The sequence below is a fragment of the Eschscholzia californica genome, unplaced genomic scaffold (genome assembly GCF_041429995.1).
Source record: "Eschscholzia californica isolate CP2 unplaced genomic scaffold, dmEscCali1.0.p SCAF_2, whole genome shotgun sequence".
Lineage (NCBI taxonomy): Eukaryota > Viridiplantae > Streptophyta > Magnoliopsida > Ranunculales > Papaveraceae > Eschscholzia > Eschscholzia californica.
The window spans coordinates 60,560,999-60,704,864 of NW_028238309.1; the positions used below are offsets into that span (position 1 = coordinate 60,560,999).

Sequence of the window (143,866 nt, forward strand, 5' to 3'; positions counted from 1 at the left end):
GTTAGATTTCTCTTTTTCTTAATTTTATCATAATCTCTTTTTTTTTACTTTATTTAGTTTATTATATTTGATGTTTTTCTGTCTTTAATAAGAACTAACTTCCATCTTAACAATGAAGAATAACTTTTGGTTTAAAATTAAGTCTTAACAAAAACAAGTGCATTCGCTCATCCTGCGATTTCCTAATGTTGAAGAACAATAATTATTTTAGAACTTGAATTTTTAAAAAGCTAGAAGATTGTCTTGAAACATATTTCGCTCATCTCAGTATGTAAATTGGATCTTCTTATGCGTATATAGTTTAGGTTTATGAGTTTTTAGTTATGATTTTCACGCTAATTTATTTGTTACAACAAAAAATTTGCTCTTTTATAGTTAGTGTTAAAAGGGTCCCGAATTTTTCTTCGCTTTAGGTCTCCCAACTATTTGGGCCGGCCCTAAGTACCCTTCTCTAAAATCGTAAACAAAGTTAAAGAGATCAAGAGGAAAAAAAACATTCTAAATCCTGGATATCATCAAACAAAATCTCTTGAAGCTCTTAATACATCTTCTATGAGACGTCCAAAGCAAGTTTCATCATTCATTAATCCTCCCCAAGAGAGACAAACACATTCTAAATCCTAAATTTCAATTAATTTTGAGTCGTAAACATTTTTCATCACTTCTAAGCATACTAAAGTTTGTTTTCGTCGTCTTTAAGATTTAGTGATTAGAAGAAAACACAACTTTAGAGGAGAAGATGAATAAAATAAAATACACTTAAAAAGAATTTAGAATTTATATCATGAAACGGCCCCCTATTAATTTTGTATGATATCTTGGTTTCCTCATTAATTACATTTTGTTGTCTTTTATGCTAAATTTGAGAGATAAGTTTGGACGCGTCTCTCTCATCAAAAAAAAGTTTGGACGCGTCTGTGTGCATTGTTCTTGAAGAAAGTAAAGTCAGCCTTTTCGGTTCGTAGTTTTCACACAACCTGTTTGACTTTTTCTTGGAGAATCTTGACTGGAGACTGCTAGCAGCTTCCAAAGGATGACCATATCTTAATCGAATTTGACTCATTAGTAGCTAGGTGTCAGAGAGAGAGTATGAATATTTGATATACTCTGAGAGTCAAGTTTATAGGTAAGAAATGCAAGAACGATATCATATTGGGGATTTGGGCCATATATATGATATATGTACCCAGACGTTAAAATTCAAATCAGATTTGCCCTCTTCAAAAATCAAAAAATTGAGTTTGGGTAGCAGCTTCAAGATGTTGAATTCTTTATTGGTTGTTGTTGCTACTAAGACCATCTCTTTCTCTCTTGTCCTTTTGTTTCTATCTCTCCTCTGTCTAACTATCTAATTAGGGATTAATCCTGTTTTAGCCTCCAATTTGGAATTAATTCATCGTTTTGGTTGTGTGACGAATTTGTCGTTTTGGTCCTCATAAGTGTCCGGTAGCGGTGGTTCATTTTAGCCTCACAAACCAAAAAAAATCGTTTTCTTTTTCAAAATACCCTTGGGAACCAAAATAGAGTTAATTTTCAAAAAAAAAAAATTATGAACTTTAAAGACCACATAATCTCCTCTTCTCTTCTACTTCATCCCATCCTACTCCATCTCATTTCTCCTCCTTCGGACCCCAACTTCTCTCTTTCCTTCATCTTCTTTTTCTGCCTCTTTTCATCCATCTTCTTCTTCTCGTCTCTCTTCTCAATCTCTTCAAACTCTTTGTCGAAGAGGTTCCCTTTTATCGAAGGTCTAATTTTTCAGATTTCGAAGATCTTCGTCTGGATGTGGAACTCCAAAACAAACTTTAATGTTTTTAAATTGTTTCAGGAATTAACTTTATTTTGGCCCCGAAGATATTTATGAAAATTGGTGAAATTCTTTTGGTCCTTAGAGACCAAAACGAATTGTCAGACACGTATGGGGACTTAATAATGAGTAACTTAAATATTGGGGTCAAACTAGAATTAACCCATCAGATGTTGGTGTACCTTCCTCTCTTCCCAATACCTCGAAAGGTCAATTCTAGCATTCAACTTTGTTCTTATCCATACGGAATGCACTATGTGATATCGACATACCAATCATCTTAAGTTACCCTCACTCCCCGATCATCTTAGCCAGGGCAAACTCAAGATTTAGACTCAAGACCCAATTTTAATCTTTTTTTAGTTACAAAGACAAGCTATAAATTTGTTTTGTTAAAAACCCAAATATTTATATTTTATTTGGTTAAAAATTTAATATTTTTTGCAAAGCTTCCGCACCACGTTGAAAAGCTGTTGCAAGACGTTGCAAAACTGTCGCAAGGCGTTACAAACTAAAATATATTCAGGCAGCTGGAGACTAAAATAAATTGATTGATCCTTTTTAACAAAATCAAAAAATCTATAGGGAATTTTGACCAAGTTTCCCATTTGTTTTTCGAATAGGATTAAGAAAAGATTTTTCAGTTGACTGTTAAAATTGACTCCCAAATATATAGTTCTAAGGGCGAAACTGACATGCTAGATAAATATGAGTACCAAAATTTTAAGTTGGTCACCAATTGGGGGTCTTAGTTGGATATTTAATGGGAGAGTGATGCTACTTCGTCCTCCACTTACACACCTCATTTGACTATATCACCATTCATTAACCATATTTTCCTTGAGAAAAAGAAAATTATTCTCTCAATTGGAAATGAATGAATGAACCTACTCACAAATGAGAGTCTACTGACCATTCATGGTGTGTAAACTGTTGGCAATTGCTATCTACCCAACCAAGTGGAACTTCAAATGGATCAAGAACCCTGAAAAGCTACTTTTTCTGCATAAGTGCACCTGATTTATAACTATATGCAGTTGAAAAACTGACAGATCCATTCATTCTCTTCACTTAAATGTTTCCTAATAATGCATACACAGTTCATGAATTTCATGATCTCTTTTCATTTTTTATAGTCATGATAATGTGGCCCGTCTCTATAAATCGAGACTTTATCGGTATATTTAGACGTGTATACTGCTACAAGCAAATGTTCAACTGCTATGTGGTGGGATAAAAAAAGGTCGTTTCTAAATATACATCTTATTGTTAGCAACATCAACTACTTTATTTGCAGGCTAGTAGCGCACTAACATAACTGCAAATTCACGAAAATAATGAAGGTCTAAAAGAGAACATTCTTAAAATTAAAAGTAAACTTTTGCCTCTTTTTTTTTTCTAATAAGTGCAAAATTTATATTGATATGAATAATGTGACAAAATGATACTAGACACAAGTGTACATACAAATAAAAGAAAATCAGCAAAGGGGCATTCCACACTTTTTACCAACTAGAAAAGGCCTTCAATTCAAAATGTGCCTCAATTTATGTTGATATGAATAATGTACCTAAATTTATATTTAGCAAAACTACTTCGATTGTAAACCTCATATGAATAATTAGGTTGTACCTAACATTGATGTTTGTTAGGTTTTTCTTAAATTTTTTTTTTTTTTTTTGACAAAGAAACTTTAATTTCATTAATGATGGAGTACATCCAAACATCTTACATGGCTTTGATAACATCATGTGTTTACAAATGCAAATTACAACATGATGATTAGAGAGAGCACTATTACTGCTATAATTACACATACAAAGACCTCTAAAAGGCCATTACTAAACCCTAAAAGGCTATTCTAAGACCCTTAAAGGCCATTACAAAGGTTTTTCTTAAATTGTATACAACACTTTGAGTGGGTTATGTCATTTTTCTAAAAAAAGAAAGCTAGAATAATGTCCACCTACTTTCTATAATGATCTTACATAGTGAGAGAATATGTCTCATAATAAAGTTAAAAATATTTGTGGATTTGATTAGTGATTCTCATCTTAATACAACATAATAGATGGGAGCAAAGTACTTCTCTTTCCTAAAAATAAATAAAATAGAATTGTTTTATTCCATCCAAGAAATTGGTAGGAAGATCAAATTTTAAACTTATTTTAGTTAAAAAGACACGTTATATTTCTCTTGTTAAAAACTCAAATTTTGTATTTTTTGTTAAAAATCTAAACATTTGTATTTAGTTTGGTTAGAATTCGAATATTTTTTTGTAAAGGTGTTGCAAGATGTTGCAAGGCGCTCTAAAATTGTTGTAAAGCGGTTGCAAAATTGTTGGAAGACGCTTCAAAACTGTCTCAAAGCGTTACAAAACTGTTGTAAAACGTTAAAAAGTTGTCGCAAAGTGTTACAAATTAAAAAAATACTTTGAGAAGTGAAGACATAACTAAATTTTCACAATACCATTAGTTCTATCACTCTTAAGAAATTTTAAGTCACTAATTAAATTTTTCCCAATATCATTAGTGTTAAAATAAATTGCAAACATTGAAAGCTAAATTTTGTAATTATGCTCCAAAAAGTTAGCTTTAAGTAAAAGCAAATAAGCAATGAATGGTCACGTGTTGTAGGGATGACCACAAAAAACGATTTTATACTTATCATGTGTGAAAGGTGGATATTTGCATCACAGCCAAAAAAAAAAAGTACAGTCAAAGTCAAACATGGATGAGCATGTTATCCGCCAACATTTTATAAGAGAAAGTATGAAGTCAACTTTCATGGAATATCTTTAATCTTGTTTACCAACTTTTTGATCTTCTTTTAATTTTAAATGAGAAAGTTATGGCTAGCAAATATCATCATTTCTCTTCCTATAAAATAATAAAAATGGTAGTCACTCGGAGTGAGTCCTACGAAACGTGACCTGAATAGCGTGAACGAAGGAAATTATTGGCGTAATATCAAAAAATTGCCTGTTGGGATGTTTCTAATAATACGTAGATTAATACAAGAACACTTTCTCACAGTATGGATCACCGCAAAGAAGTCTCAATAACAAGGGCTTTCATGGGCTTTCATTTGTTAATTAATTTTGAGTTAGAAATTTACAAATTAATACTAGATCAGGGTACGTCTGCACAATATAAGCCCACCTGTTAAATATCACACAACAAAATGATCATGTGCTATATACATAAGGAACATCACATATGAGGGGTTTTCAGTTGTCTTAATTGTGGCATCTCTACTCTACCTAATCTAGCTAGGTTTTCTTTGGATGTATCATGTTTGAAGAGAAAACATTTATGGCTCAAACTCCCTAGGTCAAATTCAGTAGGATTCTAGTCAATCTCCTTGACCAATATTAGTATCTCAATGCCTCAGTGAAACATCCCCATGTGACCCAACTTGCCCTAAAGAAATCAAAGACAAAACGGAAACTATGTGTCCTTCCTTGGTATAAATATAGTACAAAGTTTATGCATTTCATGCCAACCTTCTCTTCCTTTCCTTCTTCATATTCTTCTTCTTCCTCTTCTTAGTTATTCGGGGCCGGAGGAGGACTTAAGATAATTGAGGGTAGTATGGGGAAAATATTACCGAGTTCGAAACCGGATTCGGAGCTTAATCATGTTGAAGCTAAGAAGGTAGAAACTGTTGTAGTTGTAAATGGTGGTGATGAACATGAACAGCATGGAAAGGCAAATAGTTCTTTTCTTCATTCTGCCCTCAACATGTCTGGAGTACTTATAGGTAAATATTACTTTCTAGTTGTTGGAGTGCTCACTCACTCTTAATGTGGGACTATTCTCAAAGTAAAGATGTGCCGTCTTCGTACTGTTTGATCAATATATTATCAACTAAAAAGGATATCCCTAATTTGAAATTGTAGTAGTTATGCCCCTGATCTAAACAACATTTTCACTAATAATTTACAGGACTTGGACAATTATCAACACCATATGCAGTACAAAGAGGTGGGTGGGTATCAAGTTTCCTCCTGATAGGATTTGGGATGATATGTGCATATACTTCACATCTCCTTGCTGAATGCCTAAGAAAAAATCCCAAGTTGAGAAATTATGCAGATATTGCATTTCATGCCTTTGGGAAGAAAGGAAGAACTATAACTATAATCTTCATCTATATGGAAGTGTTTATGGCTCTTGTTTCTTACACCATCTCACTCAATGATAACTTAGGAGAAGTATTTGCAAGAGTTCATTTTCGTGTTTCCGGGGTTCATCTTTCTACTACTCATCTCTTAACCATTATAGCAATCTTACTAGCATTGCCTACAGTTTGGTTAAGAGATCTATCCAAGATATCCTTTCTTTCTACCGCCGGGATCCTCATGTCACTTCTCATTTTTATCACAGTAGGTTCTACTGCAGCATTTGGAGGCGTAAAACCTAATCAACCAATACCCGTTCTTCAAATACGAAACATACCGGCCGTATCTGGTCTATATATCTTTAGTTTTGCTTCACATGTTCTGTTTCCTGATATTTACAAGTCCATGAAGGATCCTTCAAAGTTCACCACAGTATCGATTGTGAGCTTCGGTTTAGTTACGACGTTCTACACAGCTTTGGGCTTCATGGGTGCAAAGTTGTTTGGGCCTCAAGTGAACTCACAAATTACTCTAAGCATGCCTAGACATCTCGTTATAACAAAGATCGCTTTATGGGCGACGGTACTAACACCATTGACAAAGTATGCGTTTGAACTCGTTCCAATAGCGGTGTTACTCGAAGATAAATTTCCTTCTTCAATGAGTTCAAAGATGAGGATGTTGATTAGAGGAAGTGTGGGATCATCATTACTAATCTTTGTGTTAGTATTAGCACTGACAGTTCCATACTTTGAACATGTTCTTGGACTCACTGGCTCACTTGTTAGTATATGTGTCTCAATTGTTTATCCGTGTGCTTTCTATACCAAAATCTTTTGGTCTAAATCATCCAAGGCTTTTCTAGGTTTAAATGTAACACTTATAATACTTGGATCTCTTTTGGGTGTACTTGGTACTATTTCATCTTCTAAATCGCTTGTAGAAAACTTACGAAGAAAATGATACTTAATTTTGATTTTATGACCTGTTGTATGTATCTTTTGCTCAATTATTTATCATTTTGTATATCAAAATCTATTGGCCTCAAATTAAAGACCGAAAAAGAAAAAAATAAAACCGTTGACATCATCTCTAGGGGAATTATATACGATCTCCAAGAGAAAGAAAGGGCTACAAGCAATCTCGAATTTAAAAACACCACAAATTTACAAGCACCCCTAAGAGTACCTCCCATGAAAAACGCAAAAGACTCCATTAGTCTTATGAGTCAAATCTTATTGAGATTTTCTTTCTTATGTGGGTAAATTGAGTATATTTAAACTTTACATGTTTCCAATTGAAATATAAAAAAGAACTCTACTAAATACACATTTCATTCCTTCAACAACAAAAAAAAAATACACATTTCATTCATTGATTCAATAAAAATAAATTTACAAGTCTATAATGTTTTTGTCATCGAAAAGAAATTTGTTGGCCCCTCGCAATGTCACCTTTTTCGATGAAAAATTTCTCCTTTTAACCTTTCTCTCTAGACGACATTCCTGATTCACAACCAATGTCTCCTACTCCTCTCATCTCTGGGAGACTGGAACTGACTCTTTTTCGGTCGTTCTTGACTTTCACGCTTCCACTCCCTCTCCTGTCACAATTTTTCTGGATCCGACCCTCTCTATGTCTCTCTCCTTCTTCGAGCATACACATTTCTCGACCTTCTCACGATCGTCGTCCTCCCTTTTATTTAAGGGACTATGTATGTTGGAGTGCTTCCGCCTCAGGTTCGACCTCTTCCTGCCCGCTAACAAACTATCTTCGTATTATGTATTTATGATCTATGTGTGCCATGTAGTGAATGTAGCGCTACTTGGACTCATGTCAAAATAGTTTTTTGGGTTGCATCTCAAAGTGTTTTTAGGGTAGGGATGGATATTGATGCTTGTAATAAATTCAAGCACTCACACTATATATAGTAAATTAAATACGTTGACATAAACTCCATAATCCTGAGGCCTTAGAGCATCTCCAATGCAAAACTCAAAAAAGTCTCCATTCGTCCTATTTGTCAAGTTCCAATTGAGATTCTCACTCCTAGGTGTCGAAAATAGAGATCTTCAATTCTTGTTTGTCTCCAATGCAACACTCTAAACTCTTTTATTTTACTTATGTATCATGGTTATTTTTGTAAAAAAATAACTAGTTATTTTGGAAATATACGAAAACTGGATTTCTATTGGTTGAAATTTAAATATTGGTGAGTTGGACAATTAGAGATATCTCAAGAGGACACTCTGAAAATAGAGTGTCCTCTTGAGATATCTCTATTCCACTCTCGACACATCATCTTTGAGATCTTAGTTGAGTTTTGCATTGGAGATGATTTTTTAAGAAAAACTCAGGAAATCCTATGTGGCACTCCGAGTTTCTAAGATTGAGTTTTGCATTGGAGATGCTCTTAAGTTCCATCCCCGGAAGAGGTGGATTCCATGATTTATTGAACTTTGGTTACTAAGGTATATATAATGGGCTTTAGGCCATAATTCAGTTGGGTTGTAGGCCCGTTCTTGTAAGAGTTTGAATTAGACAGTTATCGTGCTTATCACATCACATTTTTTATGTATCAATGTCATTGTAATGACTATTGTAGGTTGTAGTCAATTTCCAAAACAACAAAATCGCGAATTTTTTTCTTTCTTTAGAGACATTTCTAGTAGGTGGGTGATTTGGGGAAATAGAGGAATTTTCCGGGGTTCAAAGTTTTGGGTGGAAACAATTTTTTTTGTTTCTTCCAAACACTTTATGCTTTCAGCTTCTTCCTCTCCCACTTCCACATGAACTCCGGCAACCTCCATAAAATTTCGGCGAACTTTCAGGCAATACTTCTCTCTCTCTTTCCCTTTCCCTCTCTCTCTCTCTCTCTCTCTCTCTCTCTCTCTCTCTCTTTCTCTTTCTTCTCACTCTCTTCTCCCTCTGTTCTCTCTCCCTAGATATCTCCGGCGAAGGGGAGAAACCCCTTCGCCGGGACCCTAGTTTGCAGATGAAACCGATCTGGGTTCGTCTGGAAACCAGACCAGATGAGATCTTGTCTCATCTAGTTCTAGACGAGACCAGATCTCGTCTGGTCGTCTGGAAACACGAAATCCGGCAGAAGGGTTCCTCCCCCTTCACCGGAGTAAGAGAGAGAGAGAGAGAGAGAGAGAAGAGAACGAGAAGAAAGAGGGACAAATTAGAGAGAAATAGAGTGAGTGAAGAGAATGAGGGAGAGAGAGAGAGAGAAATCAGAGAGAAATAGAGTGAGTGAAGAGAGAGAGAGAGAGAGAGAGAGAAAGATGGAGAAAATAGAGACATAATGTCGCCGGTAACTCCAGCAGGCGATATTATGTCGGCGATCCCCCTTCGCCGGAGTAAGAGAAAGAGAGAAGAGAACGAGAAGAAAGAGAGAGAGAGAGAGAGAGAGAGAGAGAGAGAGAAGTATACGAGAAGAAAGAGAGCGAGTGAAGATAGAGAGAGAGACAGGAGAGACAGACAGACAGGAGAGACAGGAGAGAGAGAGAGAGAGAGAATAGAGACATAATGTCGCCGGTAACTCCGGCAGGCGATACTATGTCGGTGATCTTAAGGGTGTGTTTGGTTCTTGTTTTTTTGAGTTTCCACTTTTGTAATAGTCCCACATTGCTCACAAGAGTGTCCAGAGACTGGGCTATATGTGTAAACTCAAGCTCAGTAAATACCGAGGCCTTTTGGGTAAGCTTGTGGTGCCTTCGCCAAGGACAAAACCCCGTACCTGTGTGAGGTGGTTAAAGCGGGGACAATATCGGCAACTGCTAAGGCTTAGGACGTTTCAAAGTGGTATCAGAGCCAAGGACGACTCTTCGCTGAGGGTGGGGGATTGTAATAGTCCCACATTGCTCACAAGAGTGTCCAGAGACTGGGCTATATGTGTAAGCTCAAGCTTAGTATCTACCGAGGCCTTTTGGGTAGGCTTGTGGTGCCTTCGCCAAGGACAAAACCCCGTACCTGTGTGAGGTGGTTAAAGCGGAGACAATATCGGCAATTGCTAAGGCTTGGGGCGTTACAACTTTTTTCTCCGAAAGTTATTCTGGTTTTTCCAAAACACCGACCTTCTAGTAATAAATTGTATCTAAATTTTATATTAATAACTATACGTGTATGTGTGTGTATATATATGTCCGAGGATCAAGATGGAATCAAGGTCCACCTACCGAGATCAGTTCAGCCAATCAAATCAACAAAAAAATATAGTATATAATATCTTGATTTGGCTGGTGTGTTGAACTTCGAATCCCTGTGATCCGATAGTGATCCCATTTAGATCTTCAAATATATTCTCATGGTAACATCCCGCATAAAATACATTATAGTAGAGATTTTGAGAATCACATCATTATACTTTTCCAAACGCACGTTTGTGTTTTGGTAGTAATCTTTTAAAACATATTACAGAACTACAATATTCCTTTGCAACAGAATCTCCCCTTCCCATGATGATTTGTACTAGAAAACGTGGGGATTTAGGAGTCATCTGGCATTCTCTGTCTCCTCTCTCTCATTTTTTTTGTACTCATTTTTACTCTCTGGAGAAAATCCTACCATAAAATTCAAAAAGGATTAAGAGATAAAGAAACAACAAACGGCAAATGCATAAATCAATCAATTTTATGAGTTATTCGATTAACTAAAAAGATTTAGGGACAAAATTGTGAGTCGATGTAAAGTTAAGGAGTGTATAAATGTTAACACTCTTTTATATTTAAGAAAAGGGTCAATTCCAATTTGACCTTCTACTTGTGAACGACTGCAATCTGCTGGGCGTCATTTAAGTCGGCGTTCTAATATCGCCTCCAGGACCGTATCTCAGTTTCTTCGTTAATAAACCATAATAGTGTTGACGTATACTGCAAAAACCTGGAGGTCCCAGATTCGATTTACACAGGAGGTGGAATCTATGGTTATTGAATTTGAGTTATTACAAGTATAAATAATACTAATCACTAACCTAGATCGTAGTCGATTTCTCGAAAACAAAAAAAGAGTTTCTGTTTTTTTTTGCTCCCTACTTTGTAATCAGCTTCTCTTTTGGTTTCTTATTTTTCGTAAATTCAAATTTGACCCCCCTTTTGTTACCACAACCAATTAACTTTAATGGTTAATTTTCTTGTTTCTACAAATGCCCTTCTTTTAAAAGTGATTTTGTAAATTCAAAATTGACACCCTTATAAATTTAGGTTAATTTACAAAAAGTTCAAACTTTTTTAGAATAAAATATGGGTCAAAACGGAATTAATTTTAAAAATATTAAAACACATCAAAGACACATCATCTCTCGTCCATTTCATCACCTCTCTCCTCCACATCATCTCACCACCTCATCATCTTCTCTGGCGAAGGTCGCGGCCGACTAAATTTTCCGGCGACTTCAAACTTTTTTTTATCTCATAATAGTACACTTCTTTCTTCTTAATTTGATGTGTATTTAAAGATTCAAGGGTTTTAAACGAAACCATTTATGAGATTTTCACTTGAAACCTTTTCCACTCGTTTGATTCAAAGAGGGTTTCATTTGCCGGTTTATGTAAAAATATTTTATGTTTGTAAATAAATTACCATCTTTATGAAAAATATTTGCAAAGCTATTGTTAGGGGATCTAAATTTAAGAAATTAGTATGTTGAGGTATAAATCAAAGTTCAAAAAATTTAGTGTTTAGACATCTAAAGATTTTTTTTAGAGTTAACTAACGTTACAGTTTGTTAAACGTCGCTTTTATGGTAAAATTAGTCAAAGTTAGTTCATGCCCCAAACTAAAAAAAAAATATCTTTATGTCTCAAACTCATCACACAGTACTTACGTTTGTCCCTTTCACAGAATAACTCCAAAATAAACAAAAATTTGTAGTTTATGACGGTCTGAAATCAGGTCTATGGTTTCTCGAGGAAGAAAGGTGACTCTATTGACATGACATTTTATGTAGATGTTGGCCTAAGTACAATTCTTTCAATTAGAAATGGACATAACCAGTGCAAAGCTATCCTCTTTTTCACGGAAGCTGACAGGTTCACCGTAAAGATGTACCATCTCGGTGATCGTATTAAATAAGACAAGGGGTAAAATGACAATTTCGTATATGTAAAATAATCATTTTTTCTCTTGTCTCACGAGATGGTACATCTTTACGGTACTTCTATAATTTTTCGTTTTTCGTACGCCCTCATGTGCCCCAACGTGCCTAGAGGAAATAAAAACAAAACGGCAACTATGTGTCCTTCCTTAGTATAAATATAACACTTAAGGATAGTATGGGGAAGATATTACCGAGTTCGATATCAGATGCGGAGCCTCATCTTCATCATCATAATCAAGAAATGAAATGCGATATTTGCCAAACTTTGAGTTGCAAGTGTAAGGAGAAAAATGGAGATTTTCTTGATAATCATGTTGAAGCTAAGAAGGTAGAAACTGTTGTCGTTGTAAATGGTGGCTATGAACATGAACAGCATGGAAAGGCTAATAGTTCTTTTCTTCATTCTGTCCTAAACACGTCTGGAGTACTTATAGGTAAATATTACTTTCTAGTTGTTCCTCTTTTATTAAATTACATTTCTCCTTCTGATTATCTTCTTTCTCTAAATGTTAAGTTTCAAATCATCCAATTCAAAACCAATCGGAAATGGAGAGGACCTATACATTATATTCTTGGTTGTGGGGGGGTGCTCATTCTTAATGTGGGATTATTCTCACAGTAAGGATGTGTCGTCTTCGTACTGTTTGATCAATATATTATCAGTTAAAAAAAACATCCCCAACTTGAAATTCTATTGATTATGCCCCTGATCATCTAAACACCACTTTCTTTCATAATTTACAGGACTTGGACAATTATCAACATCATATGCTGTACAAACAGGGGCGGATCTATTAAGAGACCAGGCCGGGCAGCTGCCCGGCCTGGATTTTGTAATTTTCCAACAATAGTAGGGGTAGTTCTGTATTTTCGTCATGTTTTAATTCTTACCTCTAGGGTCTGTACGAGTTTTAGGTTTTGGAAACTTAGGCTTTTGGAAGGTTGGTTGAGATTCTTAGAAATCACTAAGAAGAAGATTGAATCCTAAGGATTCGGATTTCAGACTTGAGAAACATATAAAAGTAGGAATTTCCTGATAATTTGATTCAAAGGAGCAGCCGAGCAAGTAACAGTTCCTTCAATCCTTCTTGAAGCTTTGGGTTGCAGCTTTATTCCTCTTAAACACAAATTCGCCAGCCTCCATTAATAGCCGATTCGCCGACAATCAGTCTAGACGTCGGAGAAATCAATTAGGTATCCAGGTTAGTATAATCTTAATACATTCAAAATTATCACAATTTTTTCTTTCGACTAATTAATCAAGAATTCTAGATGCGGTTTAGTTAATTATTTTACTCAATCTTCTTATTTTGATCCGATAATGATAAGTTAGGGTTTTTTCAATTGATGCAATTTACTACTTCCTTTATGAATTAGATTAAGTTAGGGTTTTGTCAATTGATGCAATTTACTCAATCTTCTTAATTCTTATGATAAGTTAGGGTTTACTCAATCTTCTTTTGATAAGATTACTGTTCTTATGTTAGGGTCTGCCCTCCTGGACCCGAAATCCTGGTTCCGCCCCTGTGTACAAAGAGGTGGATGGGTATCAAGTTTCCTCCTGATAGGATTTGGGATTATATGTGCATATACTGCACACCTCCTTGCTGAATGCCTAAGAAAACATCCCAAGTTGAGAAATTATACAGATATTGCATATCATGCTTTTGGGAAGAAAGGAAGAACTATAACTATAACCTTCATATATATGGAAGTGTTTATGGCTCTTGTTTCTTACACCATCTCCCTCAATGATAACTTAGGAGAAGTATTTTCAAGAGTTAATTTTCGTGTTTTTGGGGTTCATCTTTCTACTACTCATCTCTTAACAATAATAGCAATCTTACTAGCGTTGCCTACCGTTTGGTTAAGAGATCTATCTAAGATATCGTTTCTTTCGACGGCCGGAATCCTCATGTCACTTCTCATTTTTATCACAGTAGGTTGCACTGCAGCATTTGGAGGCGTAAAACCTAATCAACCGATACCCGTCCTTCAAATACAAAACGTACCTGCCGTATCTGGTCTGTATATCTTTAGTTTTTCTTCACATGTTGTGTTTCCTGATATTTACAAATCCATGAAGGATCCTTCAAAGTTCACAACAGTCTCAATTGTGAGCTTCGGTCTAGTCACGACGTTTTACACAGCTTTGGGCTTCATGGGTGCAAAGTTGTTTGGGCCTCAAGTGAACTCACAAATCACTCTAAGCATGCCTAGACACCTTGTTGTAACAAAGATCGCTTTATGGGCAACTGTACTAACACCATTGACAAAGTATGCTTTCGAACTCGTTCCGATAGCGGTGTTACTCGAGGATAAATTTCCTTCTTCAATGAGTTCAAAGATGAGGATGTTGATTAGAGGAAGTGTGGGATCATCCTTACTAATCCTTGTGTTAGTTTTAGCACTAACAGTTCCCTACTTCGAACAAGTTCTTGGACTCACTGGCTCACTTGTTAGTATGTGTGCCTCAATTGTTTATCCTTGTGCTTTCTACACCAAAATCTTTTGGTCTAAATCATCAAAGGCTTTTTTAGGTTTTAATGTGACACTCATAATACTCGGTTCTCTTTTGGGTGTACTTGGTACTATTTCATCTTCTAAATCACTTGTAGAAAACTTAAGAAGAAAATGAGAAATAGATCGATTTTGATTTTATGACTTGTTTTATGTATCTTTTGTTCACTTGTTCATCTTAGCTCTCCAAATCTGAAAAAATCCAGAGGTTGTTTATATTCCACGGAAACCCCAGCTCTTTTTTTTCTCCAAGGATAGCGGTTGTTGGGGCAAAGCCCGCTTTCCTTCTCGGGGGATTTCATCCACAAACGCAAAGTTTATGGCTGACCGATATGGCTCGCTCCCACCCAACAAACAGTTAGCCTTCCTCTACAAGGAATGGAAGTGTGGATGAATCGACATCAAATAGAGGAATTCGGTTTTTCTTTTCAGCACTAACATGATGTTGATAAGAGCATCCCTTTCACAAAAACCTACTAAATCTTTAGCAATTTCTTTTCTTCTTGAGAACCCATTTATTTCTAACAATCTTCTGACATTTAGGCTTCTCAACTGGTTCCCAAATGCGGTTTGTAGGCTTTCTCATGACAAAAAAAAAACATTGCCCTTATTCACTATTTATCGTACCTCTTAAAGGTGCACGTTTCACCCTATCAATATTTTTTCTCACACTAAGTGCAAATGCAACCATACTAATATGAACATACTTTTGATGTGACCTTATGCGTTTGTGGAGGTATGGTGGTTATGGAAGTTTTGTTGTAGTGGAGCGAAGTTAGAAAAAAAAAAATTGGTAAAATAAAATTTATGTATATGTCTGAACTTCATTAACTTATTTTTAACTTTTAAAGTCAAAAGCAACAAAATTTAAACTTTGAAAGAAATGTAATTTTACTCAAGTGAAGTAGGAAGTTTGTGCCGTGACCAAACTAATTTTGTTCACTTTTCTACTTCAATAAGTAAATAGTTACTTATTTTTTATACGGGAATGCTAGGTTCACGGACGTTTTTGACCAAGGGAGGTTCCGGAATGACATGGCATTCACTTTTTGAAAATTTGACCAAGCCAGGGCCGAATTTTCCATGCCACGTCATCCATCATCTTCCCCATATTTAGAGAGAGAGAGAGAGAACCGGAAACCTCTGTTTTCTTTTAGCACGATGAAGTTCTTCAAGAGCTTCAACTCTAGCTTGACCATTAACCTTCTTAAGGATTTGTATAAGCTCAGAAACCCCTCATTCTATATCCTCTGATTTCTTATTCTTGAGCAAAAATTTCTGAGAAACAACCGTCAACTCACACATTGACTAGAATTTCAATACATCATTAGGCCTAGGCTTTATTTTTTAGCCAATAAAATGGTTTATCTTTTCGAAATAACCGTCAACTCTTTCGACGAACAATAGGTGATTTTCAATAATAGTTAATAGTGCACAGCACTCAGCAATAAAGAATTTTTTTTCGTTCAAAGCAACAAAAAAGAAGTTAGAGAGAGAAAAACAATAGAAATGGTCCTCTTTTTTGTTTAATTTTTCAGAAATGATCTTATGCCCGATCAATATCCCGACCGAATCCCAACCGGAGTACTTGACCTGTTCAGATCTAGTGAGAGAAAATGTTAGGCTTTAATTTTAATTTTTTACTGTACCAGCACCTCTTGTCAAAGATTCTTTGTACATTTAGCATTTCCCTTATATATATATATATATATATATATATATATATATATATATATATAGTGTTTATACTAAAAATAATTCAACTAGAGAATATATAGGTGAACTTATATTAGTTCAAATGATGAAATTCCCTCATATGTCCCTAAAAGTTGGATTATAATCCCTTTGACCATTCAAACAAATTATTCCTTTTCGCTCCAAAAAGTGTCAAAAAAATAAGGAAGAACTTTTAGAGCATGGAGTACTTATTTTGTGTTTACATTGACATGCATGATTTATCATTTATGCTTGGAAAACTAAAACTCTTTAGATTGTCTCTCCGTTAATTAAAAATAATAGTTGTGATTAAATTAAGTTTGGAGAATAACAATCATGGAGATTTTATTGAGTTCTTTTGAAGAAAGAAGATGAAGGAGAGAAAGAATCGTGTGAAAGTTTTAAGATAGGAGAGAAAAAAATAATTTGAGAATATATAAGAAGTGGGTAGTCATTTTAACTTTTAAATATTATAAAAGACTTTTGTTAAAAAAAGTCAGGATTTACCTAAAGTGATTCAATGATCTAGATTTATAATTCCAAATTATGACATGACAAGAAAACCCTAGCTGAATTGTTATATAGATAGAGAGAGAGATTTTTCAATAAATTAAATTTTATTCTCATGGTGAAGCCCCATTCAGTTGGCATGTAACATGAATGTTTTACCGGAGAGATAAAACAGAGATTTGAATGTCACAGTAAATCAAAAAATAGTTCTAAAAGTTTAGGTACATCATCCAAAAATAAAGATGACCATTATCTTAGTTATTTTTTTTATGAGGAACCATTATCTTAGTTAGGAAGATGATTTTTGTACCTCCCACATGACAAGGGACAAAATAGTCATTATATACATTTGAAATTCGTCTTTTTTGTATAAGGCGGGTAAGTGTAGACCCTTACTTGTATGGGTGTACTCGAGTCAAGCTTTTAACGAGTTGTTCGAATTTGGCTTGACAATTGTTCGTGTTCGACTCGAAAATTAACGAGTACAAGCTTAACACGAGCCCAAAATCATATCATACTCGTTTATGTAAACGAGCGGAGTATGATCACTCTTTAGTGCGTATTCCAAGTTACTCGTGAACAACTCGTTTAACATACTATTATAATAATGTAGTACATAATTACGTATTAGTTTTGAAACTTGTATATAGAATATCTACTATTAAAAGATAATTGGAATATGAATCATTAATCATTATTATTGTATGTGACATATGATCATTGAAGTATTTTAATAATTTTTGAAGTTACTTTAATTTGAAGTATTTTGATAAACGAGCTTAAAACAATGCGAGCTCAAACTCTTTCAAACATGTACGAGTCGAGCTCGAAAAAGTGGACAATTACTCGAACGAGCTCGAATTTGAGCAAACAGTCAAATACGCTAACCGAACTTGACCATCTTATTACTCGACTCGGCTCCAATCGAGTACACCCCTACTTTACTTGTATCGGCCTTGTAGTTAGGATGACTTTAATGTTCCTTTCAAATTATAAATGCTTTTGTGGACTTATTGCCATTTATAGAAAATCTCATGAAAAGAACGACTTCCCCATACAGGAGTATAAAGTACAAGTGATATCATGGATTACTCACTCATAGATGCGACGAGTTATAATTGAAGAAGATTTTAAACATTTAATAACCATATTACATGTAGGACCCTCACACAAAATTGACTAAAAGCATTTTGACTTCCTTTTGTTTAATGAGGATTGGATAAATTGTCCAAGAATGTCTTCCTAATGTATGAACGTCTAAATTGTCTATAATCAAACTTCCATTTACACTTACTAGAAGACATTGACATCCATATATATATATATATATATATATATATGTATAAGAGAGAGAGAGAGAGATTTGTTGAACGATGTGGACAATGTAGTTGTAATGGCCGTCCCACGTTGTAGGTGAGAAATATAAATATTTTGTATATCTATGTCTCTTTCATTTGTTTTCAATTTCTTAAGTTTGACTCACACAGTATAGTAAATGACTAGCCGTACTTATATATGTTTATTGTTGATAATAATTTGAATCATTCATAACTATTTTCGCTTTTCATGTGAGTGAGACTGCCCAACCAAAATCCAACAACAATTTCTATTCTTATCACATTTACATTTTAGTCCTATACTTCTAAGAATTGAATTCATTCATATTCATTTTTGCTATTCTACAGCATTTGCATTTCATATCCAAGATCTTAACACAAAGTTCTTTTATTTTACTAGACAAAAACGTCAAAAACTATTTTATTCTAGAAAAATTCTTGATACTATAGCTCTATAACGTCATTAGATATATTCCTGCAATATTTATGTACGTAGATCTCAAGACATAATAACATATATACATGGCACTTCATTATCGTAGTTTTGAAATTAAAAAGCAATAAAATTGTGATATATTTAACAATAAACATTTATAAACTTATACAAAAAAAAATATATCGAAATAATAAGTTTTACATCAAAATAGTGAACAAGAAGCTGGAATAGCTCAGTTGGTTAGAGCGTGTGGCTGTTAACCACAAGGTCGGAGGTTCGACCCCTCCTTCTAGCGGTTTTTTACTTCAATTGTTTATTAAAATTTGGGTTTACTCACTCTTTTTAGTAACATTTGGCTTTACTCCCTTAGTCTTCATAAATAAAGTTACTCCTAACTTTAACTTTTTGAGAAGTTTTATAGGGGCCTCCCAATCTTATTAAAAGACCCCTCATTGTAAATTCGGTACGATCCCACCGATCCACAAAAGACAATTTGGTACGAATCTACCGAATTCACAAGAAACCCTTTGTTACGAGCCTACCGAATCCACTCCAGTAGCTTATTTTTGTGAGTTCGGAGGACTCTTACCGAATTATAACACCGAATTCACAAGAGGGGTCTTTTAAACAAGAATTGGGGGGCCTTATAAAACTTCCCTAACTTTTTTTCTTTACTTGACCGTTCAAAATTAATGGATCTTTTTTTTCGGTCTCGTACTCGGTACTTACTTCGTGACTATTCCTAGTTGACCCTAACTTAGCCTTACTATTGAATAGTCCATCTATTGACATTAGACAAATTTTCTTTTTTAAACTTCTCTTAATTGTTTGTTTTCCAAATTTTATTCCATGAGAAACTCCTCGATCGCACCAAATGATCCCTAGCTACTAAGCTTGAGCATGTATGTACATAGTAGTAGACTATAGAATATTAGATGCTTTCATACTAGTTCTAATTTCTCTCATTAAAAAAGGAAGAAGAAGTGAAGTCAGCCATCTAGATTGGTTAGAATCAGCTCTTAATTCAAAAAGAAACTTTGAGAGCTTAATTATCTCCCAGTCCCATATCCAGTGAATCTATGAGTCTATTCTTCTTCTAGTTCTTCCCATAATCAAAAGTCAGTGAGCAGCCATTGAACTCCAAAAAGAAACACTTAACAAAAAGAAGATATAAGGAAGGAAGGAAGGAAGGAAGGAAGGCTTTCAAAAACACTATTCATGACTCATGTGTGGTCCAAGTAAACAATTTTACCATCTAAAATCAACTAATGGAACTCAACAAGCTAGCAGCCTCTACCCATTTCATCATATATCCCTACCACAATCCAGTGGACTTAGTAGTAGTATTAGTATAAAAAATAAGATAAGATTTCCTTCACAATCCAGTGGACTAGAACCTTTTAGGCCTCTAGCCATAAGATAACACAATCATGTAATGGCTCAAAAAGGGTATTCAAAGATCCAAGTAATATATTCAGAGCATTGACCATAATCAACTCATGACATGTTTGATATTGAATAAATAACTTGATCATTCTATTTCCTTTTGTATTTTTATTTTCCTTGAGGTGTAGGATTTGAAAGATGGAATGTTCTTAGGTTTTTTGCATTTTTTTTGGGAGCAGTTTTTTGGAGTTCTTTTATGCAATAATCTATTTGTGAAACCATATAATTCTATTTTGATCTTTACTAATTGATGTACAAAAAGAACAATAATAACAAACTAAAACTAGTGAACTAGAACTCAAACGGATATAGATTGTTGGAAATTAGCCCTTAGTGGGGGTTTGTTTTCCTCTGTTTTAAGAGGCCTCAAAATTGGAAGCTTGTTGATCGGTTGAATTTGTCTTGCTGATTCCTTGAATTTAGAGGTGAGGTTAGCCTACTTCCGGTTCTACGTGAATGAGATATTAAGGCTTCAAATCAGGTATAAATGAGGGTATAATCTGTGCCCGCCAGACACAGACAGTTCTATCAAATGCGTCACGTGAGGTGATCTATACGCGCCCCACATTGCAGCCATAGGGGCTCCTCAAAGACTAAAATTTTAAAGGACCCATATGTAAATGGGGCGCCTACAACAATAATACGGTTGCCTTTAAGTCTTCACAAAGAAGAACGGGATATTTGAAAAGATGTTTTTTTTTTATAATCTCAACTCTTCGTTGATTTTTAATCAAATCTAAGAGCATCTCCAATGCAACACTCAAACTCTAAATCTTAGTCACATAGGATTTTTTTTGAGTTTTTCTCTAAAATCCATCTCCAATGCAAAACTCAACATGAATCTCTAAAGTGATATGTCAAGATTCATTTTAGATATCCTTAAGAGGACACTCTAAGTTTAGAGTGTCCTCTTGAGTTTCTCTAAGTGTCACATAAACAAATCAATTAGTTTTAAACTAAAATATAGGTTTTTAGAGTTTCTCTTGAGTGTTGCATTGGAGATGGTTTTGAAATAGAGTGTCTCTAAATGGCCAAATAGGAAAGAAACCATTTAGAGATCAATTTTTCAAACTTGACACATAGAATTTTTAGAGTTTTTCTTGAAGATGCTCTAAACCCTCAAATTTTGATAGAGTAAATTCTAACCATTAGAGACAAATATGAGAGGTTATATCTTAGCCACTGAAAGGAGGGAGAAAGATACTCTCCTCCCTTGTTATATACAATTTCATTAGTAATAGCTCAAACTAAAGTAGTGAGCTTTAGTTTAATCCTAAATCTACTTTTTTTTTTTGGTTGAAAGTGGTACTAAATCTACTACTGAAAAGAATAAAAAAACTTCCCTAAAATTAAACTACTCACCTTTTGTTAAGGTAGTGACCAAAAGAATGATAAAGTACTAAGGGGCACAAGCCTGTGGCTTGGGTGTTTTAGTGGGGCACGCTACAGGTGCGCAATTGGGCATCCTCTCCCAAGGAGCGATTGAAGCTTTATTCTTTTGTAGGTCTAAATCAATCCAACCACAAATCAGATGGAGTTAGGTGTCGATGATCCATCGACAAACTTTGTATTGAATTGAAATAAACAAGTAAAAATTATTAGATTCATTTGCATAGAGGATAAACCACTTAGACGGGAGAGGTATATTAGGTTCATTTTGTGTGTAAGTTATTTGTGCAACATAAACCAAAAAATAAGGAAAAAAGGGGCCAGGGGAAATGGGCACCAATTATTGGCCACCACTGTTTGGGCCTCAAAAATGAATTGAATTTAGAAGCTAGTTAACTAAGAGAAATGTCTTTTGCAAATAGATCACCGAGAATGTTCTGCGTAATTGGTTTGGTAACTGACGAAAAATAATGAAAAATTAACATCACTTAACAGTCAAATGGGTCAAATTAATGTTAGTCCACCGATCAAGCAAAAAAAACCCTGAAAAATTGATGACCCAGCCCTTAATCTTGAAATTTTGTGTGATTCTTTTCATAGAAAAACCAGTCGTTTGGCAAACAAGTAACTCGTTCATGAAAGAAAAAGTTGCGTGTTTGCTAGACAACCTATTCTGTCAAAGGACTTACTAAATAAAATAGAATGCAAGTGAAAGCGATTGCGTCCGAGTTTGAGTTAGGGTGAACAAATTTGATTTGTTAATTGGCAAAGAAAACATGCACATAGTGAAAAAAATGGAGTGATAAGGACTAGTAAACCGCGTACTAATGTTTTTTTCTACAAGAAAGATAGGAATATGTAAAAATTTTCCTGTTATATATGATAATAACAACGGTCCATGCATTCTTAATTAGGGCAATCTTTGTTTTTAAATAAGGCCCACAGGTCACTCCAATGTCCCCTCTTAGAGTTAAATGAACAAAGTTTTCCACAAATTGGATAGAGTAAACAAAAGAATAGAAATGGGCTAAAATTTGTACAATCTTGGGTCAAATTATGAAAAAAACAAAATAAATTAAAATCACAGTATAAGTTTACATTTCCAAGTCATTCATTCTTACCCAAACAGTAAGATCCAATGGCAGTCCTCAGCACATGTGAGGAAGGTTCGTCAGCAAATGGCAAATTTCAAAGCCATGTTTTCCTCCTACATTTCAAGAAAGGTAACACCAAAGCGGACAAACTAGCGAAATGGGCGAGAAGCCACAAGAAAGCTAACTCATGGCAATCCTACCCCTCTTTTCTTCATTGATTAGATGTCTTTGTTCGAGTCCTTTTTCCTTTTATTTGCCAACAAAAAAAAATAGTCATTCATTCTTATTCCGATTACCTTTCATATTACAAATATTGCTAAGATTTTGGGCTATATTGTCTAACTTTGTTATCTAAGAGGCATAAAAACAACAGAAATGAATAGTACAGTCGGATTATTTGTTTCCAAATACAGAGAATTATGCTTTTATCATTCATTCCCATTAGTAAAAATATTTTTGTTGGAAGATAATATTTGTATCTCGAATGCGGCCGAAACCTGGAGGGTGGAAATCAATTTATATCCTCTCTAACAAAAAATTATTTACATTAGTACAAAAATATTCAAAATCTTACGGAGACCTAGATAGAAAATTATTTGTTAAAAAAAAGGGAGTTAGTCGAAGAAACACAACCGGAATATATTATTAACTTTTTGGTCCGTGGGCAAGAAGTCCAAAATAAAAAATAAATTGGGTTTAAGACCCAAACTTAATATAAAATAGGTAAAAAATCTATTTTTTTAATATTTATTTTTGTCTCGTACAAATACACAAATGTATCACTAATTTGTTGATTGTTTAGTGGATGTGTAGATATGTGTAGGAAGAATAGGTTTGTTTTGTACGCAACAAAAATTAAATTCTGTAAAGTTCAACGGTAAAATGTATATGGTTATTTACGTTTCGTGTAATTCAATAAGGTACCAATGTCATGCAAAAATGTTTTTTTTATGTGAATCCCAAACAATGATATATGCAAAAATGGTTTATCTGGTCCATTTCAAAAAATTTAATTTCTTTAGACTTCTAGCCTATTTTATGTTAATAGTGAAATATATAAGTTTCACTTGTCAGTATATTTTATCCTTGGTTGGAAAACATATGTAATGTCAGAATGTTGTTAATAATATTATATAGTACCATGACTAAATGTTTTGGTTTTAGCTCGAGTTCACGGTTAGAGTCGTTAACCTTATCTTAGGGTTGATGAGTAAGAGTCCTATACCCTTAGCGTTATTTAGTATACCAAGGGCCGGTCCTGGGCTTAGGCGATCCAAGCAGCCGCTTAGGAGCCTCAAATCCAGGAGACCCCTGATTTATATAGCCTTTGTATATGAATATTATTATATCTATTTGTTTATGCAAATATATCAGTATCAAGTTTGCTTAGGCAGGTTAGTTGATAGAGTAGTTGATTAAAGAACCCACGGTCTAAAGTTCTACTCCTGTGAGTTATATAATTTATTAATAATATTTTCTTTTAAAAAGGGCACTAAGAGAACAAATGTTGACATCAAATAACAAAGTCCAGTTAAAATTAACACTCACTAATTAATAAGAAATTTAAAAGGAACAAACAAAATCATAACATTTTAAACTTAATTGACTACTCATAAACTAAAATCATATTCTTATAATCTTTTTTTGTCTCTTTTCTAAATTTTTTTCCACTCATTTCTATTTCATTCTCTACAAGTGTTTATTACAAGTGTTTATTACACAATTAAATAGAGGTAAGCTTCTTCTTCCTTTAATTTTTATTTGTGTTTTATATTTGTTTATGTTTAGATTCTTATTGTTACTTCGAGTAAGTTGAAATATTTATGTTGATTAGTATATACTTGTGTTATTATCAAATTAGATTGTTATGACTCAAATTTACGCGTCTCCAAGAAAAGAAAGAAAAAGAAGTTAGATCGAGATTTGATTAAGTCACAATTGAGAACTATAAATAAACCCGTTAAGAAAAGCAAGAGACTAATGACCCAAATGAAATGTTGGTTGATGAATCATTTCTTCAATTTAAAGTGTAGGGGGACCGTCGATACGTTCGCCTAGAACCCCCAAAAAATCAAGGTCGGTACTGAATATACCGGTAATCGACCCATGAATTGGGGTTCCATATGTTAAAAAAGATAAACAAAAACTCGTAATGTGCTTACAAGAGGATTTTTACTCTTGACCTCTTGCACCCAAACTCCAGACCATTGACATACAACTTAAACATTGTTATAAGTTTGTTCAGAAAGTAAGTATTGTTTTAAAACTAACATACAAAATCCAAACACATGAGGCTCTTCATTAGGTTGGTCCCAAAGCAACCGCTTTGCTTGCTTGCTTTGAGTCTCGGACGCCCTTGAATTGTTACGCGGCTTGCCCAAGGATTTGGGAGGCTCCAAGTGAAGTTAAAATTGGAGACCTATGTAAAGTAGGGTAGAAAAAAATATATTAAATTCATAATAATGTTTATGACAAGATTTAAACCCTTAACCTTTTGAATGTGATATAATCTCTTAACCATAAGTTGTACCTTAAATCATGTTAAAAGTTTGGGTAGAATATAACTATTATTTTGAAGCCGACATATAAAATTCAAATCAAGAGGTTCTTCATCACGTTGGGACCCAAAGCGGACGCTTGGGTTGCTCTGGGCCAGAGCTGCCCATGAGTTGTTATATTACATTTTTTTTTTTGCAGACTCCATATGTTTCCTACCACCACCACCATCACCATCTTCTTCATCTATCCTCTATAACTCTTTCTACCTCTCTTTTTCTTTATCTCTCTCCAATGTTATGACGAAGGTCAGGTTGGTAGGTTCCCCAAAACTCCAGACAAATCTTTGTCATTTGGGTTTAGGGTCCCCAACCCCTACATAAAGAAGACGTATGTACGTCGTGAAACGGAAGGTAATGTCCATCTTCTTGGTTTAAGAGATTTCCCTGGCCCTAAATAAAATCTGGTTTGGAATATCACTGAACCAGACCATTAGGGGATGAGCACGAGATAGGAGAGAGAGAGAGAGAGAGAGGGAGAGAGGGAGATAAAAAGAAGAAAAAAATGAAGAAGAAGATTGTGGTGGTGGTAAGAGAAGGGAGAAGTGATGGGTCATGAAAATGTCCCATCGGAGTCGTTTAAATTAGTCGAGTTAGTCTGTTTCGAGTCTTTATTGTAATAAAATAGTTGGTTTTCTTGATTAAGTGTCTTTTGCAGAGTTAGGGGTGAAAAAACGGTTAAAAATGAGAAAAAGATGCATAAAGGGTATTTTGGTCATTTGGAATCAAGGACATTCTGGAAATTTGGCCAAAGTCAGTGCGTGGTTGAAAAGTAGAGGTCGAGACGAGTCCGTAGGAGAAAACGGAAGTCAAATCGGAGTCCGGATGGAGGAATAAATCAAGGTCAAAGTTGGGTCAAGTACTGTTGACCAGGTGGGATATATTCGGTAGAAATTCTGGCCCGCGGTATGCTTAGGGACACGTGTCGATGTATGGAGGTTGGTATACGCGGTTCCCGTGTTAGCGCTCAGCAGCGAAGTGGCCCTTATAAGATTGATCCAGTGGAGCGCGTCGTAACTTAACTCCGTGCATCAGATCCTACGTTTTAATCTTATCCGTCCACGCGCGCGTTTTTGAAATCGTGCGGCCTCCGTAAATCCCGTCCTTTATTCCCATTTCCGTGCACCCGAAGCAGTTTAAGGTCCGTGCTTTTGGACGCGTGGCAGCTTCCCGTCTCTCCAGATCCGTGCTCGGCTTAATCCGACGATTCCTGCTTGCTGCCGCACCTCAGTGTATTATCCGCGTCTCATGGTAGCATCCGGAACTTGCACCAAACCCTAGCCGCCTGGTGTTTCTTTATTTTAGGGTTTCTTTTGTGCTTTTTAACCCTAAAACCCCAAAATGACCCCCTACTCACCCAATTTTTACCATTTAACCCCAACTAAACCCTAACTCTATATAAACTCTTATTGAGAATCAACCAAACTTCTCCCCCCTTAGCCTCTCTCTCTTCTTTAGCCTCCTTTTCTCTCTACCTCTTCTCAACCAAAAACCCTAGCCACCATTCTTTTCTCTACCACCTTCATCTTTTCTCTAGATCTACTTTCTCCTTCTAATTTCTTCTTCTAACCTTCTAATTTCTCCATACCCTCTTCTCTAAAATCTCTTCTTCTTCTATCTCTCTTCTAAATTTCTCTTCTTTTATCTTCCAATAAGCTATTATTTGGAGTTTTGAGCAATATTCTTGAGATACTTGGAGCTTAAATTGGACATCAAAATGGAGATACATGGGAATATGGATTGGGAACATTCTTGGTGATTTCTTTCCATTAATCTTTTGTAATTCCATTTATTTTATGAATTCAATGAATATTATTTTAGATTCCATGAGTAGCTAAATTTTGTATCTAGGGTGTAGAGGAAACCCATATTTGGGCTTATTTTGAGATATGTTATAAATCAATGAATCCTTATTTTTGAGCTTCAATGCCTATTGATTGTCATTTCATGTTGATTCTATAACCTTGTTATCATTCATGTATTATAATTAGATATTTCATGCTTTTATTGATTTATTAGATGAGATATGCCTTTTAGATCTTGAATGATAGTGTAGGAAATTAGTTTTATATGATAGCCAATCATACATTCTTGATTTTGAATTGTGTTATTAAAGAATATATTCCGAAATCTAAATAGTTTATTATGTTAGATTTTGAGTTATACATGAGAAAAAAGGATTTGTTAATTAATGCATGTTTTAAGTAGTCCATTTATGTGGTGAAATCGAAAACCCTAGATTCTTCTTCTTCCTTGATTTCATCCTTATTAGTATTAGTATTGTTTTCTCTCTTTAAGTAGTTTCAAAATCAAATCAAAAGTTTGAAAGGGGGGGTTTAATTCGAGATTAGATAAAATAGCTTGTCTCTTGGGACGATACCCGACTTATTAGAAATACTATAACTTGACCCCGTATACTTGCGGGAATAGACCTAATTTTGGGTCTATCAAGAAGTTTGAAAAAACTTGTGAAGGTTGCCAGTAGAAGCTCGGCTGACGACTTTACGCTGGTCACATCGGATTGAAGAAGACGATGTGGAGGAGAAGAAGAAACGAAGGGGAGGAGAGGAAGAAATGAAGTGGGCGAGCGACAGAGTGCAGTGGAGGAGTGATGTGGTGGATAATTAAAGAAAAACCAAAAATTACAAAAATGTCATAAGGGTAGTTTTGGAAACAAGTTGATTTTGTTTTACCCCCTAATTCGTAACCAACGTTAACTCACCGTTTTGGCATCTATAAGTGTCTGGTAGTTCAATATGCCCTCCAAGGGCAAAAAAAAAAATATCAAACTTTTTCTGGAAATACTTTTAGGGTCTGTTTGATACGTGTGAAAATGAAGTTGGAAAATCGATTTTCGTAAGAAGTTGTTTGCATTGTTATGGGAGAAGTTGTTTTCCAGTTCTTTTATGCAATAATCTATTTGTGAAGCCATGTACTTTGATTTTGATCTTTACTAATTGATATACGAAAAAAAACAATAATAACAAACTAAGTCTAGTGGACTAGTGAACTAGAACTCAAACAGATAAATTGTTGGAAATGAAACCTTAGTTGGGGTTCGGTTTCCTCTATTTTAAGGGGCCTCAAAATTGGAAGCGCTCTGATCCGTTGGATTTGTCTCGTTGGTTCCTTGAAGGCTTGAACTTAGATGTGAGTTTCACCTACTTCTCATTCAATGCCAATGAGATATTGAGACTTCAAATCACATATAAATATATTACAAATTAATTAGTAGTAGCTCAAACTAAGAGCATCTCCAATGCAAAACTCAATCTTAAAAACTCGGAGTACCACATAGGATTTTATGAGTTTTTCTTAAAAAATTATCTCCAATGCAAAACTCAACTAAGATCTCAAAGATGATGTGTCGAGGGTGGAATAGAGATATCTCAAGAGGACACTCTAGAGTGTCCTCTTGAGATATCTCTAATTGTCCAACTCATCAATATTTAAATTTCAACCAATAGAAATCAAGTCTTAGTATATTTCCAAAATAACTAATTATTTTTTTACAAAAACAACCATGCCACGTAAGTAAAAAAAATAAGTTTAGAGTTTTGCATTGGAGACATACAAGAACCGAGGATCTCTATTTTCGCCACCTATGCGTGAGAATCTCAATTGAAACTCGACAAATAGGACGAATAAAGATTTTTTTGAGTTTTGCATTGGAGATGCTCTAAAGTAGTGAGCTTTAGTTTACTACTAAATCTACTAAAAAGAGAAAAAACTTCCCTAATATTAAAATACCACGTTTTGTGAAATGAGAATCTTATTCATCCTTCTATTTGGTCTCTCCCCCAAACCTCCACCTGATGTGACAACCCTCCACCTGATGTGACGACATATCACTTAAGAATTGCAAAAACCAGTTTTTCGAGAAAAAAATAATAACTCACTTGTTCATGAAAGAGAAAGTTGCTTGTTTGACAAACAACCTATTATGTCGAAGGACTTAATAAACAAAATGGAATGTAACTAAGTAAGTGAGAGTGATTATGTCGGATTTTGAGTTTCTTTTTTTTTTGTTGAAAAAATCGGACTTTGAGTTAGGATGCACAAATTTGATTTGTTAATTGGCCAAAAGTTACAAAAATGTTCCAAAGATAGTTTCAGAAAGGGGTTGATTTTATTTTAGCCCCCAATTCGTAATCAACTCACTAGTTTTCCGCAATAAGTGTCTGGCAGTTCTATGTAGGTAAAAAGAAAATATCAAATTTGTCCTTTGAAATAACTTCATATATTTTGGCTCTGTGGGTCAAAATAAATTGTCGGACACTTATAGAATGTAATAGTCCATTAGTCACAAATTAGGGGTGGAAATGAAATTAACACAATTTAGTTTTGAGACTTTTCACACTAACATTATAAAATCTACAAGTGTTGGAGTGGCACGGGCTTAACAAAAGAAGTGACAAAAAAAAAGTGACATGGCAAATGAGCAGACGCGGTTACCTTGACCCACTCATCTACATTTCGACACGTTAAATTCCTACAAAAGTTGGACCTCGTAGCCCGTGGCCCCCCGTACAAAAGGAACTTTACTTTTATCCTTAGGAAGGACCAAAACCTAAACAAATAAAAATGACTAGCCTCAGCCCTCACTCAGAGTGTGGTGGCCAACCTTAGGCTGGGTCCTTGTACGACATATTTTAAAAGCGAGGAGGGGCAAACACACCAAGACCACAAACACACACAAAAATTGAAGCATGTTATATAGTAATGTATTTGAGCTCCAACAACAGCATCATCGTACTACATATTTCAAAGGTGGGTGTGGCAAAACACACTAGGACCACAAGAACACAAAAATTCAAGCATGTTATAAAATGTGTTTGAGCTCCAGTAATTAGGTCAGGGTACGCCATACGTCGAAGGCGGCGAGTTATAAACACACTACGACCACAAAAACACAAAAGTTCAAGCGTGTTATATAATGTACCTGAGCTCCAATATTGAGAAATAGAAACAACAAACCGGAACCGCACTACATGGTCTATGACGTGCCCGTGGCGTAAGCGAGTAGGCCCGCCATAAGCATAGGTGAAGACACTAATTTTTTGGCCTTGGTCACAACAAGATGTGAAGAAGATTAAAACTTTTTTCTAAGTTAAGAGAGTTCTCAAGGTGACTTTTCTCAACAAAAGGAAAGGTATAAGATATAGAGGAAAACATTTCAAAACGAAAGGTAAAAATGGAAAGAGAATATTGATTTTTATGTTTGACTAACGAAATCATTTTGAATTTGAGTAATCACAAAGTTGATTTCCACGCTCTAAACATCGAGACATGGGTTTTTACTCCTTAAAATATGTCTTTTCTTTTGTTGAAATTTAAAATATATTGTGTGCCCAAAAAAAAGAAATTAACAAGGAAAAACAAGATCGTCTAGTTTGAAAATCACCAACTTAGAACATTTTGTCTAACCTTTGGGCATCTCTAACAGACAACTCAAGCAATTAGTTATTTTGAACATATAAACGTGATTTCATATTAATTTAACTTAAAAAATGATGAGATGAATAAGTAGGAATGTCTATCTCAATAGGACATTTTGTACTCTATTTATCATATTATCTCAACTATTTAAATTGAGTTTTACATTGGACCGAATTTTATAAGAAGAGGCTACATAAATTTTAGGTGCATGGTCTGATTGAGTGTTGCATTGTCACGGTGTTACGGGCAAAAAATTATACGATCCCCTTTTCTTTAGGAAATCCCCAAACTACTTCATCGGTATTCGTGCAGAGGTGGAACCAGCATTTGTTGCACAGGTGGACTAAACATAAATAATCACAAAGGTTTGAAGATTATTTTGTAGTAAGTGTAAGGGCTCAATTTCTTATGAAATTATCTAATTATTCAAACCAAATAAACACATTTGGTCAGGGTAAGAACTCTAACTATTGTGATCCAAATATATCCGTGGTATGGAAGATTTTTTGGATATACAAAAAGAACGAAACAATAAGTACTCAGAAAGTAAAACTTCATGTCTAGTTGTTCGATGTGAAAGAGAAAAAGTTATTTAAGAAAATGAATTATGAGTTTCTCAACTCCTTTGTTAGGAAAAGAAAACAAAGCTTAGATGGCTCAAATATTGTGTCTGAGGATGGCATGAATGATGATGTGGCTGACTGAGAGTGTTAATGAGCATGCCACATCATCACTCACCCTATACAAATTTTTTTGAAGCTATGTAGTATTGTTTTAACCTTAAGCTTAACCATACCACACAATTGAGAACATTGACATTCTTCTTGATAGACTGATACGAACTCTAACCCGAACACTGATGCAACTCTACCATCGCACATTTTAGTAATCCAGGGGTTGTTAGATTTTTATCGTTACAATATGGGTGTTTTTATAACACTTTTTGAGTTGGAGGACCAAATATTAGTGGGTTAATAAGGTTCTCCTCCACCATAGATGAAATATGAGGTGCAGGTCCAAATTTCAGCTTTTGTTGTATCCAAAGTAAAAAGGTGTTTTGGAAGTTGTGTTTTTTTTTCTCTCTTTTTACCCTTTTCAAATCTCTCTCTCTAATTAACACATTTTCTTTCTCTTTCACATTTCTCATTCTCAGTTTCTCTCTCAACTTAATGGGAGATTTACTTTCTCTCTCTAAAATATCTCCACTTAGAACCTATTGCTCATCATCTTCTAACCTGATTCAACTTAGAGTTACAAATTGTTGGCAAAAGTATATAATTGTAAAACACTAAATAAATTTCTAATCCAAATCATGAAGTAAAACAAAACCTCATCTTTTTTTCTCTTAATGTTTTTTCCATCGATTTACTCCGTTTTAAAAGAGTTCAGACCTTAGTTTCTTCTTTCTTGATTGAAGACTGATTAATCAATTTCAAGATCAATTGATAACACCAGAAACTTGTACGAAACTAAACTCAACTTCAAAGTTGAACCACATCTTCTTCTTCTTCTCTTCAAAACCTTAGATTTACTTTCTCTCTCTAAAATAACTTAATATGAAAAAGGAATAAAACTTTAAAGATAGCGAAAATAGGAAAAATCTGGAGAGAAATTCCAAACTGGAAAAGAATTCTCGGTACAGAAAAAGAATAAAAATAGGAAATATGGAGAGAGAAAATTCCCAGGCTAGTACATAAAATAATTCCCGGTACACAAGAAAATTCCCAGTACATAACTAAATGACCAGTACATAAAACAATTCCCGGTACACAAGAAAATTCTCAGTACAAAAAGTATCTAATACATAACCAAATGACTGGTATATAAAACAATTCTCGGTACACAAGAAAATTCTCAGTACAAAAGTGTCTCGTACATAACCAAATGCCTAGTACATAGAACAGTTCCCGGTACACAAGAAAATTTCCAGTACAGAAGTGTCTACTACATAACCAAATGGTCAGTACATAAAACAATTCTCAGTATACAAAAAAATACCTAGTACAAAAGTGTCTAGTACATAACCAAATGGCTAGTACATAAAATAATTCCCGGTACACAAGATAATTTCTAGTACAAAAGTGTCCAGTAAATAAAAAACAGTACAAAGAAAAATGTCTTATGGATTTTTTCTCGAGGGATTATTGAAATTTAATGTGTACAAAAATATTTAGTATACATTGATAAGTTCCCTGTATCATTTTTCACTACTCATCTTTTGTGTTGGAATATTGAAATGTAGGATGCATAGAATGTCACACCTAACATCTTAAATTTCCTTCGAAAATTTTACTAGTGTCTAGTACATAACCAAATAGTCGGTGCATAAAACAATTCCCGGTACACAAGAAAATTCGCAATGCAAAAATTGTCTAGTACATAACCAAATGACTGGTACATAAAACAATTCCCAGCACACAAAAAAATTTCTAGTACAAAAGTGTCTAGTACATAACCAAATGACCAGTACATAAAATAATTCCTGGTACACAAGAAATTCCCAGTAAGAAAGTGTCTAGTACATAACCAAATGGCTAGTACATAAAATAATTCCCGGTACAGAAGATAATTCCCAGTACAAAAGTGACCACTAAATAAAAAAAATGTACAGTACAAAGAAAAATGTCCTATAAATTTTCCTTGAAAATAATTTACTTTTTGAAAGGAATGTCCTATAATTGTCTATCATATAAGGAGAGAATGTTTGAGAGAAGGAAAAAAGTTCAAATTAGAAAGAAAAAATATGTTTAAAAAGAAGAAAAAATATAGAGATAATCAAATCAATGGGAAACCACCAAAAAATACATGGAAACAAATCAATGAAAAACTACCAAAAATGAGGAAAATTTCTCTTTGTACAGTTTGTTATCAAAACTTAATTGTTACCAAAACCAGAAAAAAAATTAGAAGGAATATCTATTCCATTTTTCAGTAAAATACACTACAAAAAATATGCTCATTAGGGACAGCATAAAACCGTCCCCAAAGGCTTCAAAACCGTCCCAGATTACTATTCGGGACAGATATATGTCCGTCCCAGAAACTGGCGTCCCAATTAGTATTTGGGACGAATATAGGGACGGTTCGCATCTGTCCCTAATAAGCATATGGGGACAGAGAACTTCCGACCCTAATAAGTATATGGTGACATAGCAATTCTGTCCCTGATAAGTATATGGTGACAGAGCCGTTCTGTCCCTAATAAGTATATTGCCACAGATTCAAGCAAGAGTAAATAAATTTATAGACTATTAATTCATTGATATATAATAAATAACTTAACATTGCAGTCTCCAAGCAAGAGTTATCCAAATAAAATACCATTTTATATTATGGAAATAGAATTCAAATAACAAATACAATACAAACAGATTCATCATTTCTATAAGTCAACCCAAATATCAACTAACTACAATAGACACATACAACAACAATTACATCCATAATTGTCCCGTTGGCTTGAATCTCCACAAAATGTCGTTCATTCCATCCGCATGATGCACTTCCTGAAACTTATCAATGTATAATGAATAGAGTCAAATCAATTGCAAATCACAAGAAAAATAAATAATATTAAAAAAACGATACATGATGCTATCGTTGTAATTATGTATGAATTAAAATGTTATCTTAATAAGGTTGAAATTTCATACCGTTAACTTGATACCTTTCATGTTAGAGGCTCAACTATCCTAGTAAGAAAACTAGAGTAATCAGACTCCATAATGAGCACATTATATTTATACTTCCATATTCATTCATAGATGTGATTTTAACTTCAAAAGTTAACGAATTTGGGAGTTCGAATCATGGTAACTACGTTACATTGAATCGTTACATTGAATTTAAACCTGAGTCATGGTAACAAACCTTAGTCCTTAATTGCTAGCGAAACTGATAACCACCCCTTTAAAGCTTAAGAAAAACAGATCTAATGGTAAGAACATAGTGCGTGAAATTAAGGAATTGAATAATGCTATATAAGAATACTGAAACTAATAAGAATATGAGGTATAAACTAGTAATATTGTGGCCTCATACATAGAGAATGTAAAAAGAATGTAGAAACTTCAAAGTTTTTTCATCTTCACTGAGCATGCTTAAATTAGTTGTACTTTTCTATTTATCTGTGAATAAAAAAAATCTAAGTTACGATATTCAATAAAATTTTACCATCTTTGTTACTTAAACTAAATAACATTAAAAAGAGAAAAATGTCATTACCATTGAAACCACCCACCATACTTGGTGAAGAAGAAATAGAATAACAATGGTAAAACTGCATACTGATATACCATCTTTGTCTTCCGACAGTTCTTTAGCTCTCTGCCTATGAACTCAAACCACAAAGCAGTTTTGTTTTAACTTGACAGCGGGATATCATAGAGAAAACATAGGATTAACATATGATTGTACCTAGAACATAAAAATAGAAGGAAAACTTTCTTTGAATCATGGAAGTAAAGTAGAGAACTGAAAAGATTTCTAATCGGTATGATAGAAAACAAAGTAAAAGCAAGGAAGACTGAAGATTCAGATATCCCTACTTTACATCTATATCTACTCTATAAATATTCAAACACTAAAGATTCTTCTAGCTTTTGCATTTACTTTGACTTCGATTTTTTTGTTTTCTATAGCAAATGCTCTTTTTTTGTTGAAACTTTTCTATAGCAAATGCTCTTTCTTGTCTCGTGGGTGAATCAACTTCTAGGAAACCACCAAAAACCAACTAGTAAGTCTATATGTAGGTGCTAAGTTAATTCAGATAGCTATATTTCTTTGACTCACATTCTAAATTACTATGTAACAGGATCATTAGTTCGTGATGGTCACCTTTCGAACAATAAACTAGTTTGAGGTCGAAAATCCCATAGTATTTCATTTTGACATTTTATCAAACATTTATTGGGTGATAATTTTCCAGGCATTGCTCAGTCAAACAATAACTAAAATCATAGTATCAAACAAACTATGGAAGACATAAATCCAAACACCTCTTTCTCTGTGAAAAACATCCATTTCTACTAAACGGAAGAATAAAATTGCCACTCTAGCTTTGATTGAATCAAAATACAATATATCTTTTGTTGTGATAACAACCTAGAAGCCAAATCTTTCTGGAAGTATGATCCATAAATACTTCATCTTCTAGCAAGGGAACCCCTGAATAAAGTTTTCTTTCTTATCTTAGAAATTAAGTTATGATTTTGAAAACCCTAACTAGTTTTAGTGGATTGTTTCTCCTTAGTATGGTTAGAAAGAGAAAAAAGAAGATAAGGAAGAAACTTAATCAAAGTAATACCTATAATAGCAACCCATTTTTCTGATTTCTCCTAGCCAATTTCTTCAAGCCGATGTCACTGGAATCACTGAATCAATGCTCTGGAAAATAGTTGTAGTACTAGAAGAAGAGAAAGAAAAATATGAAGAAGAAGCTTCAAGGTTAATCTAACCTGTGGTTGATGAAGATTTGAAGATGCAAACAAAACCCTCGAAGAAGAAGTCGACCAAAACTCGCACGACTGGTTTGATTTGGTAGACACGCGAAATTCGCTAGGTTTCTTTGGAGATTTGGGAAGTAGAATGTTTGCTCTGAGAGATTGGGAAGCAAGATTTCCTAGGGAAGATGAAATGAAGAGGTAATTTTGCGTGAGAGAAATGGAATGGGGAGGATTCTAAAAACCGTCGTCGTCAGAGGACATAACTAGGGTTAACGAATGGACATTTGCCCCAAAATAAGGACGTCAAAATTGCGGGAAATATTTTGCCCGAAATATTTGTGCAAAAATTGGGCGCCATTTTCTAAGACATCGTCCCTAAGATGTACTTGTTTGTCCCTATTATAAATTTTGTCAGGGACAAATGTAAAAAAACTGTCCCTGTTTTCATTGCATTAGGGACAGACATAAAAATGTGTGTCCCTATTGGCCACTTTTTTTGTAGTGATAGTTTACGTTTCGAGCCGTCTGTTTTGGGATTTGTTTTGTTTGCCTCTGTAATTTTTGATATTGTTGATCTTAGTTCTTTAATGGTAGCATTTGGAGAGAAGAAAAAGCATAAAACTAACTTGAGAGAAGAAAAATAATAATAGAGAGATAAATAGTTAAATTTAGATATATAAAGTAGTTATAGAGAGAGAGAGAATTTTCTTGAGATAATTAATGGGAGAGAGAAACTCAATTAAAATCTGGGAAGAGATAAAGATGAAAAAGACACGTGTCACGCTAGAAATGGAAGAACGTGAGTTTGCACGGGTTTTGTGGGATGGCATCTTTTGTAATTTTTCAAAGAACGAAGCCCAAAACAGTAATTCCGCCCCTCCTTTTAACCTGTTGGACCTGCCCCTAATTGAGTTTTCTGACATGGACTGTCCTCACATTTTCCTCTTCTTTTTGGGCGTTTGGCCCAATCCCTCTAGAAATAAGTACCTCTCTTTTTAGCAGATGGCATTCCTTCAAAGCTAAAATTTGTGGGTGTTTCATGTGTAAGAGGGGCGCCAACACCAGTAATTACGTGTGCCTTTAGAAGTAATATTAGTTTGAAGGTCAACAACAAGAAAATATTTCCCGCGCTTTTCAACCATAGCCGCAATTTTCAATCTTACCATACTCTTTAGGACTTACCTCCTCCTCACCGACCACCCTTCAAATTTTTCATTCAAATAAAAAAGTTGTAAGTCAAATACTCGCCAAACATGCTTCTTTTCATTTTCTATATTCTCTCTCTCTCTCTCTCTCTCTCTCTCTCTCTCTCTCTCTCTCTACTTTCTCTCTCTAAAACTCATATAAATTCAACAACCTCCCCTTTGCATTCTTTCATTGCTAATGTCTATAAATACAAAATACCCATATCACCAAATTAAGAGATTGATCATATATATAATAAGTTTTGAAGTTTTATCATCTACCCATTATCAATGGCTGCTTCAACTACTAATTTTTTGTTGAATCAGCCAAATCAAAATATGTTTAAAGTCTTATCCAATTATGAACAATCCAAACTACTCTCTTCTTTAGGTAATATAAAAGTTTTGTTACCTAATAATCACTACCATAGAAGGATGATTAGTAGTATTTTTTCGAATCGAAGATCTTTAAGGGCTTCATTTGTTTCACCAACTGTTTCTTCTTCAATTGCTCAAACTAGTACTATTTCTAGTTTAGTTGAAATGTGGAAAGAGATTCAAGGTTCAGATAATTGGGAAGATTTAATGGTACCCTTGAATCCTCTTCTACGAGACGAGATTATTCGTTACGGAGAGTTTGTTACAGCTTGTTATAAGGCGTTCGATCTTGATCCCACATCGAAACGTTACTTGAATTGTAAGTATGGGAAGAATCATATGTTGAGAGAAGTTGGATTGGGAAGTTGGGGTTATAATGTTACTAAGTACATCTATGCAACTCCTGATATCAACATTCCAACTCAAGCTGGAACGGGTTGTAGTCGTTGGATCGGGTATGTCGCTGTATCAACCGACGAGGAAGTGAAGAGACTCGGTCGAAGAGACGTATTGGTAACGTTCCGAGGTACCGTTACAAATACCGAGTGGATAGCTAATTTCATGAGCTCTCTTACCCCAGCCAGATTAGACCCGAACAATTCGCTCCCGGATGTGAAGGTAGAATCAGGTTTTCTGAATTTGTACACTTCAGATGATAGTAGTTCTAAGTTCGGTGTCGGTAGTTGTCGTGAGCAGCTCCTATCCGAAATTTCGAGGATTATTTCCAAGTATAAAGGTGAAGAAATGAGTATTACTTTGGCTGGACATAGTATGGGTAGTTCATTAGCTGTTCTTCTTGCATATGATATTGCAGAACTAGGTTTGAACAAAAGTGGTTCAAACACAAATGACAATATACCCATCACAGTATACTCGTTCGGAGGACCAAGAGTTGGGAACTCCGTTTTTAAGAATCGATGTGAGGAATTAGGCGTAAAAGTACTAAGAATTGTAAACATAAATGATCCTGTTACAAAGTTACCTGGGGTTTTCCTCAATGAAAATTTTAGGGTTTTGGGTGGAAGATATGAACTTCCTTGGAGTTGTTCATGTTATGCTCATTTAGGAGTTGAACTTGCTCTTGACTTTTTTAAGATGCAAGATCCTTCATGTGTTCATGATTTAGAGACTTATATCAAGTTACTCAAATGTCCTAAAATTTTGGAAGTTAAAGGAAAGGGAATTGATTTCTTGGACAAGGCAAGAGAATTGTTGTCTACGAGTGCTCAAAAACTCGAAACATTGCCATGGGAAAATGCAGCGAGAAACGTAGGAAACTTGATCCAAATGCTTAGAATTACATGATGTAAAAATAGAATTATATTCCATAGATTTAGATGAACTCCTTGGCTCTTGTAAAAAATTTTGGTTAAAGGGGCTAATAGTTAGATATATAGAAGTTAGTTGTATGATATATAGCCTTAAAAACAATTTTCTTATCTTATCAAGAACATATACTTGTTAAGATTATGTACAAGTTATATATGTTAATGGGCATAAATTAATTGGTTTCTTTAATTACACTAAATCTTCGGTTCCTAATATCCATTTTTCTCCTTGATCAAGTGTTCTTTTGAGTTGTGATCGACTCGGGTAGCTATCTGTAATAGAATTTTTTTTGAAACAAGGGGTTCTTTTACACATCCACTATAGTAAAAGCAAAGATAGAGATGATCTACTACATATGATCATCAATATTACCTAACTGCATTGTTAATGAAGTTCTTTTACACACCCATTATTGTAAAAGCAAAGTACTTGTTTTCATACATGTCATTTACATATTATATAGTTAGTTAACTACGAAGCAATATCATCTTATTTTCTTTAATTCCGTCGTATCTCTTCACTACCGATGCATGTAAAACATTTTCGGTTCTGCATTTAACCTATTCGCCCGGTAAGTGTGAGTTGAAGTTGGAATTGAAGTAAACAATTGTATAGTAGTTTCAAGGAAGAACTTTCAAGGCATTGATAAAAGTCTTATTAGTATGTGAACAACTAAAGGACCTCTGGTACCAAAGTGTTGAAAATTATAACAAGGTAACCCGGCATTTGACGAAATCAAATGATAATCAAAAGTTATCTTGACGATAATGAACTCGAAAGATAGACAAATAATTGTATGGTTTGATAAGTCTTTCTAAAACTCAATCCGTGAAGGAGAAAATTGTAATTCTGTGAGATCAGAAACATCACAAATTTAATACCAGTACTCCTTTGTTGGGTATACATAGCTTTCAATTTCTCCATGTACAAGAGAAAGTGTATATTATTCAATTATGTGTTTCATTTAAAACCCTAACTTTTCTATCCAAAAATGTCCAAGTAATCAAAATTCTTTCTCTGTGGAGATCTCCCTAAACAAGTACAGATTATGCTAGCTTTTGGCTCATACTCCATTAAAAAGAAAAGACTTTCAACTTAAAGATCAGCTAGTGAGCAATATAATTGGCTAATAGTCTAATACTAGGGTTATATGTATATTTAAATCATTTATTGGCCGGTGCTGTTTGCTCATTAGGGTTTTGATCATTCATTCATATTTATATATAAATTCAATATTATATATAAGCGACATACGAGAGAATCATATATTAAATATTTTATGCCATTAGTTTCTATTCTCTTTTTCTTTTAGCAAATAATTAATCCAATGAGAAATCGACCGTCTTTGAGGAACTCTGAGACTGAAGTTGACACTCGACAAAGTCGATCCTTTATATGAACGCCAAAAAGCTAATTAACTCATGAAAGCAATCCGTTAATTCTCATAAAATCATGTTATCAATATACACATATATATATGTTGTTACATATTTTGATTTCTTGGTCCGTAGTATTATTTGAGTCAAACTTAAAACTAATAAACCCCGTGTAGTCAAATTTTGAAAAAACCTTGTCTTTTAGTGAATTTCACGTCATCTGGGCTGATTTATGGTCACCAAAGCTGGCTCTCTAGCATTTCCGTAAATTTAATATCTTTTTACTCGCTCAAATTAGGGAAATGATACAGTGACTTAGAATTTGGTACTTAAAGGATGACATGTTTCCTCATTGTAGCATGTTTCCTCAAATTACTAAAATTAATAAATTCTAATTTATCTGATATTCTCATAAAACTCCCGAAAATCTTCCTACATCAGAAAGTCTTGTAATGGTTTTTCAGTATCTATTTTCTCATAATAGTCAAGTACTATTGTTGGCGTATAATATGATTTCACAACCATGACGGTTATCGAAGTCATGAACAGAAAATTTGATTAAATAACTAGTTATTTTATCTAACCACATTATTATAATATAAAAAGACAAACACATACATATAATGATACAAATATATTTATATACATATATAATACACCCGATCTAATATTTAATTAGGAAGATATACACATACCGGCCATTGACCTATCGAGTCTTTTGTGAGTCAATTAGAGCTGCACTATCAGAGAAGCAGGCATTTTATGATGCTAGTTCTAGAAAATAATAAATTATGCATTATTCTAAAATCTAGAAAGAATATTACCGATACTTGGTGGTGTCGTTTTTTCATTATTGTTTCGTAAAACTATAACTATAGATATAGTAAGTATTTTTTTGTTTTTCATTTGAGGATTAGTCTTTATGGCTTTTAGAGTGTGTTCTCATGAAAACCTATATGTTTATTGTTTGATGTAGTTACGTCATATGACATAAAATCTTGAAAAATAATGTAATGTTCTTTTAGGGAAAAGAGAAAAGAGCCATTGAGATTGAATTGGTTGGATGATCAGTGAGACGCCAAAGAACTCACCACCTTATCTCGCCATTGAGAAATTGTTCCTCTCAATTTGAAACAAAAAAGAATGATATTATTACAAAAAGATTTTAGTACAACTCCTATACAACTTAGGAAATGGATTGTCTAACCACATCTCAAGGACCGCGATTAGGAGGGGCTGGGAACACATCAGGTTGACTCAAATTCTCATACCTCACTGTTACTCTGTTAGGTCACAGACGTAACCGAAATTTCAAATATCTAATGTCTAGCATTAACTTCTTAGTATCGCATGCTCAATTTAATATATATGAATTAACTTAAGATTTAAAAAAATCCTTTGTTTAGCTTTCTGTCTTATCAAGGCTAATGTTCCTTCCTGTGGGAAAATAAATAGTAAATAAAAATTCAATTGGCATCGTTTATTTGAGACACACGAGCACGACACTTTGATCACCAATCACCATCGAAAGTTAGCTAGAATAACGATGAAGACATTCTTCTCCTTATGATGGTGATTTTAGACTTACAAGAGAAAATACATCATACATTTTCTCTATCTTTTTCTCATTCTTGTTCACAACAAGAAGTAGACTAGAAGTACATTTTCGCTATCTCTCTCACGGGCAGATGAAGAAGAAAACAACATTTACATATCATTTGTTTCAAGTCTAGATGCAAAAGCACAAGAGTCGTCTTCATCATATGATGCAGGGGCACCCGGCGTGGAGGCTTTTTCCATGACCAAACCGGGCCAAGGGCTAACCGGCCATGGAGAATAGTTTTAGGAAGTCCCAATTTTAGTATGATTATTAGAGAATTTAGGTTTAGGAAATTATGTTATTTTAGTATTTCCAATAATTGGAAAGGTCCAGATTTGAGTCTAGTTATTTAGGAAGTTGCAGTATTTTAATTATTTAGGAAAGTCTAATTCAAGTCTATCTAGGAAAGTCCAGAATCCGATAAAAGGATATCTTGTTTGTCCATTATTCTCAAGTTGAAGAGAAACCCCATTGAAGTTTAATAAAGTTTTAAGTATTTAGAGTTATTTCATCGTTATTTTATCGTTCTTTGTTTAATTTTATCGTCTTCTTTAATTTCCGCTGCGTTCTACATCATGTGGTATGCAGAGCCACCAAAGTTTTTGGCTAATGATTCTGGAAAAAAAATTTCAGACCAGTTACATCAGTTTCAATCGTATTATATTCGTCAAGATGATTATATTCAATCAAATTATACTCATCAAGAGATAACGAATCAATGCTCATGTTCATCATGTTTATATGTGAATAACGACTCGTACAATTATCATTGGAATCCGGGAGAAATCGCACGAGAAAATCCTCCACAACCGTCTCCTCGTCAATACCAACCGTCACCACCTCCGTACTCTATTCATTCACCGCCGCCGAATTCACCACTTCAACGGTCTTCTTCCATCCTTCCCAAACCTCTGGATCCTGCGGAAAGACATAACATTTTCCAGTCAATACTTACCATCAACAATAAGGTATGTGACTTTATTATTGACGATGGTAGCGAAGGAAACATGATATCACTTCGCCTAGTCAAAGCACTCGGTCTTCCTACTTACGACCACCCTTGCCCATATAAACTCGGTTGGGTTTCTGACAAAAACGAATTGGCAGTTAGTCAACAATGCATATTTTCGTTCTCAATCGGTTCCCACTATCATGACTACCTTTGTTGTGATATTGTTGACATGGAGAACTGTCATCTCATCTTAGGCAAACCATGGATTTATGATGTGGACGCGGTTCACAGATGCCTCGAGAACACCTTTGAATTCTTTTGGCTTTGGAAGAAGATTATACTTCTACCAATTCAAGACGAACCACCAAACACAGTGCTTCCAAATTCCGCCATCAAAGAAGAAGAAGAAAAGGGAGTTTCTTCAGTTTACTTTGGTAGTACAGAAGCCCTAGAACATGTTCGTAATCTTACTGATGTAGGAGCAATGACTCGTCTCCTTCACGAATACATAGCTTATCAAAGAGGCATCGATGTTCAACTCGAAAATTTACTATCTCAAAGAACAGATCTTGCGAAAACACTCATTAATTTGCAGAAATCCGAAGAAGTTTTGGCGATTGTTAAAGCTGATTCAGATTATATGTTGACTAATGTTCGATCAACTTGTGACCTTGTTGTTCAGGTAAGTGGAAAAGTTAGAGAATTAGATCTTGTTCAATCTACTTTATCTAGAATTGATGTTATTGTTGAAAGAGGTAATTGTATTGATGGTGTTCAAAAAGCATTAGAAACTGAAGATTATGAATCAGCGGCCAAATATGTTTCAATATTTTTACAAATCGATGAGAAATTTAAAGATTTTGGATCTGAACAGAGAGAACATCTTCTTTCATCAACGAAACAACTTGAAGGAATTGTTAGGAATAAATTGTCTTCTGCCGTAGATCAATGTGATCATACGACGATTTTACGGTTTATTAAGTTTTTTTCACTATTAGGTCTTGAAGATGAAGGATTACAAGTTTATGTTTCTTATTTAAAGAAAGTAATTGCATTCAGCTCTAGATCAGAATTTGAGCACTTAGAGGAACTTCAGGAACACAACAACGGTGGAGTAATTAATCAAGTTAATTTTGTCGGTTGTTTCACAAAGTTGTTTAGAGATATTGTTTTGGTTGTTGAAGAAAATGCTGAGATTTTGCAGAGTCTTTGTGGTGAAGATGGAATTCTTTATGCCATATGTGAGCTTCAAGAGGAATGTGATACTCGAGGTTTGCTTATCTTGAAGAAATATATGGAGTATAGGCAATTGAGTAGATTAGAATATGAAATTAACTCTTATAGTAAGAACCTACTCTCTGTTGGAACTACAAAAGGTCCCGATCCGAAGGAAATCGAGTTGTATTTGGAAGAAATCTTGTCATTGACACAGTTGGGTGAGGATTATACCAAATTCATATTGTCCAAAATTAGGGGTTTGAGATCTGTTGATCCAGATTTGGATCCAAAAGCAACGAAATTATTTAAAAGTGGAAACTTCAATAGAGTGGTTCAGGAAATTACTAAGTTCTATGTGATTTTTGAAGAATCCTTTATGGTGGAGAGTGTTAGGAAGGCTATAGCGATTGATGAATTGTCACGTGAAGCTACGATTGACATATCTACAGCTAAGTTAAAAGGTAAGACAAGAGCCAACTTGAGATTGGGTAAGACAGTTCCGAATGCGACAAAAATCTATCGTTATTTTCTTTGGGAACCAAGTAATTTGTTAATCTTTATTTGTTCCCCACGATTCGCCTTTTCACTTGATAGTCAAAACCTTGTTAGGTTATTTCAGGTGGTTATTAAACGAAAAAAGGTGGTATTCATATTGGAATGGAAGACGACATTCATTGTTGTTTCTCCAAGAAAGAAGGTCGTATTTGTGATTTCTTTCCTGAACCTAAAAGATGACGGTCGATGTCGCGATTTGTTGGATGGTTCTTCACTATTGTTGAATTTGCGAATCTCGGCGCGTCACGGGGTCCAGATTATAGTGGGTTCCCTAATACATCATTATCTTCTACAGATTTTCAGCAACTTTCGTTTGAAGTGGGAATTACGAATCGCCATGGCGGAATTCAGCGTATACGGGCGGCTCACATTATTTTCTTCGTCGAAACGGTTCGGGACGAACCTCGTGGGAGAAGGGGAAGCTGATGCAGGGGCACCCGGCGTGGAGGCTTTTTCCATGACCAAACCGGGCCAAGGGCTAACCGGCCATGGAGAATAGTTTTAGGAAGTCCCAATTTTAGTATGATTATTAGAGAATTTAGGTTTAGGAAATTATGTTATTTTAGTATTTCCAATAATTGGAAAGGTCCAGATTTGAGTTTAGTTATTTAGGAAGTTGCAGTATTTTAATTATTTAGGAAAGTCTAATTCAAGTCTATCTAGGAAAGTCCAGAATCCGATAAAAGGATATCTTGTTTGTCCATTATTCTCAAGTTGAAGAGAAACCCCATTGAAGTTTAATAAAGTTTTAAGTATTTAGAGTTATTTCATCGTTATTTTATCGTTCTTTGTTTAATTTTATCGTCTTCTTTAATTTCCGCTGCGTTCTACATCATCATAAGTCTGAGTTTCATTAAACTAGTCACTCATAATGATTTCATAACCAGCTTGTCTATTACAATCTATCCTGTGATAAACAAAGAAGGAACTAACACGACAAGTGCGTTTTGGTTTAACTTTCATTTATATTTCTGCTAACACTTAATTATAACCTAGAAATTTGAATACATCCATAAATGGTGAAGAAAATTATGATGTAAAAAAGTTGCAATGAACAAATCCAATAAAAGTTAAAACTTAAATATATATTCCATGCGGCCACTCTTTTCAATTGACAAGGCCTTTCAGGTCTGTAGTTATATGGGTCCTAGTCAAGAATGGTCCTTTCAAAAACGATCCCCAAAAATTAGATTGGCTTAGTGCTTTGTTAGGTATTAACAGGTGGAACTATTGCAACAAAAAGGAAAAAACGGTAGAAGTGGCACATTCATCCGAATCCGACCATATATAAAAGCTTTAAATTGATAGCTAACTACAAACAGATGTCCAAATTTAAGGTCCCAGGGGTCCAAATTGAAGGTCTGGGTGGTCAGGATTAAGAGGAATAGTTCACCTTGACTGAAATTAAAGGGATCCCGGCCGAAATTAAATTCCTCTTCTTCAATAACGAGTATGTGTGATATAGATTGGTTATATAAGTGCTTCTTCGGATTTAGCTATTAATGTTAGGGTTATTTCCCAAATAACTCCCAATTTTGTGACCTGCCTAGCCCCCTATTTTAGCGAATATTCTCATATGGCTCCCTTTTTCCGTTATCTTTAACTGTCCGTTACTCTCTCTCTCCTCCATCTCATTTTATCTCTCTGCCAAGTCACCTATCACGCCACATCATCATCTTCTCCGGGAGGGGTCGCCGGCCGGCCAAATTTCCGGCCGGCCAAATTTCCGGCCGCAACCTTCAAATATAAAAAATATATATATTCTCTCTCCTCCCTCTGTCTCTAGAAATTTTTTTTTTCCTCATCTCTCTCTCTCTAAAAACTCCGACGAAGGGGTTTCCCTTCACCGGAGCTAGGTCTGTTCGTTAAACAGACCTTGCAAGATCTGTTCAACGAACAGACCTAGATTTAGAAACCAAATTAATTTTCTCTATCTTACTATGTAAATTTTTTTTTCGATTCAAATTAATTTTCTCTCACTTAATCTTCAGATTTGGAAAGAGTATATTTTCTGGGATTAATTAAGCGTGATTTGGGGGTTAATATACAAAACATATATATATCACTTTCTCTCACTTAACTTTCAGATTTAGAAATAGTATATTTTTCTGGGAACATTAAAGCAGCACTTGTTTTCGTTTTTACTCATACATAAATACACATCGAATACAAATTATGAAACAAATACGTAAATTACGTGTTATTTAAGACGAGAAAACCATCATTTGTCATGTATACAACGTAATTTATCATTATGTGGTAGGGGTGTGCAAAAATAGACCGAACCAATCAAACCAAACCGATCCAAACCGGTCTAGTCGGTTTTCTAACCAAACCAAACAACGAGTGGTTTGGTATGGTTGTAGATTTTCAAAAACCAACTAGTTTGGTTCGGTAAATGGATGTAATTTTTTAGGAACCATTAAAACCAAACCGAACCAGTAATATTTATAATTGTATATTTACATATTTTTTTCTAAAATATATCTATCATATCTCCATAATTTCATACAAATACGACAACACCACTACAATATAATGTTACTAGCTAGTATTATATTAAAACAATTCATGTATCGATAATATTACTAGCTACTACATAATATTTCGGTCGTTGGCCTGCACATGTCTTTAATGCTTCAAATATTTTTCGACGTATTATGTTAGTTTGATTGTTTCCCCAAAATTTTAAGGAGTGTTTTCTTGATTTTATACGTCAGTGTATGAAGAAAGTAACTCGATTCGCCAATTTTCATGGAGAACAAATTGTTTTTTATGGATGGTTTGGTATCCAGTAGTATCCAAACCGTTTATGATGGTTTGGTTAGTGACCGAACCAAACCATGAGCGGTTTGGTAATAGTTTGAAAAATCGCTAACCAAACCACGAGCGGTTTGGTAACGGATGATACCAAATTACCGGATACCGAACCAACGAACACCCCTATTATGTGGGTCTTGTTCAATAAATTACACATGATATCTTTTACATTACACATCGTTTACATTCTGTTACAAAAGAAAGTACAAAATCTTCTCTGATTAAAAAATGGTGCTCATCCATGTACTCTCCATTTGTAGTCTTGAGCAGGACAAACAACAGTTACACTATATTGTCGAAGAGCATATCCAAATGCTTTTGCACCACCAGGAAACAACTGACAAACTTCAGTAAATATTTTATCCGAGTCATCAGATTTTAGTTTTGTTGACTTACTTTGATTTGATGATTCTGTTTGAAATTCCATCTGTTATATCAAATCTACACACATAAATACACATACATTAAAAAAAAATCATATATTGTATTATAAACTACATGTACAGTTCCGTAAATTTTGTATAAAGTTTGTCAAATTTTGACAATATTTGAAGGTTTTGAGTAGTTTGGTAAGCTTAACAAGGCTACTGTTTTGTGTGAAAAGTAAGCGTAATGGTAAATAAATAAGACATAATTTATGTGCACTTTTGGTAACTGTTCTGGGAAAAAAAATGACGAGAAATGTTGGATAAATTTTTCATACTGTATGAACTTTTGGTAAAATATTTTTGATATCATTGATAAAGTACGTATAATTTGTATGATAAATACACATATATATCATTCAGTAGTAATAACAACTCACTGGAAATTTTGCATAATGTACTGTAAAGTATGAGAATGTATCGTACATTACCTATATTATATATTTTGTTATGAGAAATCGTACGGATAATCACCAGGTTCCAAAGTTGTACGGATGGATGAATCTGATCTGAAGAAATATCATAAACCACAAAAGGTTAAACATAAATCTAAAGAAATATGATATTATCATTGAATGCAAACATAAAATATTAAATTTGAAGGAATCGTTTAATAAGAAATAAACATCAAGATCTAAAATAATTATGAAAATTTTAGAGACAGAAAATAAACATTATACATTAGAAGTTAATGAATTAGTAAACATATCTTATAGAATTGGATCATAAATCGGATATGATCCATAATAGAGCAACATAATCTGATAATTTAACATGAGAAACAATATTAGATCTTAACAATGATGATTATAATGAATTTCACAGTGTCAAACCTGATAAAGGATGAATGTTTGCACAACAATCTAATGAAGATGAAATAAGATTTCTGAGTTTAATGGAGATTTATTAAGGAGATTGGTAAAAGGAGTTGGGAATTGTTGTTGGGGAGCTATTATAGTTGGGGAGCTATAGAGATTAGTAAGGGGAGATAAGACTTTTGGATTATTATTTTAAAGACCTTCTATGTTATAGATTTTAATCATAATTTGAAAGACTCGAGAGTAACATAGTCAAATATCTCATAAATAACAAAAGAAAAAAAAAACTTTCTTCCTCTTTCACTCTTCTCTCTTCTGAAGTCGACTCTCCAATCTCCCCTCCGACAATCTCTTTCCTTCATCAACTACAAATCTCTGGCGTTTTGTTACAAAGTATTTTGCCTAATGAAGAAGACATCGACCGAAGTCTTGTGACTTCTTCTTCCCCCCTTCTAATTTCTAGGGTTTTATTGAGTTTTATATCTATGGTTTTAGTGAGTTTTTTTACCACTACAAATCACACCCACCATTAATGGAGAACTCTCCATAATTTCATCCATTTCCAAGAAACAAACAATCTATGAAGGTGAAGATGTGTATGGAGATGAGTCTTCTGGATGGGTAGCATTATAAAGTTTTATTCTAAATTCTTCAATCTCATCCATTTTCCTGCAAATCTTTTCTACTTCAAGGAAAATAGAGAAGACAAATTGGATAGTATTGAGTAGGAATTTTAGTGAGTTTTATATCTAAGGTTTTGATGGGAATTTTATTACAAATTGAATAGCATTGGGAATTTCTTTAATCTATACTTATTATTGTTGTGCTAGCTTGAAAACTATATCTAGAGTTTTGATGGCAATTTTATTACCAACATTCTGCTGAAAGAGGAAATCAAGTCTCAAACAAAGAAGATGCGAGCGATTCAAGCGATGAGGATGAAGATTATGAGTAAAATTGACAATAGTTTGGTGAATCTTTTTGTGACTATTTTGTGAAGAGAATTGATATGTTATATCTCTAATGTAATCACACTATTCACCAAATTTCAGAAATGAGAAGAAACTTTACTAGTGTGCCTAGTTTTTTCATTTTTTTAAAGTTCTATTACAATGACAAAAACATAGTGCATGCAACTTTACTAATGTGCCTCGTTTTTTCTCCTTTTTTTTGCCTAATTTCCCTCGATTGGAGGGAATTTGTTTAAGAGAATAACATATATATGTGGTTCCCTAGAGAAAACTTACTGTTTTTACATTTTTTCGTCTAATTTCCCTCGGCTGGGGGGGAATTTGTTGAAGAAAAAAATCATGTATATGCAATTCCCTAGGAAAAACTTACTGTTTTCGTGTTTGTTCACCATAATTCCCTCCACTGAGGGGAAATTGTTTAACTAAAATTTCCAACACATCAATATAGATAATTTGAATTAGAGCAAAAATTAATATAAAACTCTATTGCAACTCATATCATATCTAATTTTCAAGGCCATGACATTTATAAAATGAAACGTTATCGTTTTTAGACTTGAAATCTTAAATCATGAACAAAAAACAATCTTCAAAAAAATTACAATTAAAATTTTTTAATTTAGAAATTCTGTAATCGTTTTATAATCCCTATGTATTTCAATATTTAACTTAAAATTCAAAAAAATAGTTCCTAATACTAAATTGGTATGGGGAGCTGTAGTACAAAAAATTCATTTTGTACTACAGCTCCCCAACAACAATTCCTAGCTCCCCTTACCAATCGCCTTTATTAAGTGAATCGGTTTTAGTGAGAGAAAAAAAAATTGTTTCCGTTACTGAAGATTTTGAAGCTAACAGTACAGCTAACATTACTTTGAATAGAAACGTGATGGGAGAGAAAATGTGGGAGATAAAAATGGAAAAAGAAATTCAAAGATTTTGTTGGTAAATCAGTTATGATATATGAGGAAGGTTATATTAGGTATTATGAATTAATATATATCCTAAGGATTTGTGTTTTCTCTCTAGATGTATACCAATGGACTAGATATCTATTTACAATATTATTTTGGTTTTCAAACCTTTAATGGGATTAGAGTGGACTAAATGTCATATTAGGTCCCGTTTTTTAGGCTACAAGCTCAAAAATTATTAATAGATCCTTAATATCTATTATATAAAACAGAAGGGAAAACGATGACTGGGACAAACATCTTTTTTTAATAACGGATATTGTCTAGAGGCCATTCTCAAAATTTAAAATATAGTCCTTCGTAGAAATAAAGTTACCAATTTAAAAAATAATATCTTTTCCTTCTTAGAAAAAAGAATTCTAATTTAAGAAACAAAATAAATTTCAAGGGTTAAAAAAAGAAATTAAAATCTCTCTCTCTCAATAAAATAATAACAAATTTAAGAGAAAATAAACACAAGAATTATTCAAAAAAATAATAACTAAAATAAATTTCAAGGGTTAAAAAAAGAAATTAAAACCTCTCTCTCAATAAAATAATAACAAATTTAAGAGAAAATAAACACAAGAATAATTCAAAAAAATAATAACTAATAAAAATCTCTCTCTTTCAATAAAATATTAACTAATTAAAATCTCTCTCAAGTGTCCGTGCCCTAGGACACGGGATATACCCTAATTGGAGAATAAATATCCTACATTTAAAAATTGTCAAATAGACTAAAGAAACTCTCAACAAAAACAGAAAAAATAAATAGACTAAAGAATCAAAACTCTTAAAGTGCTACCAAATCTTACTTCTAATAAAAATTTACTTTGATTCTTACGTTCAATTAGGTCATCTAATGGTGATCTATGGTAACATCTTGTGAATCCCAACACTAAATGTGTTATGTGTAGAAAAAATAGGCCCTAAATGCCATTACACACAAATTTCTTAGAAGAAAAAAAATAATCTTCTTGGAAACCTTTACACGGATGCTAGGGCCTTGGTACACGGGGAACCCTAAAGTAATAGTGAGTGGGGGATAAACTGAACCGACCTTCATCTCCTTTGTACACTTCAAAAATGATACACGTGCGACTCTGTTGACTAATAACCCCACTCCCTTTTATTACTCACTTTCTCCGGGTCCCTCTTTTGACCTAAAAAAATCTCTCTATACTTACGACATGTCATTCTAACCGAATCTTAACTGACAATTCGAAAAGGTAACAGTCTTCAAATTGTCCAGTCCACCTTAAGTACCTGTCATCCTTACTTAATAAATGCCCTACCGTCCTTAAAAGTTCAAAGCCCTAAACGCCCTAACCACAAATGGGTATTATATGGTTGTTGAACTAACTAAAGGTATATTATCAAGGTCACCCCATTTAAGGTACTACTAAAGACTGTGACACACTCTCCTACTAATATGCCCTAAAAGTTCTCCATTTATTTGTTGGACGGTGGACCCACTCCTACCTCCCATTATTGAGTGTGAGTGTGATAGATACTCTTTCAATAGAGAGAGATGGAATAGTACACAAATATTCGAAAATCCGATACCATATACGTGGCAAGCCTAAGCAATGATTGTTTTTTTATTTAGGAAGAAAGCAATGATTGTTTATTATACATATCTAAATTCTGCAAGTTTTGGACTATGGCATTCTAGATAAATTTGCTATAGGACGTAATAAAAAGAGATGAGAAAAATGTATGAAGTGTACACGTACAGAAACTAGAAAATAACATCTGGTCTACTCAATTAGTTAAGAAAAAGACGGGCTACTATCTTATAACTACGCATAAAAACTACCCGAATATGAGTATGAGGGGACGACTTAAAGGACCCTGGCATAAGTGCCATACGCGCTCATTTATAACTAAATTTTGAGGAGCTGTTGTGTCATGCGTGTAAATTGAGCGCCTACAGTAACAGGGGCGGAACCAGGATTTTAAGACAGACAGGGCTAGCCTAAAGTTACTAGAAAAAAATTCAAATTCTAACCTACTTGATATTTAAAATGATGATCAATACGCAATTTTTGTTGCTATGATATATTTGTATTTATATTCATGAAAGTGAATATTGATTACTCTAGGTATTATTTCAATTCAATCCTCAAAAATTGCACATATCATTTCGATGAAATTACTTTTAGGAAGATAAAATTGTACTAAATTTTCTTAAAAAACGATGCTAATTTTAACGTTTTACTGAGAAATAATTTGAGAAGATTGAAATATTAAATACATTAAATATTAGTAGAAACCATAAATTGAGTCAACAATGAAATTATGTAGTAAACAACCGAGAGTTGGTTGGGGGATAAAATAAAAATAATAATTTGGGAAGATGGGATTTGATCCTAGGTCGCTAACATGGATGGGTTACTAACCAACCAAAGCAACTAATGAGCCTTCACGATTAACACCTCTGACATCTTGCTTAAAATATGGCAAATCCAGACCACCTCTAATACATCTTACCTAATTTTTCGGCAAATCCAGACCGGGCCATAGCCCGGTCTGGTCTCCACATGGGTCCGCCCATGTACAGTAATTATGATAGCCGCCTTTAGTTTCTTCCTAATCTGAGTGTCAACCATTAAGACTCATTTTTAGCATCTCCAATGGGACACTCAATCTCTAACACTTAGAGTGTCACGTATGACTTTTTAGAGTTTTTGTTAAAAAGCTATCTCCAATGAGACACTTTGTTAGACACTCTGTTATGAGGTGGACACATTTATTATAGAGTGTCTAAAGAGAAGCTCTAAAACTAGAGTGTCTCTTTGAAACTCTTTAGGTGTCACTTTAAAATTTAAACCAATAAAAACTTTTTCTTTTCAACTACTTTTTCCATATTTAATTTAAGAGTGACATGTGTATTAGGTAGAGAGATTTTAGAGATCTCCACTGGAGACTAAAAAGATTGAGAGTCTCTCTACATTGACACTTAGAGCATCTCCAATGTGACACTCTAACAAACACTCTAAAAATTCTAGTTGTCAAGGGCCAATAGAGATATGGTTTTTATATTGTTAGTTTGAATAGAAGAAGGAATCAAACCAATTAACATGATTAGAAATAAACTAATATTGTGTGAAGCAAGGAATTAACAAAAAAAGAGTTATGAATATATTCTCTGTTTTTTCAAAGCACGGTCGACTAATCTAAAACCTCAAATCGTGCACTAGGACCAACAGTGACTATTCTAACATTTTTTGTGCAACCGCTATACAAATTACTCTATCTCGTACCAAGTTGTTGAGATTTTTGTTGCACGTCACAAACAATTGAGACACCGAATAGGAAAATTAAAAGTAAAACCTCTACTGCTGTCGCTTCCTGCAAGAAATGGTGTATGATTCAAGAGAATGCTATTACCAAAAATTGACTTGTGGGGGTCATGAAATCACATATGATGATTTTATTTGTTCCACTTCCTACTGTCCACAAAAATCCAAACCCTTAAGATATATATGTGGATGGTGAACTAACTAAAAGTATCATATCTCATCAAAAAAAAACTAAAAGTATCATATCAAAGATACCTAGTGTACTATTATTTTATTTTTTTTGAACTAAAGATACCTAGTGTACAATTGTTCTTAAAAAGTTATTTGTTGGACGGTGGGCAGTACTTCCAACTTCTAACTTTATATAATTTGTTGGCTTAATTCTCTTTTAGCCCATAGTTTGTAACTAATCGGTTGTTTTGGACCTCATAAGTATCTAACAATTTGTTTGGGCTCTTACGGACAAACACTTTTTGGCTTTCAAGGACTAAATTTTTTTTTTTGGCTCCTAAAGACCAAAAAAACTTCTCTCTTTCCGGCAAAAGGGAGGAGTCTCTTCGAGCGGAGGTCTGTTTGCTCTGAAGAGGCTCCTTCCCTTCACCGCAAAGAGAGTTGAGAGACAGAGAAGAGAAGAAGAAAAGAGAGAAAATAGAGGAGGAAGAAAAAGAGATAAAATCATAAACCTATTTTGTGTTTAGTCATGGATAAATTTGTCAATTCTGTAGATTATGCAGTTGTTGATTCCAAAGAAAATGGAATCACAAACCTTATTTTTTGTTAAACGAATCACAAACCTATTTTCTCCTCTAGACTTTGGTTTCCCCAGTAGGAAAATAGGATTCCTTAAAATAAGATTTTTGATAATATTTTTGTACTATTCTAGAATTCGATTTTCATCACATTCTATTCTCACAAGGTTAAGATTACTTTAAAGTAGCTCCCTTAATAGATTTTAAGTCCTGATGAATGTAATATGCTAAACTTTTCCCTTTATTATCTCCTTGATGTCGGGCTACCGTAAAACAATTACAACACAGAAACAAATAAAAAGAAGTAATTAAAACATACATACTTAAAAAAACTACTACTTAAAACATTTTCCGATCTCTTATTAAGACGAGGAGTAAATGAAATATTTCACATTGTGCGCATTCTAAATTAAGTAACATGGTAGAAAATGTTCAATTATTGAGCAGAAATCCTTGACAATTTATGATAAAGATCCAAAGACCAATCATTTTAAACCTCGTCAATTTTGAAAATTTGGATCTATATTTTATATCTAGCTGTAGTTTTACATGTTTCGAGCACTTAAATTCATCAACTTAGTTTAATTTTTATTACTTAAAGGGAGTTCAAACAACAACTCATTTACACGAAAAGAAGTCCAAACAGCAAATCTCTGATTACTTAATCACTTGCTAATCAAGAAAATGATTATAACTTAGGGGCTAGCTTCGGTGGGATTTACTTCCCTACCATTTGTTCCTTTAACACTAATAGTGAAATGAAGATATGTCAAATTAATAGTGAGAAGCAACTGAGAATAAACCTACTACTCCCAAAATATTCCCAAACATGATACTCGTCACCACGTCAAATCAATTTTTTTCTTGATTAGTCGATTTCACGAGCATTAAGACAAAAGTGCATAAAATATCTAAAATATAAAATAAATACTACTTTTTTTACACAAATGTTTGGAATATGTTGGCTTGAATAATGTGGTAGTTGTATACAGTTATAGAAATTTTTGAAGTTGAACTACTAAATATTCTTGATATGATATTGGAGGGGGAGGGAGTGACACTGTTCAATTGGGGGCTAGCTACCTTTTTCTCCTCTTCAAAGTCCTGATTTTCTTCAATGATGAATTTCAAGTTCAAACTGTCATTTTCATTAAAAGATTGATTTTATAATTTTTCAAAGATTTGCTTTCTTTTATGACAGAAAATCAATAAAGTACATGTCATTAACTACTTCAAACCTTTCCATTCAACCATAATAATAACAATAATAATAATAATAAGTTTCAAAAATAAATAAATAATAATAATAATAATAATAATAATAATAATAATACAAGAGCATCCCAACAATGTTTTCATAGAAGCAAGAACTTCCGAAATTAAAATTTTAATATTCCTCGTCCGACTCGATATTAAAAATTTAATCGAATTAACAATTTGAAAGAGATTTTGATTAAGTTCTCGGTTGTCATCTATAATTAAAGAGTTTATTTGTTTCTAACCAAATGGACCATACTATAATTGTAGGACGACATAAGTCCATAAATGTAGCTTTGCAGTCGCTCTCCCCTCCTTTCATTTTTAAAAGGCTAGGAAAGACTTTAAACTAATCGCGCTTGTTGACAGCTCTGGCATAAAACGTTAATACTTTTGGCTTCTAATTTCAACCCTTTTACACTGTTTAACTTTTATAACTTAAAATATTATTCACATAGTACACATTATAACTTGCAACTGAAAAGAGTGCACATTATGCAAGAGTTGTTTTTTTTTTTTGTCAAACTCTATTTTACATTTTTAGTATTTCATTATTTTTGTCAAAAGTTACTTTTTTATTATGCACGCTTGAAAATTAACACGCACCAGTATGTACAAACACTTCATCAAACTCTTTATACTTTCTATTTTATATGTTTTGCGTATGATATTTAATTTTTTTTCCACTTGTTTTTATTCTTACGTTAGAAAATTGAGGATTGTTTCTGTTCTGAACTTCAAATAAATTTCTCCATCTCTTATTTGGTTTATTTTGAAGATAAGAGTATGTGTGAGATCCCATGCACGTTGGGAATGAATACAAACCACAGGTACTTCACGTCACAAAAAAAAAAAGACTTTTCAAATAAGGTAAAAAACTCATTTGGTAAAACTCATCTGAAATTTATTTCGGTTTATGATGCAAGGTCAGTGTAAACATAAAACGATTGCAACATATAAAGGTGGGATAGATATCTAGTCTATTATACACTATACATATGGATTATGGAGACATATAAACGATCGTTATAAGGGAAATAGTAAAGAAATTAAGTGGCGCTTAGCTTTTAACTACCGACCAAATAATTTAGAGTTCTTGAGCCAGGTTTGCCCCCAAAAATAGTGACAACATTAAACATATGATTTAAGTTTATACCCGCTCCCACTTATGCCGATTTTTTGTTTAATAATTTATTTAGAGTTGGAATCCGTTTACACTGTTTGATAGTTAATATTAAAGTCGTTTTTCTTTTAGTAGAACTTTCTTTCAAATGTTAGTGGAATGGCCGAGTGGGTTAAACCTCAACCTCATACGCCAAATGCGCCACATGATACGAACCAGACAACTCATACTGTTATTGCTCATTCATCGATAATGTTATCAATTTCAATATGTTTGTTAATTATGTTGAATTATAAATATTCATTTTAGAGTACTAACCACCTTATAACTTTTTAGTAGAATGATAAAAGGAAAATCAACAAATATGCTATATATATGTACCAAGTTCATGAATTTGAATACTAAACTCATTTGTTTTACTTTAAGATCAAGAATATGTGGTTCATAGGTACCTCGATATTATGTAGACATCAATTATTTTGCATACCAACGAGTAGATTCATCATTCATAAGTTTTCCTAATTATATGTCGTTTTAGTTAGTTCTTTATCTAAATTAGTCTAGTTTCGAGGCTTCCGTTGCTTACATCAGCTGGTATCCAAACCCATCAAAATTCTGATTAATTTAGATGTCGATTGTTTGCCTCCTTCGTGTCGTGAAGAAGAATTTTCGAGATTGGATTCCAAAACAAATTGTCTATGTTATTGTGAAGAAGAGGGTCTTCCTATGAAAGTTGGGACTGCAATGCTCCATCACCACCCCCACCTTCATAGCTTCATCAACCACACCTTAACATACCATCACACCACAACCCACTCCACCTCTATAACACTTACCCTCACATTACAAGCCCTTGTTCAATCCATGCAAGCGCTATTAACCACCCCTACCTATTCCTCATGAGCCATACCCCTTTTCACTCAACAAATTATTCCCACACCCAAACCACCAATAGGTTAGGAAAATCTACAAGCACCACATATCCTGCCCATGAACTGCTAAAGGCGCCACATTCCTGAAGTTCTCCAGGCACTCCAATCTTGTTTTCCCCCATTTATAAGATCTTAAAGCTCTGTAAGCACCCACCATCTATGCAAAAATCCGCCTTGCCACTACTACAAATCCACCACAACCAGTCCACCACCTTTTGGTGTAATGGTTGGACACCCCTCTTAAGACCATGAGGTCGTGGGATCGAGTCTCGGTGGAAGCAGTTGCCATCAAGATTTATCCTATGTAATTTAGGCTATGAATAATGTAATAATTTGTCGCGCTTTAGGCCTCTTTCATTCTCAGTTTAAATTAGGCGGTTATCGTGCTCATTACATCTCTACGATGCATCTATGCCTTGTAACGGCTAACGTAGACCGTAATCGAATTCTCAAAAAAAAAAATCCACCACAACCCCTACAACAAAACGACCACAACCCCTTCGTCAAATCGACCTCAACGACCCATTATCAACCCACTACTCGGTTCAATAGTGATGGATTTTCATTACTCATACAATAATACAATAAATATAAACATGAATTAAACAGGTGATGAAAGTAATTCAAGATTGTTATAAATATTAGATTTATGGTGGATGACCACCACCAATTGTAACTCCCACCACCATGGGTTTTCCATCATTACTTTGTATTCAAGCTCCATTATTGTGTGTCTATTGGATGTGTAACTCATCTAGCTAAATGCCTATATAAAGAGGTTACTTGCTAATGAAGAAGATGGAGCAAACCAATGTATCATAGTACTCAATATACTAATGTACCAAAGTAGAGACATTCTCTACAAACATATGAATACAACTCTAGTTCTACTTGTCTCTATCTCTTGGTCTATATTTCCATTATCTTTCTTCTTCCCTACTTCTTTTATTTTTCACAACACGTTATCAGCACGAATTGCTCTATGATCAAAGGAAAGAAGAAATTATCTACCTCCATGATCAAGATATAAAAATGTAAAAGATTGGTAAGTTTGTTCAAGTGTAATTGGTAAGTTACAAGGTATTTTCATTTTTAGTTGTGTATATTCAAAATTATTATTCTTATTTTATCTCTAACCACTGAGTTTATGTTTTTTAAGACATAATAACCTATATCAAAAGGATATGAGAATTACATAGATGATAATGACTAAAGGGTTAATATTGCAAGCTAATATGAATGTAAATCCAATTCATTTTATGGTACGGTCAAGGTAAGTTATGTCTCAAAAATAAAATTGTGTTACTCTCATAACTAATGTTTAATTTTGTATGAATATATCATAAGTGCGTATTTTGATCTGTTAATGAAGATTTTTTCGAAGAGGAAAATTATATAACCATCAGAATTTGGTTAAGATCAAATTGAAGCATCTATTTGTATATAGTTACCAAACCTGAAGTTTGGTGTATATACTTCTTCAAATCTAGACAATTCTAAAATAATTACTAGAGTAAATAATCCCCAAAAAAATGAAAATATATAACCCCTATGAGTTGGTATATTATCACCAAAACGGTGAACTCTTCAAAACAAAATTGTTTACTCATTCCTGAAGAATGAGAAATATTGATATTTCAGTATTGGAATTATTTTCCATTGATTCTTAAGAGATTACAACTGAACAGTTGGTAAGAAAAGTACTACACTGCGTTCAAAATATTTATTCAAGTGCTGATAATATTTTCTTTCACATCTTTGGATGGTGATGAGTTGTAAATTCTTGGAAAATAGAATTTGTTGAATATCTGATTTCATATTACACCTGAAGTTGTAATACCCAAAGAGAAAGTAATGATAGATTTTAATTAAAAAAAATCACATGAGGATGATATAATTCACACCTGAAGTTGTGATATTAAACCAAATTGCTCATACCTGAAATTGTAATAACCAAAGAGAAAGTGATGATGGATGTGATAAATAAAATAAAATCACATGAGGATCATATCTCACATGTAATTAATCACACCTGAATTTGTGATATTATAACAAATTGCTCACACCTGAAGTTGTGATCAAATAACAATTTTTGTCCAACAGAAAATATGATATGGAAATAAAAATCAAATTTGCCTAAAGCAATTGATTTTTCTTTCGTCTTTGTCACATCCTTGAAGTATGTACTCATAAATAAGACAGAAATCTATCGACATTAGGGGGAGGAAGTCCTATATCCAATGTCGTAAAATACTTGAAAATGATCGAGTTTCTCTCATTTGGAGTCAATATACGGAAAACTTGCGACCTCGAGATATTAATATTTTTCAGAGCTTAATATGCTTATATCCAGATAAAGGTAATGGAAAATGATCAGAGTTGATCAAAGTGACATATACTCCTTGACACTGAAGGAACAATTTTTCCTCCTGAAGAGGTTATCAAATTAGAAATGAATGTGATTCATCTTCCTAATAAAATCCCCTGAAGAGGATATGGGTAAAAAGAGACACCGACCTTTTACAAAGGCACATATATGAGATCATTGAACTATGTATGCTGTGAAAATTTGAAAAATCAAATAAATTATTTCAGACGATGTATTTCTGAATATAGTAGCTACTGGGAGCATATTGAATCGGAATTACTCTGAGTAATATTGGTCAACTTTAGACGAGATACTTCATTACTTGTGGATTTTCTTACAAAATAATTAAGTCTTCAGACATGAAGTCGAAACACCAATTAAGAATTACCCCGAAGGTAATAAAGTAGACATGTGTAAGAAATGTCTTTTAGTCTATAAAGGATTTGACGTCCACTTATAAAATTTCAATATGAATTACGAATCTCCGAATTATATTATGAAGTTTATAAATCCTATTGTGACTCCTGAAGAGTTTATCAAAGTTTAACAGTGGAGTATTGAAAAAGATTATTCGAGTAACGAAAATCTTGAAAATGAACATATTCTGAATTACTAAAAGGCTATAGTTCAAAGCAACTCATATTGTCTTAACTTATCATATGTCATGGAAATTCAGGTCCCGAAGTACCTAATATAGTACAGACAATACATTATGTGTGTTGTAATGTGGTTTTAGAAAACAACCATCATTCATATATAAAATGTCAATCACGTTGTACTCTTTTTCCTTCGTTAAGGTTTTGTCCCATTGGGTTTTCCTTATCAAGGTTTTAACGAGGCAACTATGCGTATTGAAAATTGTTATAATTTGTTTAAAAGTTGTTGTCTTTTTCCCTTCGTTCAGGTTTTGTCCCGTTGGATTTTCCTGACAAGGTTTTGGCGAGACAACTCTAGTTTAAGACAATAGTCATCGAATGTGAATTTAACACCTCTTATGTGTGTCAAGTGGATTATACAACGAAATGTGATAAGTACATCAATTTCACAAGATGTTATAGTTATCTTACTGATGTACATGATACACAAATACGGATCACTAAATAGTGACTTCAATCGATATCCCTAAAGGATTAACAAGCTTCAAGTTAAAGTATGCATGAACTTTAAGACATTATACTAATGCAACTTGAAATGTCAAATGCTACAAATTGTATTTTGTGTATATATACCAAAAGAAGCTGACGATAAAAAGTTGAACAATGCCCTCAACCTTCATGAGGGAGAGCAAGTTTATGAAGGCACTATATACTATATTTTCACAAAGTACTCTTTTTCCTTCGTTAAGATTTTTTTCCCACGGGATTTTTCTTAACAAGGTTTTAATGAGGCAGATTATGTGTGCATAAAAGATGTACATGAACAAAGAATTTGTACTCTTTTTCCTTCACTATGGTTTTGTCCCATTGGGTTTTCCTAGTAAGGTTTTAATGAGACAATTTCTGATGTGGTGGACATCCAGGGGGAGTGTTATAAATATTAGATTTATGGTGGATGACCACCACCAATTGTAACTCCCACCACCATGGGTTTTCCATCATTACTTTGTATTCAATCTCCATTATTGTGTGTCTATTAGATGTGTAACTCATCTAGCTAAATGCCTATATAAAGAGGTTACTTGCTAATGAAGAAGATGGAGCAAATCAATGTATCATAGTACTCAATATACCAATGTACCAAAGTAGAGACATTCTCTACAAACATATGAATACAACTCTAGTTCTACTTGTCTCTATCTCTTGGTCTATGTGGACGGTAGAAAATCACACAATTAGTAGATCGTCGATTGGTGGGCCACCGACAACTTGGACTTTAGACCTCGAGATGGACGAAGTTCCGGTTGGACCTGTAGACAGACAAAAACAAGTAAAACCGTGAAGTCTTGGGGACACCGGGATGGTGTCTTGCCAAGGGCACTCCGACGGTCAAGTCAGCAAACTATAAAAGATAAGTATTTAAACGATTGAATGTTGAGGGTGTCACCGTGTTGTATCGTCGGAGGGTGGCTAGACTCGTAGAGTGGCCGGAGCTTCGACTCTACGGGATAGTTGGTCGGATTGATCTCCTGGAGCAGGTCGAGAGGTCGTCTCGATCGGAGATTCTGGATAAGGAAGAAGTGGGATGTAACAGGAACTTGAGAAGGACTTCGAGGGTGATGGAGCTTGAAGATGTAATCTCGCCGTCTAGAGCACTGATCAGAAGATACTAAATATGTGAGAGAGAGAGAAGAATGTTCTGTAGTTTTCTAGTCGGTATTCGATGTCTTTGGAGTCTGAGTCTCCTTCTATTTATAGGCGACTGATGGACTCGTGGAGTCTGTTAGATCCGAGATAATCGGGGTCGAGGGTGACCTCAAACCCTAAGGGAGACTCGTTCTTGGCAGTCGATCTGTCACCTGGAGGAACTCGATCGTACGATTACGCCGCCTCAACTTTAGGCACTTCGTAGTCTGAGATCGCCTAATGGTACTTAAGGCGACGTGGGGTTCTAGAGGGACTTCGTCAAATGGGTACGTGGCGAGGTCTCAGGAGTTGAGGTTGACTCGGTATCCGGCAGGCTCGGTTGAGGGCGACCAAGGGGTGCTTGGAGCATTGTAACTTTTGATGGGTTATTGTTCGTCTAGATGGACGTTCGCAAGGGCTCAGAGCCAGTTGGACCTTAGTGGGTCGAGTAACACGTTGGAGAGTGTCCAACTAGTAGGCAAGTTGGTCCTAAGTGCAAAGAATACTGGGCCTAGGTGGCGTTTAGCCAAAGTGGGCCTAAGACGATTTTTGGCCACTACAGTTTGTCCCCCACTCTCTAAGTTAGTGATTTGCTCGCTTAGAGAGTAGATTTCGTATTTCCGAGGAGGTATCGGTGTTTAGCGTTCGATCGGGGAAGTTCCGGTATTCTTGAAAATTGTATGACGTGTCCGAAATATGTTCCCTCGTCGAACATATTGATTGTCTGACCACTTCGAGTGAAATACGACTTGGTGTCGAAATTGGTCTTTGATTCTATAGAAATTAAAAATACGCCAACATTCACAGATCCATTAAAAAAAATACGCGAAATTAGTCGGACGGATCTTGCCCAAACTACCGAAAGGTAGTTTGGGGGAACCTCCAAAATTGCCCACGGTTAGTGGGTGGTGGAGGTTTCCTCCAAACTACTTAAGGTAGTTTGGGGGAGGATTTCCCCCAAACTACCTGACGGTAGTTTGGAGGGATTCCTCCAGACTGTCTTTCGTCAATCTGGAGGGTTTCTCTCCAAACTACCGTGGGTAGCCTGGGGGACTCCTCTAGACTGCTTCATGGCAGTTTAGAGGTTGACAATAGATTTTTTTTTTTTTTTTTTTTTTATGTAAACTACCCATCGGCAGTTTGGAGGGAAATTCCCTCCAAACTGCTTAAGAGCGGTTTGGAGAGAATTTCTCCAAACTGCCCATTAGCAGTTTGGAGGCAATTCCCTCCAAACTGCCATATGGGCGGTTTGGAGGCAATTCCTCCAAACTGCCTTAGGCAGGTTTGGAGATGAGTTCCTCCAGACCGCCTAAGAGCAGTCTAGAAGAGGGGTCGGGACATTGTTTCTGTTTAATTTTTTTTTTTTTTATTATGTATTGTATACATATAAAGGTGTACATATATATAAACATATATATGTGTGTATATATATATATGTGGGTAATATATTTATAAAAATCAATGTGTTTTGAAGTTCATGAAATTTTGGCCTTGGAGTTGCCTAGAGCAGTCCAGATGGTTTAATGATGGACTCAGTCAAATGGGAGAGTTTTGGTAGCTTTAGATGTTCAACTATATGTTGGACTCGAGCCGACCACACGCTTTATGTTAGCGGGATTTTAGTTTCCCTAAAAAGATAAAACATACTCTAGATGGACTTAGTGTCGGCTTGACCTATTTGAGTAATATGGAAATACTTATCAAGCTTTAGACTTCGCAAATACCTATTAAACATATTTAGCTGGGTGATCGACATACCTCTTTGTTAGGTGTGGATTGTATCTAAAAAATTCCATGCTAAGAAGGTCCCCTCTGACTATTATGAGTAAATCATTCAGTCGATGGCGAGCTACTCGACGAGTTGAAGGTCGCTTATGAAGGGTTCATGGCAGAGCATAACACATGTGAGGTAGACCTCGTTGAGATGGAGAACTCTGCTAGATCGTGTGTTCGAGACAAGACGATGGAGAATGAGAAAGGACTTCGTACATAATGAGATGTAGCAGGAGAGTGAACACTCTAGAGAGTGTGGAAAATGGCCCATGTTGTTTCATCTTCTAGACATGTATTGAACGTCTTTGATGCGTATGCGACTTTAGACGCCCATGGGGCTTTTATGCGATGTCTTGTTGTTGTTCTAACTTTCCTTTACTTGCTTTTTATCAGTAGAACTGTAGTATTGAACATCAAGATATTTGCAAGGGCAATGATATCTCTTCAATAAATTTTATGAGTTAAGTTACACAATAAAAAAGTACTTATAAGGAATATTGCAAACAAGCAAGAATGAGTTGAGTAAGAAGTATTACAAAGTAATTCAGACTTGAGGTTTGTTATCTCGAGCTTAGTGGCGAGAATTTTGAGGAAGCTCTTCTCGAGCTTGACCTTCGGGGTTGTTCTGTCTTCTACTGAGTTGGCCCAAGGGCTAGCATTTTCGAATGCGTTCATCTAGAATTGTAGACTTTTGAGACTTTGTAGTTGGAGTCAGAGTCGAGAGCCTTAAGGCGTCATTCTCCCATGTAGAGCTCGAGGGTGAATTCTTTCAAGAAGAGAGTGAGATCTCGAAGCCGTTGTGTTATTTTGATGACTTTGAGGTCTCGAGCTTTCATTCTCTTTCGGTAACACCCGAGGTATTTATATTCCCCAGGATGTATCTATCTCGAACCTTCCTTAGGTCGGGTGGAGTCTCGGAGACGTCTCGACCCGCTACAATGTGTAGAAAGAGAATTAGAGGAAGGGAGATTAATGGCGCCTTGTGTGGATCATGTGGGGGGTACAAAAAGGTATGTAGTATTGTAGTGCTCCCTTTAAAGCCGGTTGAAGTTCGAGCGTGAACCTCGTTGCTTCGTTTGAAGCGACAGTAAGCTTCTTAGAATTTTTGTTTTTTCGTCGAAGTCTTATGTTCTTCATCTGAAGTATGAGGTCGATAGCTCTAGTCTTCTGTGTGGCTATGTTGGAAGTTTAAGCTTGCATTTCATGGTATTATTTGTCCCCTGTTAGGCCAGTTGGAGCTCGAGCGTGAACCTTGCTGCTTCGTCGAAGCGACAGTAAGCTTCTAGAAATTTTTTGTTTTTCGTTGAAGTCTTATGTTCTTCGTCTGAAGTTTTAAGGTTGATAGCTCTAGTCTCCATTTAGCTTTGAGGGAATTCGAGCTCGCATTTTAGGCACCATTTGCCCCCCCAGCCTAAGTGCAGAACATTATTTTCTGGACTTAGGTTGATTATTTGCTGGCTAGCTTCGGTGGATGGGTGAAGGTTGTGTTTCTCTTGTTTGTCCACGAGCTTTGACCGAGCTGCACACACAAAAGCGAAGGTCGACGGCAACACCACCAGCCCTCCGGCGCACAAATTAGTGATTTCCTATCAACAAAGAATGATAGAAATAATGGGTGAAGACATTCAATACTTCCTGTTATCAGTATGGGAGTCGAGATGAATATCGATTAACCTTATGTGGAGTCCAGGATAGTGCAAGATTCAGGTCTGGTTCCAGCTAGGTCGTGCTCCCAAGGGGCTATTTGATGTTTTTTGCCCCAGATTGTAGGTGTAGAATGTTTCGTGCCCTTTAGCCTAGAAGTTGAATCAACTTTTCCAGACTGTTGTCTCTAGAGTCGACTAAAGTTGGTGGATGATGGAGGTGTTGTTTTCCAGCCATGTTTGTCCCCCGGTCGTGTTTAGTCGCTCTGCGATTGGGTAAGAGGGGAGGTTGATGGTGGAACCATCGACCCTCCAGTACAAAAGTTACTCAGTAGAGTTTTTAAGACAGTGTAAACTTTTGAGGTAGAATTTTAGAAGGTTAGAGATACACCTCTGGCGAGACGTCTGTTTGTCTGGGTAAGATGCTCTAACCTGCAAAAAATCGAGCTAGAGGGTTAGTCGGTGGCATAGCCACAGACTCTCCGATGCTTAAGTCAGTAAGTTTATTCAAGATGAAATGTAATTAAAAAAAAAATTCGCCACCCACTCTCCGATGTTTAAGTCAGTAAGTTTACTCAAGATGAAATGTAATAAAAACAGTTTAGAGTTTAGAAATGATACAACTTAGATGTGCTGCATTCCAACTCTTATTAATGTTGAGTTCATCTTCGACTTGTAGTTTGTCCACCTTGCCCTACTACTCAGATGGTTCGATGTTCATGTTGTAGTCTGGAACTCTGATGCGAACTGGTCCGTTCGGCAGTTAGACCTGGTGGATCAAGTGGTTTTCTGTCGCCTCGGGCTTGAGGTCGCCTTGAGGTAGTGTAGGGCTCTAAGTGTCTGCCATCTGACCTACGATCTGTTCGTCTCAAACGACGTTCTCGAGGCCGCTCGTCGCTAGGGTAGTGTCTATTTTGATGGTACTTGTCTTCTTCCCAACGGATTGCTACCCAAACTCGAGCTAAGACATCCTCCATGGTTGTGCAGTTGAACTTGGTGAGTTCTTTGTAGAGTTCACTGTCTGGAAGTAACCCTTTTCGAAATGCATCCACTGCCGTCTCTTGGTTGCAATAGGGGATCGAGACTTTCTCTCTGTTGAACCTCCCTACATAATCTCTAAGTGGTACACCTCGCCTCTGGCTAAGTCTGTAAAGGTCTCCAGAGAGCTTCTCTAACTTCTTACTACTCGCGAACTGTTCAACGAACGTGTCTGTCAGCTGGGCAAATGAGGCAATGGAGTTGTTCGGCAGGTTGGTGTACCACTGGAGAGCTGGACCAATGAGGCTCGACCCGAAGCTTTTGCACATGCAAGCCTCTCTAAGGTCCCTGGGTATGGCTGCAGTGAACATCCTTTGCTTGTAGGATGCAATATGGTCGTCTGGATCTGAGGTGCCATCATACATTCTCATACTTGGTAATGAAAACTTCTTCGGCATCTCCACTAAGGCGATGGCGTCGACGAAAGGGGAGTCTGCATAACTCTGTGGTAGACTCTTTCTAAGGGGGTTGGGACTCCTGGAATGCGAGTGATCAGAGCCTCCATCTCTGCAAATTTCTTAGCCATCGCCTGCTCCAAGGGGGTTCCTGCAAAGCCAGAGTTCAGACCATCAGTCAACAGACTAAAGGTACACTAGTACGTAGTAAAGTAGGAGGAGTAAGGGAGGATAAGAAAAGAGGGGCAGTCATCGACTGCGATTGTTGATTGGTTTGAGCTGAGCTTTGGAAATATGGTAATAACGTCGTTGCCGGAGTCGTAGTATTAGTCTTTGGATTCGAAATCGAGACGCCAATGGTGCCAGACTGGACGGTTGGTTGGCTGGAGGAGTTTCCTGCTTCAGGGGTCACCAAGGATTGCATCGGGTTGACTGGAGTTCGAAACCTAGGTCCTGTTGGATACACCATGGCGAGTTCAGTAACTTTTTCTTGAAGTAGTTGGTTTTCTGCTCGAACCAGAGCATTCTCCTCCTCCAAGGCCTTAAATTTTTGGGCATTTTCTTTCATCTGAGCAGTGAGTTCAGCGATCTGGGTCGAGACGTCGTTTGGTGAGGCTACCATTCCTTCTTCCATAGATGAGGTCGTCTGAGATGTTAGTTGAAGGGGCCCCACGGTGGGCGCCAAACTGTGGACGGTAGAAAATCACACAATTAGTAGATCGTCGATTGGTGGGCCACCGACAACTTGGGCTTTAGACCTCGAGATGGACGAAGTTCCGGTTGGACCTGTAGACAGACAAAAACAAGTAAAACCGTGAAGTCTTGGGGACACCGGGATGGTGTCTTGCCAAGGGCACTCCGACGGTCAAGTCAGCAAACTATAAAAGATAAGTATTTAAACGATTGAATGCTGAGGGTGTCACCGTGTTGTATCGTCGGAGGGTGGCTAGACTCGTAGAGTGGCCGGAGCTTCGACTCTACGGGATAGTTGGTCGGATTGATCTCCTGGAGCAGGTCGAGAGGTCGTCTCGATCGGAGATTCTGGATAAGGAAGAAGTGGGATGTAACAGGAACTTGAGAAGGACTTCGAGGGTGATGGAGCTTGAAGATGTAATCTCGCCGTCTAGAGCACTGATCAGAAGATACTAAATATGTGAGAGAGAGAGAAGAATGTTCTGTAGTTTTCTAGTCGGTATTCGATGTCTTTGGAGTCTGAGTCTCCTTCTATTTATAGGCGACTGATGGACTCGTGGAGTCTGTTAGATCCGAGATAATCGGGGTCGAGGGTGACCTCAAACCCTAAGGGAGATTCGTTCTTGGCAGTCGATCTGTCACCTGGAGGAACTCGATCGTACGATTACGCCGTCTCAACTTTAGGCACTTCGTAGTCTGAGATCGCCTAACGGTACTTAAGGCGACGTGGGGTTCTAGAGGGACTTCGTCAAATGGGTACGTGGCGAGGTCTCCGGAGTTGAGGTTGACTCGGTATCCGGCAGGCTCGGTTGAGGGCGACCAAGGGGTGCTTGGAGCATTGTAACTTTTGATGGGTTATTGTTCGTCTAGATGGACGTTCGCAAGGGCTCAGAGCCAGTTGGACCTTAGTGGGTCGAGTAACACGTTGGAGAGTGTCCAACTAGTAGGCAAGTTGGTCCTAAGTGCAAAGAATACTGGGCCTAGGTGGCGTTTAGCCAAAGTGGGCCTAAGACGATTTTTGGCCACTACAGTCTATATTTCCATTATCTTTCTTCTTCCCTACTTCTTTTATTTTTCACAACAAAGATAACTATTTGTTGAATTAAAGAGATATTGTTGTTGTAACTTACGGGGATCCTTTGCTAGTTGAAATTGAAAGAAGAAGATATTGTTGAGATTTCTTCGAGGATACACTGATTAGCGGTTATAAGAGTAAATTACTAAAACGCTCATTATACTTTTGTAATTACTTATACGGACTTCTACCCATTTAATATTACGACTTAACCACCCCAGTACGGCAGTCCCCCACACAAAAAAAATATTTGATATTTAGGGCATGCATTAATTAAGTAGCTGATATGTACAATATTAGTCCATCTAAAGGAAAATATTACTAACAAATACAACTTAAAAATGTTCTCTAGGAACGACCGTAGTGACTCAAGTATGCTCAAATCAAATGAATGAGAACTTAGATAACAAGTCAACATTTGATAATTCCCACATCTCAGATGCTGTATCTGTTGGAAAGGGTGAGTCAGAGAAAGAAGGTCAAATGAGACAATTTAGGCTTAAGTGGAGGTTCATGACATAAATCAAGAGAGTTATGGAGAATGGGTGTGCATAGTTTCATTTTTCATTATGGAGAATGGGCCAATAATATGGTTGATGGCCCATTCAACACCCAATTTTAAGGTTTCTTTTTTAGTCTATTTGGATTAGTAACATAGATGCAGTTTTTAAGTATGAAATACCTAGATTACTAGATAGAAGCTTAGTTGTATTAAGAATCTAGTTATCTGATTAGGGCTAATCCACCTTACAAAAGAAGGTCTTGCTCTTTTTATTAATCATCTCAGAATCGATGAATTAACCTTGGTTGCATTAATTTTCCTGTTTATCGTTTATTTATCATTTAGCTAGTTCTTTAATCATTTTAATTAGTCCATTAATTTACAAAGGCTTCCGCTGCCTACGTCATTTTGGTCTAACACTTTTGATTGTTAATATGGTGGATCCACAAAAGAAAAATTCTATAAGCGCCAACACGCCGAGGTCAAACTCATTGGACTTACGTGTTTATAGGAACAATTAGTTTAAGTGGACTCGATGGACTTAGCTTCTTCTTGGCTAGCAATTTTCTCGAAAGATTGTGCCAACAACGGGTAGCCCAGTTGGTAAGTGTATATATTGGAAATCTAGGAAAATTGAACTTGATTATAATTAAAATAGTTTATGTGGGTTTTAAGTCATTTCATTCGTCGGACTTTGCTTATCACATCGTATCGATGTATCAATGTCTTTGTAATGACCATTGTAGTGAATATTCAAAAAAAGAAGAAAAAAAAGGAGAGTGTTTCTAAAACTAAAACTTGCTCCTTATTTGATATACATTTTAGGGAAAAAAAGAAACCCTCAACAGATACATTTTTCCATTTTTCTCGGGATAGAGGAGAACCTTGACCATAGAGATGACGATAGTGATACTTAGTGAGGATGGTGGTGGCGACTATAGACGACTTTTGTTGATAGAGTCGTGTAGCCATTGATTATTGTTTTTTTTTCTTTTTTGGTAAATATGGTGTGTATAATGTGTGTGTGTGGGATTGTAAGATTTTATTTGGCCAGTGTGTCTTTATCCATGTGTGAGTCTCTTGTGTAATTAACCTATCTTTTCAAAAGCAAAAAAAAACCTAGATAAACTCACTACTTGGCTACCCTCATTACGTACATAAGGCAATCAAATAAATAGTCAAGTGCAGAAATGAAGCAACACGGATGTTTCACAAAGAATATTGGGGTGGAAATACCCGTGTTGGTTTTTTTGATTCATTCAACGAGCGATTAATTTTTTAATGGTGTGCCGTCTGCAACTATTAGATACTAGGGACAAATAGACTAGTAAAGCAGCACTAGCCGCTCGTTATATTCTCTATCAAAATCAAATCATTTTGGAATCATTTAAGAAGTTAAAGTAACTAGTGGTAAGCCCTTAAAAGAAAAAGTACTTGCTAGCTAGGTAGAAGTACTTTTTGATTGTCTTATGTTTGTTTTGAGCTAATAGTCTCTATTCACAACTTTATGCTTTTCTTTACTATGTGCATTGCCTTGTAAGCTTGACATGGCTAATCACACTGATTTTGGTAAGACTGAGCATTTTGACCATTTTAGATTAGGGTTGACCAAGACTTTTGTGATAAGTTAATGTTTGGCTGCTCTATGTGCCACGAGTTTTACCAATGGCCAACATCTTATGTAAAATGGCGTGGGCAGTACTTACCACTATCGGCCGCAAACTACAATATTATCACTACTACTCTCTTGATGGCTAACAGAAACGCTGGCAACAGAACCGTCGAGAGTGACCCGCATTTTTGTAGTTACTCGTGAATTTAAGCAAACCCTAATTCTTTGGCAGCTGTATTAACTCATCCACTAAATAAAATATAATATGATATTACATGTGACATCAACTTGGTGAGTAGACAATCCAACAAAATCAATGCTAACAAAGTTTATTGCTGTTAATTTGACTGGTTTGAATTAAGAACACAAGTTCATAAAAATACAAGTCTTGTTGTTTGGAACCTAACCATAGAAAGACAAGAGAAAAATAAAAGTAACCAAGAAAAGGATGACAAATTTCACATATATATACATCATCTAGGTTGCTCCTCCACTATATGCACATGGTAGTGACAAACCTAGGGAAATATTAGTGGTGGTAATCAGCCTAACTACACTTTAATTTCAATACCTACCATTGTTCTTTAAAACCTAGTTCATCTTTAATCTTTATAAGACTATGCATGCTTACAACATTTTTACAATATAATATATGACTCTTTATTTTTCGGAAAAGGTTCAAATCCATTCTAGATGGAACTCCGCTAAGGTGACGAGGAACTACTATTGAACAACTATGTGCGTTTTTGAGAAATATATGGCGGTGCAGATGTAGCCACGGGGATCTCATGAAGAAAGGCCACCGTTTTGGGAAAACAAACAAAATATTTTTTTGATACAAAATTTCAAAGAGAAATTATGAGGTTCATCAAATTTTTTAGAACAACAATCAGAAACAACTTTTTCTTCCTCTTCACTTCCACCTCCAACTACCAGTACTCAGAGGCGGAGCCAGGTTTTAAAACCGGGACGGGCTGAAAGTCCATGTTCAAAAAAATTACCCATTATATTTAATTTTAAAAAAATGTGAATTTTTCTTAGCATGCATTAGTTGAAAGTTGATATGTATGGTCATAATTCCGACGAGATTACGAAATCATTCAAAGTAGACAAACTAAACGAAGACATTTGATAGTTGTCATTGTTGAAACTCTAATTATTGCGATCCCAATACATCCATTGTAAGAGAACTTTTAAATTTAATATACGCAAAATTGAAACAAAAATATTTTTCGAACACCTCATTTCATTGTAAATAAAACTTCATGTAAATTATGTTTGATACATGGGAAAAGAAAAACTAGATATACATTGTGTTAGTTTAAAATAAAATTTGTCTTCTAACAGAAAAGAATACTTGTCAACAAAAAAAATGAAAAAAAATATAGAGAATATAAATAATGTATTTATAATTATCCAAAACCAGACACCCCCTAAGATTCAATAACTCTCTAAATTCTTTATTCCAATACAAGAAAAGAGGAGGGATTAGGGAGTTGAACCCATGACCACATGTTAAAATTTAAGTTTCTTTGTTCAAAACCAAACCATTGAGCCAAATCATAACATATGTAAAAAAAATTGGGTTCCTTTGAGCATATTTGTGGGTTGACCCGGGCTGCAGCCCAGGACAGCCCACTAACAGCTCCGCCTCTGCCAGTACCGCCATCTCTTTCTCTCTAGAACATTGACACTCTTTCTTTCCCCTACACTCATTTTTCCAGCAAAAGGAAATGTAACCTTTGGCAAAACATCCTCCTTCTCGGACAAAAAAAAATTATATTTTGCAGTAAAAGTTTAAAAAAAAATTGTTCAAATTGATTACTGGTTAGAAAATAAAAAACATTTTTAGAGAGTCGAGTAAAAGGTTGATCACACGGAATATGAGTTTGGACAGAAAATTAACCCAAAGAAAGAGTCCATTTTGAACAAGAAATAAGATAGCAAAAGATGTAAAGTTTTTTTTTTTGACAAATATCAGCAGATTGATAAAGGGAGTCTGAACCCAAAAAGATGTAAAGTTGCAGCAACCATAAATAAAGGATTTTATTCTATACCACTAACTCTACTTCTAAAACCACCCCACTCATTTTATTTTTCATATTCTATTTTTGAAGGAACAGAATAGTAAACCATGGGGTGAAATAATCTATGGAACTCATTCTATATTCTACCTCTAGATATTGATGACAAACCGCACCATCAAATTATTAATTGTGACAGTTTCTTTATTAATGCCAAACCATATGCCCATCAATTTAAAGTTTAAATGTACTTTTGTACTTCCTGGACTAGGGTTACATCATTCATTCAATTTTGTTTTTTCAGTCACCATATGCCCCTCACCGCAAACAAAAAGTATACAAACGCAATTTTCTAAAATGCGAAACCAGTAATCTTCAACAAAAAAAACTGAGTAATCTAGCAAAGACTCGGTTATTTATCACTGAAAAGGGCTGTCGATAAATATATAGTCTTATTTATTGAGCAAGGCCGGAACAAACCCGTTTTAGAGCAGCCCGGCCCGACCCATACCAATGATAGAATAGGTCAACTAGGGCTATATCTTAGTCTCGGGTTGGATTCGATTTAAACCTAGTAGACTAGTTTGGTCCGAACCAACAGAAAGCTCGCGATTGGGACGCGTCGAGCTGCTCGGCCCAACCCGCCCAATGGTCAAACTTTTCAAATACATTTTTTCTATAGGCATCTCTACAACAACAGACGATGCTTCTTTATCGATTGAGACAAGAGACAATGCTAGTTTCCCTTGAGAGGTTGATGGGGCATCCCCTACAACAACATATCTTCCCTAATGGTAATTGAGAATCATCTTTCCAAGAGACTCTTTCTGGGTATCCAGAGAGTTACTAGTTGGATATGCAAGAACACAATAAGAAGTCAAATTAAATATGCCTTAAGAAATTATAGTTCTACTCTCTATATAAAATAACCCAAAACTAGAATGATCCGGCGAACCATAAGAGTACCGCTGAAAAGAAAAAGTTGTCCTTTAAGGACATTGAATATATTCGAGTTGGATTAGTTTGAGCCCCATCATTTTAAACATTCCCAAGACAGTAGGAATAAAAAATTTATATTTTTAAACTTTATGCATATCTATGTGGAAACTGAGGCTGAGAGAGGTTGTTAGAATATTTGGTCAGTATATTGCTACTTTCAAATGACTATCACTCATATTTGATTTTTTCTTAAATGGGGAAGAGAATTCTACTTTGTCCACTCACTTAAACACTTCATCATGCATCCATGAGGAAACCACTTTTGATCTTGAAAGGTACTTTTAGGTACTGAAATGACTAAAACCTTTTTATCCCCCAATCTCTTTTATTATATCTTATCTTAGAGGAAGTTTATCAAGATTGAATTACTGTATATAAGATCAATTTTTTAGGTTTGGTTTTATTTATATGGTTGGAACTTCTCTTTTATTGTTTTAAAAATAGACTGAATATGTTTTGGGAATAGTTCGACATGAACCAAGTATAAGACAGGATTATGTCTCAGCAATTTAATGTCATCCTACTTTGTCATTCAGAATATTAATATCTTTTTTCTTCCCCGACTTAGGTAGGCTCTCGCTTATCTCATTGTCGAAATAATAATTAGTCGGGTTTGATTCATCTAAATTAATTTGGTTAATTTGACTTGTTATTGTTAGAAGTACAAGTTACAACAATCATTTCAGATTACTTCACAAAACATGTTCAAACTTATTATATATATAAGACTAAACCTAAAATCAGTTTGATCATCTATTTAGATGAATCGTGAAAACATTACGAATCAGACAAAAATAAATATCTCGAAATCTGACACATTCGGATTTTAAATCAAATTCCAAATTCTAATTAGGGTGTGTTTGGTTTTTTATCATTGTTTGAATCTAAATGTTTTTAACTGGCCTGACTTGGAATCATCTAATACAAGTGAACTTAAAGTCAACCCAAAATAACTATTTAGACAAATCAAACAAAAATAAAATAATTATCTCAAATTTGACTTGAATCCAAGTGAAATATCATACTTGTGACATAGAGAAAAGCAAAAACTACCTTAGGAAAAAGAAATACCATGCCCCACCTTAGTGTTTGCTTTTGTAGAGGCATGCATGTACATAGTTTTTAGAGAGAGGGAGGAGAGAGAAAATAATTTATTTTTTTTTTTTTATGTTTGCAGGTCGCCGGCCAGAAAATTGGCCGGCCGACGACCTTCGCCGGAGAAGATGATGAGTTGGCGATAATGTGAGGTGGCAGAGAGAGGTAATGAGATGGAAGAGAGAGAAATGATGTCTGGTTGACGGAAAGTTAACGGTAACTGAAAAAGAGAGTCATATGAATGTTTTTACTAAAATAAGGAGTCAGGCAGGAAGCTGGTCACAAAGTTGGGGGCCATTTTGAAAATAACCCTTATTATTACTATTAGTACATCTTTTAACTCATGAACAAAATCGAAGAGAAAAGGAAAATCACATAGTATATATAGAGGGTGAAAATTAGACAAAATCTACTCCAAGCAAATTGGTTATGACTTAGAAGCCCAAAACATATATAATGCATAACTCGGACAGATATAAGAGTTATGCATTATATATAATGCGTTCATCAATTGAACATTCCATATTAGCCTATGACACCAAGTAAAATAGAAAATACATGTTAATTTCAGAAGAATCAGCTGACACGTTTAGCGAGACCAAATATCTGGTGTAAATAAAACCACATAAACATTTTTAACCTATATTGTGAAAATAGTCTTACATGGAAGAATGGTGATCTAGCAACCAAAAATATAATATCTAATGATGAAATTCCATTACTCATGTAAAGAAATTATGAACACAAATAATGAAAAGGGAAATGATAAAGTTACAAAAGATTTTGACAAAAAAAGGTTCCCAGCTGATGTGGCGGGTGTGGTTTCAAACTTTGACCAAATCTAGGCCGTTGAGAGATGAAAATCACAACCGCCACATCAGCTGAGAATTTTTTTTTGTCAAAATCTTTTGTGATTCTAGCATCTCTCTAATGAAAATAACTCAAGATCTCTATTTGATGAATCAAAGAGATGTAAAAGGTTGTGGGTACTTTTCGTTGAAGGAAACAAGGAAGAAACAAAGAAAGAAAATAGAGTCAAGGAATCAAGAAAGCCAGGATGGAGCTCCACAAGTTAGAGCGTCGATTATGTCTCGCCCATTTCGCCAGTTTGTCAGCTTTGGTGTTTCCTGTATGCGGGATGTGAGAGAAGATTACACCTTTGAAGTGTGTTGTCAGCTGTCGATTTTTTTTAGATGACAAGCGGATTGCCAGTGTGTAGAATTGTTGTGTTTCTGAAGGTGGTTGATGATGTCACTATTGTCTCTTTCAATCTGGAGATACTCAATGTTGTACTCTATTGTGCAGTTGATTGCCCTGAGCATCACTATGCTTTCACATTATTCTGCATATCTACCCCTGGTGATGTCGGATAAGGCTGCTGTAAACTATACCTGTCATACCTGTGAGTTTAGTGAACGAGACATCTCTGTTGATTTTGTAGTATGGGTATTTAGGAGGGGATCAAGTCGAGTCTTTTGGTGGGATTTGGTTGGAGCTGGTGTGGTGTATGATCTCTGGTAGTTCCTGGTTTTTGTGGATGGTTTGCTGAGGTTAAGAATTTACCCTAAACAAATAGAATATGTCCAAGTGGTTATTGCCAGTAACCCAAATAGTTATTAAAGAGCTCATTATTTTTCAAGAAGATAAGCAGAGTTTAACTTATGTTAGGACTTAAATATTCTTTTCCTTTAAGGTCCAGGCCATCTCCCAGTGTATCGCTAAAATAACAAAAATTCTATTCATCCTTCTATTTGGTTCCTCTCCCAACCCTCCTCCTGATGTGGCGACATATCACTTGAGCATATACTTTCACCGTTCTCTCTCCATTTGTTCCACTCTCGAGTGATATGTCGTCACATTAGGTGGAGGGTTGGGGGAGGGACCAAACGGAAGGATGAATAGAATTTCTCAATAAATAAATGGTTGGAGTATGCCTACATCAAAAGGTTAATTGTTTACACCATAAAACCATTTTTGATATATTCTATAGTAGTACGAAACCTTTATTAAGTTCAAAACAACAAACCTTTTTTTAAGTTCAAAACAACAACAATTTTACTCGTCATTGTTGCCAACTTGTCTACACATCTTTATCACTACATGTATATATAAATATGCTCTTAGGTTGATAGAATATGTTCAACCATTCCAGCTTAGCTTCTTCTATATTAGTTTCTCACCCAAGCCCTAATTTAGTTTTTCTTCTTGCTGCATATATTAAACCTAGCAAAACAAGAATAAGAAAAAGCTAGAAAATGTTGATAGGATGGGGTGATGTCTACAAGGTTGTAGTAGCCATGACACCTCTATATGTTGCCCTAATTCTTGGGTTTTGTTCTTTGAAATGGTGGAAAATGTTTACTCGCGAACAATGCGATGCCATTAACCGATTCGCTTGTTACTTTACTCTCCCTCTCTATACCTTTCAGTTCACTGCGCACGCCAATCCTTTCGAGTGGAATTATCGGTTCATCATCGCCGATACCATTTCGAAACTTATTATTGTTCTTATTTTGGCAGTATGGGCTAAGTTTAGTAGTAAAGGAAGCTATTGTTGGTCTATAACAAGCTTTTCTTTGTCTACTTTAACCAACTCTTTGGTAGTAGGGATACCCTTATTGAAGGCTATGTATGGTGAAAATGGTGTTAGTATTGTGGTACAAAGTTCTGTCTTTCAAGGGATTGTGTGGTTTACAATCCTTCTGTTTATTTTAGAGTTCCGTAAGGCGGGTAATGAAGTTCCAACGACAATGGATGAAAACGTTGAATCGCCTGTAATTTTATCGGTCGAATCATCGCCTGTAAAAGATTTAGAAAGAAATGAGAAAAGTATGGTTGGAGTAACTACTAGTGTTATTTCTAGACCTTCTTTGAGCTCTATGATAAAGATTGTCTTGGTAAAGCTTGCACTTAATCCCAACGCTCATGCTAGTATACTTGGGATCATTTGGGCTTTTGCTTCAAATAGGTATAAAACTAGTAATTCATTATTGATTAATTTTTTCTTATCATCGTATTATTAAAATTGATTTATTGTTTTTCTTTTATTAAAATAATAACAGATGGAATTTCGAGATGCCGAAAATATTAGAAGATTCAATATTAATCATGTCACATGCAGGAATTGGTTCTGCCATGTTTAGTATGGGTGAGAAATTTTTTTTCCACTGAATAATTTAATTACAAAAAAATTGTGAGAAAAAAAAAATAATTATAATTTTTATAAAAGGGTTTAATAACTTGATTAATTAAATTATTTTTTGTTTACAGGATTATTCATGGCACTACAGGAAAAGGTTCTTGCTTGTGGACCTAGCTTGACAATATTTGGTATGGTTTTAAGGTTCATAGCAGGTCCTGCTGCCATGGCTATCGGCGCCATAGCTGTTGGTCTCCATGGTAATATTTTACGCGTCGCAATCATCCAGGTAAATCTAATTATTTTTAATAGATTTTCTTAAATTTAAGTAATATGGAAAATGATACATGGCCGGAAAATTAAGTCTGAGCATAGCTCGAGAGGCGATGAGCCGATTATGTGCAGGTTTGCGAGGAGAAATTGTGTAAAACTCGATTGCTTAAGAGTTGATGACTTTTGTACTTGCGAAAAAAAAAATCGTTATGACATGTTTCTTTTGCCGAAATAAACAATTGTTCGGAAAGTTTGACGATTATGTGATTGTTTTCTTGCAGGCAGCATTACCACAATCAATCACTTCATTTATATACGCGAAAGAATATGGGTTGCATGCAGATGTGTTTAGCACTGCGTAAGTTTTTGTTAGAACTTCGTTTACTTAATTAATTATTGACATATTTATTATTATATATATATATATATATATATATATTTTTAATTTGCTAATTCAAATTTATTTTAGCCACCATTTATCTAAAAATAAACACGGCGTTAATTGATATTCTGACTCCTTAAACAAAACAACATATAATGATAGACAATTGAGTTACCCCTTCAGTAATTGGTACTTGCCACCTTGAATTTAAAATTGTTGTCAAAACTAAGCACATGTTTGACATGTGATAATAAAATCATAAATTAAATTAAATAATATACAAAGAAAATCAATCTTTACTAATCATATTCCCGACCAGATCAAAAAATAAAGTAAGGTGGAACCTCCACTAGGAATCATATTAAAGAATAATTGTTTTTAGTAGCCACAATTATTTCACATACGCCAACCACAACCTTTGTTTTTTCTCAATAATAGTAAGTCTAAGGGGGTAAGCTCAATTACCCATCATTGAGGGGGTAAAGTCAATTATCAATTAGCGACGAGGATGTAAGCTCAAAAAACCCTATAAATATTAGTTAGATTTAGATCTTAAATCCAAAGAATTTAGGATTAAATTATAAAAAATGTTCAGTATTTTGCTTTTAAGTATTGAAATGGTTTGTTCAAATATAGTTAAAACTCATCATCTACATAATCAATGAAGAAGTGGAATGCAAAAAGACTCTAGGGCACTAGTTCACTTTATCAATGAAGTACTTAAGTACATCATCATTTGAGGACAACTTATTCACTTTATCATATCTAGTGACTTGTGAGTGGGGATATTATGCCACTGCTGCATATGGTAAGTATATATATAAAAACCTAAATCACATATAGAAACCAACAAATTCTAAAATAAAACTATATGTCCTCTTCAATCAATCCTTACAACTTTAAGGAAAATATTCTAAAATTAGCATTTGGGTAATTGATATTCTGACTCCTTAAACAAAACAACATATAATGATAGACAATTGCACCAAGTTTATGAGAAATAGTCAGAGTTGAAAGTAGGAAAATGAATTAGAAATACGATATTTGGTAAAATGACAAATAAAGTACTAGCTTATACATAAAAGTGTGTTACTAGTACATCCAAAGTAGGTTAAAATTTGTCGAGCCGTACTGTTTAAATGTTGAACTCCGTTTAGTTGGATTGATAAATATTAAAAGAAATACGGACTAAATTTTTTCAATTCCTTACTCTGTCCTTGTTTATTATATTTTAACGCTTTACTTTTTTTTCTTTTTTTTTTGGCAGGGTGATATTTGGTATGTTGGTATCCTTGCCCGTCTTGATTTGTTATTTTATAGCTTTAGGGTTCTTGAATTGATCTTCTCACTCTCTTATTTGTATCTCTTTTGTTTAGTTTCTTCTTGTTTTATGCCTTGATTATGTTGTTGAATCCATTGGAGATTGGATGATCAATTTCCATTTACATTTGAATGTATTTTTAAGCAATGAATTTCTCGTATAAGCCCCATCTGAAGTAATTCCATTTCCACCAAAGTCTTTTCTTCTTTCATTTTACTTAAACTCATTTCTCGGTTTCATTTTCATTATCTAATGAGTTTGGTGTTCTTCTAAGAACATGACTAAAAAGTAAATTGACTAATTCCACGTGGAAAAGCGATTTAGAAAGATTAGTTTTTATGATCATACACATAAATATTGGTGTTTATCCCCACATTAGTGGTAATAAGAGGTGGTGTTCGCTTTGTAAGTGTGAAGAAACTTCTCACCTCTTGAACTAGTTTTTGGATTGAGACGGACGGGAAGAAAATAAGGCACATTGGCCACACCCAAAATAAATACTTAAAATAATTATAAATAAATTGGGCTACTTTATCTACCAACTTCATCATGGTTGCCCATTTTACAATAATACAAATTCTAACAGCCCCTTGGGGCCTTGCCCTAACCACTGGCACTCGCGACCTTAGAAAATCTTATAGGCAGCCCGGTTAGCTACGAAACCATTGAATTCGATTCAGAGCTTTCAATTATTTAGTTTGAATTCAGAATAAGTAACACAAATTCCTCCAACTTGTTTGAATAACTTTTGAAGGTGCAAAAGATATTGACAAAAACAGCACCAAGAGATCTAGAAGAACCCTAAAAAAGAGTTAACAGTTTCATGTAGAAAACCTTGGGCCTCCATCAATTCCTGCAGTCTCAGAGCATCTTGTCTAAGCCCACCAGGTATTAGACCATTTATATATAATCCAAGCGAACTCGTCTGCTCCTAAAACATCTTTCTTTCGTATAGACCGTCCACAATTCCAAGTGGTTGACGGGGCCTTCTTCTCATTTCTGGCCCGCAAGTACATATCGTAGAGGCCCACAAGAACCTTTAATAGAGCACTGAAAAACCTTTAACAGAGGACTGTTTCCTTTAAGCTCGTGTATTTTCCTCACTACTTCGTCGGCTTCGTTAACTAGCAGTAACTTACCGAACCAATCAACCAAGATACTAAAGTATTCTATACAATTTATCTAAATGTATGAAACTCTCATTATTATGTCATTTATAAATACAATACAAACTACAAAGTGTTAAGACCAATTTTTTCTTTAAATACAAGTAGGTACTCTTGGTGGTCATATGATTGTGGTATTGGTTTACTAGTTGTGGTGATGGTGGAGCCGTCGAGGTGTGGTGATGGTGATGGGGTGGTTTCCTGGTGGTGGTATGTGACGATTGTGGTATATTTCAAGTAGAGAACACGCTCTGATACTTTTGTGTAGGATTTGGCGTGAGCGTGTCATGTCGATCCAACACGAAAAATTGCTCACAACTAGTCCTACATGTGCTTTTTTCCGCGAAACAATAATAACATCAGACGGGTCAAAAATAACTACTCTTCCATAATTGTTGTAATTGAGTTGTACGAATAATTTTTTTCTTTTTTTTGCTACAGTATAAATATCCCAAAAGAATAACAATCAAAACCCAACATTATTAATTCATTGTAGTTTAATTTGATTCCTGTCAAGAAAGTATGAGATCTGATCCTTCTCTCCACTATCTTTCATAATTTCAAAAACCCCACCTAATTACTTTAATAATTATCATTAAACACATCCACTCATTACAGATATTATAGAATTCTTCACTAAAGTTAATTTGTTTCTTTCTTCTTACACTTGAAAACCCATTCTAGATAGAAAAAGAGACAGACAGGAGGACAATATTCATCTTTAGATATGTTTGGGTCTAGGTTTACTTTCACTCACTTCCTCACTTTCTTCACCATAATAACCTATCTTCACCAAGGAAGATTTGTTCATGTAAGTCCCTCTCTCTGACTCTCCCATTAACTTCACCTTTTTTTGCATTTTTTCCATATTATGGAGTGAATATGTGGTTGTTTAATTTTGTGCAAATAAAGGGGTTGGAAGAGAAGAATGGGTCAATGATGATGATGCCATTGATAGAGGAGGCAGGAAGAACAAGAATGGTGAGTTGGGTGGAGTTGAATGAGAAGAGAAGAAGACTAGGTAGCTTTCAAATATGTGCACTTTGTACTTGTTGTGGTGGTCCAAATGGGGATTGCTTCCCTTCTCCTTGTTGTTATGCTATCAATTGCAACATACCAAATAGACCCTTCGGTTTTTGTTCTTTCACACCCAAGATATGTAATTGTTTTGGATGTCATCTCTAAAACAAAAGGTAAAAAAATACCCTATTATCATCTTTCTTTTGTTCAATGTCTAGTGCAAGAAAGTGTACTTCGTGATAATTCATTATAAAGTTAATCGTAATTATATCTATTTCTTCCATCAAAGGTGTTCCGCCAATTATATCTATATTTTTGAAGTCTCTCTGTTAAGCCCTCTATATCCAGGGTCTGTCGAGAGAGAAAAATAATGTAAGACTGGTGCCAACATTTCATTTAGTAGTAGCGCGACTTTATTTTTTCTTGTTGAAGTGACTTTATATAAGTTGGTTATAATATCAAAAGATATGGTGGTAGATAATGTCTTCTTATGAGAGGAGATAAACATCCCATCTCTCTTTTCTCTTATTATAGAAACATGCAAAGTGTATGGGTGTAAATTTATGTTGGAATGTATATGTACTAGTACAATATTTCGACCATGGTACAACTACACCAAACCCTACCTTGAAGAGGACAAAGGAAAAAAACGATCATTTAGGTGTTGTGGTTATGACAATGGTTGTTGTATACAGGGTGGTGATGTGGTACAAGTTGATATCTTTCTAATTTAACATGTTTAAAAAAGTGAGTGCACAAATGTCTAAGGATCGAGATCAACCACAACTCGCGGGCGATAAGGAATCAGCATAAATTGCTACATGTTTGCGAGTTGTGAGTAATATTCAACTTCCATTGCTTACGTCCAGTAAAGCATCCTTTAAGAATTTCCCAAGCAGAGTATCCCATGCGTCGTCTAACACTATCAAGTACTTATTATGATCACTTAGAACTACTCGCGAAGCTTATTTCTCAAAAACATCGTCATCATCGAGTTCTTCCTCATTTTTGGAGTATTAATCCTTCAAAAAACGTTTCATAATGCTTCACAACATCTCAGTACTTTGTACTCTTGAGATATTGAAACCGCCCACTTCACTATCGAAATGACAACAGGGCGTTTCCTTGGTACCTCCTTCCGTCAACATTAGTGCTATCTTCAATTCTCACAACATTGGAATATTAGAAAATCTCTTTTACTTCTTTGTCCAGAAAGATGCTTCATTTTGAAGAACAATAGTAAGAAGATTCACCGCGAAAAACAAGAGTAATCTTCTTCTACACCATATTTAGAATGATTGGATGATGTTTCTCGGCCATGGTGTTGATCATCTTGATTCGGTCCTGAAAACAAGAAGCTGCCCATACATAAGAACCAAGCAAAAAAATATAATCAGAAAAGAAAGTTGAACAAAAATCCTATCTGGATCAGCGTACAAGAACTTAGTCATGTGTGAGCGAGGAATCTAATTTCATTCCGCTGCTATCAAGTCCAAAGTTGACGTTGAAGATCAACCTATTCAGAACTATGAAATGATAAACAGAGGAGCATAAATTGGAAAGCGTACATAAATAGTAACAGATAGAAAATAACAGCGAGGTAAACATATGAACAAAGCTCAAACAGAACATATTCAGCTGTATCCAACCCTGACAAATAATCAATTCTAGGGGAGAAAATGGAACTCTAACAATCAAAATCAGTACAACAAGGTCACAGGAAAATAGTACAGAGACAATCTGAAATAAAAGGAAAGAAATGATTCTTGAAAACAGAAAGCTGGTTTTGGAGAAGATAAGATGTTCACATTGGGTTTCCCATAATGTGACATTATGTGCAAATTTACATGATGCAACAATATAAATTAAGAGGGCGTTGAGTTTTGAATCATATAATTCATAATCAGATGAACAGATTCAACTCAACATGAAATTCTGTACATTTCCAGCAATGTAAACTCATTTTTTCGTCTCTTATCCGTCTGGACCAATATTCTCATCAGATGAAGGTAACTGGCGAGTCTCTGATAGTGAAAGTCGGCGGGGATTTCCGGAGCCAGTTTCTACTGACCCCTCTGATGACAATGGCAATGAAGCAGGTCCTGATGAAACTCCTAAAAGACGTCGAACGATTGGTACATCAACCGAAGATGAAGCTGAAACACCATACATGAAGGTTCCCATAGGATGGTCAAATTTGCAGTTCGGACCAAATTTGCAGATACCATAACGAGAATAAAAGACGCACAGGGGCTCTCCCTGTAGAATAATCAACAGAATAAGAAGCAGGCTCAGGATAACGTTGCAGTATATACTTCAAATGTTCAACCACATCTCAGATATCCAAAAAGATGAAACTTGCAAGAATTGCATCATGCATCACAAACTGATTACTGGGCCACTAAGACGGTGACACCCTGCTTCTTGTAAGGCTCTAATGACATTGCTCCGCCGAAAAACATACATATAAAACATATATATTAACGTATTTATCTCGGCCCAATCTGAACGACTATGGACACTTCTTTGAAAGTGTTTGAAGCAAGATTTGGTAAAACAGGTTTTCGAAGATGAAGCTGACCATAAATTCCCAGACTGGATATTGCTGAGGTAAACAATGGTGCTTCACCTTTTAATAATGGTGAAAAAGTAGCTACATGACATTGAAACTAATACAAGGTTTCGGATACGGCAAGTAGAAAAGACCAATACGGCTGTACACATAACTTTTGTCAAACCCTTCAATCCACAGAGTAGGTATTGATGAGGTAATAGGCGGTGCTTCACCTATTAATAATGGTGAAAAAATAGCTATATGACATTGAAACTAGTGGAAAAAGTTTGTCAAAGTTAATAATGGGTCCTTCATATTCGTTTACCACTTTTTTACGTTTGGGCGAAACATGTTTATAACCAAAAATGGTCAATCTAGTGTGGTATTTTATGGTCTAACATGACTGTGTGCAAGTCTAACAGAAGATTTACATCCAAAATCTGACATTGTAACTACTAAACCCTGGAGTATCCGCGTGTGCTATATGAGTATCTGGTAAGGCTCTGATAAGTTAAAAAAATACTAAATTTGAGTATCTATGTTACATACAAAATAGGAAGATAAACCGACTTATAGAGAAACGAAGAGAACTCAATATGTTGAGAATATAGAGCCACTAAGAGAAACTTAAGCATTTAAGGTTATACTTACCGGGCGTAATGGAAGGCCCAAGGGACTTAACGAACAGTTAGGAACAGGAATAAGTCTCTGTCTAGGATGATGGAACCTACAAACAGCACCAAACTTACAATCTCCTGTTTTCATGTAAAACTGGCATTCGGGCTGATCAGGTCTCTCAGGAAACACATTCTCCCTTTGCAATGCATAAACCCCTGTAGGAGCAGAACCAGAATGGTAGGAAGAAAACGTCCCTTGGACCCCTCCGATTGTAGTATCACCTGGTCTAGCAGTTCCATAAAACTGACTGTTTCCTGACGTTTGCTGCTGGCCCTCTGAAGATGAACCAGAACCAAGCTGACCCTGGATTAAAGATACAGAGACCGTGAATATGTTGGAAGTACAAAAAGAGTTAAAGAACAAACATTCTGATATCTTTCGATCCAATAACAAGTAGATAATAAGAAGAACAAATTGCACGCCAATTATTAAACAATCAGAAAATATAAGACTAATCAAAAAATATTGAGCAAACAGAACTGTGGACAAATGATACTATGGGGTGGATGAAAACAGAAAAGCAGCCAATGTAATTGAATCTTCTCTGTCACGACCCGAGCATCGGGTGGTTGATATGCACGAGGATGGATAAGTTTCTCTAAAAAAATATGTTTCGGCAATCTAGGTGGTTAAGAATTTTGAGAATCTATCAGAGGGTAGAACTCACTGTTCCTTGGTGTTCCTTAGCATAGAAAAATGAAACATTTTCCATCTACAAACGTTCATTGACCTAATACTCATTGCCAGCAGTTTGAATAGCTGGTTTCCAGAAGTAATGGTAATATTTTAATTTAGAAGTAACTAGTTGGTTTGTCTCTAAGTTACTCATAGGTATCTGAGTGAGCATGTATGTTTCATGCTTCCACATTTATATGGTTAACAGCTATTTCTTCTGCTGTCCATTGATACCTCAACATCAAAATGTAATACCTCATTGTCGATCTCAGCTTCTATGATACATAATGAATAAAATAAAATAAACAGATAAAGGTGTCGTCTTACAAATAGCACCAGCGTTCAGACAGAGTCACTAATTTTTCACTTGTATCTCTCTAACTTTTTGCTACCATGCAGCACTTCTAAGACGAGCAACATCAAAAGGTGACTACCTTATTGAATTGACTTACCAAATCAAATGACATCAAATAATTTGCAACAAAAGGAAAACATGCACATGAGAGACCAGCTTGTTGAAAAAAAACCAACAGGTACATTAAAATAAGGCATTGCTCTGAGAAGCAACTGAGAGGTTACACAATAAGGAGGTCGAATAGTGGCTGATATAGGCTGTAAAACAACAACAGACTAAACATACTTGGAGAGGTAATGCAAAAACATGAGAGAATCCTAAGAGGTCGCTAAGGGATAATATAGCGCATACCCAATACAATCCAGTTGAATAAATAATTATGCTATGCATACTAAAAGAAATGAGCACAACAAGTCTACTGCTGTTCAGCAGAAATTTAGCATTAGTAAAAATTGATTTCTTTAAAGACAATGATAGAAACAAGGAAACTCTTACCGCGTACGCGTTCCAGCCCGCAACTGGTACCACTCCCTGAGGTAAAATCAGTGGAGTGTAACTGGAAGGGCCCTGCCAACGGGGACTAGGAATAAAAGAAGCCCTTGATACCCAATTTGTAATACCCCCTGGATAAGACTGCTGACTAGGAGTTGTAGGAGAATGTACAGAAGGATAAACAGGGGATCCGCGTAAGTTAACCATAGTACTAGATGGTTGTGGATGGTGGAATTTACAGGTATTTGCAAACTTGCATTGTCCGGTTCTTAAATAATAAGCACACTCCTGCTCATTCTGCAGCGGAATCAAGAAAAAAAAATAAAAAATCCTATGTAAGAATTTAATGTAAAGGACAACAGCTTGATAGATTGATCAGATACCAAAAATGATAAATAAATGCATGAAATCATGGAAGAAATTGAAATAACATATGTAAAGAAGGACAAGTACAGACCGGGCGGAGTGGATAGCCTAAAATATTTAGTAGAACTGTCCCAGCAACTCCAGCCTTGTCTCTAGGGTGATGAAACTTGCATGTCGCACCAAACTTGCATGTTCCGGTTTTCAAGTAGTACTACGAAACCATCCAAAGCAATCAGATTAAGTAATCACTTTAAACAAGAAAAAGCATACAGAACTAAAGGTCCAGTAAATAAGATAGAAGCTAGATATGTTTCCAGAAACATAAAAGAGCAACACGCAATACCAATAGTTCTGCCTACATCCTTTACATCAAATTAGAAAAGTGTAAAAGGTTTTGCAACAATATTTGCTGTATCCCCATATTGGAAATAATATTGATGGCTTAATTTGGTGGAGCATCCTGTTGGAAAATTGACTAAGACTCCAAAGGTTTTTTCCCCTTTAAATGGCAGAGAAACTAATTCTTAAATGGAGGAAAGAAGACTACTTCAGATTAGTTGATTTGCAATTTCATGATTTCTTGCCTACGAAGAAAATGTTTCATACCTGACATTCAGGTTGCCCCATCCTTTCAGGATACACTCCATTAATCCTGGCAGCAGCAATTGCCTGGAATATAACAACACTAGGTTGGTCGCCAAATTCTTAAAAAAAAAAAAAAAAAAAAGTCTGTCCAATTGTAAACCATCAGAACTATTGCATTATAAGAAACTGACTGCATAAGTATCTAGTAGGGGCAAAGAGTAGCTTAAATTTGACTTAGTTAAGATGATAGAGGAAAATGAAATCTTTGAGTACAAAAGGTCGTTATAGGTCTCTATGTGACCAGATTACCATTTCTCCTTTTGGAGCTATTTTTTCTTCAAGATCCAAGACTCTGGCACAAAATGTAATGTAAATTTTGGTTGGATGCTTCTAAAGAGGTCGCCAATTATCAAGATAAAAAAATGACCACTCTTTCCCACTAGTTTGTCACTAAACTATCAAGTCTTTATCAAAATAAAATATTCAACTCTAAACTAACTCTTTATGAAAATGAACCCCTCTGCATATAAAATATGAGTTTAAATACAATGGTAAGAAAACGTTAAAAGTAATCCAAATAGAAATAAGAATCCTAACCTGAAAATAGGATGATAGTAATGCCAATAAAGTATAAAGTATTTATAAATCCTTAGCTAAAAAAATCGGCTGGGTTGCCTGATTTTGGGGAATGGGATGACCTACGGTTTGGTCTTGTAGAAGGCCAACACCCGGTTCACATCAACATATCACAAGTACGTATCATACAATCAATATCAACAAGACTGAGAAACAGGCAGCTTGACACATAAATCATTACCAACTAGCCCCCAACTTAAGATAGAAAATGGGGGAATTCTTTTTGAATTATTATGCTTGGTTAAGGTTTATACCAGCTTTCTATTTGGTGGGTGATTGAATCGACAAGTCATTCCAAATCTACAAAGCCCAGTTCTAATGTAATAAGCGCAGTCTTGCTCTCCTGGACGCTCAGGATAGGGTCCATAATCCATAGTTTCATCAGGTCTCAAGCTCAGTTGCCACATTGTATCTGCAACACAGCACATTTGTTAATATAAAATAAACCCCACAATTGTGTATCCCTGTTAATTTTGTATCAGCATCGACATCACATTTCACGTGAGACAATGAATATTTATCTAAACCAATATAAGAAAACCAGTAGTCGAACCAGGCACACCATCTACCTAGCATTCAGAAGAAATGCAACGGTTAGACATATAAAATGTAGGAAGACACCACACTGATGTGGCCTGATTAGGTGCCCTAAAACATTTATATTTAGAAAGATTGATTGCGAAGTAAACGAAGAAAATTAGTTTAGTTACCCATAAAGTTGAAAAATAAAGCTTGAAAAAGATCAAATCATCAACCACAATACAAAAAAAAAAAAAAAACAGAACTTTCCTACTTAATCTCCAATTTTACAATCAAAACACAAAAATTAAACCCAAATTATGCCAAAATTGAGCAAATCACCAAAAGATAATCAACCCAACCTAAAGCTACCATCTACTAAAACTCATTCTCAACCAAACATCACAAAACCTAAAATCAAACCCTAATCCTCGCTACATTGCAAGAACAAACCCTAACACGAAACTAAATAACACATTTAACACAAGGTAAACAGAGAAATCTTAAGGAATTAAAAGAAAAACAAAAACGTACCTTCATCCGTCGGTGGAGAAAGAGAAGATCCTTCTTTCACGATCGTCCTCCTAGACATCTGAATTCCACCGTCGTAATCCATCGGAATACTAGCATCAGTATAATTTAACTAAATTTGTCGCCGGAATTACCATTCCCAGTTAAATTTCCCCTAAATAAGTCAAATTTGTCGCCGGTACACACCAACGATCAACCGATCCAAAGGCGAAGAGAAAGTAGAGAGAGAAAGAGATTCTAGAGAGAGAAACTAGAGAGAGAGAAATTTCTCCTCTCCACAAACGAGGAGAGGAATAAAAACCAGTAATCCACCAGACTACTAGTCAATTTTCTGCTTTCCTTTCACCCGCCATATACAAAACCAGAAACCAGAAACCACTTTCTCAACTTTATTTATTAATCTTTTTTGACGAATAAGATGAAATGTACGAGAGGATCATATTTGTTCACCCACTCAAACTGTGAAGTAATAACAACCACTCATTATCAATCCTCTTAACATTAACGCCGTTATATGGTCAACCTTATCGTTTTCTGACTTTGCTAGACGTATGGATATAAGTGAGTGGGTTTTGTTTACTTATTTAAGGAATGGGTGAACTTATCATCTTGTTTGGCATTAAAGAAGTAGATACGAATAAAATCTTTTTGGAATTCAACAAAAGAAAATTATTATATGGAACCACGTGTGGATGATCACAAGTATGAAGGGGTGGAAGTAGGGCAGGTATGGGGCACCGACGGGTAGACTACTAGGCCCAAGATGGACTTTTTCGCAAATAGCCACCGTTGCGAAGGGTAAAGCAAATAAAGTCTCGCTTCGCTTCGGGCTCTAGAGTCAAGCGGCCTTCCAGGAAGACGGGAAGAAAGAAGTAAAGGGGCCTTCGACTTAGTTTGTATTTTATAAAGGCAACTCCAATGTGGGGCTCGAGCTCCCAATTTTGGGAGCCCTTGAATTTTGGGAGCCCCAGGGCTTTTCTCGATTCCAACGTCGGGCTCCCAACCGGGACTCCCAAATCAAAATAATATACCTGTGCGAAATTTTGATTTTAAATTTCGACTATAAATTATTAGATTTCGATGAATTAAAATGTGATATTATTCCGTCGAGATAAAAACAAAAAGATAAACACAAAAAAATAAAAAATTAGAAAAAAATACTTAAAAAAGAAGTACTTAAAATAATAACAAAATTAAAAAAATCAATTTAAAAAAAATAAAAAAAAAAATAAAACAAAGTGGGGTGGATTCCCTAAAATGTGACCGTTGGGAACACCCCAACGGTCACATTAGGGGCTGGGAGCCCCCCAGCCCAGGCTCCCGGGTTGGAGTTATGGGACTGGGGGGCTGGGGCTCCCAAATTTGAATTTGGGAGCCCAGCCCCTATACCTTGGAGTTGCTCTACAAAAATATTAAAAGTAATAAGTAGTCTACTTAACTTAGTCGGTGAACCCAAGTTCAATCCCCTTCCAAAAGCATTTTTTTTAGATTATGTTTTTATTTCAATTCAGAGCATCTTCGATGGGATACTGTAAGAAACACTCGAAAAGTCCTAGTTGTCTAGTGTCAATAAAGATTCTCTTTCCTAAGTGACAATATAGAGACACTCTAAATTTCTTTTGTCTCTAATGGAGATCTCTAAAATACATCAACTTAATACACATGTCACTCCTAAATTCAATAGGGAAAAGTAGCTAAAAAGCAAAATGTTGTATACTTGTATTGGTTTAAAATTATGGAGTATGAGTAGGTGGCACTTAGAAAATTCAAGAAGACACTCCAATTTTAGTGTATCTCTATTGATACTCTCTATAATAAATGCATCCACCTCATAATAGAGACTAAGGTGCTGTTTGTTTTTTTTATTTTTCAGATCTGAAATCTGAATTGGATGTCAATTCAGATTTCAGATGTTTGTTTTTTTTATTTGATAAAATCTGAATTTCAGCTGAATTATTTAGATGTCTGAAATATCTGAAAAAAGACCCACTAATTTCAGACTTCATAACAAGTCTGAAATGATAGTCCACCAGCTGAAAAACCCCAAATGACATTAATAACCTCATAATATCTAAGAAATCACATCTTTATCTTCTTCTTCATTTTCACAGTTCACTTCATAACATTGCCGTCGACCACCATCACCGTCGACCACAACCACCACCATCGACCACAATCATCTGTTATATCTCTCTTCCATTCGAGGTTCTTTAGTTGAACCCTCACCAGATCTGTCGAGGGTTCACAGAGGAAACCCTCACCGGATCTGGCGAGGGTTTAAACAAAGAAAGCTCGCCAGGTCCGGCGAGGAAAACCCTCGTCAGATCTGCACTAAAATAGTTGAAAGCATAAGAAGAAGATTGCTAGATCGCATCAGATTCAAATCGACTATATACCAAAAAAATCAGAAATTAACATCCTTGAAGAACTGATAGAATAACAAGTGAGTTTTGTGTTTTTCTTTGGGAGATTGAAGAAGATGACTATCATCCACCATCAAAGTGGCTACTTCTTATTGCTCCTGTTTTATCTCCTTGTTTAGATATTTCTTCTCATAACATACAAGAACTATATTGGTAACCTTAAAATTTATCCACCATTAGCTAAGAGACAATCACGGTCTGGACCCCCCCCCCCCCACTTTTCTCTATGGAAAATGAATTTTAGAGAGAGAAAGAGTAAAGATAGAAAAGTAGAAGAGGAGATAGTCTTAGAGAGAGAAAGGGTAAAGATCCCCAGATACAACAGCATAAAAGGAAAAAAAAACAAAAATCAAAATTAAAGGGAGTTCTTAGGGTACGGAACCACAAGCTATTTTTTTATGATTTTCACTCTTTAAGGGTAATAATGTCAAAAAACAAATTCAGGCATAAGAATTCAGATGGGAAAAACAAACGTACTAATTTGTGAAAAATTAACCAAATTCAGATTCAACAAATTCAGATTCAGCCAATTCAATTCAGCTAATTCAGATTCAGACGTTGAAAAAAAAACAAACAACACCTAAAAAGATAAAGTGTCCCGTTGGAAGAGGTCTTTTAAACAAAAACTCCAAAAAGTCATATGTGACACTGTAAGAGTTAGAGTTTGAATGTATCAGTGGTGATGCTTAAAGTTGTCACTAATTGGGCGTTGGTTGGCAAAAAAATAATAAGTCTTTTACCTATTTAGTAACGCGAATAATATCCACTTCAATAGAATTAAGAATTTAACTTACTTTTAAAGTTTTAATTTTTCCCAACCTAATTTTTTTTGTCCTTTTACAGACCACCATAAAATCTTTCTTACAACCATCACACCCCCCCCCCCCTTCCACAACCACTACTGCCCCCACCGTCACGATTATTAAGCATACACCACCACTATCGCCACACCTTCACCATCACAACCATAATCATTATCACTATAGATCCACCTCCACGACCACCCCCGCCCATCGTCATACCACAATTAACATTATTACAATCATACCATTACCACCACACCACCAAAAGGAAAGAAGACTGGAAAGTTTTGCTCTCTCACTTCATCTTCTCTGAGAATCATTATTTTTTAATCTTTTACTTTTTGTTTTTATTTTATACTTTTTTGTTTAAAAGAAAAAGGAAACATCTAAGCTATTAACTTTCCAAACCAATGAGTTGCTAGTAGAACTACTGAATCGCGAATTCAATTAAAGACCAACTAGTGTTTTCCTCGATTCTGAACTAATTTCTGAGTCACTCAATCAGATCGTCTGAACCTAAGTGCACAGTTATGAACACAAGTCTCATGTGTTAAGCTACATATTAGATGTAAAGAAATGTAAAGTGTACCGATATAAGAAAAAAAATTGTGAAACGCACGTGGGCCACGCTCTTAAAACTCGTTTCGGGGCTCCGAAATCTCAAGACCGCTCTTGGATTTTGATTCACCATATACGTTGTAGTGGTCAAAATTCGTACTAAGCCCACTTCGCTGAAACGTCGCTTAGGCCCAACCTACTTTGCTTAAATATCACTTGGGCCCAACCCACTCGGCTACTAGTTGGACACTCTCCAACATGGGATCTGATCCACTAAAAGCCTATTGGCATTGAAGTCGATGTGAACGTCTATCTAGACGAACAATAATCCATCAAAAGTAATAATACTCCAAACAGTCTTTGGTCGCTCTCAACCGAGCATGTGGGTTGTCGGTTCAACCTCAACTCCGAAGATTTTGCCACATGTCACTTGACTAGGTTAGTCGAAGACCCCACATCATCATCTCAAATATCTCGAAGTCATCTCTGACTACGAAGAGTCTAAAGTTGAGGCGGAACAATTACACGGTGAAACTACTCTAGGCGACATAGCGACGGATTCGCCCTTAGGATTCTGGGTCATCCTCAACCCCCAAAATGAGTCCACATACGAGTGTATATTAAAAGTGACTGAATGAAAGTAAGTGTATATAAAATTTCCGTTTCTATTTTCACATAATTCATGTTGAATTGTTGATGGAGTGGATAGTCAAAAATTAAGGCCAGCGCTTTGGGGAAAGCTAAATAGTTTCCGGGGTGTGTAATTTTAAAGGGAATATGTATAATTTTAGAAATTTTCCGGGGAAATAAATTTTAAGGGGAAATAAAAAAAAACACTCCACCTCACCTCACTCTATCTCCACCTCACCTCTTTGTCTTCTCCGATTTGGTCGCCGGCCGGCGACCATGGAAAAAAAAAAAAAAAAAAAATTTCACTCTCTCTCTCTCTAGAAACTCCGGCGAAGGGGTTTCCCTTCGCCGGAGTTCCGGTCTGTTCTTCAACAGACCGATCGGAGAGAGAGTGAGGTGAGGTGGAGAAGTATTTTGCTTTCTCCTAAATAAAATTGTCAAACAAAATTGACCAATTTTTGACCAAGTCTTCACACCCCGGAAACTATTTAGCTTTCCCCAAAGCGCTGGCCAAAATTAATGCGAACCACACCACCCCACTCGGCTTCTCCTATCACCGACAGCTTTGTTTGAATGCAACGCTTCCTAGTTTTTGCGACATAACGCGGGATCTCTCTCTCCTCTTTCTTTCTCTCTCTAAAAGACCACTTTTCTCTTCTTCCTTCTCTCTCTCTCCCACTTGAGACCTTTTCTCATTTCCTCCACTTCGATCTGCCACTTCAATTACCCAGCTTTCTCTTCTCAATCCTTCCCTTCTCGATCTATATCCAACTAACTCTCTCTTGGAGATCTTTACTTGGTTCTAGGTCTCTTTCTCTCAATTTCAACCTCCATTTTCAGCTAGATTTGTTCGTATTTTATTGTTTTGTTTGCTAATTTTTCTTTTGGATCTGAGAATTTAGGGTTTGGCATGCACGTCATGGATTCGCGTACAAGCCCTAGAAATGGAAAAAGGTTCTCTTGTTACGTTCTTTTATCTCTCTTCCTCCTTGTTACTTATGTCTCAGTATCTGTTTGTGCTCAGGTAAAAAGTTTTATTGAATTCGTATTTTTCCTGGTATTTTATTTCTTTGATTTGATCTGTAATTTAGTTCTCTTTATTCTTTAATTATGAATTCTTAGGATTTGGAAGTGGAATCAAACAAGTCCGTTAAAGACCTAGGTCGCCGTAGTAAAGTAAGTAGAGAAACTCTTTCCAATTTCCATGTAAATTTCTAAAGATTAGGGCTTTTATTGATTGCTATTTTGGGACAGAATTGAAAAAAGAAAGCAAAGTTTAATTTTTTTTGTACTATACTTTTACTTAAAGTTATTCTCTTTGTGGGTATTTGGATCTATTTTTGATCCTTTACTTATTGGAATCAGATAGTTTTAGATGACAATGATTCTGCTGGTGACAAGAATGACCCAGATTCCGTACTCAAGAATACAGTGTTTGTCGAAATTCCAGAAGTTGGTCTTGGAGTTCTTGATGCTTTCTTTGCCAGTTTGTCGATGATTCTTGTTAGTGAGGTTTGTTACTGAAGTCTACCTATCCATGATTTTCTCCTTCTACTTTTCAATTATCATTTTTGCGGAAATATAGCATTGTGGTAGGGCAGTAAGGCACTAAGACCAAACAAGCAAAGACAATTAGATCCTTCCAAGAGAGTTGTACATCCTATGTTAGCTGTAGTCCTGTACCGACGATCTTGAAGTGTTAGCATATCATACTATAGCTCTATGTTGAAATTTTTACTCTAGTGAATCCTTATCGTTAAATAGATTATTTCTTAGTTTTATTTCCCATATTTTGACTGTTAAACATAGAAAAGAAAGGAAGTAATGGCCTAATGGGGAGTGAGAGTGATAATATCACCTTTTTAACAGAGTTGAATATAAAGAATATACAACATGAAAGTATGCAAAATATATGGAAGATAGCACAGCCTCCAAGCTCACTACAAAATTTCTAAAACATAGCTTTAGCTGAGTGACTACAATAAGAAAATCATCAATTAGATGCACTTTTGTAGTAAGATAGGGTAGAAGATGCCAACTGTTTTGCTTTTCTTTATCATGCTGTATTTGTTTTTTTTACTTTCTACTTTCATATTGATCTGATATTGGTATCCTTGCCACCAGATCGGAGATGAAACATTTATAATAGCAGCTCTCATGGCAATGCGCCACCCAAAATCAATAGTTCTATCTGGTGCACTTACTGCCTTGGTTGTGATGACGGTAGGTGATCATTTACTGTCTGATGAACTAAAAGCAAGAACTGTTTTTTTAATGGTGTTTGCGCTTACCCAATGTTGCTTTCACGTGGTTGTTAGTTACTCCGTTCCTATTCTCTAATTGGTTCTTGCCTCGTGCGGAAGAAAACCAAATTTTCTCACTTCACAAACTTAAACTTGTTAATTGACATTAGGTACTTTCCACTGGACTGGGTAGGATTGTGCCAAATTTGATATCGAGGAAGCATACTAATAGTGCAGCTACAGGTATCTTCTTAACCCTGAATAACAAAGCGTAGTCTGCTTAACAAAAAGCGTAGAAAACAGTTATCTTTTTTCTCTAGCTTATTACTGTTGAAATGGTTTTCCTGTAATTTTCCTTCTTACGTGCTTGAGACAGTACATGCGAGTAGTGGAACAACATTAAATCTATCAGCTGATCTAGTATTTTGAGGAAGGTTTCCAATGCAAGGTTGATACAAATAAAGATGCTGTAGTTTATAGGTTTGAAGTTATGAAAGTGTCAACAACTGTAATCATCCTGTTAAGGAGTTTCTTTCTGTGGACATCCCTTTCTCCAAATACCACGAGGGATGTCATCTGCAGTACTATATCTTTAGAGATAAAAGTGGTCGAGTACTGTATTTCTGTTCCCGTACTGTGTTGATACATAATTGCCAATACTTCCGATCCACTACGAATGGCAAATGTGATGGCATGGACTCTGAAGGTGTGAACCGTGTGGATTTAATTTAAATCTTTCCCATTCTTTAGGTAGGTGAAGTCAGAATTTTGTGTTCCTTAGTAGAGAAGTGAGATTTTTCAAAGCCCCGAAACCCTAAGAAACAGAGGAGGGGATTGAAATCTGTAGTGCGATCTATCTTTTCACTTTGTCGCTCCACCCTGAGAATGAATTCGATCTGCATTTTACATCTTTGATCTTGATTTATCTCTTTTTATACCCTCGCTCTATTTTCACTCCCTTTCAAGTAAACAAGACCATCTGAAATTAAATTTTGTACGAAATTTACAACGTCATGGTTTTCACTCTCTTTTTCTTGTTGGAAGTCGACTACGATTTACGTATGTCGTTACATTTGGCACTTGATACATCATAGATGTGATAAGCTCGATAACCGCCCACTCAAACACTAACAGAACCGGGCCTATAGCCCAACAAGACATGGCCTAAAGCCCAACAACATTATTTACACCCTAATAATCCCAATTTAAATAACCAAAGATTCCACCTTCTCTAGGATTCGAACCTGGGACCTCCAGGGATTTCTGGAGTTTTATGTCAACACCTTGGAACCACTTGGGCTACCAACTGTTGACTTGGTGGTTTTCACTCTCAAGTGGTGAGGAACGATAAGTTTTAGTTTACTTTAGTATGCAGTTTAATGCGTCAAAATGTTCACAACTATTATCCCAGAGTGCATGATTGGTCTTTTACTGTTTTCAACAATAGAGATATTGCTATCTTGTATGGGTAAAGTACATGTTTAATACTCTGGTGAAGACTCTTATGGTTGTCATAATTGTGTAAATAATGTCATATGCAGTTCTCTATTTGTTTTTTGGGCTTCGTCTGCTTTACATTGCATGGAGATCAGATTCGAAGGCATCTCAGAAGAAGGAAATGGAAGAAGTATGTTTTTTTTGTCTTAACACGACTGCCCATTTTATTTCTATTAGAGATGTGGAAATTTTAGTGTCATTAATCTTCATATTTTTTCCCTTCTATTGTTGTTTACGTTTCGTATAGTTCTTACGAAGATGATAGTGCATAGTAACAGTATTTACCCTACATATGTTTGTACCTTGTAGTCGAATAAAACTTATCAATATGTGGAATTCCTTGTTAATTACCATTTTCTATAATTTTACAGGTAGAAGAGAAACTAGAGTCAGGTCAAGGAAAAACAGCTTATCGTCGTTTTTTCTCGAGATTCTGTACTCCAATCTTTTTGGAGGTACTAACATTCTTTTTTGTTTACTTCGATCTTGGTTCGGTGCAATTCACAAATAATTTTGAAAACCCTTTATGGAATTTATCTTTAAAATGGACTTTTGGATAATTTCTCGTGCAGTCGTTTGTTTTGACATTTCTAGCAGAGTGGGGAGATCGTAGCCAAATAGCTACAATAGCTGTAAGATTATTCATTCCTTCATTAAAGTTCATACTTGTAAATAAATGTCGAATATGTTCGAAGGTTTGAAATTTGACTAGGTTGTGGTTATTCGGTCGTGCAGTTAGCGACCCACAAAGATGCAATTGGAGTAGCTATAGGAGCTACAATAGGACACACAATTTGTACATCAATTGCTGTAGTAGGAGGAAGTATGTTAGCTTCCAAGATCTCTCAAGGAACGGTAGCTACTGTCGGAGGGTTGCTCTTCCTCGGTTTTTCCTTGTCTTCTTACTTTTATCCTCCCCTATAATTTTTTTTTACTTACCTGATTCTTTGCTAATGCGAGCAAGCAATCAACAAACAAACAGCTCCCAATTTTTTTTTCTTCTTTTGGGTTTTTTTACCTTCAAGATTTTCTTGTATTAGCATTATAGCAATATACGTATTGGTAGCATTTTCACTTCATTCTGTATGACAATTGACAGATTACTCAAAAAGGTTCTAACTTTTGTAAATTTGTTCCAGTTATGGTGGTATTTGCTTCTTCTTTTCCTAAAATCTGACTTATTTGATTTCAAGTTGGATATCTAATTCATCTACTGAATCGTCTAAAACCGAAATAGTAATTTGAACGGATTTACTGTCTAAATTCAGACTCATTTAGGGTACCACTTGTCTAAGTTATTAGTCTGAACTGGTCTGCTCATGGTCATGGGCACAAAATAAACAAGTTAAGATGCAGATTTAGATCTGATTTTTTTTTTTCTTATGAAGTTAGGCTTTTTGCCTTCTTTATTCATCAATAGCAACTGTTACATTAGTAATCATCTCTAAGTTTCTTTTGGTAAAGAATTTGCAACACTATTGTGATCCCTTGAGATGTGATAGAATTTCACCTTATCCATGTATCTTGCTTCGTACTTGATATCATCAGTTATGTTTCGAATTTCCGAAGATACATGAGTTTCACAAGTCTTTGTGATACATCCCAATCCCTACAAGATTGGAACTAAAGTTTCTGTTTTCTGTTTTTTTTATCTCACTCGCTCGACACTGATTGGTTATTGAGTTTACCCTCTACCACCTTGTACTTACTCCTTGGTCTTATTCTACACAGAATCTTGTTATTTTCACAAAAAAAAATTATAAATCTAACGAGGTAAACTCAATTAGTGTTAAAGGGGGTAATTTAAAAAGGAAACACCAAAACTCAATTCACAAATAAGTAACTTGAATGAATTTCCAATAAACGGAGCTGAAGTTTGAAAAACTGGTGTATTATGCTTCCACTAAGGAATTTGGCCGTTGGTTATACCAGATTTTTAAAAATCCCGCCTAGTTCACTCTTTGCAATCACTTCTCAATCAGCTAGAGAAGTATTAGACTCTACTACCAGAAAAGCAATAGAAATTAGATCCTACCCAAGTCTTTCTTGCTACCCATACTCTTCTTCTGAAACCCTTAAGAGATCGATCTCAGTATATTCAAGTGATTTTAGTCGTAAATTAGATGTTGATGGTCTGAATGCTGGAAGAATCAAGAAGGGTTTTCTGTTTAATCTTCCATTCTGTAACCATTTGTTGAATCTTTATGTGAAAAATGGTGACTTTGTTCAAGCTCGTAAACTGTTTGATGAAATGCCTGACCGAGATGTTAAAACATGGACTATTATGATAACTGCTTTTGCTGTCCTAGGGCTTCCCGAGACTTCGTTGAATTTTTTCATTAATATGCAAATGGAAGGAATTTATCCTAATTGTTTCACTCTACCTAGTATATTTAAATGTTGTGCAAGCATTAGAAATATGAAAATGGGTAAGCAAATTCATGGATGGATCATTAGAAACTTGATTGGATTAGATGTTTACTCAGAGAACTCTATTGTTGATTTTTATGTGAAATGTGGGAATTTTAGGTATGCAGGGAGGGTTTTTGAATTGATGGAGGAGAAGGATACTGTATCCTGGAACATTATGATGAAAGCGTTTTTAGAGAGAGGAGAGACACAGAAATCTATTGAATTGTTCAAAAGATTGCCTGAAAAAGATGTTGCAAGTTGGAATACAATCATTATTGGGCAAATGCGAAATGGGTTCGATGGAATTGCTTTAGATCTTCTTTACCAGATGAGAGAAAGCGGAACTAGTTTCAGCAAACTCACCTTCTCAACTGCTTTACTCTTAGTTGCATCCTTGTCAATGTCGGAAGTAGGGAAACAAGTTCATAGTCAATTGCTAAGAACTGGATTTTACCAGGACATGTTTATAAGAAATTCGCTGATTGATATGTACTGCAAATGCGGGAATCTGGAGAAGGCATCACTGATTTTCGACGAAATGCAATGTTCATTGAATAATCACTCTGGGTCCATGGAGCATATTGTTTCATTGAGTTCAATTATCTCTGGGTACGTTCAAAATGGCATGATAGGAGATGCTTTCGAGCTCTTCCAGAAGATGGTTCGGAAGGGAGTTGAGTTGAATCAATTTATTCTCACTAGTATAGCTTCAGCCTGTGCCGATGCAGGAATTTTAGAGCAAGGAAAGCAAATTCATGGCTTAGTGGAGAAACTTGGGTGCAAATTTGATGTTTTCTTAGTTTCTGCAACTATTGACATGTACACTAAATGTGGAAGCTTGGATGATGCTTTATCGATATTTGACACGAGTAGTTGTAAGAATACAGTAACATGGACATCACTATTATCTGGTCTTGCTTTCCATGGACGAGGGAGGGAAGTAATCAGACACTTCGATCTGATGTTGAATGACGGAATTAGCCCAAACGAGATTAGTTTTTTAGCAGTTTTATCTGGTTGCAGTCATGGCAGGCTGGTTGAAGAAGGCCTTGAATATTTCAGGTTGATGAAAGAAGATTATGGGATTGCTCCAAGTGTAGAACATTATACTTGTATGGTTGATCTACTAGGCCGGGCAGGAAAACTAAAAGAAGCAAAGGGATTCATTCTGACAAACAATATCTCCCATCTTAGTCCTGTTTGGACAGCATTCTTAGCTGCTTGCAGAGTTCACAAAAATGTCGAAATGGGAACTTGGGCTTCCGAGAAACTACTTCATTTTGAACCGAATAATGCAGGAGCTTATGTTTTGCTATCGAACATCTGTACGGAAAGTCAGAGTTGGAAAAAAGCCTCGGAGGTGAGAAGTTGGATGCAAAGTAGAGGTTTCAAGAAAAAGCCAGGTAAATCTTGGATCCAACTTAAGAATCAAGTACATGTATTTGTTGCCGGAGATAGATCTCATAAGCAATCAACTGAGATTTATTCATATTTGGAGATGCTAATTGGTAGATTGAAAGAAGTCGGATATTCAACGGATACAAACTTCATAACACAAGATGTAGAAGAAGAGCAAAGAGAAGTTCTTCTTGGTTTCCATAGTGAAAAACTTGCAATTGCTTTTGGTATTATGAGTACGCCGAGTGGATCACCAATTAGGGTTATGAAAAATCTTAGAGTTTGTATAGATTGTCATACTGCTATCAAGTGTATTTCGAAGGTTACAAATAGAGAGATTACAGTAAGAGATGCCAGACGGTTTCATTTGTTTAAGAATGGTGAGTGTTCATGTGGAGACTTTTGGTAATCAGCATATTACCACTGTTGAAGTGCAGAGCCGAAAGAAGTTTAATTATGCCAACAGCTCCATCATAGATAATTCGGGATCGTTGTGTCAATTTGGGTATATACACTAACATATTTCTTTTTAGTCTCAAAGATTCTTTCGATTCATTAAACCAATTAATGAATTTCTGAGAGCAGAAGGAGCACATAGATACACTAGGTGAAGGGTCTAGGTTATAATATTGCTCTTTCTGATGGTAGGATAGTGGCCTGCAATGTTGGTGACGGATGACGGGTGACGGAGAATATGGGTTCAAGTCCGGAGAGGGAGTCGGAGAAATATCAACCACATCATGGGATCCACGTGGTCTGCCCTCAGGTGTGTACTGGTCATTCTGCTCCTTTTGGTGGCAATGTGCTCCTGCCCTTAATTGCCTGAGTTGTGCCTCTGGCATTGTTACTTCAAAGAAATTAGAGTGCTTAAGGCAAGCGCAAACCCTAGATACATTAGCATAGGATAACATCATAGGCTTTGGATCCTACCGCATGGGCCTTTGAGATCGGAGAAATGATTAAAATGGACAATTGGGGGCATTCGTATATCATAGTCAGGGGTGAATGTCATGGATTAGTGGTGAGACAGCCCACTGCGAAAGCATTTTTCCAATGATGTTTTCATTAATTAAAAAGGAAAGTTGAGGGCTCGAAGACGATCAGATATTGTCCTAGTCTCAACCATAAAGGATGCCAACAAGGGATAGGTGAGTATTACTTTTAGTATATTTCTAGTACTGCTTTGACCTTTAATTTACATTTAAGTTTAAAATTAACTAACTTCTGCCAGTGAAATCAACTTCGAAAAAAGAAATTGCTTGTAGATTATGTGTGTAAACACGCATGAATTTATATATAGTATACACGTATCTGTTGTTTTCATTTTTCTGCAGTGAATTACGTTGTCATAATCTAATCTAACAATTGAAATATGTTTAGAAATTTCAGCAGGCACAACAGAAGGCTGAGGAGAAAAAAGAAAAGTTTGTCTCAAACTTGAAGTAGTTTAAGTTCTTTAGTGTTTGTTAGACAAGATTAAGTGATTCTGTCAAGATTTTGACACTGCATATAGTATAAGCATAGATATATCTTCATCAGTTTCTTTCAGTTTCAATTCTTGAAAACTAAGAAAATTTAGAGCTAACTTAAAAGGGGTGAAAATTCTAGTCTTGAAGATATGACATTTGCTTCGAATTTACTCTATAATATTTCTTCAATTCTCCTATTGGAAAGAAGTCAAATTTAAGAAAGGGGAAAAAAGAGAAGGAAAGAAAATATCATGAAGGCTTGCTATACAAGGCAAAAATACTTTACGTAGTCAAATTTACAACATAAATCTATTCGAAGATAGCTACACTCAAATGTGAAATCATTTTTCACTTATCTAACGAATTGAAACTCTGTGAAGCCATCATTTTTCCGATCAAATGAATGCGAGATAGCGAAAGCTGCACTGTCTCATGACGGAAGGAGTCTTAATGGAGCTTCTCAATTTCATGAGGTTTTCGCCATAACGCAAGGTTAGTTGAGAAATTATTCATTTTTCTTTTACTTTTATCGAACTCTATATATGCAATCTTATCATAAAAGATATACTCTTTAGTTAGAGCTTAATGCCTCATTTTCCCACATTTTGACCAAATTAAACATCATAATTTGATTTTCTTGAGAAAATCGACTTTATCGTTTTTCACTCGAACCAAACAGACCCTTGTAAAGTTGGAAAATTAGGTTGAGTTGAACAGTTTAACCAACTAAACCCATCCTAACCACTTCCTAATAGTTGTCTCTCCATCTATCTTTCATCTTTGTCCTTTTCTCTCCCTCTAGAGAATACAAACACACCAAACCTAAGGTGGGTTCTAACATTATCATATGAAAAATCATTCTAACTTGATAACAAAGCCAAATAACATCCAATAAAACTTTCACTACCATATGTTTTCATAATACCCTCCTCCCTTAACTACTACTACTTTCTCCTTATATGTTTCTCTCACCTTTCACTTTTTTTTTCATGTCTTGATTCATCATCAAGAAATTTATCATTATGGAGAGATTTGTTGCTCTTCCTTTCTCCATGGGCTCATCCTGCGCTTCTCAATCTAGCGTTGACGTTGTTGATAACCCGTCTACTGCTAAGAACTCAAAACATGATTCAGACTCATCTTCATCAATAGCTAGTACTCTCTCTTTCTCTCTACCTTTCTTTATATGACTATATATGACTATATATGCATATGTAAAATTTACTAATTTATAATGAATATGTGAAGGAGAAGGAAGAGGGGGAGGAGATAACTTATCTGGTATGAAAATGAAGAACACAATTTACATTGGGATTCAAAGGTTATGGAAGAGCATGAAGACCATCTCTCAATTTTTCGGTAAGTGTTGTTCTTGTTTAATTTTAATTAATCTCTAGTAGTAGTTAATTAGTAATGTTTACATTAGTTAATTAGCTAGAACTTAGCTATTTGGTTTATCTCATTAAAAGTATTCTAGCTTTCATGATTTTGAATGATTTGCATAATCCCCTCTATCAATACACAGTCCTCCATTACCATCATCCTTGAGATTCACATTGTAGAATATCATATGGTTTCACTTGTCTATACGAGTAGCTTTTGTTGTTCTGTACGTTTATCTTAAGATATTGAAACAAGTATTTGTATCAAATGCATGTGATTTCAGCTATAAAAATATGTCTGAATTTTAGAAGAAGTCTTGTTTTAAGGTCCGAATTTATTAAAGTAAACAAATGCAAAGGTTCATACTGTACAAGCAAATTGTATATAACTTATTCAACATTCTAATTTAAGAAAAAAAAAGACACCACCTTATTATATATATATATATATATATATATATATATATATGGTTTACCTAATTGACAGATTAGGTAGGCTCGCCCTCTGCCCCTCTCTATACATATATATGGTAATGATGTCAAAGTTGTTGTTTGATTGTTTGTTTTGTAGTGTACAAGGATGAGGTAGATGAAGAGATGGAAATGGAGATAGGGTTTCCAACAGATGTGAAACATGTGACACACATTGGGTGGGATGGATCTACAAATACAAACAAATATCCTTTAAAGAAAGATTGTTTATGGGAAACTTTTAAAGCTCATCCAAATCAAGATCAACTCTTCTCCTCTCTCACTACTTCTTCTATATCACTAAAGCAATTTGAGCTTGCTATGGCAGCACAAACTAATAATGATCCTCATCATGCATCAAAATCGCCTACTCTTCTTTATGGTTCTTTTCATAACCCTAATAAGCCTACCACCACCACTAGTTCTTAAACAATATTTTTGATGATTATGTAATTGCTTTTTATTTTTGTTTTTTTGTTTGATTGGTGAATGTGAATGTGATTGAATGTATCATACTGGGTTGCCTTATCTGACCCTACATTTTATTTTGGGGGTGATATTGGAAAACCCTAGTTTATGTTAATGAAGTAACTAGTCTTTGTATTTTTGAACTTGAGGGATAATATTAGTGTGGTCATTTTGAAAGTAAACTAGCCAATATATTGTTAACTACTTTTCCTCATGTTTTCTATATACAAAGGTATAATCTGTGCTCAATGGGCACAAACAACTCTATAATTTCAACCTTTGGAGATAAATTTAAGATGTGTAATCTTAGACACTAAAGATACATTTGGGATGTATAATTTCAATCTTTTAAAGATAAGTTTGAGAAATGTAATTTTATCTTCGGAGATAAATTTGAAAGGTGCAGTCTTAGTCATTGAGATGATGGTATATTCTAAAAAATATACCCTCCATTTTATAGATGTAGAAGTTCATGTAATGTGATTTTTTATGATAATGTTCTCTGACATTACAAAACTATCCTAATAAAAATCAAAGTTCGTAACACTTTTATTGGGTATAGAATTTTCTATACTTACGTGGAGATTTCCAGATATTTTGATGTGATAGTCATATTAGAATCTCATGTAGTTTTGTGGGTTCACTTTATCAGTCATGTAATGGGCTTGAGATCCTTATGTAAGGCTTGGTATAGACTCCTCGTGAAGATCAATCAGATCAAAGATCAGTCGAATGGTTTTGGATAAATGGAAATATAACCATACAAAGAAAAAGCGAGTGAAAAAAACAAAATGCAAGATAGTCTCAATGGAACTTAGGATGCACGCCCGCCCAAATAGATTTCCCTACACTCAAAGGACATTCTACGCCCGCATGGGGTGTTAAGAAAGAAATAAGAACACTAGTGGATGTAGATGTAACCAACAAAGAGATTATAGGTAGGGGTTAGCATCTGGGTCATCAACCATTTAGAGTCTAGTCGAAGCCAAACCAATCAATGATGGTTTGGCTAAATTATTCCTCGGGATCGAGCCGATCAAACAATTAACCGTCTTCGTTCGATACACTTTGATTTGACTTGACTGAGTTAGGTTGGTTAATCTGGTTAAACTCAATTAACCAAATCAAGCATGAGAAAAAAAAAAGTAAAATTAAGCAAGAAGAGAGAAATATGAAATTTAAAGTCAATTTTGGTACCATTACATATTTGAATCCCTTTAAAAGTTTATTTTTTTTTCAACAGTTGGCAGCCCAAGTGGTTTCAAAGTGTTGACATAAACTCCAGAAAACCCTGGAAGTCCCAGGTTCGAATCCCAGAAAAGGTGAAATCTTTGGTTAATTGAATTGGGATTATTAGGGTATAAATAATGCTGTTGGGCTTCAGCCCATTATCTTGTTGGGCTATAGACCCGGTCTTGTTAATGTTTGAGTGGGCGATGTTATCACATTTATGATGTATGTCAAATATCTATTTCTTAGTTTACAATCTTATTAAGTTCTAGTTATTAATCTGAATATTTATAGCAAGAAGTGAGATACTGGGAGTAAAAAACTGAACTAGCAATAGGAAGGGACGTAGGTAGAAATCTGAATATTTAGCTTTCTCTTTCGTCGTACAATTACTAGGGCTTCAATCTCATTCTCTCAGTATCTCACTTCTTTTCGTTGAGAGAGAAAGGATTCCTACACAGTCGAAGTTCTCTGCCTATCTCAGATTTACTGCAATTTCAGTTGAACCATGGCTAATGGTTCGTTCTCTCTCTCTCTCTCTCTCTACATATAATCTTTGTCTCTGTGATTATTGATCTACTTTTTGGTTTCTATGTATCAGCAGCTCCTATGGCGAGGTCGTTTCTTCAAGCCGTCGCGGCAGCTACGGAGGAGGTTGCTCCGCCTCTTAGAGTTGTTCAGATGGAGGGACTGGTATTTTCTATTCTTATGCGGTTCTATTTCTCAATACCTTGCAAATTATTATGTTGTGCTTGATTAGGGTTTCTGTGGAGAAATTCCCAATATTTTAATTGTATGGATGTAAACTGGTTTTGCTTGTACATATAGTTAGAATCAAATACTTAAAATTGTGATTTTTATGAAGCTAGTTCGATTTCTTATGAATTTAAGATCAATTCGCCGATTTATACAACATGGTAGTTCGTTATTTATGAAGATAAAAGATCTTATCTGAGCTTAAACCCTCTGAATAATCCAAACTAGGGAATCCCCGTTCTCAAGTTACCTCTCATTTTGAACATTTTAGTCAATTGATGTTTACGAATAACTTGTTGAAACGTCAGGAGTGTGAAAAGGGATATCGGTAGAACACAGAGTTGCAATCGAAGTTATTTGGACTTTTAGTCTCAACCATTGAAAAAAATTAATGGTTGAGATTGAAAGCCCCAAATAACTTCACTTTTTCTATCATATTGCTAACTTCTACGGTTCTACCCGGGAAAAGCCCTAGTGACAGAACTTCTAAAACTCTTGTTGTTGCCTCCTTCCATTGTTGCTCGACAATCTCAGCCAAGCTCTTTTAAAACACATACTTGCGCCCATCTTTGGAGGTTAGTAACAGTCTTAAATACGCCAAATCACTAACTTTAATTTTGTGTGTTTGCAAAACGAACACCAAATTCCCCTCTAAAACTAATCTCCACCAAAAAATTTGGTATTTGCAAAACAAACTTCAACCATTAAATACGCCAAATCAATATCTATCCCTCCAATTTTTTTAATTGTGTTTATCATGATTAACTCATATATTGTCAATTAATGATAATATATATTATCATTAAATTTAATTTGGTATTTGGAAAATAGGATTACATCACTAAATTTAATTTAAGATCTCGTTGATCACTTATGGGCTTGACAAGGTTTTCTTCGCATTAATAATGATTCACTAAATTGTAAAAATGCCTGCAAGTTTTATGCAATCAATCAAATATCTTAGTAGTACAATAAATTGTAAATGTTCGTCTTAATCAAAATTTAGTTATGTTAATTTCTTAATCTTTATATTTATTAAGTACATCACGAAAGTGAATTAGTCTCGAGTGAAACTAATAAATGAGTAAACATAGATGCTTAAATATTAAAAAGGACTAAAACTTAATTAAATTTAGTTGTCCTCACTCATTTGGAGAGGAAGAAGTGTAGGTCATTCATTTAGTGGGATGAATAGTGTCCCTCCAAATCTTGGAAAGGCATTATTCCTCTAACACTAAAAGTTTGGTGTTTTTTTTTTTTTTTTTATCTCCAAACCTCCTAAAAAAACACCGAAGTTTTGGTGTTGGAGGAACACTCCCAAATTTGGAGGGGCACTATTCATCCCACCAAATGAGTGGCCTCCACTTTTTTTTCTCTCCAAATGAGTGGGTACCAGTAAGTCAGTAACTTCAATTATATTTTAGTCTTTTAAAATTTAGGCATCTATGTGTAGTCTTTTATTAATTTACGTTTGAGACTAATCTACTTTTGTTATTTACTTAACAAATACAAAGATTAAGAAACTAACATAATTAAATTTGGATTAAGATGAATATTTAAGAGTACAATTTATTGGGCTACTATGAAGATACTTGATTGAATACACATGAATCATTAGTAACGTGAGGCCTTATCTTGCCCATAAATGATCAACCAGAGCTTCTTAACAAAAATGCATTATCATTAATTGATATTATATGAGTTAAACATGATAAAAGTATTGAAAATATTTATCTCTTTAGAAAAAAATGAGAAAAGTAATTAAAACATAAATTTGGAGGGATGAAGAGTAATTTGGTTGGAGTTCGTTTGGCAAAACCACAAATTTTTTTGGTGCAAATTCCTTTTTGGAGGGGAATTTGGTGTTTAGGTACGGAGGCGCTCTTAGTGTATGTAGTAAAGTTTGGATGAAGCGATAGGTATTATTATTATTATCTATGCAGTACGACTCGGCCGAGTCAGCCGAGTGACTCGGGACTCGGCTCGGACTCGGACATACACCGAGCCGAGTCCTGACTCGGATCTGACTCGGGTCGTTACTAGTATATGCCAAAAAAATTTCCTTTATTTGTCACATATTAATTCTGTTTTTGAAAATATTCTAGAAATACCAAAATTTTCCGTTTCTTTCAAAAGATTATTAGTAGTAAGTTGCAATTACAAAGTTTATTAGTAGTAAGTATTTAAACCTTTGGAATAGCAAAAGATTTTCTAGAAATATACCAAAACATAGTTATAGAAAGTTGCAATTTCGTAGTAAGTATTTAAAATCTTTAGAATACCAAAAGATTTTTTAGACATAAAAAGAAAAATTTATTAGTAGTAAGTATTCAAAATATACCAAAGGATTTTATGAATAAAATATTTAAACTACCAAAACATAGTTTTAGAAAGTTGCAGATTAGTTGTTAATTTTCAGTTTTGAAGTTTAGATTACATTTTGAATTGCCGTATTAATCATATTATATGGAGTACATACATTAGTAACTACTTATGGGAAGCAATGAGATCGACTCTGGCTGACTCGGCCGAGTGACTCGGCTGACTCGCCCCCTGACTCGGACTCGGATCTTGGCCGAGCCGAGTCCGAGTCGTACTACTTAGATTATTATTATTGCATACATGGAAATCGTTTGTTGATATTGATCTTGGTTGGCAAGGACTTTATGACTAAACTTCTGAGGGTTGCTTTGTTACTAAGTTTTGTTTTTGTAAATGTCTCATTTAGGCAGTTCTAGCCTTTGTCCTTACTGGTCTATGTTCTTTAATGTCAATGGAGTGTTAGTGAGGTTGGACTTTCTCTTAAGATATCTTTTTTTGTTGAAATCTGTCTTTATCAGGCCATCTTAAAGATAATCAAACACTGCAAGGAGTTTTCGCCAGCTCTTGTTACAGGACAACTTCTTGGATTGGATGTTGGTAGCGTTCTCGAAGTGACAAACTGTTTTCCCTTCCCTGTATGTGAACTTGGCTTATGAGTATCCATTTTCTTTATTATTTAACAGGCCACTATGCTTCTTTATGTTTTCATGCTTCTGCTATTTACATTTTGTGTAATAATTCCAGACTCGAGAGGAAGATGAAGAGATCGAAGCAGATGGGGCTAGTTATCAGTATGAAATGATGAGATGCTTGAGAGAGGTCAACGTTGACAATAACACAGTTGGATGGTACGTTCTCATTTATGTGGCGTGGTACTTGAATCTCATATTAATTTTTAAGTTTTTAATCCATGTTTTTCTTGAAAATTTACACTACATGAAGTATAAAATACAACCTTAGTAATATATCTTTCAATTTTCGATTGGAAATATCAATCAATAACAAAATGAAGTTTATTTACTTGCAAGTATACCTTATATGAACGCTAATAGCTTATCGTCGTTCATGAGAAGTACTAGGCCTGCAGATCATATAAGAAAGTAACTGTATATCCTACAGCATGCAAATTTTATGTTTATTAAAATTTGTGTCCTCTCTTTCGTGTTTGTGTTACTGAAATTTTGTCACTAATCGTCCTTCTGAAGTTGAGTTTAAAGTATTTGGTTTACTTTGTCTATCATTAGGTTGATGTTAATCATTATGACCAAACCCCCTTGAAGCCTAAGCAGTTGGGAGTGGGTCGGCTACCTCCTGATTGCGATCCCAAGTGACGGGATCGGCTTTGGACTTTCACACAGATACTTCAGACTATGAATACATATTCACTAACATATTTTATATTTATACATATAAACAATAGTTGGGAAGCTATTATTGCAGTTGTTATACAATATCCCTCTGCATGGGGTCTACCTGTCTTCTTTTTCTCTAAGTCTATCTCTTAAGTGGGAAATCCTTGACTGGGGAAATCGGCTCGATCTACCCCCGACCCTATTCCGCAAGTTACTCAGGTGGATCGGGCGACCCCAACTGCTTGACTTGAAGCTATTCTGTTTTGATCTTCCTTTGACTGGTTAAATATCTGTGGAGTGATTGTAATGTTATCTCTGAACCTATTTCAGGTATCAATCAACTTTGCTAGGATCATTTCAGACTGTGGAACTTATTGAAACGTTTATGAATTATGAGGTAACTTTTTCTTGATAGGCAATAAAGTACCATCAAACTGTAATTGGTTTCTGGCATGTTTAACCATACTAGGTAATCTTCACCTTAATGTATTTAGATTGTTTGGCTACACTGATCATGTAAGGCAATTGTATGTACTGTGCTATCATTGACGTTAGAGTTGCCAAATCTTATTGTGTTGTCTCTTCTGTAGGAGAATATAGGACGATCTGTTTGCATTGTTTATGATCCATCAAGGTCCAATCAGGGTGTTTTAGCTTTCAAAGCCTTGAAGCTTTCGGACTCTTTTATGGAGCTTTATCGCGCCAACAAATTCAGTGGAGAAAAGTATAACTTCTGCCTCTTTTCTCGTTTGAAATTGCTGATATGAATCTCATTGCTATTCCTTTGTTTTATAGGTTGAGGGAGAAAAATTTAACGTGGGTAGATATCTTTGAGGAAATACCGGTATGCTGCTTATATACTCTTATTACCTCTGGTAGAGTTGATTTAGCTTGGCATTCTTATTAAAAAAATTCTTGTCTTCGCTAGAAAGATTGATACTTGGTAGGAAGCGATGTTTTGTATTATTAAGTTTATTGGTGCTTCTTTTTGTCATTCTTCGCAGATCAAAGTTTCAAACTCAGCTCTTATTAGTGCCTTCATGACAGAACTTGAAGCTGATACTCCTGTCACCCAGGTTTTTATAATTGGTCTATAATCTATTGATATTTCGTAGCAATCACCTTTTCAGTTTCACTTTATTACATCTAATTTTGTACAGTGTGATTATGATCGTCTACAATTATCAACAAAACCATTCATGGAGCGAAATGTGGAGTTTTTGATCGAATGCATGGATGACTTGTCAATGGAACAGCAGAAGGTTATTATTCTCCTTCCCCTGAAAGTATTAAACCCTTTTCATGGTCATATCTTAAGACAATTCCTCAAATGTTTTTCATTCCTCCAGTTCCAATACTACTATCGGAACCTCTCCAGACAACAAGCTCAACAACAATCCTGGCTCCAAAAGAGAAGGTAAAATATCATTTATCACCATCTATGTATTACCCGACTGTAAATGTTATTTGTTCATTTGGTGGTTTCTGAAGAGTTGTTGTTTTCGGTTCTAAATGTTTGTTCTTGATGGTTATTATAACTACAAATTTTTACATTCTCAGTTATATGATATATCACGAAATTCTTATCTGCATGTGCTTCTTGTATGACTTTCTTATAATTATTTTTATAGGGCAGAGAACATGGCACGTAAGTCTGCAGGAGAAGAACCATTGCCCGAGGAGGATCCTTCGAATCCAATCTTCAAGCCACTCCCTGAGCCATCACGTCTGGATAGTTATCTCATAACTAATCAGATCTCTAACTACTGCAACCAAATAAACGGGTAAGCTTCTAATACGGACCAATGAGAGTATCCCAGTAAACATTGTTTTGTTCAAAATTCGATAATTGTTTTAAAGAAGTAACACGAAACCTACACCTGCCTTGCAATTTCGACTGCTTAGGTTCCCTTGGATTGCCTCAGATCCTTTTCTCTTCTTTTACAACTATCTGAGCTCTGAACCAGGGACTGACCTACTTCTCACATTAATCAATTCAATTATTCCCCTTGGAACGACTAGTCTCAAACTATTTAGTTGAAGTCATAGAAACTTTTGACTAGCCTCTGACCTAATACGACTTGTGTTGAGCATATAATGTCTGAAGCTAAACAATTTTTCGAAAAGTTAAAAATCTTCGAATATCTTTGTGCTGCAAATTTGAACTGCAGGGTTTCTGGACAGAGCTTGAACAGACTATACCTGATGAAGGCTCTGCAAGAAAATTAACTGGAGCTCATCTCTACTCAGTCTGAGTTTATTGGAGAAGGATCTTTTTGTTCACCCAAAAAGATATGCCTGAATCGATCTTCGTTTTTGATTCCTTCCTTCTGTTTTAAAACAGAAGTGGTTGTTATGCTTTGGCCAGTTATGTATCAGGCTTTTCGTTGGTAATTTTGTAAGATTTTTAAAGAGGTTGGGACTCAGCGAGGTTAATGATAATTTTAATTTTCTATACAATTTTCATGAAAACTCTATTAGGTCCCGTCCTCTTAAGAAATTGCTGAACCACATTTACTCATTTTATTCTACCTATAACTAAAAGAGAATTGAATCTGTGTTTCTAAATTCTAGTTTTTGGTTGCAAAAAGTGGTCTTCCAGTGGGAGTTATCCGTCCTGGATTTTTACTAAGAACATCGAAGATTAGCATTATTGGTTCAGAAATTCTTATAAGAAATTTGAAGTTCAGCGTTATTGGTTGAGAATTATTTTAAACTTAAAATGGGGCCCAAAAAATTTTGAAGTTTTAAAATATTTCTAGTTGGGTGGACATGACAAATAATTGGGTAGAAATAACTCAAATCTCTCTTTTAATGGGTACTCTGTCTTCTTCCTTTTTTTTTCCCACTCTCAATGGAGGAGAAAAACTGGACATGACAAATGATGAGTTGTGGAGAATATAATTTCATTCATTATTGTTTTATTATTTTCTTTGGTCCGATGTGAAGTTTTAGGCTCTCTATGTATATCGTAGAATTGCACTTCATTTACTGACTTTAAAATTTGAAATCTTTATAAATTTCATGTCTAAGACTTGCCACACTAAATTTTAAATTTTTCTCAGTCCTTTTTCTCCGATATTACATGAGATTGTTGTCTTATTTTCTCAATGTGAAAAAAATTTGACCAATATGTATGCAAGTAATTGCATTGGTGGCGGTGAAAGTGAAGGTGACAAGTTAACAACAAAACATTTTAGCTTTTGGTTTTACAAAAGGAGATTTTGTTCTAATTTCAACCATTTGGTTTGAACAGGCTCAAATTTGACTAATCAAAGCTCTAAGAAATTCTAAAGCTTTGAAATTCTATAAATTCGAATTCTAGAACATCAGAGTGCGAAGAAATTAGAGTTCCAGAATTTACAACCAGTAATATGTCTCTAAGAAAATTTAACTGTGACAGTTGGAAGGTAATTTCAATTGCAAATTAAAAAGGGAATCATTTTTGGATCGGGAAACTAGAAAAAGAACAAAAGAACAATTATATAATGGTTGCATGAAACAAATAGAAGAAGTAAATAACACTAAACCTAGCTATCAAGGGTTGTTACAATTCAACCTTGAATAGAGCCATTTTAGAATTAGCCTACTTTTTTTGTTGTTGGTGTAATTAGCTTACTTTAATAAAAGCACATATAATGCTTTTGTTCAATTTTCAATGAATACACAAATTATTTGAAAAGGTCAAATCAGGGTGCCCTTAGCTTTAGGTAGGCTGTAGGCAGAAGTAGATCCTGAGGTTCTTTTTCTTTTTCTTTTGGAAAATGATAACTTACCCATCTTCCTTACTCCCAACCATACCGTCTATGGTGACGTGTAAAAAAAAAAGATGGGTAAAGTCTAACGTGAAAAGCAGATGGGTAAGGTCATAGAAAACGTGATAACTTGCCGTTATCATACTGTGACTGTCATTTCCACAACCGTGAGAGCAATCCTGGCCGTTCGTAATTTTCGAGCAATCTTGGCTGTCCGTCCTTTCTACTACAACCGTGAGAACAAAACAAAACCCTAGATTTAATCTCTTATTTCACTCTTCATTCACTCTCTTAACTGTGAGAACAAAACACAGCCGTGATAGATGTTTTAGGTCAAAGAAAGAGATCTTTTCTCAACCAATTGCTTGATCTTCCTCTCTTTGTCACACCAAAATAATACTCTTCCCTACTTACCCACACACCCACACACTCTCTCTCTCTATATGTTCTCTCTACACTACTGTTCTTCTGCCATTGACACTGTTAAGAATGGGCACTCATGATAACTACATTATTGGGTTATTTGTTATTGGGCTACTTGTTGTTGGAGTACTCGTGATAAAGTGAAGAAGACAAAATAAGTACTGGAAGAAATTCTAACGACAATGAGAGAAATTTCAAACTTTATCCCTGTGTATTAATCTGTTTGTTTGATTAAATTTGGAAAAACATTTGAATTTTGATCAATTTTGTGAACAGGTTTGTTATTTTGATATATTATGTACAAATCTTGATATTATATATATTATATATATATATATATATATATATATATATATATATATATATATATATATATATATATATATATATGTTTGTTATCATTTGAATTTTGTGATGGATTATGCTCGTTTGTTCTCTATTTCTCAGAACTGAAAACTCTAGTTTAGGAACTGAAAACTATATTTGCCATGTTAAATTTACATACTTGAAGATCAAACAAAGGAAACAGATGATAATAGAGTAACAACTAGTTTGGTTTCCTTTCAAACAAAAAAAAACTAATTTGGTTGCAATGAAAAAATTTAAAACAAACGAAGAAGAAAGAAGGATTGTATTGTGGAACAGAAGTAAAAAAAAAAAAAAAAATTGCAACGGAGGTGGGTTCGGCCCAAGTTAAATGGACGTCACCTGCCCCTCTCACTAACGCCGTTAACTATCCACAAAAACACCTGGATTAACACCACGTCACCCACCTACCTGTCTTTCACTCCTTAGAGAAATTTTACACGTCATTAAGACGGTAGGGTGGGGAGTAATGAGGACGGGTACTGTATCACGATTGCTTTCTTTTTCTGCATGAGTGTTACAATTATATGAGACCAATGTTGACCAAGTGTATGAACAAACAAAACTTCATTAATAAGCAAGGAAAAGTAAGTGTAATCAATTACAGTATATGTATAGCTTTCCTTGTGACTATTTTATAGGTGAAACAAATAGTTACTATAACTTGTAAATATCACTATTAGTTAGAGATGTAATTAACATTTCGTGGACATTGTTTTCGTGTATTTCTCTAATCTATCTCCTTCTTTTAATAAGAGAATCAAAGAGAAAATTTTTTATAAGTTGTTTTGCATATCTTAAATGGCTCCTCGTGAACAATATCATGTTACTTGAAGAAACAACCATTTAATAATTATTTGTTTTGTTTAACGAATAACAATTGCACTTCATTATGCTATTGTACTCCTTTTCTCTTGTTTTGTCGGACGAATAACAATTGCACTTCATTATGCTATTGTACTCCTTTTCTCTTTCAAATATAATTGAATTGTTTTCCTCCACAAACCATTAACGTTGTTTGTTTATGGGAGTTATTTTAACTTATCCCCATGATTGGCGATTGTTTCGAATCTTCCACCACTCCCACATAAGATACGTAAGCTTGAACCAGTTATCTCTTCCATTACTTCTTTGTTCCAATAATTTATTCAGTGTTCTTACCGGGTCTTCATGAATGTGCTGTAGGTGTTGCAGCCCTGCTAGTTGAATAAGTTCCTTGTATTTCGAACATTGGGCAAAAAGATGAATCGAAGTTTCCTGTTCATTTTCGCTACACATTAGGCATAGTTGAGGTATGTGTTGAACTCTTCTTCCTATGTTGTTTAGGGTTGGTAAACCCTCATGTATTAATCTCCATATGAAGAGTTGTACTTTCGGATTCATCTCTGGTATATTCCAAAACTTTTTCCATTGAAAAGCCTGAACTTGAGTGGACAATATAGGGATATTCTTAATCTCAGTATAGTAGGATTTAGGGGAAAATTTGCCATTGTCTTTCGGACACCAAATGAGGGTATACCAATCTCTGTATTTTTAATTGCATTTATGGACTCTGTTGTAAAATACATTTGAATTAGCTCCATCTTCCATTGTCCTGTATCCTGGTTTATTAAATCAGAAACCCAACAAATATTAGTAGGCAAATTCATAACTAACATTGGGACATTGTCGATTAAATTAGGGACCCAAGGGTCCGCAAGAATGTTAATCGATCTACCATCACCTATTAGCCAAATAACATTCTTTCTCATTGTATTTTTTGAAGTATTGATAGCCTTCCAAAAAGGGGAGGACCTCTGATTAGCATTGGCTAACCAGAAGCTTGTTCCTTTAAGGTACTTTGCCTCTAATAACTTTACCCAAATAGCTTGTGGAGATGTGAGAATTCTCCATGTTAATTTAGCAATCAATGATTGGTTAACTTCTCTAATTGATCTTATACCCAGACCTCCTTTTTGCTTAGCAGTTGTTATAATCTCCCAATTTGTGAAATGGATTTTTCTCTCTTGTTGATTGTGATCCCACCAGAATTCTCTTTCAATTCTTTCCAATTTATCCACTACTTGGTTAGGTAACAATTGGTAACTACAAGGGTAGGTACAAAAAGCCCCCAAAATAGCTTTAATTAATACTGTTTTGCCCGCTTGTGAAATGAACTTCTGTTTCCATCCTGCTAGAGCATTCTCAAATTTTTCGATTAACCACTTATGACTCTGTACTTTGTTTCCTGGTTTGAGTATTAGTGCCCCAAGATATTTTTCTCGATCATTCATAAAAGGTGCTTGGAGTCTGGTGGTGAATTGATGTCTTATTATTTCTGGTACTCCTCGGCTGAAATATAATGAAGACTTGGAGTAGTTTACCTGCTGACCTGAAAAGCTTGCATATTCATTCATTATCTGTATTATGGCATTTAAATTGTCAATGTTTGCTTTTCCGAAAATAATCAGGTCATCAGCAAAGAGTAAATGTGTAATACTCGGGCTGGACTGATTAATTTTGTAGCCTGTAAACACTTTTTGGTTCTCATAATGATTAATCAGGAGCGAGAGAGACTGGGAGGATAGAATGAAAAGATAGGGTGAAAGAGGGCATCCCTGTCTTAGGCCTCTAGAGGCCTTAAAATTACCAACCCTCTTCCCATTAATCTGGATATTGAAGGTAGCAGTCGAAATACAAGACATGATAAGACCCAGAATGAGTCCATTAATCTGGATATTTGACCATTTGATAGCATAAGTTGATGGATCTGATTTTTCTGTCTCCTAGTAGACATTGCAACATGAAAAGCCCTTGTATTTCTATCCCCGTTTTTAACCCATTTCGTTTTTGCTCTTTGTTCCGCTTTAGTACACTGAATATTTTCTAGATAAATGATTTCTTCTTGAATTGTACTCTCAATTTGGAGTAAGGTTTCAGTTGGTGTTAGTTTTTGAATATCCAGCAATCTATTTCTCAAAAAAATTAGTCTGTTTTTAATAAGACCAAATGCCTTTCTACTCCAACTTCTTAATGAATCTTTTACCTTCTGAATTTTTTCCAGAAAGGGTCCTGTTTCTGCTTCCCAGTTTGTTTGAAATGTGGTTGAGTATTGTTCATGTTTTGTCCAAAAAGTCTCAAATTTCTTAAAAGTTTATTATTTAACACCTTCTGCTGTTAATTCTGTTACGTTTAGATCCCATAGGTTACTTTCTTGATGTATAATTTCCTTTGGGGTGTTCGGATGTAACATTACAGTTTGTTTTAGTAAGGTTTTGACTCAAAAAAAAAAAAAAAAAAAAACTTATCCCCATGATTTAATAAATAAAAATATATTTGGACCAAACATTTCTCTCAATTAGGTCAAATCCATGAGAATAGCAAACCTTAAACAATGGGCAATAATGCTACCTTATGTGGTATAAGTGGTTCAACATTTATTTTATATTAATAATTTGGTATATATGTAACCACATGCACCCACATTAGGTGTATGATTATCCCATAATGGAGCACCTCGACCAAAAATACAGCAAGATTCTTACTGCCTACCAAATTGGAATCTAATAAGTTCAACAAAAAAAAAAAAAATTGGAATCTAATTCAAGATTTGGATTATTATTTGTAAAATCCAACATTTTGAATACTATTTCATTTTTAAGTACATATGTTAACTTAGATTCATTGAATTACCTTAATTTAATTTTCCTCACATGTTATACTAGACATCTAGTTGTTTACAATCAGTTTATTGATTTACACAACTATTTTCGCGTCAATTTTATGGCTAAATTTTCTTTGAAGGGTAGAACTTTTATTAGTGTCGTTTCATAGTCTTCTTTGATCTTGTAAAAATATTAAGATCCCTTAGAGGATGTGGTGATGGTATTTGTAACTGACGACACAGTCATAATTGTATAGTTTTTTTTTTTTGTTGAAAGATCATAACAGTATGGTACAGTGAGATAAAAGTGGTGATGAAGATGCTTATAATGAAGAAAGATTTGCGAACTGTTCCCATTAAATTTAAGATATTTTAGACCACCACCTTAAATTTTCATTCACATAAAAGTAAAAATTCATATATTGTTGTTGTATAATTGAGTAACACAATTGTCCCATCTTATCAAACCTAGAAATGTCAGGCTTTTGCCTTTTGGGAAAAGTAGAGTCGTCCTACCTCCTCCAGTGCCTTTACTCGTGACCCTCACAAAAAGTGACAAGTCCTTTTTTTTCATTTTTGTGTTTTTAAAAAAGTGCATGTCCTTGGCCTTTTTTTTTTTTTTGATGAAAATGTCCTTGGCCTTGTTATTTTTTTTTCATTGAAGCTTGGCCTTCTTATATTAATGAAGGAAGATGTGTTCACCAATGGTGTTGCTTTTCGATGACTGTATGTGATATGTATAGGTAAATTCGCATTTAGCTCCACTTTGTGACAATTTGGTTGTAATTTTAAACTCTCTAAATGTCTGATTCGATTTCGACCTAAGTTCTTTTTGGATATTTTTAAATATATTTTTTCGACATTTTGTAATTTTATATTTATCTATCTCAACATTTTTCTCTCTTCCGCATCACCCCTTCACTCTGTATCATTAAACACTCTCCTTCCACCTCACATCTTCTTCCCTTCATGATCGTAGGCAAGAGGTTGTCGACCGACAATCTTCTTCGACGACATTAAAAAAAAATTATTCTTTATCTCTCTCTGTCTCTTCTTTGTCTAGCGAAAGGGGATTTTGCCAGATAGGTAGGAGAGAGTCGAAAAAGGGAAGATAATTTTTTTGATGGTCGTTGAAGAGAGAAAACGGGCTATCTCCTTTCTCTCCGCCTATTGACTGGAATCTCTTCCTTGGATTTTCGTTTAGTAAACCAAACGAAGAAGGCATGATTATCAGACCTTCACCCTTCTTCAGAATGCTTTTACCAGACGAAAATCTGGCGAAGAGGCTTCTGCCCTTCTACTGAATGATCGTCATGTCTTAAATATTTTGTGTCATTTATTCATTACAAACAACCTACGAGTCTACAACTAATAAATATACTTAATGTTTACATACAATGGGAACTTCACTGATACTGATACGAACCAAGCCTAAAAATGCTTAGAGAGTCCATGGATTTTTTTAGGTTAAAGAAGAGTCCATGAATTATAGTTATCAGATCAAAGGACACAATTTCTTGTCAAATATCAAAAATGAATTAGTGATGTTACATCCACTAGTTGAGTCCCAAAAAGGGATTCTAATTTATGTGGTCATAAAAAATTAGATATAACCACATAAGTTTCCACTTTTTTTTTTTTTTTGTTGAGACATAAGTTTCCACTTGATTGATGAACAATTGGTTAACTCATACATTTATGATTTATGCGGCCTATAATATTCATGTTACCTCAGGGCCAATGCCATGCCTAGCTTGCACTTTATGATAAATACATCATTTTACAACATAATGATAAATACATCACTTTATCATTATATGAAAAAAAATTGTTGTAAAATGATGTATTTTTGGTAGTCTTAGATCAATTCGTGAATCATAATTTTAGAATTTAAAATTACCATTATGAGAGTGATATTATTGGGGGTAGACATTTCAGGTCGGTCACTTCAAAAATAGGCAAAATCCCAATAGATCTCAAGATCTGTAATAGGAACTAACTGTTTTACTTTATCGGTCTAGAAAAAATATCGTCTGTAAAAATTTAATTGGCTAGGATAGTCGGCACATCCAACTCAAAGTCGTGTCAAATTTAACAACTAAAATATCAAAAGCGAAAAAAGAAAATCTAAAAATATCAACAAATCCACGTGGCAAACTCCAATTCATGAGACAAGAAAAATTTGAGTGTGTTTACTTTCACCGTCATCTTACATGTCAAAAACGTACCCAATCAAAAACCGCCAAGGTGGCATCCAACTCAGAAAAATAGTCCAGATGTACAACAATTATTGGTAGGTAAGTTCTACTCACCAAACCACTTTGGGTGATATTTAGTAAAATAAGATTCTGGCTTTTCCTTTTTTTTTTAAGTACAATTCAGTTACGTACTTTTTATCCAAATAAGAATTGGATTTATAATTATCTTAATCTTAAACAACAACAAGAAGAAAGAAGAAACTATGAGTGCAATTAACAGAACAAACCCTAACCCTAGTTTCTTATATAATAAGAATTGTATTTCAATCTCAGAAATCATTGTGATTCTCTGATAGCTAGTAAAATCTTGAGAGAGAGAAAGAGAGAGAAGGTTGAGGTTTAGAGATTTAGAGAGAGAGAGAGAAAGAAGAGATTAATTGGGTGTTATAATGGGTTTATTAGTTGAAGTTGAAGATGGTTTTGTTGCTCCATTTAATTTTTCAATGGTTGAAAGAGGAATTTATAGATCTGGTTTTCCTAATTCGTCTAATTACTCATTCCTTGAAACCCTAAACCTTCGATCTATCATGTAACCTTTCTCTCTCTCTCTCTCTCTTGATCTTCTCTGTTTAATCTTCTTTGAGCAACGATAAAGTTTGTTAATTTTGTTTTTTTGAATTTGATATGGGGCAGATGTTTGTGTCCTGAAGCATATTCGGAAGAGAATTTGGAATTTCTTCGATCTAAGAATATTCGGCTTTTCCATTTTGGAATTGAAGGAACAAAGGTATATTTCTATTTTCAGATTCTGCCTTTTTTTTTGTTAATTTAATGTTTATTTGCCGAATCTTTTTCGTATTAATTTGGCTAAACTCGATCTAGTTGATGTTTTTTTAATACCTGATCAAGGGTAGGTTATGTTTCATGCCCTAGAAATCTTGTTTCGAACCTCTTTTCTTTTTTGATGAACCAATTTTTTTATCGATTTTTTACTCTCCTTTATATATTGTTTGTTTCTTTGGAAGAATTTTGGTGCTCATTAAGATATAGTTGAGGGAAGTTAGTAAAATTATATGTTTTTTTCTTTGAAGAAATTGGTGTTCCGTTTGAAAAATAGCGCTCTCGTTTGATAAGAAATTCCTTTGTTTTACGTATATAAGGCTTGCTTGTAAAGGAGCAAATGGTTGTTTAATACAATTGACGATCTTCTTTCTTTTTCATTTTTTTTTTGTTTATGTGATCCGTCTGTGGCCATAAATCTCCTCTATAAAAGGAGTTTTTTCGATATGTATGTTCAAGTGTTCGACATTCGTGATTATATACCCTATGAGGTTAAGATTTCCCGGGTTGATAGTGCAGATGCGATAGATTTGTATAGCTCATGTCTAGAAGACTTATGCAAACCCTACTTCGCTTTCTAATATGTGTAGATTAATAATTTGAAACATGACTTGTGTTGATTGTTAAGAATATCGATTTTCATGTTCTATACTGCTCTTTCTCATGACGGTTTTGATATGCAGGAGCCTTTTGTGAGTGTTTCCAAAGATACTATCACGGAGGCTCTGAAAGTCTTACTTGGTAGAAGAACATCCTTTCTTATTTTCATAAGTGGATATGTTGTTTCTCACTTGCGCTTATAAAAATTTATGTTATGCAGATGTTAGAAATCATCCAATCCTGATCCATTGTCGACATGGAAAGGTATTGCTCGTTATCTAGTATTAACTATCTCAGCTATAAGAACAAAAGAGATCATTTATATTCTCATGTGATTTGAACTTAGTCCCACATTGCTTAGTAAGATCTAGATTTTAATTTAGCACCATGTCTTACATATGGCCTAGGCCTATTTGGTGGTATTGGTGCCTAGGTTGGTCAGTTTGAAAATTTGGGGTTTATCTAGGGCAGAATGCAGATCCATGCCAAGGAAAACCCCATTTACCATGTGGGATTAGGTTCAATTGGTTGTGCCTAAATGAAGGACAGCATGGCTTGTATTTCGTCGGGTTCACGTAATGATCCCAACAAAGGACTTTGACAGCTAGAGTCTAGACCCGATTACTTGTTCACTATTTGTTTTTTAGCTCCCCAAAAATATTTTTCATCCTTCATAAATGATAAGATTTTCATTATTATTCAATTTTGTTCATGAACAGCATCGAACAGGGAGTGTAGTTGGTTGTCTGAGGAAATTGCAGAATTGGTGCTTACCTTCTGTACTCGAAGAATACCAGCGTTTTGCAGGTGCAAAAGCTAGGGCAACTGACATGAAGTTCATCGAAAACTACGATATCTCATGTCTTAGTCAGTGCCTCTACGGTATCATTTACCGCTATGTCTCTCACAATAGGCGATTGATTGACAAGGAAGAAACTGTGCAGCAGAAGCGTATAGCTTCAAGCTGACTCTCGTCGAACAATTCTTTGTTCTGCAATTTCAAGCCCGGATATCCATTTTAGTGTTTCAGTTATATGAAACTACTGTCCGAAGAATCTATCCATATTTTCTTTTTCGATTTTTCATGCACATTTTGTTATACATATTAGATAGAGAGAGATCATGATCTTATGATGCAGGCTTTTATGACGCTGCAGCGATTGGTATGTCTATTTTGTAAAATCGTTCCTTCATCGAACCCTTAAGAGCAAAAATTACTTGAGAGGTTGAACGAGTTTGTCATCACCAAAATCATATTCAAATGCAATGAGAAGTTGAAGTTTATTCTATGATTTCGTTTTGTTATTTGTTTCTTTTTTTCTTAACCTGAAACTTCGCCTATGTAACCCTAATATGTGTTTGTCGAATGGATTTATTTTTCAAATTCTTCATAATTTGTAAGATATTAAGGATCCAAGTCGATTTCTATACAAGAATCATATTAACAAGAGAAATAATACTTGAAAGCTATTATCTTATGCAATATGGAGACGCCTCGTAAATTTGATGAAATCTAATTGGGGTGCCTACGAAAAAAAATAGTGGTTGAGCTTCCTATCTTGGGAACGAACTTGCAAGGCAGGTAGGTACATGAGAAAGCAATGATCGTACGTATTAAATTTAATATGGTTCTCTTTATTAAGTTCGAACTGCAACTATAACTTTAAACCAACCCACTGGTTTGCCCCCAAATTTTAACCAACTTCAAACTTTTGTTTATAAGTTCTCAGAACATCCAGATTTCATTTTCTTCTTCATTGAACCATAGGAAAAAAGCGGATTTACGATAAGAAGAGTGGTTTCAGTAGCGGTATTCTGGTTTCATCATGCCTAGGAAGAGAAGAACTAACGGTCCGGGAGGTGCTGATGGGTCAGGTGCTCAAGAGGGTAATGGTGGTGGCCATGGGCCCGGGCGCCAAACTGAGAGGGTTCCAGCACCTGCTCACCAACAGGGAGGAAGTGGAGGATACCAAGGAGGAAGAGGCTGGGTTCAGCAACAAGGGGGAAGGGGAGGATATGGTGGTGGAAGGGGTTACCCTCAGCCCCAAGGACGTGGTGGTCCATGAGGTACGACTCAACGATATGGCAGCCAAATGCAGGAATATCAAAGCCGTGGACAACCATCAATGACTCATCAACAACAGTCAATGGCTCGTTCACAACATGGTGGACCAGCACATGACCATCAAGATCGTGGACAACAACAGTCAATGGTTCCTTTACAACGTGGTGGTGCGATGCAGAACATTTGGGAAGGCGTCTTCCCGTTTATGATGGTAGAAAGAGTCTTTATACTGCGGGAGCATTACCTTTTTCTTCCGAAGATTTCTCAATTACTTTGGTTGACGAGGTTGATGGGACTGGTGCACCTTGACGCGAGAGACAATTCTGAGTTGTCATCAAATATGCAGCCCGTGCTGATCTACACCACTTAGGATTGTTTTACAGGGCAAACAGACAGATGCCCCACAAGAAGCTCTTCAAGTTCTTGACGTTGTTCTGCGACAGCTTCCGATCTCAAGGTACTCCCCTGTTGCTCGGTCTTTCTATTCCCCTGACTTGGGAAGAAGGAAATCACTGTGTGAGGGGCTGGAAAGTTGGCGGGGTTTCTATCAGAGTATTCACCCTACTCAGATGGGCCTCTCACTGAATATTGATATGTCTTCCACAACTACCTGTCCCTGACTTTGTATTTCAGCTCTTGAACCGAGATGCTTTAGCACGACCTTTATCTGTTGCTGATCGTGGGAAGATCAAGAAGGCCCTTAGAGGTGTAAAGGTTGAAGTAACTCATCGTGGAACTATGCGGAGAAAGTACCCGATATGTGGCTTAACATCTCAGGCGACGCATGAGCTGACCTTCCCAGTGGATGAGAGAGGGACAATGAAATCTGTTGTCCAATATTTCCAGGAGACCTATGGGTTTGTTTTTCAGCACACCCACTGGCCTTGTCTGCAAGTGGGGAACCAGCAGAGACCTAATTATCTATCCATGGAGGTTTGCAAAATTGTGGAGGGTCAGAGGTACTCCAACAGACTAACTGAGCGGCAGATTACTGCATTGCTGAAGGTGACCTGTCAGCGTCCACGTGATCGGGAGCTTGATATTATGCAGACTGTTCATCACAATGCTTACAATGATGATCCTTACGCAGAGGAGTTCGGCATCAAAATCAGTGCAAAACTTGCTTCAGTTGAAGCACGCATTCTTCCTCCTCCGCTGCTTAAATACCATGATACAGGAAGAGAGAAAGACTGCTTGCCTCAAGTTGGCCAATGGAACTTGATGAATAAGAAAATGGTTAATGGGGGATTGTAAATAGCTGGTGCTGCATAAACTTTTCTCTTAGTGTGCAAGATAGTGTGGCTCGTAGGTTCTGTCATGAACTTGCTAACATGTGCTATATCTCTGGCATGGCATTTGCCCCCGAGCCAATACTTCCAGCATTTATTGCTCGTCCCGATCACGTTGAGCGCGCCTTGAAGTCCCTTTACAATGAAGCAAGGAGTAAACTCAAACCACAAGGCAAAGAGCTTAACTTGCTGATCGTGATTTTACCCGACAACAATGGTTCACTTTACGGTGACTTGAAGTGCATATGCGAGACAGAACTTGGACTTGTATCCCAGTGTTGTCTGACGAAACATGTCCGTGAAATGAGCAAACGGTATCTGGCTAATGTAGCTCTTAAGATTAATGTCATGGGGGAAGGAATACAGTGCTAGTCGATGCATTATCAAGAAGAATGCCAGTTGTCAGTGACGGACCTACTATCATCTTTGGTGCTGACGTTACCCACCCGCATCCAGGGGAAGATTCCAGCCCTTCCATCGCAGCAGTTGTAGCAAAAACAAGATTGGCCAGAGGTCACGAAGTATGCTGGTTTGGTATGTGCTCAAGCACATCGTCAAGAGCTTATCCAAGATCTCTATAAAGAATATCAAGATCCTGTAAGAGGAACTGTACAGGGAGGAGGCATGATCAAGGAGCTTCTGTTATCCTTCGGTGGAGCAACTGGAGAACTGCCCGAACGAATCATCTTCTATAGGGACGGTGTCAGCGAGGGTCAGTTTTATCAAGTACTACTCTATGAGCTAGATGCTATTCGGAAGGCATGCAAATCTGTGAAACCAGAAGGCTATCGGCCTACTGTGACATTTGTTGTTGTTCAGAAGCGTCATCACACGAGGTTGTTTGCCAATAACCACAGTGACCGACATGCAGTTGGCAGGAGTGGAAACATTCTACCTGGGACTGTTGTGGACTCAAAGATTTGTCATCCAACTGAGTTTGACTTCTACCTGTGTAGCCAAGCTGGCATACAGGGAACAAGTAGACCTGCCCATTATCATGTTCTTTGGGACGAGAACAACTTCACTGCAGATGGGCTTCAGTCGTTAACAAATAATCTCTGTTATACCTATGCACGATGTACACGCTCTGTGTCTATTGTTCCTCCAGCGTATTACGCGCATTTAGCTGTTTTCCGTGCACGTTTCTATATGCAGCCTGAGACATCTGATAGTGGATCAATGGCGAGCGGTGCAGGAGGAGGTGGTGGTGGTCGTCGTAACACAAGAGGTACAAATGCAGGTGGAGCAGTAAGACCGCTCCCTGCCCTGGCAGAGAATGTTAAGAGGGTCATGTTCTACTGCAAGAACGTAAGTGGTTTGCAATTCCCTCTTAAAGTTATCTCCAAGATTTAACCTATGTAATTACAGGACACCAAAGTTATCCCCAAAATTTACCTCATATAATTAAGGGTATCAATAAAGCAAACTAGATTAACTTTAAGACCCCCTAGAATAGCTTTTACGGGTCGTATATTTTTTTTAAGTTGTCGGTTACTTGCTCCAATCTCTATGACTTATGAAGATCGGAACAATTTTATTTCTTCAATGACATCGTTCTCCAATAGTTCTTCACTGCAGGCAATGGAGGAGAGGGGAGATTTTAGGGTTTGAACCGGTCGGGGCTCATCCATAAAAAATTTCAAAAATAAACACCTAAACGTAATAAGTTAAAGTTTTACAGTCTTTTATATAATCGATGTCTAAATATATATCCTATTTATACGTTGAAGCTAGATTAGAAACGCTTCAAATTGTATAGGCCAAAAAGCTAACAAATGTGAGGGCCAAAATTATTAAAAGTATAGTTTGGATATGAATTATGAACTTTTTATGTATCTATTCATTCATTACCTTGACCCTTGTTCCCATATCCATGGGGATTTCTCTTCTCTTGCCAAACCATGGGTATGGACTATATAGAAAGCACTTGCTTACTCATAATCATAAAATGCTTTACCCTCACCTCAAAGGCCTAAAGTAACAAATAAAATAGAATTTTCAACTTGGAAGAAATACAAATCTTGAGAACATCACATGAAAAGAAACATTCATTTTGAATAAACAGCAAATGCTCATATTGGTGTTACCACTGCACCTGCAAATTTCCCTAAAATCTGCATGGATGTCTTTAACCCAAACCCAATGAAATCTTCTCAATCTTCTCTTTCACTTGGAACAAGGAGCAAGCCTCATGCTTTATTATTATTACACAACTACCCACATCTTCTTAATTATACATCCATGTTTCTACCCTCCATAGACCATAGATAGAAATCTCAATATTTTATGTTGCTTTGGGGAATCAAATAAATACACTGGGATTAAAAAACATATTGGTGGATCTTTTTGGTACTTCTCCTCGGACCACCTGCGATGGTGTTTCGTCTTCTCAGAGAGATAGAGTCACCACCACGGCACCACTGGTTCCCGGCCAGTGGTGCTAGGAGGTGAGGAAGAAGAAGATTTTATAAGCTGAATCTTTCCTCGGAAGTTAGTGTATGAAAATAAACCCAAGTATGTGGAGAGAGCACTGAAGAGCCACATGCTATTTACCCAAAAAACACAAAAAGGAAGAAGAAGAAACCAAAATAAGAAGTAAAAGAGTCAATACAACAAATACCTTCAAATGTTTATAATTCAAACAAGACTCAGGGAACAACTGTTTCAGTAGGAGAAGACCATTCTCCTGTACATGTATACATTTGTAGAGATGTAGCTCACTCTTTTTTGTACAGACATCCTGAAACCCATCATTTCTGTTTTTCTAGTCACAACTACATTCAGTAGAGAGTGAGAGAGAAGAATTGTTTAGTGAGAGAAGAATATTCTGGTACCATATCACTTATTAAGAAAGGTAATTGGATAAAGTACTAGTTACCCAAACCCTAGACTGTTTACAACATTTTGTGCTCTTTATCTGAATTTCAATCTCTAGTTTCAGCTTCTTCTCCTTGTGAACTAGTACAAGTTAAGAGCCCGTCCGACTCATTGTCAATATTATGTGAACGAATCTAGATAGCCGTAAGCATGTTTTCTGCTATATTGAAGCAAGCTTGCATATGTACGATCCCATACACCTATGAAGAGCGATTCATCGTCAGGACTGAAAGATACTCCAGAAATTTCTCCAAAGAAATCAATCTCTTGCCGCTTCTTGTAATCCAACTTGGTGCTATAAACATGGACAAAATCTGCAGGTTCTGCTACTGCCATGAACTGACCATCTGAAGAAAAACGGATTGATCTAGCTGCACCTAAATTGCCCTTAAGAACTGCGACGGGTGATGATAAGTTTCTAAGATCCCATACTCGGCATGTTTTGTCCTGATTTCCTGTTGCAAAGATTCGTCCGTCTGGGTGCCATGCCGAAGCAAATGAATAATCTTGATGACCTACCAACGAGGAAACTGCCTGCAATTATTGAAATAATTTTAAGGTCAGTAGTGAAGATGTCAACTTCTTGGCGCACAAACAGGAACTTTTATTTACATCTTTTGCCTCAAAAATTAAAAATAAAACTCTAGTTTGCATTACAAGGTTGAGTCCAGTAGTTCATAAATATACCACCGTGGTACTCTTCATACGATGGAATTGCCCGTGTTGTAGGCACATGTTGATATGATATACCTAGTAATCATATATTACCACTATATTGCAGATATACCTTTCCACTTTGTGAATCCACGAGCAACCCGTCGAGGTGATCTCCTACGACAGTAATTAGCTTAGCATCTGGACTCATGGAAGTGTGCTGCAACATATTTAGGTGGTATTAGATTAGCCAATCCAAATAAAAAAAGAACCCGGGAAAATAAAAACTTCGGGAAAATGAGAAGACTATTTCGATAATACTTACATTTACTGGCCAGGGGAAACGGAAGTAATTCAGGGGCTGAAATTTCTCCACATCAAATATTCGAATACCACAATCGTTATTGGATGCCATGAATTGGAGTCCACCACTGAAAAACAGTTAACAATTAAACTATCTTCCTCCAACATAAACATAATATAATACAGCAAATTTTGACAAATACCTCAAGCCATTGTAGATATCAATGGAATTGGTGATTGAGTTATCGTCGTATGTTGTTCTCGTACAAAAGCTAACTCCCTTTCGATCCAAACGCTACAACATCGCATGTAAACATTTAGAAGTTTTTCTTCAGATAAACCAAAACTCTGAACTTGATAAAAGTAAGGTATAAGAACTCTTCATAAAAACTTATCGAGTAAACGAAAACTGAAGATCAAACTCACCTTACAAGTAAGTTCTCCCTGGAAACCCCCTGCAACCAGCAATTTGTCCTTAACCGCAAGGGTACTGATCTGAGTTTGAGTAAAACCTTCTAACAAGCTTCCTGTGTGTTTCTAGATCACCAAACAACAAAACATTCAGCTTTTGAAGCATAAAATATAGAAAATAGTGTCCACACAGTAGTTCAACGTGAAGAAACAATCTAAAAAAAGGACAGGAGAAAGAGAAAATGATAACCATCTCCCATTTATCTTTCGTTGCATTCACGCTAATCAATGATACTGGAAGGCATATAAATTATTTAACAATTTAGAAGATAAATAAGGTTTAAATTTTTCATTAATATTTCAGTGATCCTGCTAATAAACAATAAGAATCTAGAGTGAAAAGTCATAAGATTGTAACCTCGCTGGGTGCCACATGTCCTGAAAAGTTCACAACCTCGGACAAATTGCAAGATAACGGGGACCAGTGAATAACAGAGTAGTTAGACATGAGATAGACATCATGTTTTGAGGTAGCCCAAACCAAGTTCCTCAACTGCAGTGACAAAGAAAGAAAACTCTCCAGCTTAGTATAACATAAGCATATGCTACCAAAAACTTTTTATTTCATAATGCATCATTTAGAAAGAACTACATGCTTATAAGTTATATGTATTGAAAAAGTAACATCATCTTCCACAGTATCCTCAACAGTCAAGATGCAGCATCAGGTTATAACTTATGCACCAAGGTCGTGTGCATTTAGATGATGTCACAAGCTATAGGGAAACCTCAATCTTACAGAACTCACAACCCAAAAAAAAAATCAAACCATATTGCCAAGCTAGGTACTGAAAACTATAGTAAGCAAGAGAAGAGAAATGTAGACAACTAGACATAGTCTTAGAGGCACTTGAGGATGCAATAGTTCACTCATCTAAAGCAAACAAGGGTTGTCCAAGAAATATCAAAAGCAGATAAGGTATTACAAATGACCTAAAGCAATTGATGTACGGATATATTTAAAATAAGTGAAACATAAAAAAAATTAGTAAATCTGGAGAGCCTGGTAGAGTAAACACATGTTATTTAGATAAATAATCATCAAACTAATGATATAATGGGGAAACAAATCCCAATAGAAGTTGATAGCGAAGATAAATAAATTCAGATAAACATGAGGGTGTGTTGAAGTATACATGTTATTTAGATAAACAATACTTGTCGAGGGAAACGACATATAAAGGTAAAAGACAATTGCATAAAAAAATGCCAAATAGGTAAAAGACACAGATGACAGACAACAACATATAAAGGTTGTAATTCAAGTATACTGAAAACATCTTATGAGATCTGCCTGCACAGGAGAATGTATAAAAGAAAATTGTACCAGCTTAACTAATCAAACGAGAGTGCTAAATACACTTGATACCAAAAATAAGGAACGAACAATCTAAATGTGTATATTGTTTTGTAGATTATGTGTATATCAACCTGGAAATGAAGAATTGTGGGCTTCACCAATCTTGTATTGTGCTGAAACGCGTAATAGTTACCTCCTTTTTCCATTTGCTTACACTCCTGTTAAAACCACAAAAAAAAAAACTAATAAATCAACCATTGAATAGAAGGGCTAATTTAACTTCTAGATAGTTAATAATGCAATCAAACTACTTCAAAATACCAAAAATAAACCCACCCAGAAGAATATAATCCTACCTAATCCATATGAAACACCAACTACAGACATGTATATCATTAAAAAAAATAGTGTAGAATCTGTGAGTTAGTATCAAACCTTGTCAATGATTTCACCAGATGAAGGTATATTCTCATAATTCTTGTACTGTTTGATTCTAGTTTTTCTATATTCTTCCCTTGTTATATTCAATCTATCCCATGGGATTCCCTGGATATCTTTCCCCCTCCTTGCTTGTGCAGCAGTCGTATCAGTTACCTTTGTTAACTGCTAAAGAAATTAAAATCACAACAAAAACACAAATTACCACCAATCAATTTCATAGCTTTACCCTAAATGCTAATAATTTTGTATCAGATTTAGCTTAAAATGATCAAAATCAAATCAAAACCCATCAATCTTCAAACCCTTAAAAACCAATTCAAAGACAAATAAAAGGGGAAGAACAAGAGAGTAAATAAGTGATCGTAAATACCAACCATATCAGAGTCATCAACTTCTGCTTCTTCAACATCACAAACTGTACTATAGAAATCTTCATCCATATCATCCACACCATTAACCATCTCCCCTTCATCAGCCATTTAATCAAACTATTTGCCCCTTAACTTAAATACAATAGTTTGCCCTAATTAAACCCTATGATTTCTCTTCCAATTTCAAATTAACATCTCTAATTTCTTGACCTACAATAACGGATCGATTTCTGTAGGAACATCAGAAAAATCAGACATTAAATCGATCACAAATAACAAAAGACAACTAAATCATAAACCCTAGAACCAAAAAGGAATCGAAAAATTAAACAAATATTACCTAAAAAAATCGAATTTGATTTCTAAGACTTGGGTAAAGGAAGAAGTCTATTTCAGATTTATAATAAAATCTTCATTTCTTCTTATTCTTTATAGAAAAAGATCTTTCTTTTCACTCTCTCATCAGCTTACCTCTCTCTCTCTCTCTCTCTCTCTAGGTTTTTTAGTTTGAGTTTCTCTCTCTAGAAATAATTATAAATTTGGGGGTTTGTGGACACGAAGAAGAAGATGATTAAAGCAGACAAAGAAGAAAGAATGGAGAGAAGGAGAGAAGATACTGTGTTATTATCTCTCTTTATAGGGAACAGGGCTTACGATCTTCATTATGACACGTGGATATTTGTATAGTGTTCTGATAATGTACTTTCAGGAGTTCTGAGATAAACTTTTACTCCACCTCTCTGGATTCACGATGAAATTGTTTTAGGTTAGCCCCTAGTTTATGATGAATTTCTCACATTACCCTCTATCTTTCACCAACTGCCTAGATGCTTCCTTTTTCTTAGGGGTGTTCATTTAGTATCTGAACCGACCAATCCAATCCGATCCAAACGGATTTGGACGGTTTGGATACCGATCCAATAGTATTTCGGATTGGTTCGGATCCTAAAATGGCAAAACCGAGTGTTTTGGATCGGTTTATAGATTTGGTTGACGGATAACCGACGAAACCGAACCAAACCATTTATTGTTGTTTTTATATATTATATATAAATATATATGATGGGAATGATGAAAGGCTGAGATTTAATAGTTAAGTTAGTTCCATGTTTGTTGATATTATAGCTTAATGCATGTGTAACAAAAAGTAAATGACGTGGAGAATTGTACCTTAATTCAATAGTTACTAGTTCCACGTTTTTAAGTCGAAAAGGCGAAATTTTATATATAGTAAAATGTCACGGGTGGTTCGGTTATCCAACCGATCCAAACCGTCCATGCATAGTTCGGATCGGTAACCGAACCAAACCATGAACGGATTGGTTCGGATTTAGATTTGGAAAAACCGAACCCTTCGGTTTGGACTTTGGATTGGCCTAAAAAGTCGGTTATCCAACCAATGTTCACCCCTACTTTTCTTCTACATGAGTTCGGCTAAGTGAACTTCTAATTTTCCAAAACTACCCCTCTTTAGTGTGTTTATCTTGTTTTTCATCTCTATAGCTTCATTCTTCTGGTTTGTTCATTATTTTCGGAAATGGAAAAAAAATAAAGAGTTATAGTTTTTCCTTTCAGCTCCTCACGCTCTTCCTTATCTCATTTTCATCTTTTTCTTCTTTCATCGTCATTTCTCATGTTTCAATCTCTAAATCATTTGTTTATCTGCCTCCTCGATCTTTCTTTTTTCACCTCTGAAAGGAGAATCACCCCCTTCATTAAGGGTAACCCCTATTTTAGTTGTGAAGGACATAGGGAGGGTTGAAGGGTGAAATTCCCTCATTGAGGAAGGAGTTTCAACGAAGAAGACTTTCTTCGTCGTACCTATGAGATGAGAGAGAGATGGGGGACCATAACTTAACTTTGGTAAGATGAAAAAAAAAACACACGGTTACTTCATCAAAAATAGAGAATTGTAAAGAAAACTGACCATAAGTGATGGACCTAGAAAGTTACCCTAAAAGGTCTCTACACCCGCAAGTGCACGAGTGTCAAGTTGTAAAATTCCGGTAAGACCGGTTCGTTCCTCAGAGACTAAGTCGAATTTCAATTCTAATCTTAAAACTATTAGGTTTTCAAGAAATGATTTGATAGATAATATATTTTTTTTTCAAATAATAAAAAGATAAATAGCAATTCAAAATTAAATAATACTAAAGTTGATATTCAGATATAGGGAACCTAGGGTTTTCGAATCCGTTTTCCTAACAATTCTAAGGACAAATTAATTTGGTCTAATTCGATAGTTCTTTGTATAACTCAGGTTTTCAGTCCATGGACGGTCTAAAAACCCGGAAGATATTATCGTTAAAATAATAAAAACTGTAAGAAATTTATCATTAGAATAATTATTGAAACTTCATCTAAACCCTAGATAGAAAATTAGTTCTTCATGATAAAGGATGGAAGCTTAAATATATGGAAAAAGGAAAAAAAAAAGTAGAAAAGTTGGATTTCTTACTAAATTTTCCAGCCAAACAGAGCCTTAGGGAAGTGATTTCCTTCTGATTTTCCACAGCTCTGCCAAACGCGCCCTCTGGGAAAACGATTTTCTCGTCTTCCCGGAAATATTTTCCCTGTGAGAAAATAATTTTCTCACCTGTTTTCTCACCTTCTCCAATTCTCTTTCTCTCTCTACACTTTCTGTTTCTTCTTTATAAACTCTCTCTAACTTTTCTTTTCTATCTCTTGAACTTATTTAACCAGAAATAAGATTGAAACAAATCAAAATTTCCTTAAAACCGAAAGAAATAATCTCACTGTTAATCTCTCTCTCTCTACAATCTTTCTGTCTTCCTCTATAATCTCACTCTCTCTCTCTCTCACTAAGAAACAGAAATAAAGATGGAAAAGAAAAAGAAAAGTAAATAAGAAAGAAAGAAAACTAATGATAATCTCTTTCTCTCTAGCTCTCGGTTCTCTCTCTCTGTTTTCTCTTTCTCTCACTACAAATCTCTCTTTCTCTCTCTACACTGTTAATCCTTCCTTTCTCTCACAAAAAGGATAAGTTACAGGAGAAGAAGAAGAAGGATAGGTGATGATGATGATGAATGATCTTTTCTTGTTTCTGTTTCTCCTAGCCGTGGAGAAGATGATTTCTGTTCTAAAAACCCTTCTCACTCTCTGTTTTCTATCAATGAAGATGATAACCGATTCCTCTCACTCTCCTTCTCTGTTTTTCTTATAACCGAGTCTCTCCTCTCACTCTCCTTCTCGGTTTGAGTTCCTGTTCAAGGTCTCTCTCTCTCTAATAGTTCTTATTTTGTTGAGCTTTAGAGGATGGAGATGCTCTCCGCCGAGATGAGCTCCCCAGCCGAGAGATCAAAATGATGATGACTCCTCTCTGTTTTATACAAACAGAGGAGTAAATCCAGTCGATAAGATCACCCAGCCGATCTCCTCCTCTCCTTCGGTTTTCTTTCTATAATCTCATAATCCCTCTTTCCATCCCTGTCTCTCTTTCCATCTCTGTCTCTCTTTCCTTTTCTATTTTCATGGTCTTTCCCCCTCTTCACTTATTTTGAAGGGAGAATAAAGTAAGAGAAAAGGAAATAAAGATATTCCCAACTAATTTGGGTTCCAACCAGTCGGTTAATGAAAGCTGGCAATAAGGAGGGATTTGCTACCTTCCGGTTCATCAACAGAGAGCTAGAATGCTGTCCCTGCTTTGCTGATCTGCGCGGATTCATTCACGTCCGTCAGATTCCTTCGTGGAGCATTGTAAAGAGAACGTGCGATACACCTAATCTCTATCCCGTTCAAGTCCCGAATTCCCTACAGCAACGACCGAGAGCATCCCGCGCGCGAGGATATGGAGTTTCTGATCAGCGCCACGTGTCCTCTCAGCACATGGTCAAATGATATTTTTGAACTTTGACTCGCCCTATCTCTCTCGTCCGAACTCCGATTTAACTTCCGTCTTCGCCGTTGGGTTAGTTTTGGACTCTAATTTTCATCAGGCTATCAATATTGACTAAAATATCAGAATCTCCAAATGACCAAAATGCCCTTTTGTGTGTCTTTATCTCGTTTTTAATCATTTTTCACACCGAACTTCGTAAAAGACACCTGAAAAAGAGAAACACGTAATTTATCAGAGTAACTGCTCGAATTCGACTAACTAACCCAAATTAAGAGACTCAGATGAGGCATTTTCATGACTCATCAAACATCCCCAAACTTAGATTTTGCTAGTCCTCGAGCAAAACAGAAAAAATAAAACCAAACCCACTTCACCACTTTCGTAGGGAATCACGATTGCACTTAGCCCGTGCAACAAGCCGTTAAACCTCTAGGTTACCCTAGAGGACGAGTTTTTGTCTCGTGAGGGTTTGCAGTGAATATACCCACAAAATTCAAAGATCTCAAAAATCCAGAAGGGTCTAAATATGACATGGACTAAAAATGTTTATCTGAGATAAGTTTTTGAAAGCTAATAGAAATAAAATCCAAGTCAACCAGACCATACAAATGCTAAAAATCTCTTCATTAGTAATCAAGACTCGAAGTGCACGTGACCAGCCAATATGAGTATCATTTCGGTTCTGAAAAGACAAGACCTTGATTACCGTCTCGATACATTTCGCCTCGACTACTGCCTCACGGTCATACACTCAAAAATTAAAGTCAACTCAGAAATGGCTCACTCAATGTGCGAGTATGAGTATGAAAGAAAACTCAACACATTACAAAAGATGGACTAAATTTCTTTATGAACGACTGATCTCATCGGAAGGAAACAACCACTAATACGGAATGGGGAAGCTAACCAACTCTTCTCACCTGATCAACTATCTAGCAGCGTTTCCTAGAGGTCGATAGACACTAATGATGATGTGACTAGAACTCCTGAGAACTCGACGTCTTCAAATCTTCAAGAACTACTTTGGGATAAACACTTAAACTAAACAAACATTTTTTTATTTGATTTTTCTATTTCTTTTCTCTTCTTTTTTTTTTTTTTTTTTATACGACTCATAATACAAATACTACTTTCTTCACATTATTCTTTCCTTGGTAATATTCTCTTCATTTTGCTTCATGCCTTATTCTCAGGGTTCTAAATGATGGATGAGGTTCCTATCTTCCTCTAGTTAACACTGCTTTCAAGTTTCTCGGACTACAAGAGAAAGGTTCGCTTCCTGATGACATCCCTAGTGGTTGTACAATTTGAACTCAAGAAATCAAATGAGTTCTTCTTTCAATATTGCGAGGTTGAGTAGCTCTTCACTCTACTCGGAATTAGCTCAGAAGAGATCACTCAAGACAACAAGAAAGGCTCAGAATCTCACATGGGTTAAGTCTCCACTAATGATCGATTAAGTTCTCTCAGAAAAGTCTACTCTTCACCTATCTAACACTCACATGGCTAGTGCACAGATAACCTCAAGACTCGAAATTCGTGGAAAAACCTTTAGCAAAAGTGTAGTACAACCAACTAGACTCTATAACTATTAACAAGCAAAAATAACTAGACTCACATTTTCAATCCAAAAATTTAAAATTTTGAAAAATTTTGAACCCTTTTGAATTTTTGAAATAAGGACTTAGCAAAAAATTCATTCCCTATCCCCAAACTTAAACCGAACATTGTCCTCAATGTTCTGAAGACTATGCAAAAAAAATAACAGGGTGAAGGGAGAGATATTACCCGGTTCAGCGTCCTCTGCATGGGTTGCCTCCCAGAAAGCGCTAAGTTTAACGTCTTCAGCCAGACGAAACAGATGATTCGAAAAAATAAAAAGAGTTAACCTACTGGATTACAGATATGTGATTAACTGTAAACCAATATTCGATACATCTGTGGGTCCACCCAAAACACAAAGTTTTCATTGAACGATAGTCTCACATTTTTGTAAATTACTGATAGTGCATGTGAGACTATCAGAAAAGAAAGGCAATCCCCAAACTTAGACGACATTAAGGTCGTTAAGTTTGGTACCGCACTAGAAAAAGTACAGACCGGATAGAATGGGTCTTCATATGGATGATCGACAGAGGGAGTGAGTGCTTCAAAATCTACACATGGTTTTGAGGGACAAAATACCAAGCAATCTAGAGGACTATCAATGACACTAGGACTTAAACTAGGGTTCTCTAAAACAGGTACTTCGGGTTCCTTCAATGGAGGAACCCTACTATCAGACTCACAATCCCTAGAAGTCGAGTTAGATAGTCCTTCTTTAATTTCATTTATCATGTTATCATCCGTGTCCCTAAAGAATTCTACTTCGCCTAAATCAGGCGAGTCAATCCTCTCATTTAGCAAATTGGTCAACCATGATTCATCATCCTCAGTTGAGTCAAACGACTTCAAATCATCTTCAACTCTAGTGAACTCTTCATTATGGTCTGAATGTATTTCAAGTTCGATACAATGAGAAGATATCTCAATATCGGGCTCCATCGTTTCTGAGATTTTAGTCTCAATAACGGTGTGGTCGGGAGAACTATACTCCTCTAAAATTGTATCCTCGTCATCATAGTACACAGGACACTGTGGACCGTACTCTACATTCTCATGGTGATCTTCTTCTATAATACTAGTTGTTATTTCTTGTAGAGTTCCATAGGTATTGTCATTCTTTTCTTCTACAGTCTAACAAAACTCGAAAGTACTCTTTTGAAGATCACTAACAGTTTGGGTCAATGAAGATGATCCTAAAGATGGAGAGTCAATAGATTCACCGTTATCCCATTGAGGTTGAGACACGTGTGGAGCAGAAGACTCTCCACAAATCCTCCTTAGCTCACTCATAGACTCTTCATGAACCTTCTTTAACATACTCATTTCTTCGGCCAACGAAGATGATCCTAAAGATGGAGAGTCAATAGTTTCACCGTTATCCCACTGAGGTTGAGACACGTGTGGAGCATAAGACTCTCCACAAATCCTCCTTAGCGCACTCATAGACTCTTCATGAACCTTCTTTAACATACTCATTTCTTCGGCCAACGAAGGTGATGCTGGAGATGAAGGATCAATAGTTTCACCGTTATCCCATTGAGGTTGAGATACGTGTGAAGCATAAAATTCTTCGTTATAATGCATGTAAGAGTCATTAGTTTCAATGTTTTCCCATTGAGGTTGGGACACATTTGGAGCATAAGACTCTCTACTATAATGCATGTAAGATGATCTGTCAGGATATCTATAATATGGTTCATAACCTTCTTGAGGTTGATAATAATCCCTACGACCATCATTATGCACATTGTCTCTAGGATGACTACTACTATTATGCCCATTTGCTAAATACCACCATGGTAGATTTGAAGAACTCTCGTCCCTTCTGCCATTATGTTGGGACCACGATCTATCCATTTCTCATCAATATTTTTTTTTTTTTTTTTTTAAATCGAAAACCGGGGAAGCACTACGAAGATCCTAGAAGGAAAACAACCACAATCAAGCTGACTCAACCAAGCAACCTAAACAAAATCTAGACGACTGACAGGTTGGTCAATTTCACTTAAAAGTCTAGACAGCTCCTATATTGTAACAAAGCCGAACTATAATTGTTATGAGGGTTACTCCGTCAAAGTAATACGGTCAAACAATTCTTGGTGACAACCAACGATAAACGTTGTGATAGCCGTCCAACCTTCGGTAACGTTTCCTCTTCTCGAGGTGACCTTTTAAAGAATTGAGTGACACTTTCCTTTTAGGAATGCCCAAATAAAAATTAAGTCCCTGAATTGTTTCAAAGATCCTATGAGCTCGATACCTTAAGGCCAATGTCTAAACCAGATTTTAATTTAAGTGAGGTTTGAGATTCGCAACGTTGTTTCCTAAATGGGCAAGAGATCGGTGATGAAATCCGACTCCTATCTTGTAATGGGGTTTGTGCCCTTACTAAAGACGATTAAACTAAGCAGTTCGTCAAATCAATTAGGCACACAATACACATACAAGGACCCACTTACAGGGGATTCGTGGGTGGTCAGAGAAATTACCTCCCGTTCAAGACGGGCGATGACCTTTGATGACGACCCGGGCCACTCTTCCCTTAAGTGTCCGAACCCGAGGCTTCGTTTGATTTTCGGTTACAATTTACAAGCCCTCTAATTTAGGGTCAAAACTTTAATCCAAAAAAATAAAATTAAGAAAGTCTAAAGTCTCTCTCTCACCAAAAATAAAATAAAATAAATAAAACTGTAAATTTCTTCTTTTCGACTCCTCCTCCTTGTTTGCGCCTTCTCTTTCGCTCCTTAATGCCCTACATACCAAAAATAGAGAAGCAAGTCAAAGTGGCCAAAAATAAAAACTTAGCAAAAATAAAAACTTTCCAAGATTAGAACAAATTTAAAACATAGTCCCCGGCAGCGGCGCCAAAAACTTGATGGACCTAGAAAGTTACCCTAAAAGGTCTCTACACCCGCAAGTGCACGGGTGTCAAGTTGTAAAATTCCGGTAAGACCGGTTCGTTCCTCAGAGACTAAGTCGAATTTCAATTCTAATCTTAAAACTATTAGGTTTTCAAGAAATGATTTGATAGATAATATATTTTTTTTTCAAATAATAAAAAGATAAATAGCAATTCAAAATTAAATAATACTAAAGTTGATATTCAGATATAGGGAACCTAGGGTTTTCGAATCCGTTTTCCTAACAATTCTAAGGACAAATTAATTTGGTCTAATTCGATAGTTCTTTGTATAACTCAGGTTTTCAGTCCATGGACGGTCTAAAAACCCGGAAGATATTATCGTTAAAATAATAAAAACTGTAAGAAATTTATCATTAGAATAATTATTGAAACTTCATCTAAACCCTAGATAGAAAATTAGTTCTTCATGATAAAGGATGGAAGCTTAAATATATGGAAAAAGGAAAGAAAAGTAGAAAAGTTGGATTTCTTACTAAATTTTCCAACCAAACAGAGCCTTAGGGAAGTGATTTCCTTCTGATTTTCCACAGCTCTGCCAAACGCGCCCTCTGGGAAAACGATTTTCTCGTCTTCCCGGAAATATTTTCCCTGTGAGAAAATAATTTTCTCACCTGTTTTCTCACCTTCTCCAATTCTCTTTCTCTCTCTACACTTTCTGTTTCTTCTTTATAAACTCTCTCTAACTTTTCTTTTCTATCTCTTGAACTTATTTAACCAGAAATAAGATTGAAACAAATCAAAATTTCCTTAAAACCGAAAGAAATAATCTCACTGTTAATCTCTCTCTCTCTACAATCTTTCTGTCTTCCTCTATAATCTCTCTCTCTCTCTCTCTCTCACTAAGAAACAGAAATAAAGATGGAAAAGAAAAAGAAAAGTAAATAAGAAAGAAAACTAATGATAATCTCTTTCTCTCTAGCTCTCGGTTCTCTCTCTCTATTTTCTCTTTCTCTCACTACAAATCTCTCTTTCTCTCTCTACACTGTTAATCCTTCCTTTCTCTCACAAAAAGGATAAGTTACAGGAGAAGAAGAAGAAGGATAGGTGATGATGATGATGAATGATCTTTTCTTGTTTCTGTTTCTCCTAGCCGTGGAGAAGATGATTTCTGTTCTAAAAACCCTTCTCACTCTCTGTTTTCTATCAATGAAGATGATAACCGATTCCTCTCACTCTCCTTCTCTGTTTTTCTTATAACCGAGTCTCTCCTCTCACTCTCCTTCTCGGTTTGAGTTCCTGTTCAAGGTCTCTCTCTCTCTAATAGTTCTTATTTTGTTGAGCTTTAGAGGATGGAGATGCTCTCCGCCGAGATGAGCTCCCCAGCCGAGAGATCAAAATGATGATGACTCCTCTCTGTTTTATACAAACAGAGGAGTAAATCCAGTCGATAAGATCACCCAGCCGATCTCCTCCTCTCCTTCGGTTTTCTTTCTATAATCTCATAATCCCTCTTTCCATCCCTGTCTCTCTTTCCATCTCTGTCTCTCTTTCCTTTTCTATTTTCATGGTCTTTCCCCCTCTTCACTTATTTTGAAGGGAGAATAAAGTAAGAGAAAAGGAAATAAAGATATTCCCAACTAATTTGGGTTCCAACCAGTCGGTTAATGAAAGCTGGCAATAAGGAGGGATTTGCTACCTTCTGGTTCATCAACAGAGAGCTAGAATGCTGTCCCTGCTTTGCTGATCTGCGCGGATTCATTCACGTCCGTCAGATTCCTTCGTGGAGCATTGTAAAGAGAACGTGCGATACACCTAATCTCTATCCCGTTCAAGTCCCGAATTCCCTACAGCAACGACCGAGAGCATCCCGCGCGCGAGGATATGGAGTTTCTGATCAGCGCCACGTGTCCTCTCAGCACATGGTCAAATGATATTTTTGAACTTTGACTCGCCCTATCTCTCTCGTCCGAACTCCGATTTAACTTCCGTCTTCGCCGTTGGGTTAGTTTTGGACTCTAATTTTCATCAGGCTATCAACATTGACTAAAATATCAGAATCTCCAAATGACCAAAATGCCCTTTTGTGTGTTTTTATCTCGTTTTTAATCATTTTTCACACCGAACTTCGTAAAAGACACCTGAAAAAGAGAAACACGTAATTTATCAGAGTAACTGCTCGAATTCGACTAACTAACCCAAATTAAGAGACTCAGATGAGGCATTTTCATGACTCATCAATAAGCTACCAAGTTGTGGAAAATAACTCAACCTTTGACAGGGATTCCGGCACCTTGTTTTTATTAAAAATGCACACCTGCAATTTTCTTGGGTAATTTAATTATATAATAAAGACAAAGTTTCGCTTAGATACACATATAGCTTATTCAAACAAATGATTATTAACCCATAGACAAAATCGCTTTCAAATAATCTAGTTGAGTCGTTTGGAATGTTGTATAAGAAAGTACTTGTGT

At 35.4% G+C, this 143,866-nt stretch overlaps 10 protein-coding genes and 3 pseudogenes across 14 annotated transcripts; 11 read left to right on the top strand and 2 right to left on the bottom strand.

Moving 5' to 3' along the window:
* The first annotated feature begins 5,294 nt into the window (after positions 1-5,294).
* LOC147559835 (amino acid transporter AVT1H-like) lies at positions 5,295-6,911 on the top strand. The gene is made up of 2 exons (XM_086661790.1): positions 5,295-5,569; positions 5,755-6,911. The coding sequence occupies exons 1-2, from the start codon at positions 5,401-5,403 to the stop codon at positions 6,891-6,893; spliced, it is 1,308 nt and encodes a 435-aa protein (XP_086517916.1). The 5' UTR covers positions 5,295-5,400; the 3' UTR covers positions 6,894-6,911.
* A 5,908-nt stretch (positions 6,912-12,819) lies between these two features.
* On the top strand, positions 12,820-14,691 carry LOC147559836 (amino acid transporter AVT1H pseudogene; annotated as a pseudogene). The gene is made up of 2 exons (XR_015233654.1): positions 12,820-13,232; positions 13,518-14,691. The product of XR_015233654.1 is annotated as an amino acid transporter AVT1H pseudogene (transcript).
* Positions 14,692-37,535: 22,844 nt separating this feature from the next.
* Positions 37,536-38,783, top strand: LOC147559837 (galactolipase DONGLE, chloroplastic-like). The gene has a single exon (XM_086659221.1). The coding sequence runs from the start codon at positions 37,536-37,538 to the stop codon at positions 38,781-38,783; it is 1,248 nt and encodes a 415-aa protein (XP_086515347.1).
* A 4,181-nt stretch (positions 38,784-42,964) lies between these two features.
* LOC147559838 (conserved oligomeric Golgi complex subunit 4 pseudogene) lies at positions 42,965-64,507 on the top strand (annotated as a pseudogene).
* Positions 64,508-77,397: 12,890 nt separating this feature from the next.
* Positions 77,398-80,673, top strand: LOC147559839 (auxin efflux carrier component 5-like). Its single transcript, XM_086661791.1, has 5 exons — positions 77,398-78,331; positions 78,426-78,511; positions 78,634-78,791; positions 79,057-79,133; positions 80,425-80,673. Exons 1-5 carry the CDS (start codon positions 77,619-77,621, stop codon positions 80,495-80,497), a joined length of 1,107 nt encoding a protein of 368 aa, XP_086517917.1. The 5' UTR covers positions 77,398-77,618; the 3' UTR covers positions 80,498-80,673.
* Positions 80,674-82,307: 1,634 nt separating this feature from the next.
* Positions 82,308-82,947, top strand: LOC147559840 (ubiquitin carboxyl-terminal hydrolase). The gene is made up of 2 exons (XM_086661792.1): positions 82,308-82,455; positions 82,557-82,947. The coding sequence occupies exons 1-2, from the start codon at positions 82,372-82,374 to the stop codon at positions 82,827-82,829; spliced, it is 357 nt and encodes a 118-aa protein (XP_086517918.1). The 5' UTR covers positions 82,308-82,371; the 3' UTR covers positions 82,830-82,947.
* A 1,382-nt stretch (positions 82,948-84,329) lies between these two features.
* LOC147559841 (zinc finger CCCH domain-containing protein ZFN-like) lies at positions 84,330-90,493 on the bottom strand. 2 transcript variants are annotated; one of them, XM_086661793.1, is made up of 7 exons: positions 90,059-90,493; positions 89,260-89,417; positions 88,391-88,453; positions 87,876-87,995; positions 87,422-87,715; positions 85,870-86,199; positions 84,330-84,923 (listed from the first exon to the last, which is right to left on the bottom strand). In XM_086661793.1, exons 1-7 carry the CDS (start codon positions 90,138-90,140, stop codon positions 84,639-84,641), a joined length of 1,332 nt encoding a protein of 443 aa, XP_086517919.1. In that variant the 5' UTR covers positions 90,141-90,493; the 3' UTR covers positions 84,330-84,638. The 2 variants fall into 2 exon arrangements, with proteins under 2 accessions (XP_086517919.1, XP_086517920.1); XM_086661794.1 differs by having other exon boundaries at positions 89,260-89,570; positions 90,059-90,423.
* Positions 90,494-95,046: 4,553 nt separating this feature from the next.
* LOC147559842 (putative pentatricopeptide repeat-containing protein At3g11460, mitochondrial) lies at positions 95,047-103,663 on the top strand. Its single transcript, XM_086661796.1, has 12 exons — positions 95,047-95,275; positions 95,372-95,493; positions 95,592-95,645; positions 95,835-95,981; positions 96,594-96,692; positions 96,883-96,955; positions 98,254-98,339; positions 98,581-98,664; positions 98,782-98,841; positions 98,945-99,132; positions 100,283-103,167; positions 103,400-103,663. Exons 2-11 carry the CDS (start codon positions 95,380-95,382, stop codon positions 102,426-102,428), a joined length of 3,051 nt encoding a protein of 1,016 aa, XP_086517922.1. The 5' UTR covers positions 95,047-95,275; positions 95,372-95,379; the 3' UTR covers positions 102,429-103,167; positions 103,400-103,663.
* A 582-nt stretch (positions 103,664-104,245) lies between these two features.
* LOC147559843 (CRIB domain-containing protein RIC4-like) lies at positions 104,246-105,986 on the top strand. The gene is made up of 3 exons (XM_086661795.1): positions 104,246-104,643; positions 104,737-104,847; positions 105,442-105,986. Exons 1-3 carry the CDS (start codon positions 104,511-104,513, stop codon positions 105,768-105,770), a joined length of 573 nt encoding a protein of 190 aa, XP_086517921.1. The 5' UTR covers positions 104,246-104,510; the 3' UTR covers positions 105,771-105,986.
* Positions 105,987-107,052: 1,066 nt separating this feature from the next.
* Positions 107,053-113,929, top strand: LOC147559844 (eukaryotic translation initiation factor 3 subunit H-like). 2 transcript variants are annotated; one of them, XM_086661798.1, is made up of 12 exons: positions 107,053-107,557; positions 107,644-107,732; positions 110,636-110,752; positions 110,862-110,965; positions 111,800-111,866; positions 112,060-112,193; positions 112,265-112,313; positions 112,474-112,545; positions 112,630-112,731; positions 112,819-112,886; positions 113,101-113,253; positions 113,641-113,929. In XM_086661798.1, the coding sequence occupies exons 1-12, from the start codon at positions 107,548-107,550 to the stop codon at positions 113,696-113,698; spliced, it is 1,023 nt and encodes a 340-aa protein (XP_086517924.1). In that variant the 5' UTR covers positions 107,053-107,547; the 3' UTR covers positions 113,699-113,929. The 2 variants fall into 2 exon arrangements, with proteins under 2 accessions (XP_086517924.1, XP_086517923.1); XM_086661797.1 differs by having other exon boundaries at positions 107,321-107,557; positions 107,641-107,732.
* A 7,528-nt stretch (positions 113,930-121,457) lies between these two features.
* Positions 121,458-124,581, top strand: LOC147559845 (inositol diphosphatase DSP5-like). The gene is made up of 5 exons (XM_086661799.1): positions 121,458-122,443; positions 122,548-122,641; positions 123,378-123,435; positions 123,515-123,558; positions 124,014-124,581. The coding sequence occupies exons 1-5, from the start codon at positions 122,304-122,306 to the stop codon at positions 124,260-124,262; spliced, it is 585 nt and encodes a 194-aa protein (XP_086517925.1). The 5' UTR covers positions 121,458-122,303; the 3' UTR covers positions 124,263-124,581.
* A 539-nt stretch (positions 124,582-125,120) lies between these two features.
* Positions 125,121-128,172, top strand: LOC147559846 (protein argonaute 1 pseudogene; annotated as a pseudogene).
* Positions 128,173-129,221: 1,049 nt separating this feature from the next.
* LOC147559847 (putative WD repeat-containing protein C2A9.03) lies at positions 129,222-133,815 on the bottom strand. Of its 2 annotated transcripts, none has more exons than XM_086661800.1 (10): positions 133,406-133,815; positions 133,069-133,295; positions 132,689-132,859; positions 132,385-132,471; positions 131,312-131,446; positions 130,909-131,019; positions 130,686-130,777; positions 130,505-130,610; positions 130,313-130,399; positions 129,222-130,059 (listed from the first exon to the last, which is right to left on the bottom strand). In XM_086661800.1, exons 2-10 carry the CDS (start codon positions 133,171-133,173, stop codon positions 129,646-129,648), a joined length of 1,308 nt encoding a protein of 435 aa, XP_086517926.1. In that variant the 5' UTR covers positions 133,174-133,295; positions 133,406-133,815; the 3' UTR covers positions 129,222-129,645. The 2 variants fall into 2 exon arrangements, with proteins under 2 accessions (XP_086517926.1, XP_086517927.1); XM_086661801.1 differs by having other exon boundaries at positions 132,689-132,856; positions 133,406-133,673.
* Positions 133,816-143,866: the final 10,051 nt, after the last annotated feature.

Excerpts from the sequence above, each read along its gene's own strand:
- LOC147559844 (XM_086661797.1), top strand. Across the intron at positions 112,546-112,629 it reads CTGATACTCCTGTCACCCAG|TGTGATTATGATCGTCTACA; the intron begins GTTTTTATAATT and ends AATTTTGTACAG. Across the intron at positions 112,887-113,100 it reads TCCTGGCTCCAAAAGAGAAG|GGCAGAGAACATGGCACGTA; the intron begins GTAAAATATCAT and ends TTATTTTTATAG.
- LOC147559843 (XM_086661795.1), top strand. The coding sequence starts at position 104,511 with ATGGAGAGATTTGTTGCTCTTCCTTTCTCCATGGGCTCATCCTGCGCT. Across the intron at positions 104,644-104,736 it reads CTCATCTTCATCAATAGCTA|GAGAAGGAAGAGGGGGAGGA; the intron begins GTACTCTCTCTT and ends GAATATGTGAAG. Across the intron at positions 104,848-105,441 it reads GACCATCTCTCAATTTTTCG|TGTACAAGGATGAGGTAGAT; the intron begins GTAAGTGTTGTT and ends TTTGTTTTGTAG.
- LOC147559842 (XM_086661796.1), top strand. The coding sequence starts at position 95,380 with ATGCACGTCATGGATTCGCGTACAAGCCCTAGAAATGGAAAAAGGTTC. Across the intron at positions 98,340-98,580 it reads AGAAGAAGGAAATGGAAGAA|GTAGAAGAGAAACTAGAGTC; the intron begins GTATGTTTTTTT and ends ATAATTTTACAG. Across the intron at positions 99,133-100,282 it reads TACTTTTATCCTCCCCTATA|CCTTAAGAGATCGATCTCAG; the intron begins ATTTTTTTTTAC and ends TTCTTCTGAAAC.
- LOC147559847 (XM_086661800.1), bottom strand. The coding sequence starts at position 133,173 with ATGGCTGATGAAGGGGAGATGGTTAATGGTGTGGATGATATGGATGAA. Across the intron at positions 131,447-132,384 it reads CCACAATTCTTCATTTCCAG|TTGAGGAACTTGGTTTGGGC; the intron begins GTTGATATACAC and ends TTGTCACTGCAG. Across the intron at positions 130,611-130,685 it reads GATATCTACAATGGCTTGAG|TGGTGGACTCCAATTCATGG; the intron begins GTATTTGTCAAA and ends ACTGTTTTTCAG.
- LOC147559837 (XM_086659221.1), top strand. The coding sequence starts at position 37,536 with ATGATTAGTAGTATTTTTTCGAATCGAAGATCTTTAAGGGCTTCATTT.
- LOC147559840 (XM_086661792.1), top strand. The coding sequence starts at position 82,372 with ATGTTTGGGTCTAGGTTTACTTTCACTCACTTCCTCACTTTCTTCACC. Across the intron at positions 82,456-82,556 it reads ACCAAGGAAGATTTGTTCAT|GGGTTGGAAGAGAAGAATGG; the intron begins GTAAGTCCCTCT and ends GTGCAAATAAAG.
- LOC147559841 (XM_086661793.1), bottom strand. The coding sequence starts at position 90,140 with ATGGATTACGACGGTGGAATTCAGATGTCTAGGAGGACGATCGTGAAA. Across the intron at positions 89,418-90,058 it reads TTCTCCACCGACGGATGAAG|ATACAATGTGGCAACTGAGC; the intron begins GTACGTTTTTGT and ends GCTGTGTTGCAG. Across the intron at positions 87,996-88,390 it reads TGGGGCAACCTGAATGTCAG|TACTACTTGAAAACCGGAAC; the intron begins GTATGAAACATT and ends ATGGTTTCGTAG.
- LOC147559845 (XM_086661799.1), top strand. The coding sequence starts at position 122,304 with ATGGGTTTATTAGTTGAAGTTGAAGATGGTTTTGTTGCTCCATTTAAT. Across the intron at positions 122,444-122,547 it reads CTAAACCTTCGATCTATCAT|ATGTTTGTGTCCTGAAGCAT; the intron begins GTAACCTTTCTC and ends GATATGGGGCAG. Across the intron at positions 123,436-123,514 it reads GGCTCTGAAAGTCTTACTTG|ATGTTAGAAATCATCCAATC; the intron begins GTAGAAGAACAT and ends TATGTTATGCAG.
- LOC147559839 (XM_086661791.1), top strand. The coding sequence starts at position 77,619 with ATGTTGATAGGATGGGGTGATGTCTACAAGGTTGTAGTAGCCATGACA. Across the intron at positions 78,332-78,425 it reads TGGGCTTTTGCTTCAAATAG|ATGGAATTTCGAGATGCCGA; the intron begins GTATAAAACTAG and ends AAATAATAACAG. Across the intron at positions 78,792-79,056 it reads TACGCGTCGCAATCATCCAG|GCAGCATTACCACAATCAAT; the intron begins GTAAATCTAATT and ends GTTTTCTTGCAG.
- LOC147559835 (XM_086661790.1), top strand. The coding sequence starts at position 5,401 with ATGGGGAAAATATTACCGAGTTCGAAACCGGATTCGGAGCTTAATCAT. Across the intron at positions 5,570-5,754 it reads CATGTCTGGAGTACTTATAG|GACTTGGACAATTATCAACA; the intron begins GTAAATATTACT and ends AATAATTTACAG.